At 52.0% G+C, this 141,477-nt stretch overlaps 1 protein-coding gene and 4 long non-coding RNA genes across 7 annotated transcripts; 2 read left to right on the forward strand and 3 right to left on the reverse strand.

Annotated features, from left to right (window-relative positions):
• The first annotated feature begins 52,849 nt into the window (after positions 1–52,849).
• On the forward strand, positions 52,850–118,370 carry RUNX3 (RUNX family transcription factor 3). 3 transcript variants are annotated; one of them, XM_033227767.1, is made up of 8 exons: positions 52,850–52,962; positions 53,314–53,459; positions 88,161–88,423; positions 90,308–90,464; positions 98,895–98,999; positions 110,417–110,575; positions 115,137–116,360; positions 116,490–118,370. In XM_033227767.1, the coding sequence occupies exons 2-7, from the start codon at positions 53,402–53,404 to the stop codon at positions 115,679–115,681; spliced, it is 1,287 nt and encodes a 428-aa protein (XP_033083658.1). In that variant the 5' UTR covers positions 52,850–52,962; positions 53,314–53,401; the 3' UTR covers positions 115,682–116,360; positions 116,490–118,370. The 3 variants fall into 3 exon arrangements, with proteins under 3 accessions (XP_033083658.1, XP_033083660.1, XP_033083657.1); XM_033227766.1 differs by lacking the exon at positions 52,850–52,962 and adding an exon at positions 53,007–53,145 and having other exon boundaries at positions 53,308–53,459; XM_033227769.1 differs by lacking the exons at positions 52,850–52,962; positions 98,895–98,999 and adding an exon at positions 53,001–53,145 and having other exon boundaries at positions 53,308–53,459.
• LOC117093106 lies at positions 53,280–59,352 on the reverse strand. Its single transcript, XR_004441035.1, has 2 exons — positions 56,302–59,352; positions 53,280–55,009 (listed from the first exon to the last, which is right to left on the reverse strand). It is a non-coding gene; the product is annotated as an uncharacterized LOC117093106 (long non-coding RNA).
• LOC117093104 lies at positions 61,712–89,068 on the reverse strand. Its single transcript, XR_004441033.1, has 3 exons — positions 88,820–89,068; positions 79,106–87,020; positions 61,712–62,651 (listed from the first exon to the last, which is right to left on the reverse strand). It is a non-coding gene; the product is annotated as an uncharacterized LOC117093104 (long non-coding RNA).
• On the forward strand, positions 87,315–88,138 carry LOC117093103. The gene has a single exon (XR_004441032.1). It is a non-coding gene; the product is annotated as an uncharacterized LOC117093103 (long non-coding RNA).
• On the reverse strand, positions 91,535–92,625 carry LOC117093105. The gene is made up of 3 exons (XR_004441034.1): positions 92,514–92,625; positions 92,165–92,301; positions 91,535–91,984 (listed from the first exon to the last, which is right to left on the reverse strand). It is a non-coding gene; the product is annotated as an uncharacterized LOC117093105 (long non-coding RNA).
• Positions 118,371–141,477: the final 23,107 nt, after the last annotated feature.

The following is a 141,477-nucleotide window of genomic DNA, read 5'->3' on the forward strand; positions in this document are numbered from 1 at the left end:
CTGCGCTGTCCAGAGCCAGGACTTAACCTGGACAGGTTGGTTCTTGAGTTCGTGCTTTTAACCAACCACCACAGATTCCCAGAAACACTGATAAAAAGTAGTCTTAGTATTATTTTAGCCAAGTCTGGCAGTGTGTGGCAAAATGCACAGACTCAGGGGCCACCCTGAGAGAGTCCTGAGCAAGTCGCAGCACACCCTGGATCCTGGCACACAGTAGGGGGTTAACAAATGGGAGCCAGAGATGATCCGACAGAAGTGGCTTTCAGGCCCCAGGGCCCCCAGGTCAGGAGACACCACAGTGGGGGAACGAGAAGCCAGTTGGAGACCACTTCTGTGCCTGTCTGGCATGGGAACACAGCTGGCGTTGCTTGATTGACTCTGCCTGAGCACCAGGGTCAGATAACTGGGTACTGCTCTTCTTTTTTTTTTTTTTTTTTGAGATGGAGTCTTACTCTGTTGCCCAGGCTGGAGTACAGTGGCATGATTTTGGTTTACTGCAACCTCCACCTCCTGGGTTCAAGCAATTCTCCTGTCTCAGCCTCCCCAGTAGCTAGGATTACAGGTGTGAGCCCCCATGCCTGGCTAATTTTTGTATTTTTAGTAGAGACAGAGTTTCACCATGTTGGCCAGGGTGGTCTTGAACTCCTGACCTCAAGTGATCCACTCACCTTGGCCTCCCAAAGTGTTGGGATTACAGGCGTGAGCCACTGCGCCCAGCCGGTGCTGCCTTTCTTGACCCTGTCTGCCCCAACCTTGCGACATCGCACTCTCTAAAAACAGACAGAAAATAACCCCAAACAACTGGGTGAGAAGGGACCCTAGAAATCACCACCCCTCATTTTACTGAGAAGAAAATTGAGGCTTAGGGAGAGGAAAGGGCTTGGCCACAGTCATACAGTGCTGTGGGAACAGTCCAGAACAGGGGCCTTGCAAGCACACGGCCGCCCAAGGGACAGTGCCTGGTGATGATAGCCAGCATTTACACGGGCCTGTGGGAAGCTCCCTCAGGCCTCTTCTCATCTAATCCTCCCAGAGCCAGGTGACCATCAGGGTGGGCGCTTAGGGCTGCACTCACCTAACAGGCAAATGGAAGTGGTGAGGTCTGAGCCCGGCCACTGAGCGCCAAGCCAAGTGCACCCGTGCTGTGCCACTGGCCTCACTCACACAGCCCAGGCTAGGGGGCCCTAGCAGGCCTCAGCCTCTGCGCCAGCACCCTCACCCCAGAGTCTTTGCAGAAGTGCAGCCTCTCCTCCTTCAACCAGGAATGCTGTTCTCTTCACCCCCTAGGCCATCTCATGAGAGGTAAGAGGAAGAAAAACCCACACAGACAGAGGCAAAGCCATCCCACACCTGCCACCATTTCCCCTGGTGGATTTTCCCTCTGTCTCTGAACGCATAGGCACCAGTTAACTTGGAGGAGAAGTCAGACTGGGGGCTGGGGAGCTGTGGCCTGGGGCGACCACAGGCCAGGTCTAAAGGTGGGCAGCATGTTGACCAACTAGATGCATTTAATTCATTCAGCACCGACCTTGAAAAGTGTCAGAGGGACTGCAAGAGCCAGGTCTAGTATCACCGGCTTGAACACGTCACTTGCCTTCTCTGGGCCTTTGTCATCCCACCTGTAAATGAGAGGCTTGGCTCCATCAGTGATTCTCAGTCCCAGCTACGCTGGGGATCTTTTATTTTTATTTTTGTTTTTATTATTTTTGAGATGGAGTCTCTCTCTGTCACCCAGGCTGGAGTGCAGTGGAGCGATCTCAGCTCACTGCAACCTCCGCCTCCTGGGTTCAAGCAATTCTCCTCTCTCAGCCTCCCGAGTAGCTGGGACTACAGGTGCAGGCCACCACGCCCGGCTAATTTTTGTATTTTTAATAGAGACAGAGTTTCACCATGTTGGCCAGGCTGGTCTTGAATTCCTGGCCTCAAGTGATCTGCCCACCTTGGCCTCCCAAACTGCTGGGATTACAGGCATGAGCCACGATGCCCAGCTTGGGGATCTTTTGAAACACATATTTCATTGATTCTGGGATGGACACCATTTAAACTCTTCCAGTGATTCAACTGAGCAGCCGGGGTGAGGGGCCCTGGGCCAGACTCTATGTCAGGGCGACTCTGGTGCTGAAGTTTCACCACAGTATGGGGTTACACGTGTGGCTGCAGGTGTCAGACAGGCTGAGGTTGGTGTCTGTGTGCTCCTTGCTGCTGCGTGTGCCTGGGCAGGCCATGTCACCGCTCTGTACCTCAGTTTCTCCATCCGTGGCTAATCATAGCCTTCCCTGCACGGCATTTTTGGGAGGATTAATTGTCCTGATTGTGTAAAGTTCTGGCACATGCAGAGGTAGGACTTGATAAGCCTGTGTGGAAATAGTAGGGATGACAGTTCTGGGAATGGGGCCTCTGCTGGTCACCTGCTCCCAGGAAAATGGGGAGGCTGCAGTGGGCTTTGTCCCTGGACTTTCCTGGACCAGATTCTTTCCCACCAGCCAGCCTGAGCCCCTGCTGCCCTGTCCCTGTGGGATCCTGTGAGCAGTGCTAACCTGTAGTGCAGCAGGGGCTGCAGGTCAGAGGCTGAGGCACCGCTTAGCGGAAACTGGGTGGGCTGGCTTGGGTACCTGTGGAGAGGGTTGGATGGACGGGAGCTCTGGAGCCATGATCTTTGAGAATGTCTGCTGCTGCCACTCCAAGATCTGGGGAGCCTAGAGTCCCTTTGGTCAGTTCTAGGTCTCTCCCTCTTGGCATCTGTGGCCTCTCCCTCCCCAGGCCCTCCCAATTGGCCCAGTGTCTCTGTGGAGGGGGGTGCTAAGCTGTGGCGGGAGGGGAGGAAGCTGGGAGGTGTAAGGGGAGGAAAGTGTCTGGGGGTGGCTACCTCAGAGCCAGCAGCCAGCCTGAGTTCATCAAATGTCAGAAATATGGCTTTGAACCATTCGCTGCCTTCGGTAAGCCTCAGTTTCCTCATCTGTAAACCATGGCTGATAAGTCCCAACTTGGGAAACCGTGGTGAGGAGAAAATAAGATCGTGCTCACAGCCAACATCTCGTAGACACGTGCTGCAGATGGGCCTCATGCCAACGTCATCTCAGTTTGTCCTCTCCATCCTATGAGGCTTATCAGCACCAACACCAAGCATCCCCATTTCACCGGTCAGAAACTGAGGTCTGTTTTGTTTACTGAGCACCTGCTCTGCACTCAACCCTGAGAATGGGAAGGCAACTGTGCAAGGCACTGCAGCAGCAAGAGCCACAGCCCGGGTTTGAGCTCAGGAACATCAGACACCAAAGCTCTAAACCCTCAGAGCCCTGGGTGGACTGTGATGGGCAGACAGGCCCTGGCAGGGTTCCTGGAGTGAGGCAGCTGCTGTGAAGGTGGTAGTGGGAGGTGACACCTGTCAGAATCCAGAAAGCCTGGGCACAAGCCCTGGGCTGTCAGTAAAGAGGAGGTGAGGTGTCACCGCTTGTGCCGGACACAGGCTGGTGACAGGACAGTAGGAAGTGTGGGTTTTCAGGTCCAGAGAACGCCTCAGGCCTGGTGTGGGTAGCAATGGTGACTGTGACGTGTCACCTGACACACGACTCCAGGTGACTGAGCATTTACTGCCTCTCCACCTCTGTTCCAGGCACGTCCTGTCCACTAACTCACAACTATCCAGAAAGCAGGACTACCACATCTCCATTTTACAGATGAAGACACCAAGGAACAGAGAGGCCTAGTCAATTGCCCAATGTCACAAAGCTAGGAAGGAGCAGAGTCACCGTCAAAGTCCAGACCCCACCCTTGAACAGCTGTGACATCGACCTCAAGTGTAGACACCAGCATGAAACCAAAAGGATCTGACATCTAGACTCTTGAACCTGCTGCCTGAGTTCAAATCCCAGCTCTGCCACTTATTGGCTGTAGGACCTTGGGCAACCGACTCAACCTCTCTGTGTATTCCAGTTTCCCCATCCATGAAATGGGGATAAAAATCAAGTACCTCCCTTAGGGGCTATTTTGATGCTTAATATATCAAGTAGCCCGGCCCACAGCAGGCCCCAGGGAAGAGTGGGCTGTGGAAATTCATGCGGGGATTTTTCATGTGAAGATAGTATACACGGGATGGTCAGCAGTGGTTACTGTGGGAGTGGAATGGCAGGAGGCTTCCGCTTTGTAATCACCACACTTCAGCGCATTTTCTGTTTTTACCTATGTTGTGATATATATTTTTTAAATAAAGAAAACTGTCTGAGCTGGGTGTGAGTGGGTGTCAAGAGGTCTCTTGTGGCTAGTAAGCTGCTCTCTTTAGAGAAAAAAAAGAGTGGCCATTTCGATTGTACTTCACATAATCTGAGACACAGCTCATGGGGGTGCACAGAGGCCATGGCATTTCCATTCAGAGCGACAGGAAACAGTCTGGCCCTCGCGGGGCGCTCCATGCACAGGGCTGCGGGAGGAACGCCGGCCCTGGAGCCCGGGACGTAGGTATGAGCCTCCTGTTTTGCCCCAACTTGTGATGAAATCTTTATTTGTTTGCTCAGCAAACTCCACCTGGTGCTTCCTTGGTGCCAGGCCCTGGACCCCAGGGGTTCTGAGTGTCCACTTCTCACTGCGCCTACTGTGAATCATGGAGACAAAAGGTGGGCCAAGGCAGAAGCAGTCCCTGTCCTTCTGTGACCTGCAGTCCAGCAGGGGAAACCAGCACTATGAAATCATCCCACAAGCAAGAGTCAAATTACCACCTAATGAGTGTGGGGGTGGGGGGCAAGAGGGGTGGAGAACAGGCGCTTGGAGAACCTCCCTGGGGACAGAGAATGATCAAGGCGAGAAGGAAGTGCTCCTAGAGAGGAAGGGTGCTTTGCACCGGGAGCTGGAACGGCATAAGCAAAGGTCAGGCAGTGCAAGGGATCGTCGTGAACCTGAGGGAGTGATAGTGCCCTTGGAATGAAGAGGCTGAGGGGAAGCTCGGCGTGAGACAAGAAGGAGGGGGACAGGGCCAGGCCACAGAGGAGGTTGTAGTAGGGATCTGATCTTTATCCCAAGAGCCAGAGGCCATGAAGGAGACTAGGGATGGGGGCTAAAGATTTCACCCGAGATCCCTCTAGAGCATGGGGAGAAGGGCATGGGTGGAGGGTCAGAGTAGACCTCTGCCAATCTCCAGTTCTTCGAACTGCACAGGCCTGGACACAGCAGCATCAATAAATGACTCTTTCCTCGAATCCATTCTTTTTCAATTCATGGAAGTAAAAGTTAGATCTCAATTTTTATTATTTATTTAATAACTTCTTTTTCTGAACACAAAATATGAAGTCTAGAATGCAAAGCGATAGGGAATTATCAAATTTGATGAGCTGCTATGGGAATTAGGGGTTTGGCTCACTTCCCGAGGTTTTCTCAGAGAGAGAACCAGGGACAGAGGGTGCAGTTATGAGAATAAGGAAGAAGCCCTAAGCCTGTTTTAGGAGCTGTTTTAAGATTCCCAAGTTCCTTGATAGGTAGTGAGTTCCAGATTCCTGAGGGACATGTAAGCTGTCAAAGTATAATTTCAAAAAAAAAAAAAAAAAATAGAGGAAAAGCATAACTCATTCAAATACAGGTTGAACACATGTCAAAATTTGTTTAACTCCTGAATGAGGGAACCAGTAAGAAGATAAAGCTGATTCAAAGGAGACATAGAGGAAATAGCACTACAGAATACTGAGGAAAGAATACTGGAACACTACAGCTCAGTGAGATACAAAACTGGTTAATGTCCTGATGGGCCAGAAGTCCGTAACTCTTGGGGATTTTTTAACGTATAACTTCTAAAGTCTGGTCTTTTAATGGCTCATACTAAGTCAAAGGTACCTTCATCTAGATAATTAAATACTGTCTTAGTCTGTTTGGGGAGCTATAACAAAACACCATAAACTGGGTAATGCATAAACCACAGACATTTATTTCTCATAGTTCTGGAGGCTGCAAAGTCCAAGATCAAGGCACCTGGTGAGGGCCCATGTTCTCACAGATGGTGCTTTCCTGCTGCGTCTTCACTTGGTGGAAGGGGCAAGGCAGCTTTCTGGGGTCTCTCTTATAAAGACACTAATTCTATTCATGAGGACTCCACACTCATGACTCAATGACCTCTTAAAGGCCCTTCCTCCTAACCCCATCCCACTGGTGATTAAGTTTCAACATATGAATTTTGCAAAGACACAAACATTCAGACCACAGCAGATACCCTCAGTGGGCCTGTTAAACAACGCTCCAATATGACATTGAAAAGACCTGCTACCCTCTCTTTGGCTATTTCCAAGTTTCGGATAATTTTTCTTAACAAAGCGGGAGCAAATGGCCGCAGTAAGATGCTGCAGGAGAGTTCTGGTGGTAGAAGGGCTGGCTGGCATGTTATCTTTTGCTGTGTAAAAGATTACCCCAAAACCTACTGGCTTAAAACAATAAGCATTTATTATGTTGCAATTTCTGCAGGCCAGGAATTCAAGAGCAGCTCAGCTGGGCATTTCTTGCTCAGGGTCTCTCAGGAGGCTGCAATCATGTGTCAGCTTGGACTACACTCATCTGAAGTCTTGACTGGGACTGGCAGACCTGCTCCCAAGGTGGTACACTCACACAGCTGGCAAGGTGGTACAAGCTGTTGGCTGGCCTTGCCATGTGGGCCTCTCCGTGGGTTGCTTGAATGTCCTCATAGCATGGCAGCCGGCTTCTCTCAGAGCAAGTGATCGATCCCAGAGAGAAGTAAAGCAGAAAAGTAGCAATGCCTTCAATGACCCAGCCTCAGAAGTCACACTCATTCATTTCTGCAATAGCCTATTGCCTACAGAAGTCGGCCCTGCCCAGTGTGGGTGGGGACTTTGTAAGGGAGGTGATTAGGAACCTTGTCAGTTTTGGAGACTGGCTCATGCACTGGGCACCTTCAGGATCCCTCAAGCCAGAGGCTGGGGTTGGTGCCAGTAGCAAGCAAGAATTGCCTTCAGCTGTGTCACTGCCCAGGCTCCTTCCTATTCACCTGCTTGCAGCTCCTACACAGTATAAGGCCTGGGACAGATGGCTCTGCTTTGGAGTCTCTCATTGTAGCACCTAGTTGTGTCTTCCGAGTAGCTTTCCCACCCCAGAACAAAGTCTGTCTCTGGGAGAGCGCAGATGGTCAGTCATTCACACCTTAGTATAAATGAGTTCATCAACCTTCACCTCTGGCAGTAGAAAAAGTGTGGGAATTGGGATGGGAGCTGGGGCAGAGGGGTGTCAAGGTTGTAGGGAGGGTGGGCTGAGCAGTAGCCTTTCTGGGGAGTGGCAGAGGGGACTGTCTTACAGGGAGCATTAAAAGGGGGACACCTCAGGCAGTGCATGAGGGACTCCCTGAAAGTCAGTGGTGAGAGGAGGACCCAGGAGGCTGCCCATTGCCGAGGGTCATGGGAACCACCAAGTACCCAGGTGAGGGCATCAGGAGAGGGCAGAGCATGGCAAAGAGAAGCTTCTGTTCCTGGTGGTTTGACCCTGGCTGCCTGTCAGGACATGCCTGGCTGCCTGCCTGTGTGTCTGATTGAGGGGTAGTCTGTAGGCCCACCAGTGACCAGCAGAGCCAGACACAGCAGCTGGGCCACCCGGGCTCCCAGGGAAGTGAGGAAGGAAGGAGGATCCCACTTTGCCCATGTGGACTGGCAACAGCTGGGGTTGGGAATGTGACCAACCAAGAGACGCATTTCCCAGAGGCCTCCCGAGGCTTCAGGCCCAAGGCTGACCCGAAACTTCCAGGCGAGGCAGCTGGAAAGAAGAACCGGCGGTCCAGAGTGCAGACCTGGCCCTGTCCTCCACTGCACTGTACTGAGCCATCAGACGGCCTCCTTCCCCGCCCTGGTTCCCAGCTCCCATCTGTGGAGCAGCTCAGGGCACTGCGATGGCCAGCTCAGAGAACATTCCCTCCTCCCTCCTCTCCTCTTGGCCAATCCTCATTGGAGGAGGAGGTGGGCAACTGGGAGAGAGGGTAATGGCCCCAGGGGACCCCATGCCCAGCGGATGCCCAGGGTCTGATCTGAGGTAGGTAGCCTCAGGGAGAGCCCAGGGGCACATCCGGCTGGGATTTAAAGCCTATGGAAATGTCCCAGAGACGTTCATTTGAGGAGAAAGGGGGAGGAAGTCTGCCAGTTTGGAGGGTAATTATTTTGCAAAACTTTATGAACTTTCGGAAAATCTTGTTTCCCCCTTCATTGAAACCATTGTTTTTCAAGGGAAATTGAATTAGAAGGTGGTGGCGGCTGGAGGGGGCAGGAGAGGGAAGAGTAAGCCACATGTTTTTCTAACTAACCGGGCATCTGTCCTGTGCCAACAATTCCAGCAGCTCCTCGTGCTCTGCATCTGGGACCACCAGGGCCGTGGCTGGGGCCAGGAGAGAGCCCAGCAGCTCTGGGGACAGTGGCAAGGCTGAAATGCACGCCCCAGCATCAGCCGCCTTCATCAGGGCTGGGCAGACATTTGGAGTTTAGCTGATAAGTGGGGTCAGGCCCTTGGTGCTGGGCTTTAAGGGCCTAGGAGAAACTTTTGCAGAAAGCTGAGTGACCTTGGGTAAGCCTAGCAACCTCTCTGTGCCTCAGTTTTCCTCCCTGGAAGACAGTAGCCAGTAATGGGTGCCCTGAGTGGTGAGTCAGACAGAAGGCAACATGAAAAGTGAAGAGTGCTACAGGCTTCATTACAATTAGCACCACTGCCATCATCTAGTTGAGAGATAGCCAGTTACCACCATCCTTAAGGCCAATTCCGTGTAATTGGTAGAGACTGGCTGGAGCACTCTGGAGCTGAATTGGAGCTTGATGCGAGAGAAAGTGCAAGGATCGACTAGTGATGCCTGCTACAGGTGCAGACTGGGAAGTAATGCACCTGTAATCCCAGCACTTTAGAAGGCCAAGGAGGGTGGATCACGAGGTCGAGAGATCGAGACCAGCCTGGCCAACATGGTGAAACCCTGTCTCTACTAAAAATACAAGAATTAGCTGGGTGTGGTGGCATGTGCCTGTAGTCCCAGCTACTTGTGGGGCTGAGGCAGGAGAATAGATGGAACCTGGGAGGTGGAGGTTGCAGTGCAAGATGGCACCACTGCACTCCAGCCTGGCAGCAGAGCACGACTCCGTCTCAAAAGAAAAAAGAAAGAAAGAAATAGAGGGGCTGCCAGGTGCAGAGGCTCTCGCCTGGAATCCTAACACTTTGGGAGGCAGAGGCAAGTGGATCCCTTGAGCCCAGGAGCTCAAGACCGGCCTGGTCAACATGGCGAAAACCCATCTCTAAAAAAATAGCTGGGTGTGGTGGCATGTGCCTGTAGTCCTAGCTACTTGGGAAGCTGAAACCTGAAGCTTGCCTCAGCCCAGGAGGTCAAGGCTGCAGCGAGCTGTGATTGTGTCACTGCACTCCAGCCTGGGAGACAGAGCGAGACCTTGTCTCAAAAAAAAGAAAAAGAAAGAAAGGGGCATTAAACTTTCAAAATGTGCCTCTTCCTGCTTCACACACTTCACATGTCTGCACTCAAAAACCTTCAGTGGCTCCTGCCACCTGCAGAATGAAGTCCAAAATCTTTAGCTGGTCATTCAAGACCCACTCTGATCTGGTACCAAGCACACATTCCAGATGTTTCTTCCTTCCCTAGGACTGGGTTCCAGCTGAGTAGGGCCATACGCCCACCCCCTCTTCCCCACCTTCCCTCCTGCAGTGTCTGTGCCTGGAATGCCTTTCCCACATCTCACCTGATGGGCTTCCTCTCCCACCACCCCCATCCTAAAGCCCTGCAGCCCTCCCTCTCTGTTTTCCCTTGCAGTCCTGATCAAACTTTATATCTCAACAAGATTCCCATGTGTTCTCTCCCCTGCTGAATAGTGAGCTTCTGTAACTGACCAGGTCGGCTTGGTTTTTCCCTCTCCCTTTCCTGGCACAGGGTCAGGCATGTAGTTCGTTAGCCGGTATTCACTGTGTCAATGAAACGAATATTGAAGCACACAGAAGAAGGCAGGGAGCTCCTCACGCTGGACCCTGGGTCTCTGACTCCCTGGCTAGTGCTCCTCCCAGAGCCCCAGCTGTTCCTCTGAAAGTCTGACTTTCATTCACATCAGCTCTTTCATGGCTTCCAGGGCCAGCTAAACCTCCCTTCTCGCCCTCTCTCCTTCTCTCCCATCCCCCTCCTAGAATGCTGTGGTCACTGCCTGGCTGTGGGACCAAGAACAAGGAAAGTAAGCCTGGAAGGAAAGCCGTGACTGAAACCCTGCCACTGTCATCTCCCCAACCCCTTGGCCCCTGGCATTTGCCAACTCACATGTCAATCCTTCCAGGGGGGTAGACGGGGGATACTCAGAGCTCTGACTAATCCTTCATCTCTAGGTGCGAATGAGCCCAGTCCCGGGGAAAGCACCCTGGATTGGGAGCATCTAAGTCACACGCTGTGACTGCATGGCTTCGGACAAGTCCCTTGCCCTCCCTGGGCTCACCTGCACAAGAGATCAAAGGATCCCTCCTGCACTAACACACAAGGCTCATCCATGCCTCCCAGGAGAGTGGCAGGCCTGGGACTGTCTCCTGGGGGTGAAGGGGCCCGCCCTGCCTTGCTCTGAGGGCCTGGCCTCTTGGCCCTAGTGCTTGAGCCCCCTCTTCCTGGGCTGAGTGTCTCAGGCTGCCTTGGAGGCTGTTTCTCCTAAACCTCAGCTGTCACAGGGACCTCCTGGGCCAGACCAATGCCTGAAGGGAAGACCGGAAGACAGCTCTGGTTTCTCCACCTATTTTGCAAGCAGAAATACCTTTGAGAGGGCCAGCTCTCATGGAAGACGTTTACTTTGTTAATATATTTATTTATTTAGAGTAAGTTACATTGTAAAAATAAAAATAAAAAGGTTCTCCAAAGAAAGGAAGGCTCCATTCCAGAGAGACAGAGAGAAACAAATAGAGACAGAGGAACCCGACTCTGATGATCTGAGCATCTCCAAAGGCATCTCAGCCACTTGCAGGTGTCCTGACTGGACGTTCCAGCCCTGTTCCACTTCCTGCTCCTCCTTCTCCCCAGCTCCATGCTCTTTCCATTTCCCACTCCTCCTCCTCCCCAACTCCATGCTCTGGAACGCAAATTCCAGACTCCGAGCCTTTGCTCCTACAGCCTCCCTCACCGGGAGTGTCCTCTCTGTCGGCTCAATCTTGTTCCTTGGGGAAGCAGGAGAGGGTGGTGGCTAAAGGTGAGTCTCTGGGCTTGAAAAGGCCTGGGTCCCAGCTGTGCCTCTGCCTCCTGCCTGCCACTGACTGCACCTCTCTGAGCCTCAATTCCCTGTCTGAAGAGAAAACAGTAAATCATCCATTGGCTTTGAGGAAATTTAAATGCTCTAAAATGCTGAAAATGGTGCCTGGTATATATTAAGTGCATAACTTTAAGATGTTAGCTATTAAATAATTATAAGGTCCATAAATGCTCCACTGACAGCATGCCTCTGCTGACTGCTCAGCCCCCAAGGCTTCCGCCTCCCACCTGCATCCCTCAGCACTCATGCCACACTGGGATGCAAGTGCCGCCGCAGCAGGAACCACCTCTCCAATTCCCAGGCCACACAGTGCCTAACACAGTGCTCCATCAGTGGGAATGAATGAAGGAGTGCTCAGCACGGCTGCTGAGGGGCCCAGTTCATTAGAAGAAACATTGATTGAGCACCTGCAGTGTACCCTGGCTGGGATGCATTAGCTTCATCTATGTCATCTCTAATTAGGCTGGGACCTCTCCCACTCGCCTCCTTGATGCCTCTTTTAAGAATGCCAAAATTGCCCGTGACGCAAAGTATCCAGTAGGAGCTCAGCAAATGTTTGTTGCTGGTAAGGCTACAGGTGGAGAGGGGGGATGGGGAGGCTGTGGCATCTCAGCAAAGCCGCAACCTCGGGGCAGTCCTCACCCACGGCCAATCCCAGATAGTCTTAGACTTTTTTGTTTTTGAACCACTTGAATGTGTCACTCATTATTCCAGTTGCTATTGCAAGACACATGACTCTAAAACATAATGGCTTAAAACAACATTTTATTTTGCTCGTGATATCGCGGTCAGGAATTCGAGAAAGGCAAGGCAGGGTCTCTCTTGCTTGGGGTCACCTACAGTTGTCATCAGAGGCTGGCCAGGGCTGCATTCATCTGAAGGCCTGGCTGAGCTGGATGTTCAAGTTGACTTGTCACACCACTGGCAATTGATGCTGGCTGGAGGCTGGAGCACCCACCCGTGGCCTCTCAGCATGGTGGTCTTGGGCCTACTCAGGTGTCTTACGTGGAAGCTGACTTCTCAAGCAGGAGTGTCCCAAGACACCCAGCCAGAAGCTGCACAGCCTTTTATAACCTGACCATGGAAGTCACGTCATGTCACTTTCATGACACTCTTGGTGGAAGCAGACACAAGCCTGCCCAAATTCATGGGAGGGGGCATAAAGCCCACCTCTTGATGAATGTCAAAAAATATGGCCCGTGTTTGGATATACCACACTGATTTTTAAAATTGGATTAATTCATTTTTTAAATGTTAAAGAAACATTTTATCTCCACACCACACAGAAAATCAGTTATCAGTGGCCAAGTGCAGTGGCTCATGCCTGTAATCCAGCACTTTGGGAGGCCAAGGCAGGTGGATCACTTGAGGCCAGGAGTTTGAGACCAGCCTGGCCAACATGGTCAAACCCTGTCTCTATTAAAAGTACAAAAATTAGCCAGGTATGGTGGCACATGCCTGTAATCCCAGTTACTCAGGAGGTTGAGGCATGAGAATCGCTTGAACCCGGGAAGCGGAGGTTGCAGTGAGCTGAGATTAAAAGCAAAAAGCACTATTATTTTACTACCGCTGTGTATGAGTTTATCAGCTTACATCAACACAAATGTACTCTCTCACAGACCTGGAATCCAGGCATGAGTCAGCTGGGTCCTCTGCTAAGGGTCACACTAGGCTGAAATTAAGGTGTCAATGGAGCTGTACTCTCACCTGCTCTCAGAGTCCTCTTCCAAGCTCACTGGTGGCAGAATTCAGTTCGTCATAGCTGTAGGACTGTGTCTCTATTTCCCTGCTAGCTGTCAGCCAGGGACCACCCGCAGCTCCTAAAAGCCACTCAAAGTTCCCTGCCACATGGCCCCCACATGGGTTGTTCATGACAAGGCTATGGCTGTCTCCCAGGCCGCAGAGCACACCTCTTGACATTTCACCTTTTAAAGTTTTCCTCTGATGAGGTCAGGCCAGCCAGAATAAACTCCCTTGTGACTGACTCAAAGTGAGGTTCATGGGTTCTGCCCACACTCAAGGGATGTGAATTACACGTGGTGTGTACACCAGCAGCAGCAGGGAGGGGGGCAAATTAGAATCCTGCCGGCCACAACCATCATGAGCCCCCAGCTAGACACTGTCATCCGTTGAAGGCCCTGCCTGGGAGGCTCTGTTTAGGTGAGCGGTTAGCAAGTCCAAGAGTACAAGGACCCTCCAGCACGTAGCTGGAACTTCTGCCCTGATGCTAATCACAGACAAGAGCAAGAATGGAAAAGCACACTCCACTCTCACCCAGTGAGTCAGTGCCCATCAGTAGCTGCCCCAGAGCACCCCATAGACCAGCTTCAGAAAGCACAAGGCCAAATAACCACCAGACCCTTCCGGCGATAACATCCTAAGACGTTGTCTATCAATCTCAGCTGCATTCTTTTCGGTCACGTGGTCTTAGGCTGATCATGGCAAGCCTAGGATTTGAGAATGGGCTCTGCAAACTGTAAAGTCCTGTGCCAATATATGGCGTTGTTACCATCGGTCCCGCCTCCTGAGCCAAGCCAAGCTGGACTCAGTGTCTCCTCTGGGTACTCATAAAGGCTGAGCAGAGCAGAGCCCATCAACCTTCACGATACGGAGTAGCTTTCAGTGTTCTTGTAGCTGGGGGTGGCTCAGAAGGGACTGACTGGGCTGTGACATCTCAGAGGCCTGAGAAGAGATGAACTCAGGGATCCTTCGTGTGAATAATCCTTTGAATCACTCTTCAAGGACAGCATTATAGATGGCTCACCAACCAGAATTTGCTATTTTCATGGTTATCTAATATGCTTTAGAAGAAAAACATCTCTAGGGAATTCAAACTATGATTTGACAAATAAGGGTTTTTAGGATGAGGATACATTTGTTTAAGTAGAAAGAATGAATTCATTAATATAGATGTTATATTATAATATATAATATATATTATATAATATAACAGATTATATTATATGTTATAGTAGAATATATATTATACATAACATAATATATTATAACATATAATATTCATGATGTGAATTAACAAGAATATAACATATATTATGATATATGTTATATATGTGACAATATAAAATATATATTATGTTATAATATAACATATATCATATATTTGTTATATTATATATTATGTTACATATATAACATACATTATATGTTATTTTATATATTTTATATATTTTATATATTTTAAAATACATTATGTATTTCACATATTTTAAAATATATATTTTATATTATATATTTATATTAATATATATTATATACTTATACTAATATAATAACATATATTAAATATAATATATGTTGTATATTTTCCTTACTTTATATATATTTTCTTACTTTATGTACATGTTCTATTATAATATAATAGAATATATAAATATACTGTAGTATAACACATTTAATATGTTTATATGCACAGTATGAATTTAGGGTAAGAAAAGTCATGAAGTTGTTACTGGAATGATTAAAATTTGGAAAAAACATCTTTAGGAGGACAGTTCACCACAGAGTGGCCACAACGCCCAAGGTTGTGGGGTGTGGCTGTTTCTTCCTGAGTCATCATGCCAAAAGGCACGAGTTGAAGACGGGTCTTTAAGATGGGTCACTGGCCCCAGCCCCAACTCCCCAGCCCAATCCAGGATCCTGGTCTCTAACAATGGTCAGAAGCGCCCGAGGCATAAAGCATCTCTTTGTAGACCGGGGCTGCAAGGCAGTGACTCCCTGTGTTCCGGAATAGCTGACCAGTGTGTAGTCTGCGGCCTTCCTAGTTGGGCCAAAGGACGACCTGGCCCAGGCCAGTTGCCCTTGGGTGCCAACTTCCTACTGAGGGAGAACCCGAAGGCCCCCGGAGGCTTCTGAGTCTGATTTCTGGTGGCCAGGGAGGGTACGTAGCGGGAGAGCTTGTGGCCAAGGTGGAGGGGCCCCAGGTGGGGTGGCTGGAAGACATGGCAACCCAACACCGGCCAGGGAAAACCCAGGCAGGAAACATGGGCACCCAGCAGGCCTTCATGTCAGCAACAGAGAAACCAGCCTCGGCAAAGAGTAAACACATCCAGCCCTGCCCAGCCCAAGCTTGTCTCCTGGGGCCATGGCCAGCAGCAGCCAGAGCAGGGGGCACAGGAGGGGTGGCTTGGGGGAGCCCAGGCAGATGGTAGTGAGGCAGTGGTGTGGCATCTTCCAGATGCCCAAGGACAAGCCCACAGGCCCTGGCGTGTTCCAGGGACCACAAGTGCTCCAAGCTGGGTCTCTGGAGGCTCTGTATCACTGGGGAGGGCCTGGGATGAGGGAGCTGCGGGGAGGAACAAGAGGCAGGATGAAAAAGGAAAGGGAGAGGAATTCACGCAGCCTGAGCGTCTCCTGGAGTGTTCATGACTGGAGAGTGGCTGACACCCGCTGACCACTGACCATGTAGTCTCCCTGCAGCATCTTTTCACCAGATCCTCCCCAAAAGCCCTGGGAAGGAGGTATGGTTATAATGCCCAGTTTACATGGAAACTGAGGCCCAGAGAAATTAAGAAACTTGCTCAACATTCCACAGCAAGGAAGTGGTAGAGGCCAATGGCAGGCTGTCCCCTCTGCCCTCGAGAGTCAAAGTGCATTTCTAGTCAAGAAAACTTGTCCGGCTGGGCATGGTGGCTCACGCCTGTAATCCCAGCACTTTGGGAGGCCAAGGCAGGTGGATCACTTGAGGTCAAGAGTTCAAGACCAGCCTGGCCAACACGGCAAAACCCCAACTCTACTAAAAATACAAAAATTAGCTGGGCGTGGTAGCATGCACCTGTAGTCCGAGCTACTCGGGAGGCTGAGGCAGGAGAATCGATTGAACCTGGGAGGTGGAGGTTGCAGTGAGCTGAGATCATGTCACCGCACACCAGCCTCGGTGACAAAGTGAGACTCCGTCTCAAAAGAAAAAGAAAAAAAATGTCCTTCATATGAATATAATTTCCCATATGCTCACACCTGCGTACTGTGTTGTAATCAGCTTCGGCCCTCAGTGTACAGCAAACCTCTTGCCACATTATTGATTTTGATCCTGATGTTTCTCAAGGATGCAAGACCAGGCCTCCATTGGGTCTCTGCTGTGCACCAACACCGAGCCAGGTGTCATGCAGCGGGGGTGACAGGCAGGGAAGACAGTGTGTCCAGGACTCTCAGAGGGTGCAGCTTGGCCCCTGGCGAGGGCTCACATGTTCACTTTCTTCAGTGGACATTTGGTCTTCTGTTCTCCACACCAGGCCCTGGGCTGGGCATTGGGGTACAGACATGCACCTGCCACGGCCCCTGCCCTCAGGGAGCTCTTAGTCTAGTTGGCGCATGAGCAGGGAATCAGAGAATTCCTGGAGAATAAATTAAACAACCTGAGAAGAAGACTTTTATCCCTCAAAACACCTGGTAGCTAAGTAGGAACCCATGATGGGCCAGGGCTTGGCTGGGTGGGACAGACAGGGCTGTGGTGGGAAGTCAGAGGAGGGAGAGGTTTCTGTGGGTGGGCTGGTCAGAGGCAGTTCCCTTGAGGTGCTTGGTCTGGGAGCCTTAGGAAGGTTGGCCAGGCTTAGAAGATGGGAAAGGAGTGGCCCCCGGGAGAAAGGCCTGTAGGAGGAGGAAACCTGGTGAGCATCTGTGTCATGGGAATAGTCGCCACTGTGTTTGCTCAGGGCTGACCTGGGCCTGGCATGGGGCTGAGCCATCACGTCAGCACACAGACTCTCACATAGCCTGTGACAGTGCTGTGGGGAAGGTAACCATAGTCTCCTTTTACAGAGGAAGAAGCTAGCGTGACCAACGATCCTTGTTGCCCTGGACTGTCCCAGTTTTAGTACTGAAAGTCCCACGTCCCAGGAAACCCTTCAGTCCCAGGCTAACTGGGACAACTGGTCAGCGTGGAACAGTTTCTGAGCTTCACCACCACTGACATTTAGGACCAGACAATTTTTTTGTTGTAGGGGGTTGCCCTGGGCACTGTTGGATGTGAGCAGCGTTCCCGGCAATTCCCCCCCAGGTGCCATTGCACACCCCGAGTTGTGACAACCAAAAATGTCTCCAGACATTGCCAAATGTTCCCCCAAGGGGCAAAATCACCTAGGGTTGAGAACCGTTGCCCCGAAGGAAGCTGAGGCTGAGAAATGAAGACACTGCCCACGGCCACACAGATGTAAATAACAAGCCTGGGACTGCTGGACTTCCCACCGAGCCAGGTGGCTGCTCTCGGCCTGGGCAGTCAGGGCAGACATCTAGACAGCAACCCTCGCTCTGCCTCCAGTGCACCATGCATCCTAGGCAAGCCATGCTCCGACTCTAGGCCCCAATTTCTTCGTCTCTACAGCATGAGCTTAGATTTGACAACCTCTGAGGCCCCTTGGGTTTCACTGCTCTGCCTTTCCAGGGACTAGGGCAGGGTCATCGCAGCTGGTATGGGTGGGGAGGTAGGGTGTGGCGCAGAGCAGAGGCAGGGAAGTTCGAGGGCTGGGCAGGGGGAAGGGAGGGTGCTGGGCTGCAAGTGGTCTGCCCTGCTGTCTGCGCTTGGCCACCATCATGTCTGCCCACAGGGCACACCCTGTCTGGGCACAGGCAGACTCCGAGCTGCCCACACTAGGTGCCTTCAAAGGAGCAACAGAAAGGGGCTGAGCAGAGGGAGTAAGAATTCAGGGGACGGCGTGGCAACACCACCCTCCAGGAAGCCTCAGCCTCTCTCTGTGGCCATCCCCATCTCTCCTTCCTTTGACCCTTATCTGCAGGTCTTAGAACTTAATGAATGCTCAAGAAATAGTTTTTTGAATAAATGAATGAATGAATGAATGAATGTCCACCCAGATCCCGCCATAGCTGTGCAGAAACCAAGGTCTCAGACACTCTTGACTCTCCCAGACCTGTAGTTGAATCATCACCCCCACCTCTGCTCCTGCCTCCCCACAACCCTTCCTTGTCTCAAGCCCCTGCTGGGCCTGGCACATTGGCGGTGCCAGGGCTGCCGTAGGGGAGGGGATATTCCCCCTACCACAGGGTCAGTATCTCTCCCTTTGGCAGAGAGCAGCTGGCACCTAAGCTGGGGGATGCCTGGCAAGGCCTGCCTGGCTCCTGTGGGGAGACTCAGAGCCCCCAAGCTCCCTCCTCTCCCGCCCCCAACACTGTGGTTTGCTCACAGAGGAAGCAGCAGCTGGGCCCGAACACAAGGCCTAGAGACGTGCCTGCTGGGGCCGTGTGGAAAGTTACAGCCGCCACCACTGAGGTCTTTGAAGACCAAACTGTTTGTGTTCCCCACAGCTATTTGTGGCCACGGCGCCCACCCCCTACCCCCCGCTCTGACTTAGAGCTGGAGACTGAGCAGAGTTCAGAGGGCTGTGGCCATCCCCCCACCAACCCAGAACCCAGCCAGACCATAACCCAGCCCACCAAGCCAGCCTACCCCAACAGACAAGCCAACCAACCCAACCTGTGTAAGCCAGTCCAGTTCTAGAAACCCAAGTGACCGATCTCATCCCACTAGCTCTACCCAACTAACCCTGCCCAAGCCAACCCAAATCAGTCCCCCAAGCAACTAAACCAACCCAAGGAATGGGCTCAACCCGTCTAACCAAACCTAACCACCCACCCCAACCCAAGGAGCCCTGCCCTACTACCTATCCAGCCTAACCAACTGATTAGCCCAACCCAACTGAACCAGCCCAATCAGCCAATCCAACTCAACTCAGTAGCCTAACACAACTAACTTGCTGAATGCAACTAACCAGACAACTCCAATTAAACCAGCCCAAACCAACCCAACTGAACTAACCCAAACAAAGCCAATCCCAAAACCCAGTTCAACTAGGCCAAACCAACTCAGTTTACCCAGCTCAAACCAACCTGGCTCTCTCAGTCCAAATAAGCCAATCCAATTCAACCGCACAGGTCATTTCATCTAACCAGGACAACCCAACTAATCCAGCCCCACTCTACTAACAAGCCCAATCTAACTAACTCAGTTTAACTAATCCAGTTGAGCTCAGATAACCCTGCCTAACCATCCTGGGTGGTTGGGCCTAACTCAACTTAAATCCACCACATTTAGGATAAATCCTCCTAATCCAGCTCACTCCTTTTAACCCAACCCAGTCCCAAACAAACTACCCCTGCTCTCTCTACAAAGGGTACCCCAGCAGGTTCCAACACCATACTACTGTTGCGCTGCTACTTTTCTTTATTCAAGGAGGCCCTCTGGAAAGATGGGGACAACCCTTCCCCTGCCCTTAGGGACCCCACAGTCTCTCAGAGTTTAGGAGAGGACACCAGCCTCCATGGAGCAAACACTCTCTTGTGGGGGTCACCTGGAATCTGACCCAGGCCTGCTGGGGGAGTGGCTGTAGCCAGTGCTATGGGAGCTCTAAAGGGGGCACACCTGGTCCCATGGCTGACATGACACGTGTGTGGGTCTTAAAGCATTGTTTTGACCAAGGCAAAAGGGTGGGAAAGCACTGTAGGCAGAGGGAAGGACAGGTACTGAGCCTGCAGGTGGGGAAGCCCTGGGCCCACCAGACAACAGGAACAGTGTGCCAGGGCTGGAAGCTGGAGGCCCAGGGAGGACGACTAGGAGGAGGCTGGAGGGCCTCGAATGCTACCTGAAGGACTGGATCTCTGTGTCTTGGGCACCAGGGAGTCAGGGAGGTTGCTGAGCAGGGCAGAAGCTGATCAGACATGTGCTTTTGATGGCTCATCTTAAAGGAGAGTGGAACAGGGGAGAGAAGGGCCAGCCTAGGCCAGGAGGCCAAGCAGCAGGTGAGACACAGGAGGAGGGACCAAGAGGGGAGGAGCAGCATGGAGTGGGGAGGACGGAGGGGGAATCAAAGACATGTGCAGAGCAGAGAGAGAGAGAGGAGGGCATGTGAGAATATCAGCCTGGAAGGGCCCTTCAACCCTTCCCAACTCAGGGTGCCCATTTGCAGATGGGGACACTGAGGGCCAAAGATCAGGGTATGCCCAGAGCTTAGGAGCCAGCACAGATCTCCAGCCCAGTGTTCCTTGCCAAAGCAAATATTGGAGCCTAGCTCCAGGGGCCTTTGTAAGGCCCCTGTCTGTGGGCCCAGCAACTGAGGTCCCCTCCTGAGGGACAGCCCTGCCCCCATAGAGAAGGCCAAAGATGCAGGGCCCCTTTCCTGACCCCATGGGGAGCTGCAGCCTCCTTGGGAGACAGGCAGGCCCTGGGGATGTGTGTGGGATGAGGTGGGCATATCATGAGGTCTTTGGAAAAGAACTTTGCCAGGAGAGGATAGATGTGTGTGGGAAGGGGCAGTAATTGACACTGGGATGGCAGGGGCTAGGGTGTGAAATGGGCCCCGAAGAGCCATGCCTGCCCCATGAGCCATCACTGGATGGGGGCACAATGTGCCCAGACAGGAGGAAATATTGTCACCATCACCCTTCAGGGCAGAGCTGGACTGTCCTTACTGACCATTGGTCTGACCTCATCCTTTGATGCCTGGGGACAGAGACCTTCCCTAGTCTACACAGCAGGTCAATGTCTGAGGAGGGGCTAGAGCCAGATTGATGACCCAGCCCAGGGATGTCAGGCCTGTACCACCAGGCCACGCATCAGGTTCAGGGTCCAGGGCTGGAGGGGAGACAACCATGAGCTGAAGCACAGAGCATGTGGGTGGGCTCTGAACCCGGAAGGGGCCCCTGGCCCGGGCCTCTTCCCAGCATGCTCTGCAGGCCCGCCTTGCCAGCTGACCCTCAAAGCAAGCTTAGTCTGATCTGCCCTGGCCTATGTTTCTAAAACTCAAGGGGAACTATTTCCTGGCTCCAAACCCTCTGCCCCCATCTGCTAGGCTGGGTCCCATTGATTTCAGATTGGGAAGAAAACAACTGCTTTCCCTGTGCTGACAGTGAAGATCAATAGAAACGACCCTGCCCCTTGCCAGACAGCCTTGTGGCTGGTGGGCAGCGGATCTATACCAACCCAGGACCTCTGGATCCCACCCACCCAGACTGCCTGCTTCCCCCATTAGAGGAGGGAGGCCAGGAGATAACACAGCTCGCTGGTTCTAAGCGCAAGTCACCAGAGGAGGGGTCACAGTTTGGAGTGGGGAGGAACGGATACCTTGGGGGCAGGGGTGGAGGGTGGAGGGGTGCTAAGAGCCTAGGTGCTCCCAGAAAGTGTAAAGAGCTTGGAGCACCAGAACCCATCTCTCCATAACCAGGAAAACTGAGGCTCAGAGAAGAGCAGTGAGCTGCCCAGGCTCTCACAGTAGGATTCCCACTGTGCCTCCTTAAGACCAGAGCCAATCAGGAAGCTGGAGAGTAGGGCCAAGGCCAGCACCCTTACCATCCTTGCTTGGTAAGGACACCCCATCCCCGCTCAGGAGGGATGGGAAGGTCAGCAGTTTAAGAGCATAGACAGTGAAGCAGATGGCTGGGTTCCATTTGCAGCACTTATTGCCCCTGTGAACTTTTGGTGCCTCCATTTTCCTGCCTGTGAGATGGGAGTAAGCACTGATCTCAGATGTGATCAGAGAGACGCAGTGAGGCTTCCATGTCGGGGCCACGATGACTCCCCAGCATCCGCGCTTAACAACTGTCTGTTGAGTGAATGGAAGGGCTTCCTCAAGTTCACGGTGAGTCAGAGGCAGAACCAGGAGCTGGAATCAGGCTTCTTGACTCCTGTTTCCTCATCTATACCATGGGGAGAGCAATGCTGCGAAGGGTCCAGAGTCATGCACAAGCTTGTCTGCAACAGCACCCAGCACGCGACCCACGCTCAAGGAAGGCCAGGCTCCCCTCTGTCCAGCTTGGGTCACATGTCCTTCCACAAACCAATCACCTTGACCAGGGGGCGGGGAGCCCCAGTGTCCCACCTGGGTCAGGTGCCGCCCGGAGACGGGGCTGCGGCAGGTCCTTGAGCCCCAGGGACTCGACCTCCAGGCCCTGATGCCCACAAAGGGACAAATCCCTGTGCATCCCCCGCCGGTGGAATCCGAGCCTGGGACAAGAAGGTACATAATCCCCACCATGGTTTCTAAGCACTGCCCAGGGATGTTCACGCCAAGATGCTCACTATCAAGTGGGGACTGTTCCAGCTCATGTCACTGGTGAGAACACCAGGGCAGCATAGGAGGTTAAAACCCCTTAATCATGATGTCTTGGAGCAAAATGTGTGGCAAGTGTCCCCGTCAGAGGCCTTCTTGAATTTAACTGAGAATTAGTTCATGTTCTCCTGCTGAATGGCTGTTAGAATCATTTGAATAACTGATAATAATAATAGCTGACATTGAGGAAGCACTTACTACATGCTTGGCATTGTCCTATTAACTCACTGAATCCATGCAGTACTCCTGTGCGGTAGGTCCCGTTATCAACTCTGTTTTAAGGATTAGGAAACTAAGGCATGAATATGTTAACTCGCCTAAGGCCCCACAGCTAATGATTGGAAGTTTCCATCAAGACAAATTCAATTAATCATGGTTTTGCCATATAATGGGGGAAGACTTCAGTTAGCATTTACAGGGAACACCTCCCTTTCTTCTGCCTCTCCACCCGCTCCCCCCTGGACTAAGGTTATCTCAATACTGCCTACTTACCAGGCATTCTGCTAGGTGTGTTATCTACATGTAGTCCCCCTGGCAAGACCCCCAAGTCAGCTTCATCATCCCCATTTCACAGATGAGGAAACTGAGGCTCACAGAGGCACAGAGACTTGTCCCAGGTCATACCCACGGCAGGAGGAGGTGGAGCAGGCCCTTGACTTAGGGGCTGGGAGTGGGGTGGGGGGCCTCTTGCCTTGCGGTGAGGACCTGGATAAATGGGGCATGACTGTGGTGTGCGGTGGAACATTCTGTGCCCGTCCCAGCTCTCTCCCCAGCACACGTCTGGAAAACTCATCCCCAGGGAGGGCAGGAGTGGCCTGGGCATCCCGGGGGGCTGCACTGCCGGAGACTAGATTCCAAGTGACCTTGGCATCGGCTCCTTTAGGACCACAGCCTGACCCTTGTTTTGCTCAGAAAGCCCACACACCATTTCACACAGGAAATTCAACCTGGCCTTCTCACGTCCTGTTCTCAAGAAGAGGGGAAAAAAACCTGTAAATTCAGTCGCTGTGTTGTTTTTTAAACAGACTTTGAAATGTTTCCTGAGAGGGAGGAAGAGTTCAAGAAAAGGAACGACAGAGAAACCTGCAGATAGAAACGGGAGGGAAAACACGCCATGCAGACGAAGAACCAGAAGAAGAAGAGACCCAGCAGAGAGGGCATCTAGGATGGAGACCTGGTGTGGGGAAGCATTGGGAGTGGCCAAGAGATTGCTGCAGAGGCAGAGGGATGGGGAGCCAGCGAGACACAGAGCAGCACAGGAAAGCTTGAGGCTGGTGGAGGTCCTCACCCCACCTCCATCCCCAGCACCTCCCTCTGCTCAGCGGCGGCCAGTCCTCCCGCCCCCAACCTCTTCCAGGACGGTGGGAAGAAGTCTCGCTATGGGGTCAGAGAGACTATCAGTGGTGTGCTGGCCATGGCTGACCTGGGCTGTACCAGCTTGCACGAGGCAATTGTGAAATATTTGGGAACTTTACAGGCCCGTGTTGGTAGCTTGAAAATGGCCTTGGTGGAGAGTATTTACACCACAGGAATTGGCAAACACTACAGATTGGGGCTTTCTGTTTTGTTTTGTTTTTGAGAGCCAGTTTACCACTAGCATACCATTCATTGCCTAGAGCCTAGGGTACAATTCCAGTCATGTCTCTGAACAGCTATGTGACCTTGATCTTGTCATTCCAAATCTCTGAGTCTCAGTTTCTTCACCTGTGCAATTAGAAGACCAATACCCATCTCACATGGCAGTAGAGAAAATAAACTCAGAGTGTGTATGGAGCATCCACACACAGCAGGCACTCAACCAATGTCCCCTTCTTCCCTGGAGAACTCACAAGCCTGTCCTCTTTCACCCTCCTCACTTCCCTTTTATGCCTGAGGTTCTCCTGCTTGAGAATAATGGAGCTGAGCCTTGCCCTCTTTCAGTAAGAACATACTGATCATCCAGAGAGCAGAGGGCACTGGTACGTTTACGAGGCCTTTAGTCTTCTTAGGTCAGCAGCCGTTAAGCCCCTGCTGGCACAGCATGCCAGGGAGGGCATAGGAGGGGAGGAGGAGGCAGGAGGAAAAGAGATGATTAAGACATGTTTCCTGGAATCACAGGACAGGGAGATGAGGCGGCACATCCAGAAATGACTGGTGCTGAGAAGTAAATCACAGCGGACTTTGAAAATGGGATTCAGGGGACTCTCCCAAGGAAGGTAATGTTCGAACTGGATGGTCCTCCTTCCCTTTCTCTCCCCTCCCTCCATCTCTCACCTCTTTCTTTCATCATTCAATTATAACTCATTCATTCATCATTCATTCATTCAGTCAATATTTCCTGCTCACCTGCCCAAACTAAGAGATGAAGGACCAGAACATGTGTTTCCCCTGCCCTCCAGGAGCTCTTGGGTAAGAGGGGACACCGGCCCGCAAGCAGCCAATTCCAGTGCAGGGCTGCCCCCTTTGCAGGCTGGCAGGATTGCAATACATGGAGATGGTAAGGAGCGCATTCCAGGGAGAAGAAATGGCATAAGCAAGGGCCCAGGGGCTGGACTGGGCAGAGCATATTCAGAAGGAGTGAGGAGGCTGAGTATCTGGAGGGGAGGGCGGGATCCAGAGCCCAAGCTGGAAAAGGGAAGTCAGATCCCTGAATGACTGGGACAGGACATTTTTATGTCACCCAGCAGGGTGACTTCCATGGACTGGCAGAAGAGAGCGAGGACGTGGAGGAGGAGGGTCCTGAAGCCCGTGCTCCCTGACACCATAATTGTCTTCTGGCAGCCGCTTGTCTATATGCCCATCCTCTTCTGCAGAGCTGGGCAACTGCCACCCTCCGCAATGGCCATCTGTGGTTTGGGCACCCCCAAGTCCCTTTCTTCCCTCCTTTAAAAACAACATCTGGATTTTCTTGTGAGGAGCCGCCCCTCCCTGTGTTCCCTCCTTGTGGTGTGGGAGGGAGCTGATCCCCATCAAGTTCCAGGGGAGGGCTCATGACCCGGGCTACCCAGTGACAGTCAATCCTGGGGCCATGACTGCATTGTCAGCCAAGAAATGTTCTCTTTCACCGAGGGTGGAAGCTGACAGGATGAAAGCCAAGTTGATGGTGACCCTTTATGACATAGGGTCAGAAAAGCCTACCTGAGAAGCAGCTAAAGTAGAGAAAATCATAATGGAAGGAGGAACAGAGGTAGTTTCTGATGATACCATTTGAGCTCCTGGATCCATCTGTGCCTGAAGCAGGCCCTACTCCTGGACTTTTCAGTCCTATGAACCAATAAAATATTCCTACTGCCTGTTTATTTTGCTTTGTTTTGTGAGAGCCAGCTTGACAGTCACTTCTGTCACTTGCCACTTATCCTGACACGGCGGCTCCCCTAGTCCTTGCTAATGTCTGGCATCTCTTTCAGACTCAGCTCTGGGCTCACTACATGGAGCTGGAAAAGCCGCTTAACCTCTGTGGGGCTCTGTTTCTCAGCTATAAAGTGGGTGTGACCATCCCTGCCAACCCCGTAGGATCACCAAGTAGTGGATGTGACCGTGCCGGTGAAACTCCACAGAACTGGGACTTGAAATAGAGCCTGTGTTTAAGTGGTTTCGGTCAACGACCGCTCCCTCCTCTGTGTCTCTAGCCCACCTCCCCTCCTTCGACCTCCAGGCTCCTCTCCAACTGTGCCCTGTGTCTCCACTTGCACCTCAAACGGATCATGCCCAAAAGAAAATTCTTGACTATTCTCCCACAAGCCTGCCTCCTGCAGTCTTCCCTCCTCAGGTAGCAGGCACTCCATCCTTCCCCTCGCTCAAACTGAAACCTCCCTATAGCCTTGCCACCCGCCAGCCTCCGCCCTGGTCCCCGCAGTCAGGAAGCCCTGCTGCTTCCACCTTCAAGGTACAGCTCCCCGCCTCCATTGCTTCCTCCCTGGCCAGCCCCCATCACCTCCAGCTTGTGTTACTGGTGGAGCCTCCTAGGGTCTCCCTGCTTCATACGTTCCCTACAGTCTAGTCTCAACAGTAGCTAGGTAGTCCACCTGGATCACCTGATCAGGAGTCTGATGAGGTCACTGCTCTGCTAAAAACTCTCCAATGGCTCCCACTACCATGGGAAAAAAAGAAAAAAACAAGGCTGGGCACAGTGGCTCATGCCTGTAATCCCAACACTTTGGGAGGCTGAGGCAGGCAGACTTTTTGAGCCCAAAAGTTCAAGACCAGCCTGGGCAACATGGTGAAACCCCATCTCTACCAAAAAAAAAAAAAAATAGCCAGGCATGGTGGCTTATACCTGTAGTCGCAGTTACTCGGGAGGCTGAGGCAGGAGGATGCCCTGAGCCTCGGAAGGTGAGGCTGCAGCGAGCCAAGATCCTGCCACTGCATTCCAGCCTGGGCAATGGGAGTGAGGCGCTGTTTGAAAAGAAAAGAAAAGAAAAAAAACAAGAAAAACTCCTCACAGTGGGCTTCATCCAGGCCCTGCACACCCTGGCCTCTGCTTCTCCCCGACTCCTCTCCTCCCACCCTCCCCCTCTGCCTCCTTGCTATTCCCAGAACTTGCCAAGCCTGTTCCCACCTCAGGGCCTTTGCACGTGCTCTTCCTCTGCCTGGAATGTCCTTCCTCCAGATGACAGCACAGCCCATTTCATTCAGGCCTCTGCTCAAGGGTTCCTTTATCCAAGAGACCTTTCCTGACACCTGTGTACCTTTCAATCCTCTTATCCTGAATATTGTTTCCTTTTTAATGCTCTCTGCCATCTGACATATTCCATGTTTGTTTGTGTCTTGTGGTTTGTTATCTTTTTCTGACTCCCCCACCAGTGTTGCTCTGTGAAGGCAGGGTCTGTTTGGCACCAAGCCTACAGGTGCCCGAAGTGGCCACATAGCAGGGCTGGCTAAGGTGCCACAGGCTGGTCTCATTCATTCATTCCACAAACATTCACTGGGTGTTGTTCTAGGTTGCAGAGGACACAACAGTGAACAAGGCAGACAAAGACCTTGGCCGCCATAAGGCTTTCATTTGAGTGTAACAAGATAGGATGTCAGCGGGACACACGGACGAATGCTAGACTTGGGTCCAAAGCACAGCAGGAAGAGGCTGGGCTGAACTGCGGTGTGTGGGGCAGGAGTCAGCACTTAGAGGGGCATCAACTGGTGACATGGCTGCGAAAATTGACTTTGGGATTCTTGACTGCATTACTAAAAGAAGGGCACCCAGAGAAAGGAAGTGAGTGAGCTCACATACCCGCACCCAGGCCCCAGCAACAGGGAAAAAGAAATTTTGGCTCAGGAGTAGACTTCTGTGTGTGTGTCTGCCATCCATTTTCACTTCTTCTATGAACAGCACCTTTATTCTCCTTTGGGGAACTCCCCCAGCAAACACACACATACTTTTGATCCATGTGATTTGGGTGGAATGATGTCACTCCCCAGCTCAAAAGATGAGCACATGACCCAGGCCTGGCCAATCAGCACTGGATCCTGTATCTAATCATTGGTTTAAGGGACAGCACGTGACCCAAGCCCAGCCAATGATAATCAGTCTTGAGACTTTGCCTAGAAGAATGGAGAGGGGAAGCTCTTTCCCCTGGAATTGTTAAACTGATAAAATATAAAGCTTCAGTTGCTGAGGGCCACTAAGGGGAGAGGCCTGCCTGAAAGTGAGGCTAAGACAGAGTAGAGCACTGTGGAGAGCTTCAAGGGAGAATAAGAGGATCTGAGTCCTAATCGTGTTGTTTGAGCTTCTGGATCCAGCCATGCCTGAAGCCATTTGCCCCTGGAATTTTCAGTTATATGAGCCAATGACTAAGCCAGTTTGCAATGAATTTCCATAATACAGAACTACAAGAATCCTGACCCTTATAATTCAGTTGTGGGTACCCCACTTTGGGAAGCTTTGATCTACTGGACCATTAGCAAAAGAAGGGTTTTGGGGTAGCAGGATGTTCTCAAAACCATGTCATTTGAGGAACAGTTGAGGGCAGGGTACCTAATGGCAAAGACCATGGACTTTGCAGTCAGAGCTGGCCTCCTGCTTAGCCTTGTATTAGTTGGGTGATCTTAAGCACGTCGCTTCATGTCGCTGATGCTCCATCTCCTCTTCTGTAAAATGGGCACAATAACAGTGCCTGCCTCAGGCAGGAGGACATGAGATAACATGAGCGTCTGGAGAGCAGCTGATGGGAGAGCTGACTTAGAGGACTGTATAGTGTGAATGAGGGATTAGCCTAGTGCCTGGGCTGAGGCAGGCAGGAAGCGGCAAGGGAGAGGGGATGGGTAGAGGGCAGAATTGGGACTGATGAGTAGAGATACAGAGGCTGACTTCAGCGGGACATAAAGGAGAACTTCCTCCCAGTCCAAGCTAGCCCGAAATGGCATGGGCTGCCATGACAGGTAATGAGCTTCCCATCACCAGAAGTGTGTGGCCACTTCAGCGTGCTATAGAGAAAGTTCAAGCATTAAGGGAGGGCAGGAACTAAAGGAGCCCTGAAGTCCGTGGAGCCTGGGGGTTGGTGGGGAGGGGGAATCATGGGTGAGTTCCCTGGATGTTTCAGTTTTAGCAAACTCCCTGGGAGGATATGTGAAGCTTGATTCCCCCCAACCCCATTCCACCAACCCCAGGGCTCCACTATATTCGCATGCTTTTTTCCTTCGGATTTGCAGTTCCCCTTTCAGGCTGGTCCAAGTCCAGGGATCTGCTTCAAGGCAAACATGTAGGAATCATTGTCAGACCACAGAAGGGAGGGCTACCTGGCCCCCTGGCCCACCAGAGCCACGGCAGTTGACTCAGGAATCAATGGTCATGTGAACTGAGCCAGGCCGATGAGCGTCGGCCCCAGAACTTTTGCTGGAATTATTGAAAAAGCGGCCCTCCCTTTCTCTGGTTTGCTTAGCTTGGGCAGTAAGTTAGAGCTGCTGGCTGCCTTATTTGCACTTTGTAAGAAGAGCCTTCTCAAGAATGAAGCCAGCACAGAGGAAAGCAGAACAAAAGGGGTGGAGGGGAGCCAGGGCTGGGGAGGGATTTATTTTAAGGAATTGGCTCATGCAATTGTGGAGGCTGACAAGTCCAAAATCTGCAGGGTAGGCCGGCAGGCTGGAGACCCAGGGAAGAGCTGATGCTGCAGCTTGAGGCAGATTGCAGGCAGAATTCCTCTTCCTTGGGGAAGTCAGTCCTTTTTCTCTGAAGGCCATCACCTGATTGGATGAGACCCACCCACATTATGGAGGGTCACCTGCTTTACTCAAAATTGACTGATTTCAATGTTAATCTTATCTAAAGAGTACCTTCCTAGCAGTGTTTAGACTAGTGTTTGATGATATACTGGAGGCATTCTGGCTTAGCCAAGTTGACACACAAAATTACCATAAGAGTTGGGTTTTTGTCGCTTGCAATAACCACATCGGTCCTAACTGATAGAGTCGGTTGCTTGGAGGCAGGGGGCATGGACCAGGTCACCTTCCCTGCCTTTTCTGACTCAGGGAGTACACCTGAAACAGAGGCAGTGGGGTATCTTGGAAAGAGCACTGGATTCAAGGGTCAGACCCGAACATACATTTCTTTTGTTATAAGAAAAAAAATAATAAAGAGTGGTTGAAATCAAAGTAAGCATGGAAACAGCAGGCTACCCTTCTCTTTCTTCCAAGACCCAGTTACATAGAAGAGTTACAAGGTGTTCCAGCTGGACAGACAAAGCAGGGAGTAGAAACAGCCAGACTCTGAACCCAGAAAGGCCTCGGCATAGGCCCAACTCTGACACTTCTTGACAATGTGACTAGGGGATGTCCCCTGGCCTCTCTGAACCTCAGTTTCCTGACATGAGGATGGAGGCAGTGATAGTGACATCACCACACCATTATGGAAATTTAAGGAAGCCCAACCCAGTATGTAAAGTTTTTAGGGAGGCCTGCCTGGAGTAGGTTCCTAATATATGTGAGTTTAAGCTGAACAGGGTAAAAAATTCAACAAAAGCATTTATGGGTGCCCGTGCCACATACCACACAGTGCTGGGCACTAAGCAGCAAACAGATTCCTAGAAGCTGACATCTTGGCTGCAAAGAATAGACGATGAGCCTGGCAGCTGGGGACTTCCTGGAGGAGGCATAGGCAAGCTGGGTCGTGAAGGATGAGCAGGATTTAGACAATGGCAGAAGAAGGGAGGGAATTCTGAGAGGAGACAGAGGAGACAGCCCTGTGGACAATGACCTGGAAGTTGAAAGGCACAGAGCGTCCTGGCCAGTGTAAGGTGTGTGGGGAGAAGCAGGAAGAGGGTTATCTAGAAGGACCCCAACACCAGGCTGAGGAGTATAGTGGTGATGCTGTGGAGCCATGGGAGATTGTAGACTAGGAGAGGACCAGGTATTTTGCATTCCCTGGGGCTTTAATGGGGCTGAGGATCCCATCCCAGCCCAGGATCCATGGTGAGTGGTCTCTGCCTACGTCCTCCCCAGGCTTCCTGGAGGCCCAGGCAAGCAGTGAAAACACGGAGGGAGGCAGACAGCAGCCAGCCCGTCTGACACTTTGACCACATACAAGAACAGAAGCTTATCTGATGTGCCTTAACGTGCAGAGTCTGCAGAGCTGTGAGGGAAGTGTCTTGATTTCTCTCTTGCTCTGGCTGCTCTGCCTTGGAAATGCCACTGTAGCTTTGGTGAGGATTTGGGGCAAGTACTCTGCTGTCATTATTGGGTCACATGGTGTGGTAGAATCCCAGAATAACACAGGGGAATCAGGCTCCCAATGCAATTGCAGTAGCACGCTCTGCACCACTGGGAGGATCTCTCCCTGTCCTCTGCTTCCTGCTGCCTGGAATCCACCAGCACAGCTGCCTCCCCTGGCCCAGGGCCTGCTTTGGCCCTCACCAGGATCCAAGTGTGCGCCTGGGCAGGGGGCTCCGCCATCCAGCAGGCCTCATAGGGAAGGCATGTCCATTGTTTTCTGGGAATGGATTCTGGCAGGGAATGAATAGAAAAGCATAGGGATTCTGGGGGGTGAGAACAGGAGGCATCAGCAGGAAAAGGGACAGACTGGGGCCCTGGGACTTCTGAAACCAAACTCTGTCCCCTTTGGCCCAGATTTCCCCTGCCCATCACTGGAGCTTCCTGTACCTTGACATCCTCTTTCCTCTTCACACCAAACCTTGCCGCAGAGCACCTTGGGTCCCCAGGCCATGGTAACCAGCGTGCTGAAGATTCAAGGTCTTCTGGGAGTTTCTTTTCACATCCCACCTGTCTGAACCTGACTGTCTTTAAAGACACCACCTCCATGCAGCCCTTCAGGAGAGGTTGCTCTCCATCCACTCCCCACTGTCAAGGGCTTACAGATGCTGCCCCAGACAGTTCTCCCTCTCGTCTCCCACTGAGCCCTCTGTTCCTCAGGGCCATCCCCTTCCTATCCCTACTCCCCAGGCTCCTGACCACACCCCCTTAGCCCTTCCAGCCCTGGGCTCCTGGGGGTCCATGTTCCTCTTTGCCCCCAGGCTGAAAGAAAGAACGAATTCTGTGAAGGCATGAGTGAATAAGCGCATGTCATCTGCCTTCTGCTGGCCTCTCCTGTGAGACCCACTCACCACCTGCAATTGTCCCTGATTACTTGCCAGCTGATCCTGGTCACTGCATCCGCTGATGTGGCATTCACCCTACTGATGACCCCTTCCTTACAGGCCTCCCTGGACTCCCCTCATCCCTGAACCCACCCAGTCACTTTCTGTGCTCACCCCGCCCCGCCCTCAAAGACTGACACATCCCAGCCTCCTGCCCTCTGACCCATCTCCCTAGGCATAACGTTTCCATGGCCATGTCTGGACAACTGATGGATACCCAAACTCCTATCTTCTCTCGTGGGCTCCAGAGCTGTAGGAGAGACCTCCTTAGACATGTCAGGGCCAGTGTGAACCTCTCACACTCTGACCTAACAGGCTCCGCCCCCATGTTCCTAAAGGCTCCACCCTCATCCCACCACACCCCAATAGGCCCTGCTGTGTTCCTCACCACTGTCCAGTCTCCAGGCCACAAACCCGGGCCAGCCTTGACTCATTCGACTCAGCTTCCTAAACCCTTCTTAAATCCATCTCTCCCCTTTCCACGAACCCACTGTGCTGTCTCAGGCCTCAGTCCTAGTCCTGGACATCACAGAAGCCTGGACATCTCCTGCCACCAATCCTCTCTCCCCGCCACTCCCCCTCCAACGCCACCCTACAGTGACCCAGATGACTTTTCTGAAATGCAAATTGGAGCCTGCCTCTCCCCTGCTCAATACCCTCCCGTGGCTCCCTACTGCTTGCCCAGGGCTAAGTACAAATGCTGTGTCAGGAAACAGCAGCTTTCCCTTCTAAATCAACCTCTGTCCATGGTCCAGATCCAGATGAAATCACCAGACAAAATACAGAATGTCCAGTTAAATTAGAATTTCAGAAAGGCAACAACTATTTGGTATGGGCCAGGTACGTCCCACATGTTTTGCACCAAATCAGCCAATCCGAGGTCCAAAGTCATCTTGAGCTGTGCCCCTAAACCACCACCATGGCCTCAGCTGAGGACTGGCGAGATGAGCCCCCAGCATTCTGGAGCTGACCTCTAGGCTTGGGAAAAAGCCACATAGGGGCTTCTTCCTGTCCCTCCACACACCTGTGTTTGCCGTTCCCTCGGCCTGGAAGGCACCCCCTTACCCCATGGATGAGGCTCACCCCTTCCTTCCTCTGGGTCTCTGCTCACATGTCCCTGCTGAGAGAAGTGTCCCTGACTACCCACCTAAAATAGGCCCTCCCTCACTCCATCCCTTTTCCTGTTTTATTTTCCCCAGATCCTGGATGCCACCTGCCATGGCACACACTCCTCCGTTCTTTATCATCCCTGCATAGGACCCAGCTCCAGAGGGACAGAGACCTTATCTGGTTCACTGTGAATCTTAGACCTGAGATTTGTGCCTAGAACATAGCAGGTGCAAAATAAATACCTGTGAGCTGAAGAAAGTCATCTGCCCTCTGTTTCAGCACACTGCCCAGGGGAGCCACTCCGGAAGGGGCCAGTGCACCTCCCTGGCTCTGCAAAGCTCAGAAACCAGAGGGCATGTTTCTGACTTTTCCAAGTGCAGGGAAGTGGAGCAGCTGGAGGGGTATGGCTTGTACTTGAGTGGGCAGAAGCTGGTCTGCCATTCCGGGAAGCTGTATTTTCACAAATACCAAGTGTAGGGGGCCCACGGACCTCCCCCGCAAAAAACACTCCTGTCCTCCGGGTCATACTGCAGAGAACCCCCTGGCACATCCATGACCATGCTTGTGTGGCGATCACCTCCCTAGAGCGAGCGGGCCCAGTTGGCAAGCCCCTTCCACAGTCACAGCCCCTGACTGTGGCCTGGGCCAGCAGGGGCCCATCCCAAAAAACCCAGGCAGTGGAGAGGTTCTTAACCTTCATTTGGGTTCCAGGACCCTTTGGGAACTTTATGAAAGCCAGGGACCCTCTCGCTGGAGACTGCACGTTTGACATGCTTCTGTGGTGGATTTTCAGGGTCCCTGAAGATGGTGTGCTCTGGCGAAGAATGCCAGTTGTGTTAAAGAGAGTCTGTCTCTGTGGGGGAGGAGTCACGAAAATCTAGGTCTGGGGGGACATTTGGAAATATGGGGGGATATTTGGAGAAAGAAAGAAGGAAAGATGAAAAGACAGCCTGAGCTCAAGAGGAAGAAACACCCCAAAACGCTGACAGTGTTTCATTCTGGATAACAGGACAGGAGTGATTTTAAAGATTTTTTTTTAGTCTTTTCAACTGTTCAGCATGAACCATGTGTCTCTTTTGTTACCAGGGAGGAGAGACAGACAGTGCTATCGGGAGGGGAGAAGAGCTGGTGGAGGGTGCAGCGGGGCAGGCCTGGGGGAGGCCACGAGGGTCGAATCCCAGGGACTGGGCTCAGGCCTGTGGAGCAGTCCCAGCCCCCAGGGTCGCTGACGTGCTTGACCTAAGCCTCAGTCTTCCCATTTGGTAAATGGGGACTGATAATGACACCTCAGTCATCAGGTAAGGGTGAGGGTGAGGACGAGGGTGAGGGTGAGACGTAAAAGGGGACATGTAGGCACATAGTTGCCTCTCTGAGGCCTGGGGAGAGGACAGAGCTGGCAGGCTGTTTTCCTTTTTGTGGGAGGCAACTTCAGGTTCTTTCATCTGTTTCCTCGAAGGGGGAAATCAAAGTTCTGTGAGCAGGGGCAGGGCGAGGGGGAGGGGAGTTAGGAACAGGGAGGGGGGGAGCGTGAGCAGGGGCAGGGCAGGGGGGAGGGGAGTTAGGAACAGGGAGGAGGGGGAGCATGAGCAGGAGCAGGGTGGGGGGGAGGGGAGTTAGGAACAGGGAGGAGGGGGAGCGTGAGCAGGGGCAGGGCGGGGGGGAGGGGAGTTAGGAACAGGAGGAGGGGGAGCGTGAGCAGGGGCAGGGCAGGGGGGAGGGGAGTTAGGAACAGGGAGGAGGGGGAGCATGAGCAGGAGCAGGGTGGGGGGGAGGGGAGTTAGGAACAGGAGGAGGGGGAGCGTGAGCAGGGGCAGGGCGGGGGGGAGGGGAGTTAGGAACAGGGAGGAGGGGGAGCGTGAGCAGGGGCAGGGCGGCAGGGAAGGGAGTTAGAAACAGGGAGGAGGCAGAGCAACTTCTCCTCAGCACGCCCCCACAAGAAGCCTGGATGGCAGCTCCCCCTGAGTGACAGGACCACTTTCTGGGGGTCCCTGACTTCGAGGCCCTGTGAGGGGCTGAGGTCAAGGGAGGAGACGCCTAGGTGAGTTGATGGGCATGTCCAAGCCCGTGGGCTGATCCCTGAGGTCCAGGGGACGCTGTTGAAACCACCTGCTGATAGCTGCCCCCAATCCAATTCCCTGATGCCTTCCAGACCCTCAGAGGGCCACACCGCTTCAGAGAGGGTAAGACATTGGTCTCAGGTGCACAGCCAGCATGCGGCAGACCTACATTCAAACCACATGCTGTCTGATACCAAAGGTGATCTAACCCTCGCAGCAGACGTCCCCTCCTCAGGGCCCTTCCCATTCCCCGCCTCGTCTAGGAGACGGGTGCTGGCATCACACTCATTTTACAAGCGGGGTTTGAGTCACTCGCTGTGGGTCACATTGCTTAAGTAACTGGCAGAGCCAGGACTTGAATACAGGTTGCTTGGTTGACAAGCCCAGCCTTGTCCACTTGCAAACTCTCCTCAATTTGATTCAACAAATGCACACTGAGCAATGGAGGTGCAGCAAGCTCTGGGCTGGGCACTCCGGACACTGGCCCAGCCAGGCCTCAAGCCAGCGAGGTCCAGGACATCAGACCCATTTAACAGAAACCCCAACCGGTGAGCGGGATCTCTGCCTGTACCTCTCTGGGGCTGCCGCGGCATCACACCACAAGCTGGGTGGCTTGGGACAGCAGCAGCTTATTCTGTCCTGGCTCTGGAGGCCTCAAGTCTGAAATCAGGGTGTAGGCAGGCCTCGCTCCCTCTGGAGGCTGGAGTGGAGAATCCTTTGACTCGAGGCTGCACCTCTCCGATGTCTGCCTCCACGGCCCCGTCACCTCCTCCTCTTTTCTGTTACTTTCCTTTGCCTCTTTATATAAAGATGCTTGTGATGGTGTTTACAGCCCATCCAGATAATTCCATATCTTCTCACCTCAGAATCCCTAACTTAATCACATCTGCCTCCATATAAGGTAATATTCACTGTGTTGCCATATAAAGTACTATTCACAAGTTCCATAGCTTAGCATGTGAACCCATCATTTTTGGGGTCACCATTCAAGTTGGGAAAGGCCACCCCTTTCTCCAATGATGTGGGGCAATGAGGGAAGCTCATAAAGGGTATGTGGGGTCAGGGGGTTCAGAAGAGACAGGTGTACCTCAAAGGTGGTGGGGACAGAAGCCCAGGGCTACCTTAAAAGTAAGCCCTAGGCCGGGCGCGGTGGCTCAAGCCTGTAATCCCAGCACTTTGGGAGGCCGAGACGGGCGGATCACGAGGTCAGGAGATCGAGACCATCCTGGCTAACACGGTGAAACCCCATCTCTACTAAAAATACAAAAAAAAAACTAGCTGGGCGAAGTGGCGGGCGCCTGTAGTCCCAGCTACTCGGGAGGCTGAGGCAGGAGAATGGTGTAAACCCGGGAGGCGGAGCTTGCAGTGAGCTGAGATCCGGCCACTGCACTCCAGTCCGGGCGACAGAGTGAGACTCCGCCTCAAAAAAAAAAAAAAAAAAAAGTAAGCCCTTACAGGGGGCATGGTGGTTCGTGCCTGTCATCCCAGCATTTAGGGAGGAAGAAGCAGAAGGGTAGCTTGAGCCCAGGAATTCGAGACCTGCCTGAGCCATATAGCGAGATCCCGTTCTCCACCACAAGGAAAAAAAAAAAAGACAACAAAAGTAAGCCCTTAGAAGACACTAGGGAGGCTCAGGGGAGGGGTGGAAGTGGGAGTCACCTGCCTTCTGCCCTTGGTGACAGGGGGCTGCAGGCTGTCCCTGTGGATGTAGGACCCCAACCCTACCTCCCAGGCCCCCTACAACGAGTTCTCCAGAGAGAACTTTAAGAATGTAACTGATCATGCCATGCCCCTACCTCAAGATCAAATTAAACCCTTCAGGAGTTCATCAATGCTCTGCTCATCTGTGGCCACCTTGACCACCCGACCATGCTGGCCCCGCCTGCCTGTCTGTCCTCTCCTCACTGCCCCAACCCCTTTGTTCAGTTTCTAAACCAGGCTGGACCCTTGCCCTCCTCTGAGACTTTGCCCATGCTGTTCCCTCAGCAAAGAGCACTCTTCCCAGACCTCACCTGCCTCCCCATACTTGGGTCCTTTCCACTCCTGACTCTGTGTAAATGTCACATCATCCGTGAAGCCTTCATGATTAAAATTAAGTAATTATTTGTGAAGCTACTTGTTGAATGTCTGTGTATTAGTTCGTTTTCATGCTGCTAATAAAGACATACCTGAGACTGGATAATTTATAAGGAAAGAGGTTTAATGGACTCACAGTTCCACGTGGCTGGGGAGGCCTCACAATCACGGCAGAAGGCAAAGGAGGAGCAAAGGCATGTCTTACATGGCAGCAGGCAAGAGCGCATGTGCAGAGGAACTGCCCTTTATAAAACCATCAGATCTTGTGAGACTTATTCACTACCACCAGAACAGTATGAGAGAAACTGCCCCCATGATTCAATTATCTCCACCTGGCCCCACCCTGGACTTGTGGGGATTATTACAATTCAAGGTAAGATTTGGGTGGGGACACAGCCAAACCATATCAGTCTGTTTCCCCCATTAGACTAAGTCCCACAAGGGGAGACATCCCCTCCACAGTGTTAATGCCCTATCCTTAGCACCAAGCACAGGGCCTGACACCTAGTAAGTGTACAGTACATAGCTATCAAAGAAATGAAATGAATGACAAGCCCAACTATCTGAGCTCTCTCTTCTTCAATGTTTCAGAAAAGCAGGGCATTCATTTGATCCCCCATTGGGTCAATCAATCAAATATTTATTCAACAAACATTTGTGGATGTCTGCTTTGTATGAAACTCTGTACTTGGAGCTGGGGACACACTTCCTGTTCTCAGGACACTCACAGACTGATGGAGGGGGCCAGACATGAGAACAAAAGCTGCTACAAACCACAAGCCTGGAGAGGGTGAGAAGCCTGAATGAAGTTTAGAGACAGTAGCTCCTCCACGGTTGGGAAGCAGGTGCAGGGAGGAGCCTGGTCTCCACAAGATTCAAGTCAGCAGGTGTAAAGTCTAGAGCTCTGGAGGCCCCATGCAAGGTCTGGAGGGCTGGGGCTGGGAGGGGTGGGTGGAGGAAAGACCAGGTTTTCCTGCAGAAAGTGGAAGTTGTGAACGCTTCAGCAGGGTGCTAACCGATTGTCCACCTATCTGGATGAGAGGTGGGGAACGAGTTGCTCATACCACCAGACGAGAGGCAGAACATGAGGAGTGGACAGTGAGGGAGGATGTCGCTTGGTGATGGAGTGAGTGGCATTCAGTAAGGCTTCCCCTTCGCCCTCTGAAGGGTCACTGAAAATGAACCAACAAAAGGCACATTACCAGGGGAGGAAGGCATACAGATTTATTTAACGTGCGTAGCATGAGACAATCGCAGGGGAACGATTACCCAATAGCCCAGTGAGGTCCAGATGTTTATATGCCCTTCTTCATGAGACAAGAGGGAATAGGGGGCATAGGAGTAAACAGTTTTTAGGGGGAGTGAAATGAATGGACCCAGGAGGCAGACATTTTCTTGTGAATGAATCTCTAGAAACTGAATGGAACAGGAAAACAAGCAATGGTTTGCGACAAGATTCGAAGTTCAGTTTGGGCTCTATATGTGGTGTTTAATTTTCAGTGGCTTTCTCTATGGTTGGAGTTTTAATCTTCTCTGGTTAATAAAATGTCAGAGAAGGGATGGAAGGCAATTGTGTTTCTCTCAGGGGGTCCAGTTTCTGGAGAGATAAGGGAACTTCAGAGAACGGCTTTATCCTGGGCTTTGACAGCCAGGAAGGGTGGGGAAGGTAGAGAGAGTTTGAGGTTGCGTCTTCCGTTCAGCATGTCAAGGTGCTATGTTTATTATTACTATTATTATTATTATTTTGAGACAGGGTCTCACTCTGTTGCCTGTGCTGGAGTGCAGTGGCACAATTTTGGCTCGCTGCAATCTCAACCTCCGGGGCTCAGGTGATCCTCCCACCTCAACCTCCCAAGTAGCTGGGACTGCAGGTGTGCACCACCATGCCTGGCTCATTTTTGTATCTTTTGTAGAGATGGGGTTTCACCATGTTGCCCACGCTGGTCTCAAACTCCTAAACTCAAGCAATCTTCCCACCTCAGCCTCCGGGATTACAGGCATGAGCCACTGTGCCCAGCCTCCTTGCTCCTCTTTTACAGAACTGTCTTGGCTTTTCTTGGCCATTTATTCTCCTATATGAACTTTATTTTGTTGTATTTTTCGAGATGGAGTCTCACTTTGTCACCCAGGCTGGAGGGCAGTGGCCTGATCTCAGCTCATTGCAGGCTCTGCCTCTAGGGTTCAAGTTATTCTCGCCTCAACCTCCCAAGTAGCTGGAATTACAGGTGTTTGCCACCATGCCCAGCTAATTTTTGTATTTTTAGTAGAGACAGGGTTTCACCATGTTGTCTAGGCTGGTTTCGAACACCTGGACTTAAGTGATCTGTCCTCCTCTGCCTCCCAAAGTGCTGGTATTACAGGTGTGAGCCACCACACCTGGCCTCCTATATGAACTTTAAAAACAATTTGTCAACTCCTATAAAAGATCTTGTTGGGGCTTTCATTGGACTTGCTAATATAATTTGTAAATTAATTGGAGAAGAAAGAGCATCTTTTGAAAATTAAGTCTTCCCAAACATAAGATACAGTGGGAATTCTTATCTCAAACAAAATCTTCCCCACGGTGTAGAAAACAGAAAGATGTGGTTTGAACGCATGCATTCACCTCTGCTTCCTCTCTATAAAGTACTGTTTTTGGTGGTGGTGTTTTGTATTGTTTTAGGCATAAACCTACAAAGTCAAAGAGAACAGGGAAAAGATAACAACAACAAAGCGTAGGAACCTGGAAAGCAACGGCATGAGAAGCCACGGACTTGGCAGATCTGAGAGACCTAAATCCCTACAGACAGCAGTGGGGAAAGCCAGAAAGCCGCTCAGCCTCTTACCCTGCAAAACCTCTGAAGACTCAGGGATTGGCAGCACAAGAGATATATCCGGAAATGGAAGTAAAGGTGGGTCTGACAACAGTAAAAGTCTGCTTAGAAATCAGTTAGACCCCCAGGTCTTCTCCTCACCCCAGTGGAATACTTGAGGTTTATTTTCTGAAAAAAGAAAAACAGAGGGACTCTGGATAGGAGGGGATAAGCCATGTAAAAGACAAAGGCTACTCTGCTGAAATGAAGGATCCAGTGAATGTGGCATACATATCTTTACAATCTTTTCACTCCAGAACATTGATAGCCAGTCCAGTACCTTCCAAACAGATCAGAAGAGTCTACCCTAGGGAATCCAAGCAGAATAAGATGAAAGCTATAAAGATACTCACCAAGGAAATGACCTAACCAGACTCTCTCTATAAAGTCCAGAGTCTGGCAGTCCCACACAATTACACAGAGCTTCTGATCAGAGTTTAGTACCTTGTTATTAAATAAGGTGAAACAGCAAAGAATTGTCAGCCATATGAAGAAAACCTCTACCAAGAACGACAAGACAAAATAGACAATTTTATTTTTAAAAAGTAACTTGAAGAAAACAGACTATGCAGGAAGATGAAATATTTTTAAAAATTATATCAACACTATCCTTAGAAAGTAAGAGAAGGGACTCCATCTATGCAGTAAGAAAAAGTAGTATGAAATGTAATCATTAGAAAACAAAATACAAATTCAAATTGTTATAATAGAAATTAAAAACTCGATAGAGGCATTCAAAGAAAAAAAATTAAGATATCATCCCTCTCCCCACCTAAAGACTATAAAAATACAAAGAGAGAAAATAAGAAAGAATAAGAATTTTAGAATTCTTCAGAATCTAAAAAAAGAGAGAACAATGAAAAGGCACGGGAGAAAATGATCAATGAAATAATTATGAAAATGACCCAGGATTGAGCACTATAAATATCCAGATCAAAAAGATTAACTGAATGTCTAGAACAATGGAGAAGACAGGACTACATGGAAGCATCTCACTATGGGATTTCAGAACACTTGAGACAAAGAGATTATCTTCAAAACTTCAAGAAAGAAAAAGTAGGCTATTTTCAGATATTAAGAATTTGTGTCTTTAGACTTATCAACAGCAGCACAAGAAGCAAGAAAGCAATACAGAAATGCCTTCAAAATCTGAAGAAACATCATTTCAATCATAATTTCTATACCCAACCAAACTATCTATGATGTATGACCAAAGGCATCAAATGCAACAAACTCCCAAATATATCTGCCTCTCATGTGTGCTTTCTCAGAAAGCTAATGGAAGATATGCTCCATTAACAAAGGTAGTAAACCAAGAAAGAGAAAGGATCCAGAAAACAGAGGGCTCAGTGTAAGAGAAGGCAAAGAGAACCCCAGGATGACAGTGAAGGGAGTTCCAAGTTGACAGATAACAGCATTCCTTCAGAGCAATCGGTACAGACTGGATCAAGTTAGGGGATTCCAGGAAAGAGGACTTGAAAAAGATGAAACTGATAGAATACCTGAAGTTATTGAATTTCTTCCCTCCCTTTCCCTTCCCCTTTCCCTTTCCCTTTCCCTTCCCCTTTCCCTTCCCCTTTCCCTTCCCCTTTCCCTTTCCCTTTCCCTTTCCCTTTCCCTTTCCCTTCTCTTCCCCTTTCCCTTCCCCTTTCCCTTCCCCTTTCCCTTCCCCTTTCCCTTTCCCTTTCCCTTTCCCTCTCCCTTTCCCTTTCCCTTTTGCTTCCTTCCTTCCTTCCTTCCTTCCTTCCATCTGTCTGCTTCTGTCACCCAGGCTGGAGGACAGTGGTGCTATTACTCACTGCAGCCTCAATCTCCTGGGCTCAAGCAATTTTCCCACCTCAGCCTCCTGGGTAGTTGGAACTACAGGTGTGTGCCACCACCCCCAGCTAATTTTTATTAATTTTTTTTTTGGAGAGACAGGGTCTCATCATGTTGCCCAGCTGGTCTTGAACTCCTGGACTCAAGTGATCCTCCCACCTCAGCCTCCCAAAGTGCTAGGATTATAGGCATGAGGCACTGTACTCAGGCATGAATTTCTTAATAGGAGATTTCAACAGCTAGCAGAGAGTGTAGGGATGTATCAGTGGCAAGTACACAGAAAATCATGCTAATGAAAAACTAAACAAATAACAACTCTAGGGAAAACAAAGCTGTGCAAGGAAGGAAATGCAATCAGAGCATACTACATGGCTCAGCTGTGGGAAGCATTTACCCAGCTGTAAAAAGAGAAATACTAACAGTTAATCTAAACAAAATTATAAATATCCAGTGAGGATGGAAAGGTGCTTGGTAAGGAGGGAGCCAGGTGAAACGCAGCCCAGTCCCCCTCCTTGGTGGAAAGTCATTAGATAACACCAAAAATGGAAAAATCACAATGAGCTTGGGAAACATGCTATTTAGAGAAATCAAGTAAATACTAAAAGAAACAGTTCAAAGAATTGAAAGTGATTTTTCTCTGGGGCTGGGAAGGACAGCCTTCTAGAAATATTTAAACCATGAGCATGTGTAACTTTGAGGTAGAAAATGAAAGCTAGAATAAAAATGAAAAGATAGGCCAGGCGCGGTGGCTCACGCCTGTAATCCCAGCACTTTGGGAGGCCAAGGCGGGCGGATCACAAGGTCAGGAGATCGAGATCATCCTGGCTAACATGGTGAAACCCCGTCTCTACTAAAAATAGAAAAATTAGCCCGGCATGGTGGCGGGCGCCTGTAGTCCCAGCTACTTGGGATGCTGAGGCAGGAGAATGGTGTGAACCCGGGAGGCGGAGCTTGCAATAAGCCGAGATCGCACCACTGTACTCCAGCCTGAGTGACAGAGCCAGACTCCATTTCAAAAAAAAAAAATGAAAAGATAGACAAAGCAGGTTTCTCTGGTTAAAGTGGTGAAGCGGATAGAGTCCGCTTCCCCCATCCAGACTAATACTTGGGGGCACCCTGACGTATTGCCTCCCAGGGTTCCAGGGGACACTATTTAAAAACTAAGGCCTCACATGCTGAAGCTTGGGTAGGAGAATTTCAGGCCCTGGGCCAGGGGTGAGGGAGTGATTTTGTCCCCTATCTACTGTGCCAACACATCACTTTCTTGGTGGCAGGGCAGCTCAGAAGGGTTGAGTTAGAATGTTAATGAAGATGCACGTGAAATGATGAGTCCTCACCTGTCAGAGCTGGGAAATGTCTTAGAAATCATATGCCCTGGCCGGGCATGGTGGCTCATGCCTGTAATCCTAGCACTTTGGGAGGCTGAGGTGGGTAGATTGCTTGAGTCCAGGAGTTCAAGACCAGCCTGGACAACATGTCGAAACCCTATCTCTACTAAAAATACCAAAAAAAAAAAAAAAAAAAATAGCCAGGTCTGGTGGCTCATGCCTGTAGTCCCAGCTATTCTGAAAGATGAGGTGGGAGAATTGCCTGAGCCCAGGGGGCCAAAGCAGCAGTGAGGCGAGATTGCACCACTGCACTCCAGCCTGGGCGACCAGAGTTTTCCTTTTTTAATTTAAAAAAAATTTTTAAATAATGTGTTTTAAAAATTGATTTAATTTTTAAATTTTTATTTCAAAAAAATAAAATATAAATCATACGCCCTAAATCGACAGCTCCCCATAAGGACAGGTTGGCCTGAGGATGTTTTCTGGCTTTGAGTGAGCTTTGCTCAGTGGTGCAGCAAGAATTGCCGAGAGTCATTATTGCCAGAGCAACCCTCGACCAATGAGATATGGGAACTGGTGGATACATACCCCAGCTCCCACTCCCCAGGGGAGCAGCTCTGTATTGCACTCCACACAGTCCCTCTGAGCATCCCTGGTGGGGTTGAGCTCCAGATATCCAGGAGGGTGAACCACCCCATCCTGCACCCTGTATGGGCTGCCTTCCCTTCCCTATGTCACTCATCACTTGCCCCCTCCCTGACCCCTGCTTCCTGGGATCACCCCCCAGATAAACTGTTTAGACTCAGGGTCTGCCTGTGGGGGAACTCAAACTAAGACATCGATCTCAGTTCTCCTTTCCCAGATGAGGAAAATGATGCAGAGAGAGAAAAGAACTTTTCTGAAAAGAACTGCTCTGTGCACACAGCAGGTTACTCCCAGAACCTGACATTGTAGAAAGAGAACTGGACTGAGTCGGGTGATGCAGATCTTGGCCTTAGCTGTGTGGACCAGGACAAGTTCCTGCCCCTCTCTGAGCCTGAGTCCTCCAAGTGTCAGCCTCAGCCTATAACTTCATTGGCCAGGGCTCTCTCCTCACACCAGGCAGCTCCTCTTCCCACACGCTCTTATGTGCAGATGCTCAAAGCATCCTAGTTTAATGTCAGGAAAATGCACACAGAGAGAGATGGGAAGCCACAATCCTGGATGGGAACTCATTCTGTCATTTCCTTGAGGGCTGCTGGAATTCCTGGGATGCTAAGTCGGTGGCATACAAAATGCCCCACCATTTCCCAACCACATAATGACATCCCCCCTCCTTTTGCCTGGGTCAGCGAATTTGCTGGCCGGCACACCCCTGCAAACAGGGTCATTATTGTTGAAAGAGAAAGAAAAAGAGTGAGATAGAAGGGGGGAAAAATCCTGAAGATCAAATTATTTTTTAAAATTACAACCCAATCCTGACATTTCCTGGGACCCAATCCCTCAAGGAAATCAGTAGGGCCTGGGAGCGGTGTGGGAGCTGCGGGTTGATATGTCAGCTTCTAGCAAAGGCTTTGGGAATTCCAGCAGAATTCAGACATCGAATCCACCACTTCCTACCTATGCAAGCCCAGGCAAGGCCCTTTTCCTCTCTGGGCCTCGGTTTCCTTCTTAGTAATATGAAGGAGGGCAAGATAGAAGGACTTCGCTCCACATATACACATGCATCATTTGTTAGGAGAATCAGCGGAGGTTATAGGCATCACGCCATGGAAGCCAGGAGATCGGAGAGCGTTCAGAGGGCTCTGGGAGATGGGAGTGCACTCAGGGGGTTCTGGGAGATCGGAGAGCGCTCAGAGGGTTCTGGGAGATGGGAGTGCGCTCAGAGGGTTCTGGGAGATGGGAGTGAGCTCAGAGGGCTCTGGGAGATGGGAGAGAGCTCAGAGGGCTCTGGGAGATGAGAGAGAGCTGAGAGGGCTCTGGGAGATGGGAGTGAGCTGAGAGGGCTCTGGGAGATGGGAGTGAGCTGAGAGGGCTCTGGGAGATGAGAGAGAGCTGAGAGGGCTCTGGGAGATGGGAGTGAGCTGAGAGGGCTCTGGGAGATGGGAGTGAGCTGAGAGGGCTCTGGGAGATGGGAGAGAGCTCAGAGGGCTCTGGGAGATGGGAGTGAGCTGAGAGGGCCCTGGGAGATGGGAGTGAGCTGAGAGGGCTCTGGGAGATGGGAGTGAGCTGAGAGGGCTCTGGGAGATGGGAGTGAGCTCAGAGGGCTCTGGGAGATGGGAGTGAGCTGAGAGGGCCTGGGAGATGGGAGTGAGCTGAGAGGGCTCTGGGAGATGGGAGTGAGCTGAGAGGGCTCTGGGAGATGGGAGAGAGCTCAGAGGGCTCTGGGAGATGGGAGAGAGCTGAGAGGGCTCTGGGAGATGGGAGTGAGCTGAGAGGGCCCTGGGAGATGGGAGTGAGGTGAGAGGGCTCTGGGAGATTGTAGAGACCTCAAAGGGCTCTGGGAGACAGGAGAGAGCTCAGAGGGCTCTGGGTCTGACAGCCCTGTCACGGATCCTGATTAGACATTTGTTTTAGGTTATTTTGAGCAAATCCTTCAGTTTCTCCAAGCCTTTGCTTCCTCTGCTGTCAATGGGACTAATAATAATAATAGAGACTGTCTGGGTTCAAATCTCGGTTCCGTCCCTTCTGAGCTGGACTTGGGCAAGTGATTTGACCTCTCTGAACCTCAGTCTTCTTATCTGTTAAATGAATTAAGTTGATTTATGCAAGGTTCTTAGAAGAGTCCCTAGTATGTGGTAGGTGCTAAAGAAGTGAAGTGCTAGCTTGTGATTATTGTTAGTTATTACTACTAGGTTTGTAGCGAGAATGCACTAAGAGGAAATGGTGAGGGCACAAGGCCTGGCCCCAAACAGATGCTCACTGAATGGGATGGGAAGGAGCCCTGGGTCAGGCATTCAGAGAATGGGGCTCTCGGTGGCTCTCTCCCCACTCTGCCTGCCCTGAGGGTGGGGCTCCCTTCCTTGCGCCCTCCTGCCCCATCCCGGCTGAGGAGTGCCTGCCTCTGAGCCACGCTGTGATCACACAAAGCCCTTCCCTTACCAGGTCTAAGCCCATGGCAGAACCTTTTGATGCTAAAAATAGATTATTCCACCCAAAGACCCAGAGAAAGATCATTTTATGAGCCAAAAGGGCTGTAGTTTGGGATTTTTCTTATTCTTCTGAGGGGCCTGGAACTCTGAGGGAGGGAAGCATCTTACGGGCAAGACTCCAGGTCTTAAAGAACACAAGAGAAGCCCCTGAGCTGAACAGCATCTAAGGGAGGTCGCACCGAGTGACTTCTCCAGCACCCCATCCTGCAGTCTGGTACCCAGGTTCAGGCAGCCCTTGGCTGGGGTCGGCCTCCAGAAACCACGGGAGCTCAGTGCTCCTCACAGCAGACTTTGGAGGCAGTGAGTGGGAGGGCAGGAATCTGCTGGGGGGCACTAAGGCCCTGGCAAAGTGGTGAGTCAGACGCACGCCTCCTTCCACCACCTACCTCTGCCCTGTCCTCCCCTACATGCATGTGTACATGTGCACACACACACACACGCGCACACAGACACCAGCTCACACTCTCACACATACACACCCACACACATGCACACATACACAAGTTCACTCATACACATGCACACGCACACACACGCACTCACACTCATGCATGCTCACACATACGTGCATGCACACAAACGAACTTACACAACACACACACACATTCACACACACAAACTCACACACACCCCTACACATACTCAAACATACACACACATTCACACACAAGCTCACACACACCCCTACACACACTCAGACACATGCATTCACACACACGCTCACACACAGCCCTACACACACTCAGACACACACCTTCACACACACAAGCTCACACACACCCCTACACACTCAGACACACACAGACACGACCTCACCCTGGCCGAGTGCCCACCGCATGCTCTTCCCAGGAGGTCCCTGGGAGATGACAGGGGCTTATTTTTCCCATTTTGCAGGTGAGAACAGTGAGGTTCCGATAGCCCCGAACACTAGCACACCCTTAGGCAGTGCCAGAGCTGGGATCTGAACCTGGCTCATCCATTCGACTCTACAGCCCCAGCACCTCCACCTCCCTGGAAGGGACTTAGGGAGAAACAGGGAGTGGAGGGGTATCTTGGGGACACGACGGGATGTGGCTGCAGCAGATCTGCGGGCGAATCCTTCTGACTCACTGTGTGACCGTGTGTGAGGCCTGTTCCCGGTGAGCCTCAGTTCCTGGGCTGGACGCTGGGGAGAGTCATCTCCACCCTGTCTACCTCCCAAATAGCTTGCTCTGGAAACTCCCATAGGAGGCATTTGTGCGTAGGTGGCTGTGGGGTGAGAGGAGCATCACTGATCATTATTTAAGCAAAGACGACACTGGGCAGAAGGAGGCTGTGAGCCCTTTCCTGGGGGAGCGGGATGCATCCCAGCCTGCACTCTCCCTACTCAGTCAGCTAATCTCCCTGGGGCGACGCTGCTCCTTCTCCTGATTCCATCTGCCTCTTAAACACAGGACTTCTCACTGAAAGGTATTCAAACCCAAACATGCACTGAGGGAACTTCAGGCAGGAGGAGAGGCAGCAGGTGGAGCTCTTGGGGTCCCTGGTGAGGAAGACGCTGTGGGTGGAGACAGTCCTTAGGCTGTCCTCGCTGCCACCACCCTTGTGGCACAAGAGACACTGAAGCAGCTGTATGAGGTGGCAGCTCGAGGCTCGGCCAAGAGCAGGGCCCGAGGCAGGAGGTGAGGACAGGTGGTTCTCGTTCTGAAGGGGGCGCCGAGAGCAGTTTTTCAAAACAACAGGAAAGAGAAGCGGAGGGCGGGCTGGGTTTGAATCCTGCTTCCTCCACTGGCAAGCTGGGGGACCTTGGGCAGGTCTCTTCACCTCTCTGGCTCTCCCCCAGAGACTGACTGTCAGACCGCTTAGGCACGTGATGCCCTATCCTCAGAGCCCACCCCTGGAGGGACCATGCCTAAAGCTTTCAGCATGTATGCCCCACACGGTAGGTCCTCAGCTGATAATCCCTTGGCTTGGTCTGGGTGTCCTGGTCCTGGGTGGGTTACATGGCCCTGCAGGCCCCATTCTCCACCCCCGAGGAGGGGCTGATTTGGCTGAGTGGCAGCATCTTAGTGTCCCCGTGCTAGCCCTTGAAAGTGTAGTGCCCCACCCCCACCCCCAGCCCGCAGCAGATATCGCTCCAGCAGCTTCCCTGGGCTCACACCAGGATCTGCTGATGAAACGCCAGAATTTGAACTCCAAGGCCAGTGTCCACCTGAAATCTGCTACCTGCCCAGTCCAGGCTGACCGGGCTGACTCCTGGAGGCTAAATCTTGGGGTTAATCCCTGGATTAGTCTTTTCCTCCTCTGAAAAGTGAGGAGGGCCACACCTGTCCTGCAGGTTGTTGGGAGGATCTGGTGGTTCAGGGTGTGCTGTCATCGTAACCATAACATTCAGAGGCAGGGTCTGCATCCAGTGCTCTTCGTGGTGACATAACCTCAGCCCTGCACGCAGGTTAGGGAAATGAATATCATCACCATTCACAGAAGATGCCTTCTTAATTGACCCTCGGGGTATCTCCCAGGATTCACCTGTACTTCTCGTATAAAATGCCAATGGATGCCCTCAGCTGGCAGGCCCTTCTCTGGAATGCCACATCTCCTCCCACCAGCCACTGAACTGTCAGCTTACCAGATGTGAGTTGGAATGCGTCCCAACCGGTTGGTGCCAGCTGGGTTTTCATGGCTACAGAATGTCATTGGAGATTATGCCAGTCCTGGGCCAGTTTGCCCACAGATCAGCTCTGCCCATTCCCCTGTTTGGCTCTGTCACACAAGGGTTTGATGGCACGGGCTGCATTCCCCAAGCTCCTTGGCCAGCTGGTCCCCGCTACATTCAGCCAATGGGAGACCCTAAGGGGAGATGAAAAATGAAAGCAAGGGAGAAGCCGGGGTGTTTCTCCCCTCTATTCTTTGTCTCAGGTGATGTCTCCATGTGGCTAAGTCTCTTCTGTGACTCTAGCAAATGCCGGACTGGCCCACTAAGTTCCTGCTTCTGCTGGGGGCCCTGGTAACCCCGCCTCTCTCCGTGTCCCTCTTACCCAAAGGGCGGCAGTGGGACTCACGCTGGGACTCCTCACTGTCTCTGTTTGGCTTCTCAGTTTGTCCCTCACCTGTGTTGCTAACACTCCCTGAATTAACTTTCAGGACTCAGTGTGGCTCCTGTTTTCCTGGTTGGACTCTGATGAATGATAATACCACGAGGTCAATCGTGTGATGCCAAACAGGAGCCTCTGTTTCTATGAAAACTGGGAAGACTTAATGAAGGCAAGTTGCTAAAAAATAAATTGAATTTGGTATGGGTGGGACATTGTAAAGGATGGGAAGAAATAGTAAAATCTAGATGATGCCACATGCTCATTCCTTCCTTAGCGTCTTTACATTCATGTTCCACTTTAAATAAATCAAAACTACGCCAGGCATGGGGGCTCACACTTGTAATCCCAGCACTTTGAGAGGCTGAGGTGAGGATCACCTGAAGCCAGGAGTTCGAGACCAGCTTGAACAACATAGTGAGACCCTGTCTCTACAGAAAAAAAATTTAAATTAGCTGGGCGTGGTGGTGCACACCTGCAATCCTAGCTACTTGGGAAGCTAAAGCAGGAAGATTGCTTGAGCCCAGGAGCTCAAGGTTACAGTGAGCTATGATTGCACTGCTGCACTCCAGCCCGGGCAACACAGCAAGACCCTGTCTCTAAAAAAAAAAAGAAGAAAAGAAAAAAGAAACCCAAACTAGAAATTGTTAAGCTAGAAGAACAAGAGGAAGGCCATTTAATGCACACTTACAAGTTTAAAGCTAAAAGAAGGGTTTAAGACACTATTTTTATGATTCCCTTTTATTTTTATATAATATTTCTTATGATTCCCTTCTTCAACCACATTTTTTATTAATCTGATTTAAGTTTTTTTCAGTGGAAAGCAAGAGGAAGCCTGGCTACCCACTGCATGGCAGGGGAATGCGCAATCAGAATTTCAAGGGAAGGGAGTCCCTGGAAATTGAGCACCTACTATGTGCCAAGCACACTCACAATTATTTTCTCATTGAATCCTCTTTATGATTTTGGGAGGTGGGCACTACCGTTGGCCCCATTTCACAGGCTAGGAAACCAAGGCTCAGAAGAGTAAAGCCTCTTGTCCAGGATCTCACAGTTCATAAGGAACAAAGCAGGCTTCAGGTATGGCTGGTTTCAGCCTCCTTGTCTTTTCTGCTTCCCCGGGGCTGTTTAAAGCTTAGCACATGCTTATGAGGGGGCATGTAGAGATGATAAACCCCTTATGATCCTGGCAAGGATGATCCTTGGCAAGGACCAAGCTTGGCTCTCATTTGCCACATTGCCCCGAGAATGCATTGAACTACCTGGTGCACAGACGCGTCACTAGGCCCTGCACAGCCTCTTGAATTCCCTCCCATTCCTGGGCCTGGACTCAGGTTCCCAGGAGTGGGGAAGCCCCTCAGGGTGATCAAGTTAAAGGGGCTTAAGGGGGCCCACTCTTAGGTGTGGAAAAAACAGCAAAGCACGTAGGGTGGTATGTTCAAAACTGGAGGCGGTGTTGGTGGAATGGAAACAGCTCCTGGGCTGGGAAGCAGGGCCTTGGGTTCCACTGACTCATTGGGTGAACTTGGATGAGTCTCTGCTCCTCTGGGGGCTGCAGTTTCGGCTTCTGTATAAGGGGAGTCTTCCCAGCTGTCATTCTCCAATCTAGTTCACACATGGCTGACTCCAAAAGGCATCAAATTCAACCAGGAGGCCAAGGCCCCTTGGCAAGTTCCCCCCGTGCCACTGACCCGCGACGGTCCCACGCAGGCTGGCCAGCTGATGAGTTTACGCCACAGGGTGGGGGCGGGGCAGCCTCTCCCCCCGCATGACTGTCATAGCTCCTTGAGGTGACTCATAACGGAGCCCAAATCGCGTCATGGAGGCTGAGCCAAGGAAACCAATGTTTATGATGCCCTCACTCCGTGCCTGTCCCTTCGAAGAAAGTGTTATCCCCATTTTACAGGGAAAAAAACTGAGGCCCAGAGAAAGGAATTGACTTGCCCCAACTTCTGGCTGCTCAGATTCAGCAGAACTGAGGCTGGAAACCAAATCTGACTCCAGAGCTCTGTGGCTGTCACCATAAACCTGCTTCCTCTCTGGCCAAACTAGAACTCTTGTCCCCACCACCCCCACCCTCAACACCAATCAACTCACTATTCAGGGACAGAAGACTGAATCTTCATGAGGCTCAAGATGAGGCTCAGAGTGAGCATTTCCGAGGCCATCTTGTGCACCTGTGCCCTGGGCAGAAACAAGTCTCTTTGGGACCTTGGACCAGCCCATCCTCCTCCAGGGATTTCCCCACCTCCACCCCTGTTGGCCTACAGAGTCCACTGTGAGTCTGAGACTGGTGCTAGGGCCTAGCCCCAAGCCTGGGCTCCCTGGGACAGGCCAGGGGTGGTGGCCAGGCTGCAGAGGGGCTTTCCGAAGTCTTCATTTAAAGGGCATGGAAGGGCACTCTGGTGTCATGCCCAAGGTCAGGGCTGGTGAGTCAGAGGCTGAAGTTCCAATCGCATTCCAGAATACCACGTGACCTTAGACAAGCTGGCGTCACCACCCTGGGCCTCACAGCCTGGCCTGTGAAATGGGAGAGTAGAGCTTACAAGGGAAATGGTAAAAGCCGTCACCTTTCCCCCACTCTCCACCCTCTCTCCCATCCTGACATGACTTCGGGGAACATGCAAGTGTAGGATTCAATCATCTTCATGACTTTTCTACTTTTGAGCCTCTCTAGGCCTTGACTCCTCCAGGACATGAGGATACAAAATGGGCGCTTCAGGTGAGGGGAACAGCATGACCGAAGGCCCGGAGGCAGGAAAGCTCCTGAGCCTGAGGCTGGGGCAGAGACCCCCAAGGGGATGTGCAGGTGGGGGCAATAAGAGCCAAGGGCCCTGAATGACATGCTGGGGCCTCAGCCCGCAGCCCTACAGAGGGCATCCCAGTGCGGCCAGGCCACCAGGTTTCACCAGGAAGGCCCTTCTCGGTGGGCAGGCCGAGGCCAGGCGTGAGTGCTGGCAATGCCACTTCATGTGTTTCCCATTGTACTTAGTCCCAACGCCCATAAAAGCCCCAGAGGTGCCACCCAGCCACACATGTGGACACCTCTCCCTGGCAACAATAGTGGTGGACAATGGCAGGGAGTCAGCCACAGCCCAGGGGCGAGGCGGCATGGCAGGGAGCTCTCCGGCCGCTGGTGGATCCCGGCTCCGGGCACTCGGTGAGGAGCCCGCGGGGATCCCAGCCTGCCCAGGCCAATGCTGGCCTTAATTAAGAAGGAGTCTCCCACCCAGGAGCCAAACCACCCTCCCAGCCACGCCCACTCCAACTGCTTTCAGTTCTGTTTCTTGGGCCGTGTGCTGAGGCCAGCTCCACAAATAAAAGCCATCACTTTTCTTTCTCTCTTTCTTTCTTTTTTTCTTTCTTTCTTTCTTTTTTTTTCTTTTCCAAAAAGAGAGGCAGCCACAAGATCTTCTAAAAGGCCGTGACATCACGGCCCAGGTGACCGCGGCCCAGCCAATGAGCCCAGGCGGTGAGCAGGCTCCTCGCATCCTGTGAGCTGAGGTTGGGTTGACACTGGGAAGGCCTGGTCCCTCAACCACAGAACCACAAGGCCAGGCCCTCGCCGCCTCCAGGGCCCTGCGCGGGAGCTGGTTGGCTCCTGGTGCTCCCCACCCCCGGCCGCCCTCGTACCCACCGGAGCCTGGGCTCTGTCGAGGGTAAGCCTCATTCATTCATTCCCTGTGGCACTGGAGGGGCCTGCTCTGCTCTGTCAGCCTCAGAGCTCCTCCACCCTGGCTGCTGAAAACCCCTTCCCGCCATCTAATGATACACTCTGCATACGCTTCTGTTGAGAATTTGTGGCTAGACATTCCTGTGGGACCGGGAATCCAAATTCTTGGGTACAAACAGAAACTTACTTTCCTTGGGGATTTTTTTTCTCTCTCACTCACACACACTCTCGCGTTCTTTCCTTTTTTCTTTTTCGTAGCAGCAGGGGGGGAAAAGAGACAAAACAAAACAAAAAAACAACAAAAAGCAACAGCCCCCCTTTTTATTTTCAAAAGTAGCTAGGGGGAAAAAATAAAACAGCCAACCAAGTGAATCCCAACTCAACCCCCGAAGGGCTGAAAATTCTCGCCTTCTTCAGAGTGGGGCATGGCATCGAACAGCATCTTCGACTCCTTCCCGACCTACTCGCCGACCTTCATCCGCGGTGAGTAACGATTGCCCAGGGCCGTGGGTGGGGAGCTGTGGCCAGGCCCCGGACCACGTCCCTCCACCAACTGCCCCGGCTGCCCTCAAGCGCACTGCCTAAATCCGCTGGCCTCTGAAAGCCTGAGGTGGGAAGAGGGGTTGGTGGCCTCTGTGGTCTCTTGGCGTGGAACATCGCTGTGGCACTTTTATCCTCCGCTGGTGGAGACAGTAAGCGTGGGAGGCAATGGATACTCCAAGACCTCAAGACCTCAAAGTGCAGCCCTCAGAGGGGCCAAGGAGAACTCTCAGGGACCCTTGGCTTCCTGCTTCACTAACGGGGCCCCTAGGCCTGCAGCCCCAGCCCCTGTCCTGCCTGGGACTCCCCACCTGGGCTCAGGAGGTCACTGCTGACAGCTTCCGGAGAGAGCTGTGGGATCTAGGGGTCTTCCTGAAGACCACCGCCCACATTTTGTGTGTAACTCCTGGGGTATCAGAAACAAAGGGAAGAGAAGGAAGCCACAGGCTTTTGCAGAAAACTGCACAGAGCTGGGCTGCACTGAAGCTGGACCCGCACGGGGCTGGGGGACAGACCTTGAGAAAGTTCATGGATTTGGCCACGGAAGAGGAGAAAGTGTTTCTGGGCAGGTTTTGCCTTTTTTGGTGGCTGCGGGGATGCAGAGTTCTGGGTTGTGTCTCCCTGCAAGGACAGGGAGTCTGGGATCCCCGACCTGGAGCCTCTAATGGGGCTGGGACTAATGGGGAGACTTCTCCTGCCTCTGTCTGGCATTTAGGGCTGATGCACCCTGGCCTCAGACACCCCCTGCTGCCTTCCTTCTCCCCAGCAGGAGCCCAGATGAGGCTGTGACACCTGAGACTGGGGATCAAGAGTCCCTGAGCTCAAGTCCCACGGCTCAGTGGCTTCCTTGCTGAGAGACCTTAGGACGGGAGTTACTTAACCCCTCTGTGCCCCAAAGAGAGTCCCCTCTGCTTGTAGAATTCTCATTGTCTGAGCCAAGGGGTGGACCGTGTATAAGGGCCGTGCCTCCGGATGGTTCTTGCGGACTGGTTCGCCTCCAGAATAGAGGGGCTGCATGAGATTTAGAACTTCAGGGTTGGGGGCTGGTGCTGCCTTTCCTCAGCTGAGGCAGTCAGCAGAAATGCAGAAGTGGGTCTGCCTGCCTGCCTGCCCTCCTGCCCATCGGCCTGCGCTGACACTGGCTGACCAAGTGATTCAGGGCTGGCGCCTGGGTGGCAGGCTCAGGGCAGTGTCCCAGGCACGTTTGCGTGTTTGAGTCTGCAGGCTTCTGGGAAGGCTCGTCTGAGAGCGGGGCCTGTTCCTCTTCCCTGGTGGGGCTGAGAAAGGCTGTGCTGCTGCCGATGGGGACTGAGTCAGGGAGAGAAGAGGGCCTGCTGTCCCCCGAAGTGGCGGCACTCCCATCAAACCTAGCTTCGGCTGATGACGAGAGGCAGCCCCAGGTCTGAGATCCGAGAGCCGCGGCTGCTTCCTCAGAGTTGCTGCTATTATAACGTTGCTCCCTTTGTAGTCCTTGGAGCTAATTAAAGGCAGTTCTGTGGCAAGAAAATAAGAGTTTATAAAATCCATTTGCCAGGTCTTTGTAATCTGTATTTCTCCTTCCGTGTGCAAGATGGAGAAATGTAGGGTTTAAAATAAAGAAACCTTGGGAGACAGGGCTAGAGCCCCGGTCGATCTGGGCTGGGTCCTGATCCTCGGAGCCTGGGAGGTGGCTGGCAGTGGCATGAAGGGCACAAAGGAAGAGGTGGCTTTGGCCCAACATGTCATGTATGTGCCCAGAGACAGGAGGCCACCAGGCAGAACGGGCTGATCCTGGCCAGCAGCAGCATAGAGGGCACCTCATAGGCTGGGGTTTGTGGGGAGGCTTGGAGTCTGGGGTCTGGGGTTCAAGGGCCTTCCCTGTGCTTTCATGGAGACCTGTCTCCCCTCTTCAACCTTCTCTCTCCTGTCCAGTTCTGCTCATGATGTGCGCACCGTGGGGGCCTGTCTCCCAAACCCCATCCCTGGAGGCTCACAGGGCTCCAGCTGCCAATTCCTTCCTCAAACAGACCCAACCCCAGGGTCCTATCTGCAGGGCGCCAACCCCATGCTGCCCCTTCAGGGCCCCTAACTTGCTCTGGGCCACCGACCCTTGGCAGTCTCAGGGAACCTTCAGCTTCCTCCTCGGAGTTGCGTTTTTAAAGGCATAAGACAAAATCCAAAGGATTACAAAGGAAAAGAAAGCGACAGAAATACCGTTGTCAAACTCAGAAAGCAAGCTGGTGACATAGTGAGTGACTCGCTCTGTGCCTCTTCAAGAACTCACTGAGTGACAAGACCCCACGGTGGGCCATGCAGTTGTGATGAGCATGAACAATATTTCAGGTCATCCCTGACACCCCTGTGAGACCAGAGAGCACCTGTGATTTCCACTGGTGGAAAATCGCCGTGGAATATGATGCTAAATTTCAGCTAAAGGCCAGGAAAAGTTAAGACACCGTTATCTCCAGCCCAATGTCACAGACCCCCTAAATTATATGCAAGACAAAAACTCCGGGTCCATCCGGGTCTCATGTTCTCGGAATCTTACTCAGGCTGTTCTCTCGTCCATAGGCTTTTAACAGAAGGGGAAGGCTCTCCCTTCGCCCCCCACTGCCTCCTCTTCCTCCTACCTGCGCCCTCCAAATGCCATCCCACCTCAGTCCCTGAGCAAAGTGTGATGGAGCCAGCAGGTTTTCTGAGATCACCACCCCTAGAGAGTTTTAAACACCGAATTCCCAGTTGCTACCTCAGGCTGCAGAGGAGTCCCCATTCCCACCTCAGGCTGCGGAGGGGTCCCCGCTCCTACCTTAGACTGTGGAATCAGAATCTTTAGGGTTTGGGCCTGGGCAGGTGTGGTTTTGAAAATCCCCCAAAGCTGATGTGCCTCTCAGGCAGGCCTGGGGACTGCTGCCAGGGGAGCCCAGTGCCCCACCTGGCTCTGCTGCCAGTGTGCTGTGTGACTGCATCTGAGCCACTTGGCATCTCTGAGTCCCTGTTCTCTCATCAGTCAAAGGGCACAAGTGAGTTGCATTTGGTGCCTCCTGTGTGTCTCTGTCTCCCCCACCTGACAACCCAGGGTGGTCCCTAGCATTATCACCAAGCTCCTACTACCCCAGTTTCCCCATAGGCCAATGGAAGATGACTTCCCTTTTGTCTTCACTGGCAAAAACAGGCTGAGAATGAAGCATCCCATCCATGCTCCTGCCTTCAGGCACCTGTACTCAGCCCATGCCACGGTCTGCACAGGAGCCTTTGAGGCAGCAAGGGAGAGTTCCAGACCCCTGAAGAGTCCGACTGCTTGTGCACGACGTTCCCACGACTCCCGCCGAGCCCTCTCCTCTTCGTTTCTCTGACTTAAAACAGTAGGGGTATTCATTTTGTGCTAAGGGATCCGAAACTTCCCTCAGTTCACCGTGGAGAGAAGAGGTGTGGGAAAAGGGTAGAGAGGCATTTGGTTCCCATCCTGCAGTAGAGATGTGAGCAGGAGGTGAGAAGAAGGCAATGTTTACTCTCAAGGCTGGTGCATGGATGGTGGAATTCTAGAAGCTAGAATGGAAGGTGTGAGAGTGCACAGGGGCCCCCTGGGGTCTACTCCCAGGCAGGACAAGGTGGATTTATTCCCCCTGTGTGACAAATGGGGAAGCTGAGACCTAAGAGCTGTGATCCAGACACTCTGTGTGACTAGGGACAAGTCCCTTCCTCTGTCTGGGCCTCAGTTTCCCCATCTGACAATGATGGGCCAATGGCCCTGAGGACTCCTGAGTGCCCATGCACAGCTCTGTTGGGGGCCACACCTTCGTTCTGAATCTGCCTCACGAGGCCCTCCTCTGCACCCCCTGGGGCACCCCCTCACACCAGGTCCACTTTGCTGAACCCTCACTCACAGCCCCACAGGCAAATGCTCACCCTGAACACTGGAGGTGGGTGCCCCTCCAGGGAGGGAAGCCGAGGAAATGGGCCCAAACTGCCACATGTAGGCTTTAAGGGGGCTCTGGGGGGCAAAGGCGTTCATCCATTCAGTCAGTCATTTCCCGAAAACTTATTGAGGTGTAGACTATCAAGATTCCAGCTCGGGCTTCAGAGCCAGGCTATCCAGATTCAAGTCCTGACTCTGCCCTCTGCCCTCTGTCATCACCTGCGTGAGTGACTTCGCTTCTCTTTCTCTGGTTTCCTCATCTGTAGGGGTTACACCAACCTTGCAGAGCTAAGGAGAGAATTAAAGGAGCGTGATGCCCGGCACAGAGTAGTTACTCAATAAGCGTTTTCCATTTGTTGAACACCATGAGCATGGCGTTGTACTGGGAGCTTGGGGGAGACTGGGTCAGGATCTCCATCCTAAGAGCTCACCATCTGGTGGAGAAAAAGATGGGTCAACAGAAAATTGCCTTGGGCCTGGGGCATGATAAAGGTTTTATGGGAGAAGAACCAGGGATGTGAGTTCAAAGAGGGGTACTAGCCCAGCCTTGTGGAAGAGAGAACAAGTCCTCTGGAGGAGTGACTTGGAAACTGGGTCCCCAAGGGTGAAGAGGTAACAAAGACAGTGAAAGGATGTTCCAGGCAGAAGGAAGGTCCTGGGCAAAGGTGTGGACACAGGAAAGAATGAGCTGGCTTGGGAGCCACGGGGAGGGCCGGGAGCATGGTGTGGTTCTGGCCAAGGTCCCCCTAGCAGTGGGCAGTGGTTGGAGTTGGCCGGCAGCTCCTCCCCTGAAGACGCCTGGGAGAAATGGAAAGTGGACTCTCGGGTATGAGGTGGGTCTGTGTGGAGGCAGGGGGTGGACAAAATGGCCGTGGGCAGGTCTGGCTGAGATGGTCTGACTCAGAGGTCACTGGACAGGGAGGAGGCTGCCCAGACCAGAGAGGTCAGTCACTGTATCCTTTCCGAAGGTCCAGGAAGTTCCAATAACAGGGGACTCTCTGTTTTAGCACTGAAAGCCCCACGTCCCAGGAAACCCCTTCATCCCAGGCAACCCTGGATGGCTGGTCACCCTGAGCACATGTGTCCATGGGGCCTCCCCCTCCCCGCCATCCCTGGGAGAGGAACGGACTGACCGCTAGCCCTTCCGTGCCCACTATGGCGCTTGCCTGGCGCCACGTCTGCTAGGTCCCTTTGACGGCGGCTTCTGAGGCTGCCCTGCACACACCCGTCTCCTCAGACCACCCTGCCTGTCCAAAGTGCCCCCCAGGCTGGAAAAGCATTCCTGGGAGCCCCCCACTGCCCACAGGGTCTAGGTAGGCATGAGCCGGCCCCACACAGCGGGACTGTGTGTCCAGGCCTTACCGCACCCCCTCTGGCCGGCCGGAGGCCCCCAGCAGCCCCACTGGCCATATAGAGGGCCCATTGACGCCTGGGCCTGGAGGTGGCCGCATCAAAGAGGAGGCTCCCTCGGTTACCTGGGGGGAGGAGGCCGGGCGATGGAGAAGCAGAGCCTGAAAACCTGACCTTCCAGTGGGCTGTGAGAGGCAGGAGGAGAGTGGCGGCCTCTGACCCCAGCCTTGCCACTGAGCCAGTCTGGACTCCTCCATAGGTGGGAAAACTGAGGCCTGGGCTCTGGGTTCAGTGGAGCAGCCCCAACACCAGCTCTTACTGCCATCTCCTGGGGATGCCTCATCTGCAGACCCTTCCTCAAATCTGCCACCCAGAGTGTGTCCCCACCCACTGTAGTTTGGGAATCTCACCCAGTCTTCCAGACTGAACCCAAATACTCCCTCTGCTAGGAGTCATTGCTGGGACACCTGCAGCCACTGGGGAGCCCTGTCCTCCTCCGAGCTTCAGTCTCTGGGCCAGCCCTGAGACTCCGCGAGTAGTTCCCTACCTTGCCAGGTTGAAGAAAAGAGAAGGAAGGAAGGAAAGAAGGAAGGAAGGGAGGGAGGGAGGGAGGGAGGAGGGAGGGAGGGAGGATTGCTTTTAGCCCTCTGTGGATCTACAGCCCAGGTCTTTGTCATCTGCCTTGAAATAGCACGTCCTGGAGCCCCCGGACACAGTGGGGATGGGAATCTTGGGCCTGGGGCTGGGAGTAGGACTCTGGTCTTGCCTTGAGAAGTCACAAGAACAAGGAATAGTGAATCAGTCCAAGAACATGTCAGAGCCGGGAGTCAGAGAGTTCCCCTCCTCATTTCATAGATGAGAAAACTGAAGACTAAAGAGGCATGTGGTCTTGTAAAACGTCAAATTCAGCAGCAGAAAAACTGACTTTCCTTGCCTCTCTGGGGTCCAATCATCTGCCTTGCGTACAGTTTAGGAGTCAGAACAATCTAGGTTTAAACTGCACAGTAGCTGGTTGACCCGACGTGTTAATTCGCCTCTTAAGGTCGCAGTTTCCTCCTCTGTAAAATGGGCTAGTAACACCGACTTCAAAGGGTGGTTGGGAGGAGTGACTGTGGCCCTGCCCTGAGCCCCGCATGTGGCACCTGGTACACAGTGAGCACTGGCCTGGCACAGGCTGGCCTCCTGATCGGCTCAGGCCTCTCCGCACCAGCGTGATCCCCTGCCACTCAACAGATGTTTCCACATCTCACCCTCCTGCTCTTTCTCCAGCACCAAGCCCTGGTTTTTTCAGGGCTAGAGAGGGCTGAGCAGGCACAAGACTAGACGGACTGTCAGACCCCTTGTCAATGGCTCCCGGGATAAAGGAAGGCACTCTTTGGAGAGGAAGCAATGTAAAATGCAGCTATAAGCCTCAGCTGCAGCCAGGCTCTGCCACTTCCTTGCTGTGTGGCCTTGGGAGAGGTGCCTCACCTCTCTGCGTTTCGTTTTCTCACCTGTAAAATGGAGAAAACGAATAGCACCCACTTCAAGGCTTGTTGGGTAGGTTTAATGAGATAGCATATATCATGTGCACAGCACAGGGCCTGGCACAGACAAGCCCTCACAGCATGCCAGAAATTACTAATATTTAATGTTCCTCCTCCTCTGCAAAAACCTTCTGTCTGACTCTAAGCAGGATGTGGAAGGTGAGAAACCCTGGCCTGTCTTCTCAAGGCCCAGCTTCATGGCCGCCCCTTTGGGGAGCCTTCCCAGCCCTTCCCTTTCTCCCCTCCAGGCGCTGGGGGTGCTCTGCCACCGCTGCCCCTCACTCCTCACCCCACAGGGATCCAAAGGGTGCTCTTGGGAGCAGGGGCAGGCTCACAGGTGACATTCAGCCCTTCTCACTAAATGGATAGAGGAAAGAAAGAATGAATGGATGGATGGATGGATGGACGGACGGATGGATGGATGGACGAATGAATGGGCTAACAATTGGTCAGCCTGAGAGGTTTCCAGCTTCTCCCTCACTTCCCCCTTCGCTGTCTGGCTTCTTCTTTGAAACACGTGTTGACGCGAGCCTGAGCACTCCGGTCCAATCGGTGCAGGCAGCGTGAAGGTTTAAGTTCCTCTTTGGGGTTTTCTTTCGAGTCTGGGAAAAGTGTGTTTGGCAAAAGGTTCAGACTTACGTGTGGGCGGAAAGGGCAGACGCTTATAACTTATGATTTGAAGGGTGACCAAAGTCAGCCCCCCTCCAAACATCCTTCAACGTGGGACATGGTGACTGAGATTCCACCAGCACACGCAGTCCCTGTGGGGGTGGGGCTTTTGCAAATGTAGGTCCTTCCTGTCACGCACACCTGAGTGTCCACAGTCTGCATGATTCCTTGGCCTTTGTTGAGAGGAGTTAAACGGCTGGAGCAGAGAAAGCAGAGGACATCTGGGGGATGGAACACTTGGAGAGTGCAAAGGGAAAGGCAGACGGAGTGGAAAGGGGTGGGGAGGAAAGGAGGGGTCCATTTTGGTCATGCCCCTGTTCCCAAACCCAACTTGCCTGGGTACCAGGGCTGAGGACCAGCACCTGTGGCTTGGCCTCCAGTGCTCCCTCCTCAAGCCTGAGCTCTGTCCCACTCCACCTCCGTGGGGAAAGCAGGGGCAGGAGGTGAGGCCTGCTGACATGCTTTCCCCAGCATTTCGCACCCCTGTGTCTTGGGAAGAGGTGCTGGATCCAGGAGGGATGGAGAAAGGACCTCAAAGTCAGAAGTGATAAACAGCCCACGGAGAGAGCCTGGTGCCCCCACATCTCCCACAGAGCAGCTATATCCCTTCCCAGGGGGAGAGGAAGCCACCTCTGAGAGCAAGGCCACCTCAGAAAAAAAAACTAGAGGGAAACACTGAAATGTCAATAGTAGTTAATGCTGTATGGTGTGCCATTATGGCAGGTAACCTTTATTTTACATTCTTTTGATGATTGTGCATTTTCCAAACTTTTAATACTTATAAATTTAAGGAAAAACAATTTTTGTTTTCAAAGAAAGAAAGAGGAACAGGCAGCCCCACCCTCCCAGGAACAGGCAAGCTGGGGCTCCCGTCAGCCTGAGCTCCAGCCTGGGAACGGCCTGCTCCCACCCAGGCAAGGCCCTGCTGGCCGCCCTGCTCTCTGTTCTTCTTCCCACATCACTGTGTCTGTCACCTGCCTCCTTGGCTCTGCCTGTCGGGCTATGGAGCAGGGTCTACCCTGGGCTGCATAGAGCCATGCATATAGTAGGTGTTCGTTCAGGAAATGCTTGTGACCTGAGGTGTGGTCCCAATCTGCAGACAGTTTCCCTGGAGAGGTGGGCCTAGGTCCCCAGCAGACTTAGGATGTGAGGTGGGTGAATTGGTTGCTGCTGATTCATTCAATGAACAATTATTGAGCATCTGCTGCATGCAAGCACTGTTCTGGGCACTGGGGATGCAGAAGTGAACACAATGGACAAAGATGCCTTCTCCCTGGGGGCCAACATTCCAGTGATGTGTGGAGAGAGACTGCCTCAGGAACCATCCTCCCCACAGTGTTTTTCAGTGTCGCAGCTTTCCATTTATAGATGGGGAAACTGACACTCAGAGAGGAAGCAGTCCTTGCCTGAACTTCCACAGCCAGGGAGTTGCAGACGCTGTTCTAAGCTCCAGGGCCTCGAGATTCAGCCCAGACCTTAGCCCACCCAGCCCTACTAAGGTAGGCTCTCTCTTCTGGCCACCCACACCCCTCTGGCTTAGGTCCTTCCTACCTGTGTAGAATCTTGGCCTCCTGGGACTTCTATAAATGCTCCGGATTCCCCATTAAATCCTCATCACAGCTCCGTGTGCTGGGCATCACCACCTCCATTGTGGAAATGAAAACAGACTCAGGCAGATGGTGGGACTTGCTGCAACTAATGTTTAAGAAGAGGAAAGAGGACCTTGAGTCATCCTGTGGTCTGTCTGACATCAAACCAGCCCATCAAACTCTCCCTTCTGCCTGGAAGGTGTCTTCTCTTCCTTGGCCTGAGGGCACTACCTCTGTGGAGCCCTCCCTGATACGTCTAGGTGAAGTGATTCATATCCTCCTCTACGCAACCACAGCATCTTCAGGCCCTTCTCAGATACTTCCTGAAGGCTTCCTAGAAAGGGTGGAATCTGAGATGGGTCTAGAAAAGGCAGATCTGGGAAGGAAGGAACCTTGCTGGTACAAGCAGAGTGAGCAGCATGGGCAAAGGTATGGAAGAAGGACCACACAAAAGGATTACATGGAGATGGAAGGATTATGGGTCCTGTGGAGGGCTTGAGGGAGAGGAGACTGGTGAGGAAGGTGGGCCAGGCCTGGGGTTGGTCATGGCTTCAGGACAAGGGGTCTGGGACTGAACTGAGCTGGGCCGTGATGTGGGGCAAAGCATCCCATGATGCACACGGCGGTTCTCTGAAATAGGCCAGTGTAGACAAGGCCTTGAGGGTAGGTACGTGTGTGAACAGAGACCACAGGGGCCTCCCGCACCCGCTCACAAGCCCTATTTTTGTCAGTCTCTAGACACACATCTGAGCAGCCGAAATGCACTTGCTCTCAGCCACGTAGAGGGCTCCATGGATGGCCACGTCCGTGGTCGGACAAGGACAAGGGCGAAGGCTCAGAGCAGTCGAAGGGAAACCTGTCCTGGGGAGAATCCCAGGGCTAGTGACGGCGGCATGATTTTCAGGGCACGGTGCAAAATGAAAATACAGGATCCCTTGTTCAAACATCAGTGAGAATTTCAGGACAGCAACCACAGAACATGAAACTGAGCATGAGGCCCTTCTAAGCAAGGGGCCGTGTGCAACTGCACAGGCCTGAAAATAAACCTCTGTCTGCCTTTCCTTCCTTCCTTGGCCTTGTGTGGGCTTCCATTCTTCATGAGTCCACAGTTTTAAAATACTAATAATAAGTGAAGCCTTGGGTGAGAGCATAACTTGAAGATTTTAGAACCAGTAAGAACATTAGGGAAAACATGAATCCAACCAACGTCCCCACCCTGTCTGCATTTTATGTTGTAGAACACCTGAAGGATCTAAGAAATTTAAAAATAAACTCGGTAATCTCAACACCCAGAAAAAACCGCTATCATTCGGTGTATTTCCTTCCAGTCTATTTTTATCCCATGTCTTGTTTTTGCCTCTGTGGGTCTCTTTCCTCCATGTGTGAGGCCATGCAGATATGTTTGAGAACTTCAACAAGAATAGCAGTAGGTGGGGCATGGTGGCTCCCGCCTGTAATCCCAACACTTTGGGAGGCTGAGGCAGGAGGATTGCTTGAGCTCAAGAGGTGAAGGCTGCAGTGAACTATGATCGTACCACAGCACTCTAGCCTGGGTGACAGAGCGAGACCTAGTCTCAAAAAAAAAAAAAAAACAACCCACAGTAACAACATTAACAGTCATTACAGGTTGAACATCCCTTACCCAAGATAGTTGGGACCAGAAGCATTCAAATTTAGGATTTCTGATTTTGTTGGATTTGGGAATAGTTGCATTATACTTCAATCCAAAATCCAAAATTCTCCAATGAGTATTTCTTTTGAGTGCCATGTTGGCCCTAAAAAAGTTTTGGATTGGGGAGCATTTCAGATTTCAGATTTTTGAATTAGGGGTAATCAACCTGTATAGGTGTTAGGATATGTCTACGAAGAATCTAGAACAGCACCGTCCCATAGGATTTTCTGTGATGATGGTAATGTCCCATGTCTGTGCTGCCCAACACGGTAGACTCCCGCTGCAGGTGAATACTGACTACTTGAAATGTGGCTACTGTAACTGAGGAACTGAACTTTTTATCTGATTTCATTTTCATTATTTTCATTCAAATAGCATTTAAATATTTTCATTTAAAAGCTAATGGCTACTTTGTAGGGCTCTACAGATCTGTGGTTTTTTTTTTTTTTTTTTCCTTTTTCACCCAAAATGTTTGAAAAGTTTTCTGCATAACAAGTATGTATTGCTTTAGTAATCAAAAGAAAGGTACTAAAAATTTTAAGTTTTTAAAGCATTCGATGCTACCGGAAAAAAAAAATACTTTAGATTTTTAAAAGCCTATGATGGGGGAAGATTGATCCTGTTAGAATAAGATCTATTTTTACTTTTCCAATCAACGTACAGAAGAACGAATGTGGGGTTTAGAATCAGAAGCTGTGGGTTTGTCTACCGGATCTGCCACTTACTGGCTGTGTGGCCACTTAACCTTTGTGAACCTCAATTTCCTCATCTGTATGATGGGGATATTGATGCTAGTGACCTCTCCAGGCCGCTGGGGGGACTGAATCAGACAAGGAAGGTGAGAACAGGAGGAACGGCCTAGCGATGGTGCACATGACTGGGGTTGATTTCAGTAGGTGTGGAACGACTCATCCCTGTGAGGGGGTGTTCCTCATAGCTCTGACTCCCCTCGCCATTTCCTAGAAACCAGGAAATGAGGGTGGCTTCTCCCAACGTGTGTTCAGATGTTATCAGGTGGTGAGCAGAAATAATGGAGCTCTGTGGTCAAACAAGGTTGGGATTGGTTGTTTCAAACAATGTTCGAAGGTGTTTTGCTGCAGGACTTGTCAGAGCCTTTGATATGCTAATGGATACCTTGTTGGGCCATGGAGATCTAAAAAAGTGTATGCTCAGCTGTTTATTGAGTTATCTCTTGGGGTGAGATGATGCATCTGGAAGGGGCTGGTGTGTGCAAAGTCCACTTTGGGAAAAGCTGCTCCAGAGAGCGCTATTGAATCCACCATGGGCTACAGGCACTGTGGGGGCGGGGAAATTACCTGTTCAAGGACCTAGGAAATTGTATTGAAACTTCAAAGGAAAATTTGCTGGATCCTAAATGCAAAAGAGAAAAGTACAACGTTGAAATGAATAAATTCATAATTGACTGTCTAGAAAATATAAATTATGACTCAACTCTTAAATAGTTCCATTAGCGGTAAACATTTACATAGCTCTTAACTCTATGCCAGCCACTGTCTAAGTGCTTTACATATCTCTGTTCATTTTGTTTATATATGTATTTGAGACAGGGTCTAACTCTGTCATCCAGGCTGGAGTGCGGTGGCATAATCTTGGCTCACTAAAGTCTCTGCCTCCCAGGCTCAAGTGATACACCTTAGCTCATTTAATCCTCACAACCCTGTAAGACAAAAGTTATTATGAGGCCCATTTTATAGATGAGAAAACTGAAGCCCAGAGAGATTAAGACATCTGCTCAGATCCCCCACCCAGGCAACCTGCATCCGGAGCCTGTGTGGCTCGCCAAAGCACAGTAGCCATGAATTAATGGACGTTTCCTCAGGTCAGGGAGCATCCTTGGTCTTCTCTCAGCCCCTTTCTGGTAAGAGCCGGTGGTGCCCCCATGAGCTTGGTTCCCACGTCCTCCACCCACACCTAGAGAGGCTGGAGCAACTCAAGGGGTGAAGGGAAGCCAGGCAGAACCAGTTCCACCACTTTCTTACTGGGTGAGTCATTGCCTCCTCTGGGCTTCAGTTTCCTCATCTGAGAAATGGGCCAGTAATCATTTGTGGAACAAGAGAGGGGAGATTCATAAAACTCAGTGCATGGCCCATGCAGAAGGGATCTGAGGTGTGGTGGTCCTCTCCTTGCTCAGTGCATAGTTAGAGAAACTGAGGCACAGAGAGAGAGGGACAGGGCCAAAGCTGAGCTCAGAGAGCACCCTAGGGAGCCAGGCCAGAATCCCATGCAGGGAAAGGGTTTCTTTCTCTCTCTGTCTCAGCAGGCGCCCATGCTGCCTTTTTTTTTTTTTTTTTTTTTTGACAGAGTCTCGCTCTGTTGCCAGACTGGAGTGGCAGGATCTTGGCTTATAGCAACCTCTGACTCCCTGGTTCAAGCGATTCTCCTGCCTCAGCCTCCCGAGTAGCTGGGACTACAGGCATGCGCCACCATGCCCAGCAATTTTTGTATTTTTAGTAGATACGGGGTTTCGGCATGTTATCCAGGAGGGTCTTGATCTCCCGATCTCGTGATCTGCCCGCCTCCACCTCCCAAAGTGGTGGGATTACAAGCGTGAGCCACCGCGCCTGGCCTATGCTGCCCTTCTTATGGCAGCACATCAAGCACTTTGGCGGGGACCTCTGGGTTCCTCTCCCCTAGGCTCCTCAGCTCTCCTGGGGCCCTTCCACCTATTGCAGGTCTGCCTGATCCAGGCTCATGCCCAGGCCTACTGCCCAGGCATGGTGCAGATGTGCCCTGGCATTCCTTTGTCAGGTCCCCTCTTCTGAGCGAGGGGCAGGCACACAGGCATGGCCCTGTTCATGGCCCCCTGTGCTTGTCCAGGTACCCCAGATACTCCAAGCAGAGGAAGGTACTCCACATCTCTCTACTCCAAGAACAGAGATCCACCCCACACTCAGCCACCTACGAGACTGCTGTGTTCCAGGGCTACCTGCCCACCCCCCACCCCCTGCATTTGAATTTAACGCTCAGCAGTTGCCATATTGAAATGCTGGATCGTTTTCGCTCTGAATTACTGTGTTGTAAGTGAAGTCTGATGGGCTAATGCAGCATGCCTGGGGACTTGGAGCCCGGGTCCAGTCTGCCTCTTGCTGCCTCCAGGGATGGGTCTTCAGCAGCCCGATACCCTGCACTGCCGCCCTCCACTGAGGCAGGCGTGGGGAGGAGAGGGGCATGGAATCTGCACACCAAGTTTTGGGGTGGCCCCCGAGCATCTGTGAGGGTCTACACTATCCGCACAAGTCTCCCCAGGTCCAAGGATGTGTGACATTGGATAGCAAATAAAAAACACCATCGTGGGTTAAGAGTCCACAGAAGAAAGGAAAAACTTTTTTTCCTGCATTTTGAAAAGGAGTCCTGTATTTTCTTTTTGCACTGGGTCCTATAAAGTAGGTAACTGGCCCTGCCTGAGGATTGGGGAGACATGCAGGGCCCCCAGAAATACAGTGAAGGCACGGGGCGAGCTCAGATGAGGCCTGCCCTGTTGAGTTTCTGCAAGTGAGAAGAGGGAGCAATAGCTCCTAGGGTCTCCTGGGGTTCCAGGGCCCAGGCAAAAAGAGGAGGCTGCAGCGTGAGGACCCCGGGACATGGAAGCCCCGCCCACAGGTACCCTGAGCTCAGCTATGTGGACCCCTCCTGGGGTGACCCCATGCTCTGAGCTGAGGCCCACCCTTCTGCCAAGCAGGGTGCCAAGGGCCAAGGCCAAAACCCCACTCCAGAGAGTCCTGGCCCAGAGCGGCAGGCCGGAGGTGGCGAGCGGGCTCCCGACGGCCTCTCTGGCCCTGGCCGCGTGGATGATAGGCCGGATGAGGTGGGCTCCTGGCTTTCACACATGTCATGGGGAATGGAAAGCTCACAGAGGCCACTGCAGAGCGCAGGAGGCCGGGTCACAGTTCAGTCAGTGATGAGGGCCGGTGGGGGTCGGTGACGACTCGGACTAGAAATCAAGCTGTGGTCAAGGTTGGGACTCAGCTTGTGGCCGTTTGGAGAGTCAGATTGGGGCCTCTCTCTTGTCTCGTTCACATCCGCCAAGTCCTCAGTGCGGGTGCTGGGTCGGGTCTGAGTCACAGGAGGTGCTCAGTAAACGCTCCTGGAGGAATGAATAACTGAGCGGTCCGCTCAGAGAGGGCATGGCTGGAGTGCAGCCCTGGACGCTGGGGACGATTTGCATTTTCCATTTAGCCAGACTTGGATTCAAATTTTGCCTCTGCTGCTTACATCCTGAGGGGGATATTTAACCTCCTTTTTGCTGTTTCTTCATCCATACAATGGGGAGAATGATAGTACTTCCCTCTCAGGTTTTTAGAGAATTCACTAAGACAAACCTGAAGTGCTCAGCTCCACAGCTGCCCATGGGAAATGCTCGAGTATGTGGGAATGAATGTGATCATATCGAGAAGACCTGCAGACCCCCATCCCCTCAAAGACACTCACAGTGTTCACTGTCGTTATAAGACTTCAGGCTTTAACATTTTTTAAATGTGTTTTCTGTATTTTCCAAGATTTTTCATTGTGCTCATATTATTTGTATCACAGAGGCAAGCGGCAGGGGGCAGGGTGGGGGCTCAATTCATGTGATTAATTGACAATATTGTTTCAATAGACAAAAATAAGCGGAGGTCAGGCAGAGTTGGTTCCCCCCAAGCATTCACTGGGGTCCCAGCTTCCCAGAGGCCCTGACACCATTTGGGCCCTGTGGCCTCCCCACATGTAACCTTGTCCTGGATATGCCCCTCCCCCACATGCATGCCTGCCCTGCATTAACCCCAGCAATGCACCCCTGCCATGCACTAACCCTTCTCTCCATGCACCTCTGTCTTGCAGGCACCCCCACATGCACCCCTGTTCTGCACATGGCCCTCCCCCACGTGCACCCCTGTACTGCTCATGGTCCTCCCCCACATGGACCCCTGTACTGCTCATGGCCCTCCCCCACATGGACCCCTGTATTGCTCATGTCTCTCCTACATGCACCCCTGTCCTGCATGTACCCCTCCCCCTGCATGTGCCCACCTTCAGGTCAGACCAGCACCAGCTGAGGGTTTCCGGTAAGACCTGCGGGTGTGCTGGGGCCTCTGTCACAGGCTGTCCCAGCTCAGCAACCAAAGTCTGGCCCTGCCACCATGTCAGGCCTCCTGCCCTGTGTGCCCACCCCCACCCTGTGCATGTGAACACACAGCACCCTCACACAAGCATACACACACTTCACAGGCCGCACCTGCTGCAACAGACACAGACTTTTCAGGAACTCCTTCTGAGGGGACCAAGGGCCACCTGGTGGCGTGGTCGAAGGGAGGCTGCAGGGGGAGGCTGCTTAACCCCTACCCACGCTGCTCTTCCCATCTCTGGCCAGGAAATCCTTCTTCTTCCTGGGGGTCCCCAGACACCTGTCCTGAGCTCCTGTCCACTGGGTAGATGCTTCCGGAGTGCTGAGGCCTCCAGGAATCCAGTACTGATGTGACAGAGTCAGGGCCCCAGCTCAGAAGGAGGTTTCCCAGCTGGGAGAAGCCCCAGTGATGTCTGGAGGGTCCCATTATCTGACAGATGGGGAAACTGAGCCTGGGAGAGGGTGGGGCCTCCCCAGGTCACCCCAGGAAGAAAGGTAGAAGCGGAAGAGGCAGCCTCACCCGGTGGAAGCACACAGCAGAAAGGGCAGAGGAAGCCAGTCGTGGTCAAACTTCTCTGGGCTCTGGGTCCCTCGCCTGTCAGACAGGGGCCACTCAGGCCATGCCAGCGCTGGCTGTGATCTGCGGGGAGCTCCAGAAGTATTCAGGGAGCTCCAGGTGAAGCCCACACAGCTCTGTGGGTTGTGGGGAAAGGAGGATGCAAACAGGGAGCATCCCCAGGGGCCTAGGTTAACCCCCTGCAATCATTTCTGTCCTCTTCTTCCTGTGGGGTTAGTTAAAAAATAGCCACCCATCTGCTGGGGCGGGGTGGGCCAGCCTCCATCTGGGGCTGTCAGGTCCCTCCCAGCTCAGCCTTGGGCAAAGACCTGCCCAGTCCAACCCCTCAAAGACCAGGCTTGGCTGCCTGTGGTGAGCTGGTCCATCTGGCAGGGTTCTCTCTCCCTTTGACTCAGCACTGAGTATCTGCACCCACTGTGCTCAGAGCCGCCACAGGCCTAGAAGGCCGTCTCTGAATCCCTGCTCTCCCATTTCACAGACAGAGAGGGTGAGCTGCAGAGGCCTCCCAGGGCACATATGGAGTCAAAACAGGGACAGGACCTGGCCACCCAGCTTTTAGGCCAAAGCTTGTCCTTGCTTCTGGGTAGTGTTGGGACTGTGCCCCATTGGGTAGCAGGTAGCGGGTGTACTGGGTCAGCGCCTTTGCACCCCCAGGTGACAAGACCTAGGGCCCACAGCTCTCTGGAGCACCCTCAGTGTTCTCACCTGTAAGATGGGAGACAGCCATCCCTAGCTTCAGGGTTACCGTGGAGACACACAGAGACGCAGAGGGTCTGGCACGTGGTGAGCTCCGTGGGTTAATCATTGACAAGTCTGATGTCTACACAGGCCTGAGGTCCAGAGCACCCTCAGACCGCAGTGACCTCTGTGGCTGTTTTGGCTGGAACTAAGCATCTGGGCCTTAGACCTTAGACCATAACGTGGAGAAAGAGCTGAGTAAATGGGTGTTTTCAGCATTGGATGGAATCAGTGAGGCCTTGGGTGTAGACAGGGCTTTTCTCTGGAGGAGGTAGAATATTGCCCCCTGGCTTTCTGCCAAGCTGAGAAGTCCAGGTGGCTGGTGGGAGTGGGGCTGGAAAGCAGCTATGGGGAGGATATGGGGCGGTGTCCAGAGCCTCTCAGTGTCTATACTGGACTCAGCAACCCCAGTCCCAGAATCTGTGCTAAGGAAGGAACCAGGGATGCAGCCAAGACATTCACGCAGGGTGTTCCCTGACAGAAATCCGGAAACCCCCTAAACAGCCCATCACAAGGGAATTATGGTGGTCCATGAGTGGGGGGATGGCCTTTCCACACCCTGGCCCCTACCAGGCCTGTCCGGCAGCCACTTGTCCCCTGCCATCAGGGAGGCTTTAAGAAAACAGGAGAACACACATACACACATGTTGGCGGATTTCAAAAGCAGGTTTAAAGGACCCCATACTGTACGTTCCCAACACTCTAAAAGAAAGGAAGGAGCGAAGGGAGGGAGGGCAGAGAAGAGAAGCAGCAGCTAAATCTATACATAAAGTAAGAGCAGAAGGCAGAACACCCAGTGGGAACCATTGTTCTGGGTGGCAGGATTATGGATGGTTTTAATTTTCTTCTTCATAATTTTATTATTTTCCAATTTTTCTTTAATGAATGTGTATTATTTTTATAATCAGAAAAAAATGTGTTTTGTTTTAAGGAATGGGGGGGGTTCGAGATTGTTCTTCCCCTTTTATAGACTCTGAAACTGAGGCCCAGAGTGGAAACAAACAGCATTGGTTCATTCACTCAGCCATTCATTCACTCACTCATTCGTTCATTCATTCATTCATTCTCAAATGCTTCTGGGAACCCCACTAAAGCCAGACTCAGTTTGAAGCCCCATGCCAAAGAGCTGAAAGGGGCCCATCTCCGTTCTCAGGGAGGTCACCGTCAGACAATGTAAAGGACACAACAGCAAGTCCTTACAATGCATTCAGACAAGGGGTCATGGTGGGGTGGGGAAAGAGAGGGGGAGTTTTAGAGATGGCCTCACAAAGAGGGAAAAGTAGGACAGGGCTTTGATGTATGAGGAGCAGTTCGGCAGTCAGAGAAAGCGGAAGCACATACCCTGAAAAGGAACTGGGGGCTGTTAGACAGAGAGGATCCACGGTGTTCAGGGGAATGGGTGGGGAGATAACATTAGAACATTCAATGAGCCACGTTTGCCAAAGGCCTGGAATTGCCTGGCTCTGCTGCTCGATGGTCATGTGACTTTGAACAAGTTACTAAGCCTCCTGGGCCTCGGTTTCCTCATCTGGAAAATAGGCTAACCACCTCATTGGGTTATTGCAAGAACCGAGTGAGTTAATAAATGTAAAGCACTCAGCTGGGTCTGGCATATTGAAGCAGCTATGAAACTGCTTTTACTATTTGCTATGATTCACACTTTACCCTGTAGGCATTCTGGGAGCCAAAGAGGGTTTTTAAGCTAGAGGTTAGTGTGAATTCATTTGCTTATCTATTTCACTCATTCAATAGACATTTATTGAGATCCTAATACGTACCTAGGAATGGTTTTATGTGTTGGGGATGAATTTGCCAGATAAAATACAAGACTCCTAAATTATTTTAATTTCAGATAAACAATAAATAATTGCAACATTTGGGGCAACTTTATACTAAAAAGGTCTTCATTATTTATCTGAAATTCAATTTAACTGGGTGTTTTATATTTCCATTTGTTAAATCTGACAACTCTATCTGCAAATGTAACACCAAGCAAGCAAAAAATCCCTGCCCTCCTGCAGCTGACCTTCCGTGAGAGGAAAGAGACAATTCAGAAGTCAAGCTATCGTGTATCAGGCACTAATAAATGTGCTAAGGAACTGTCAATCAAGGAAGGGAGAGACATTCGTTTCCTGTGCCTGCCATCATAAATTAACCCACTATTAGTGTCTTAAAAAAAAAAAAAAAAACACGCATTTATAATCTTACAGTTCTGGGGATCAGAAATTCTCTATGAGTCTCCCTTGGCCAAGATCAAGGTCAGGCAGGCTGTGTTCCTTGCTAGAGGCTCTGGTGGAAAATTCGTTTCCTTGTCTTGTCTAGCTCCTAAAGGCTGCCTGCTTTCCATGGCTCATAGCCCCTCCCTCCGCCTTCAAAGCCCACAGCTTTGGGCCACGTTTTTCCCATGCCGCCATCTCTCGGGTTCCCTAATCAGTTTCCACGCCCCATCTCCCTCTGACTGTCTTTTCTGCCTCCCTATTCCATGTGTGAGGACCCTTGAGATCACATGGGGCCCACCTGGGGAATCCAGGATAATCTCCCATCTTAAAGTCTTTATCCTTCATCATATCTGCAAAGTCCCTTTTGCCATATAAGGTAACATAGCCGCAGGTTTGGGGATTAGAATGTGGATATCTCTGGGGCCATTATTCTGTCTACCACAGGAGACCAGAGAAGGCCTCTTGGTGGAGGCAGCAGGGACCTGAATGAAGTGGGGAGCTGAGCCAGGCAGACAGAATGGGAAGGGCTTTCCTGGTAAAGGGCGGCATAGGCAAAGGCCGTGCAGTGGAGTATCATGGGCATATTTGAGGGCAGGGTGGCTGGAGCAGGGTGAGGGAGGGGCAGAGTAGAAGAAGATGAGGTCAGAGAGGTGGAGGGTGGCAAGTCATGTAGAATCCCATCAAGGCTGGCTGGAAGGGGAGAATCAGCTCCCTCCTGCTCCTCAACTGCCCCCAAGCTCTGCCCCGCAAGTACCACCCTGTCCTGCTAGGCTGACACGCATTCCAAGAGTACTCACGTTTTAATAAGAAACTATGTAAGGCCCCAAGGGCTAAGTCGCTAATGTTTAGGGCCAGCGATGGACAGTCAAGAAGATATTTTATGGCAGGGAGAGGCACAGTCTCACCTCCCACAACACCAGGGAATGGGTGATCTTCCCTAACATCAAAGGCCAACCTCTTCTTAGAAGAGTTTGCAAGATGAGAAGGAAGAGGCTTTCCCTGCAACATGAGGGATTCAGGTTAGATGTTTAAAAGAACTTCCTGTGTGCTAGCAGAAAACTGTCAGGGTTGGCAGCATCTGGGAGCCTAGCTCCTGGCTGAAGACCCTGCCCTCAGGGGCCTGACATTCAGGGACCAGCAGAGGTCCCACGATGACCTGAGGGAAGAATGAGTCCTGATCTTGGATTCCCCTGGGCCCCAGCGCATCACATCCCCTCTCCAGACCTGTTTTTCCGACACAAGGGGACTGGCCTCAAAGATCTTCGAGGGCCCTCCCAGCACTGGCCAGCTGTTTCAGGGCTCTTATTTCCTAAGACAAAAACCTGGTAGCTGTGTGTTTGACAGGCTACTTAACCTTGCTGAGCCTCAGTTTCCCCATCTGTAAGTGGGGATGATCATAGAATCCCCCTCTTAGGATGGAGCGAGGATGAAAAGAGTTAAGCTGTGTGAGTTCTCAGAACCGTGCCTAGCACAGTGAGCCCTCCATCAGTGGGAGCGACTGCGATGAAGATTCTAACATCCTCAGGGTCTCAGAGCCTCAAGTCCATGACCCTGTCTGTCTCCAGGAGCCTCACATTTGCTGGCTGTGGGATTCTGAGTCTCCAGACACCCCCCTCCACCCCACTGCCAGCATGCTCCCAAAGCCCTGGTCTCCCCCACGTGCTGGGTGGCATGCCTGCCCCACAACCACATGAAAAGCCATTCCCCCAGGGTGTCCCCACACCTGGGAAAACCGGCAGTCTGCCCGGCGCTGGCCCCGCCTGGTGGCTGGAACACCGGGCAAGATCAATGACGCCCGGCTCGGCTCCCAGTGCTGCCACCTTGTTCCAATCAGGGCTGGGCGCCTTCCGCTCCGGACCCCCGCCCAGTCCTGAGCCACTGCCCCCTCCTAGACCCTACCCAGCTGCCCACGTTTCCAGCCCTGTGACCTCTCAGGAGTGGTGCCCACAGACTGGCTCCACAGTGGCTGCAGCCTGCCTGGACTTGGGTGGTTAAATAACATGCCGGGCAATGGGCAGGCTCCAAGAAGCACCAGGCTGGGAGGCGGGAACCTGGGTCAGGTCCTGGCATTAGGATACCACTTGATGCTGCCCCTCCCCACTCTAGCCTCAGTTTCCTCAACTGCATGTCAGGCTACTTAGACTCACCCCATCTGGCTCTCAGGGCTGCTGTGGGAGAAGCAATAGAGAGAAAGGGCAGTAAGAGTTTTAGGAACTGGGGATACCGGAAGTGCAGAGGAGTAAAGCAGGTGGGTAAAGCCAGTTCCACTGTACAGTGGGCCCTCTTACCAGCCCCCTTCTCCCTTCCTGGGTCCCTCTCAACCCCCTGGTCTCAGCTTGGATGTCACCTGCTCCGACAGACCTTCCCTGACCACCCTGTCTAAAGTACTGGCACTGAGCCCCTCTCCCCCCATCCACCCAGTCACTCTCTATGACTTTACCCCCATCTGTTTCCTTGAGTGTCCCAAGACACTATCAAATATTGGCGTGCTTACTTATTTGCCTCCTTGTCTGTCTTCTGTCTGACCTGCTGAAATCAAAGCCCCAAGAAGCTCCATGGCTTTCTTGTCCATTGCTTGTATCCCCAGCACCTAAAATAGCCCCTGGAACATAGTAGGTGCCTGATAAGTGTGTGTTGACTGCTTGAATCTAGTGCCAACTCTTTTTCCTCTGTCTGTTTCTTACTTCTCTTTTTCCTTCCCATCTCATCTCTTCCTTCATCTAAGCTCAGAGCTGCTAAGGACAGGACTGGGAACCTTTTCCCCTGGGGACACGGATGGGGGCAGGGGCAAGCTCAGGCCTCCGCGAGCTAAAAGGGCCTTCAGATCATCCCGCCACCCTGGATTTCACTAAAGCTCAGAGGTGAGGCAGTGAGAGGGACCCCGATGAATGTCACATTCCTGCCAGTAGAAACTTACACCAACAGCAAATGACAGAGTGCCTGGTGTCTGAGCCTGTCACCTGGACTTGCCAGGCAGGGAGTCCAAAGCCTGCTCTAGCTCTGTTTGGCTGTACCCACAGCCTCAGCACCTCCCCAGCAGCCACGACCCTGTAAGGAGGCAGGGACTTAGCTCATCACAGGGGGCTGGCATCACTCTGGGAGCAGGTATCCTAGGCAGCATCCTCCAACCCCAGCCAACCACCCTGCTGGCCTTTGGTCCCTTGGGATCAGCTGTGGACCCTGGAGCCACCATTCTGTGTTTTGTTTCCATGAAGTCTGAGCTCCCCACATAGCCAGGCCAGGAAACGCAATCTGGGATCAGGCTGCTGAGATTCAAGGCTCAGCTCTGATACTCACCTGGAGTATGAACTTGAACACGTTCCTGACCTTGCTATGCCTCAGTTTTCCTACTGTTACAATGAGGGTGATGATAAATGTACCTAATACAAAAGTGGCTCCGGGGATTCAACAGCGTGTGTCAGTGTACATAACATTAGTTACTATAATCGAGGGGCCTGGCTCCTGGGGTGAGGTTGCTGCACAACTTCGGCATTGACAGAGCTGGTTCGAATCCCAGCTCTGCCCCTTCCTATGTAGGTGCAAGGGACTTCCTTGCCTGTAAAGTGGGCCCACTGACACATACCTGGAGGGCTACTGGCGGCCATGAGGAGTGCTCGGGGAGCGTGCTCAGCATGGGCTGTTACCTAGAAGTGCTTACCTAGGTGGGGGCTGCCGTGATGAGGATAGCTGCACGGGCCTGTAGAGATTCAGCTGAGAGTGTGATGGTACACAGGACCCTCCGGATGAAAAAGCGATTTGGCTGAGAATAAACACATCCCAGCTTTGCTGCTTCATGAATAATTGTACAACATGATGCACATTTGAGCATATTGTCCATTTTTTTCAGGGGTTTGGGCAGGGGGACTTTTTCTATTTATTATCTTTTGCTGTCCTTTAAAAATATTTTTAAATGTGTAAAATACACGTACAGAAGAATGTATAAAATATAAGCATTGTTGGCTGGGCGCGGTGGCTCAAGCCTGTAATCCCAGCACTTTGGGAGGCCGAGACGGGTGGATCACAAGGTCAGGAGATTGAGACCATCCTGGCTAACACGGTGAAACCCCGTCTCTACTAAAAAATACCAAAAACTAGCCGGGTGAGGTGGCGGCGCCTGTAGTCCCAGCTACTCGGGAGGCTGAGGCAGGAGAATGGCGGGAACCCGGGAGGCGGAGCTTGCAGTGAGCTGAGATCCGGCCACTGCACTCCAGCCTAGGTGACAGAGCGAGACTCCGTCTCAAAACAAACAAACAAACAACAACAACAAAAACAAAGCACTAATGGGACCTTAGGGCTCCCACCAGTGTCCCCTCCCTGACTGCATCCCTCTCCCTACTCATCATGGATGGCAAGGGGTTGGGACCACTCTGCTGATTTTTTTTTTTTTTTTTTTTTTTTTGGTAGATGCAGAGTCTCACTTTGTTGTCCAGGCTGCTCTCGAACTCCAGGCCTTAAGTGATCCTCCCACCTCACCCTTCCAAGTAGCTGGGATTACAGACACAAGTTACCACGCCTAGCTGTGATTTTTGTATTAACCATTCTCTTGCTTGTCTGTCTGCTTTTTGCCTTCGATGTCATTTTCTATTTATAAGAGCAGAAATTCTGGGACGACCTGAAAGGCAGCAATAGGGGATGTGACTTGCTGGAGCTCTTGGAAATAATTTGTTCTCCCCATTTCACAGATGAGGAAACTGAGGTTTGGAGAGGGCCAAAGTCACGCAGATGGCAAGATGGGAACCCAGAGCTGGTATGCTCTGAATCACGGATGACTGGCTTAGAAACGGAGCTCTGCAGTCGCTCTCTCATTTGCTTAATACGTGTTTGCTATGAGCTGAGCATTTGAGACACTAGTATCTCGTCTGGCCCGTGTCCCATCCAACACTTGAACTCCCTCTATAATATCCTGGTCTCACCTTGAATACCTCCCAAAATGGAGAGCTCTCTACCTCTGAGGGGATGTGTTTCTATTCCGAGCCAGCTCTCAATACTTCTGTTTCTGGTATGGAGCCCCCAGCATCCATGTGGTCCCTGCCACCTGGGAGCTCTTCATAGATCTGCCAGAGAAGCTCTTACCCCCGAAGCCTGCTGTCCTCCAGGACATAGTCTCCAGTTGCTTTAATAGTTCATCATGTGACATGGTTTCAGTGCTCTTCCCCATGCTGAGGTCCCTGAGGGTGTCACATGGCCCTAACAGAGGGGGCTCAGAATGAAGCTCAGAGAGGCCATGTGTTGGCCTAGGGCATCTCAACCTAAACCCAAACTGAGGTCTCTGGGCCCCTAGGCTAGTGCCCTGCCCTTCCACCCATGCCCCCGTGGGGCACCCTAGCTGCAACCCTCCACTACTCGCCTCCCACTGCCTTTCTCTGGGCCGGCAGGACAAGCTCTCCTCGTCCCCATCGAACAATGAGGCAGCGGGTTAAACTCAGATGCTGAGGAATGGTTCGGAAGCCCCAGGGGGGCAAACCACCCAGAAAATCTATACCTCTGAATTGAGGAGAAGCAGAAACTTCCACAGCCAGGCTTCAACTCCTCCAAGAGCTGGTCTGCAGAACAAATCCAAAGCTCTAAGCCCAGATTCCACGCCTGCCTCTGTGTGTAAAGATTTGTCCACACAATGGTCTGTTGTTTACACAGCTGTGATGTGAGTTTCTGCCCGTGTGTCCACACCACTCTATACGGGGCCTATCTGTGCATCTACACCAATAGGTCCGTGCATGTTGATGCAGACAGATGCATCTCCTAGGAGTATCTTTGCACACACATGCACGTAACTATTTTCACCGTGGCTGCACTGTAACGATGCTGTCCTCCATGAGGGCTTGCGCAGGTGGGTGTGAGTTGCCAGTGAGTGTGTGGGAGACTGTGCCCATGAGTATGGGTGCTGTGTGTGAGCGCACCCATGTAAGGTATAGATGTGTGTGTGTGCACCCTGCGTGCCCAGAGTCCAGTGGAGACTTTCCCATCGTAGCCTCCTACTTCACATGCCTCTCCAGTCCTGGAATCTGGCCTTTCCTCCTCATTTTCCAGCCAAATTATAACCCCTGGAAAAGGGGTCTTTATTATGGAAATGCTAACACAGCCTAAATGCAACTGGGGAGAAAAGGGTTGCTGCCATCCCCTGGCCCACTTTTGTCTAAAGAAGGTGTCTTATCTTAGTTCATTCTGTGTTGCTATAACAAAATACCTGAGACTGGGTAATTTATAAATAGAGAAATAGAAACTTATTACTCACAGTTCTGGAGACTGGGAAGTCCAAGATCATGGCTCTGGCAGGTTCTGCATCTGATGAGGTCCTGGATTCCCTGTTTCCAAGGCAGTGTCTTCTGGCTGTGTCCTCCAGAGGACACAGAACAATGTGTCCTGAAGTCAGAAGGGCAAAGAGGACCTAATCCATTCATGAGGGCAGAGCCTTCACCACCTAATCACTTCCCAAAAGGCCCCTCGCTGCCTCTTAATACCACCACGATGGCGATGAAGTGTTAATGTATAACTTTTGGGAGACATTCAAACCATAGAAGAGGAACTTTATTGCGTGCCAGGGACCCTTAGCTGCGATTTCTAGGCCTGAACACTCAGGGTGCCTGACAGGCCAAAGTGGGCTAGAGGGGGCGGGACAAGGGCAAGCTGAGCTGATGCTGAGGCCAGGTCATCCAAAGGTTTGTGCAGAGGCAGCCAGGCCGGCTGATAGGAGCCTCAGAGTCAAGTCCAGTTGTCAATAAGCACCTTCTGTGATGTTGGGCAAGTCTCTGATCCTTCCTGGGCCTTGGTTTCCCCAGCTGGGGAAATGAGCAGACCTGTTGTAGATTAATATGGAATTCTAGAATGTTGAAGACAGAGAGGCCTCCTGGGGTTCAGGCATTGTCCAATGCATTTATCTCCCGGAAGGGGAGTCTCAGGGCCAGAGAGGGAAGGGACTTGCTCAAGGTTACCCAGCAGGGAACAATGAAATGGCTCCCCTGGATCTAGCAGCTGGCTCTATGAACCTCAGGCCCAGGCCCAGTTACAGGACATGGCAATCTTTGGGCTCTGTTCAGTCCCAACTTTCATCAAGAATTTGGACTCTTTTGAGTTTATCAAGGTGCCAGATCCAACTGCTTCCCAACCAGTGAGGGTGGCGGAGGAAAACTACAGCATGAAAGAGTGGAAGAAGAAACAAGGAAGGACTTCCAGATGTTTAGAATGGAGAGCTGTTGGGGAGGGGGAAGAGGTAGGGCTCCAGCCACATTCCAGACCAGACTCAAGGCAGTGACCTGCATGGAAAGAGCTAATAAATTTACAAGTGGCACAAACAAGTATAAAACTGGGACTCCATCCCCAGCCCTATGGATCCAGGCCCAGGTCCACTGTTGCCCCGGCCCTCAGTTTGACTCTGACTTGAGAACCTTCACTTCTCCGGCCTCAGTTGTGCCTTCTGTTATCTGGGAATACAGCAGCCTAACTGTGTGTATCCCCATCCCCCTGGGCATGATGAAGATGAAATCATGCAGAATGTAGAGCTGCTAAGAGTACTCACTTTGGAGTCAGGGAGACCTGAGTTCAAGTCTAGGCTTCCTTGCCATATGGAAGCCTCTCTGAGCCTCAATTTTCCACATCTGTCCAATTCACAGAGTCCTTTTGAAGTTCATCTCAGGTGATACAAGCAAAGTGGCCAGCAGGCGCTCAAGAAACCCTGCTCCCCGGGATTGCGTACATGGCAGGGGCCAGGAGAGACGTAACAACTGATGATGGGCGGGGACACTTGTGGTCAGGATTGGCTATATAATTTGGGGGGCCGGTACAAAATGAAAACGCAGGGCCTTTGTTGAGCAAGTATTCAGAAGTTGAAGGCAGCGGTGGCAGGGCATTAAAACAAGCTCAGGACCCTTCTGAGACCAGGGCCCTGTGCGACTGCATGGGCCACAGGCCAGGAAGCTGGCCCTGCCTCTGGGATATCTGCAGTGGCTCAAATCCAGTTCAGGTGGAGGAGCTGAGGCTTCCCCCACCACACCGGGGGTCACCCCCTCTCCCCAGGACTGTAGCTGGAACCGTGACTGCTGGCCCTGCCTCTGTCAGTGGACATCAGAGGCGGCCTAAAAGACCGACAGTTCCCCACCTCCGTATGCCCATTTGTATCTCATGCCATGCGTACAGCACATAGTTGATTTCTTTCCGCAAAGGGCTGCACTTTTTTTCTTTTCCAAGGGCCATGTGGCTTTTATTGCTGGCAGGAATGTCTGAGGCGTTCCTTCACCACCACATGAAATAGAGCCGCAATCTTCATCTGCGTAAGGCCAAAGCCCCCAGTCTCCTCTGAGCCATCGGCCTCTGAGATTAATTAAGGCTTCACAAGGACTGACAGTCATTAGGACCTTTTCAGGGAGGTGGAAAATCCCTAATGGGCCTGGCTGGGCCCAGAAGCTGCTGGGTGGGCAGTGGGGAGAGGAGGGCCTGCAGGAGAGGAAGGTGCAGAGTCAGCGGGAGGTAGCTGGAGAGGGAGGGGGTGCAGACTCTGTCCCTGGCATGGGCTGTGACTTTGAGTGAGACTCTTCCTCCCTAGGCCTCAGTTCTGCCATTTGAGAAATGGGGATTTGGATTTGATATCTCAGAGCCCTTTCAAGTCTGACATTGTAAAATTCTGAATCCTGCCCACAGTTCTTCTGCCAGGATTCAATTCTATTCCATGACTGTAACTTTGAGCATCTGGTTTTAGTCCACAAGAATAGAGTGTAATGGGCAGCAACGTGGGCTCTGGGGCCAGGCTGCCTGGTTGGAATCCTACCTCTGTGGTTTCCCAGTGGTGCCAACTTGGGCAAGTTACTTGAGCTCTCTGAGCCTCAGTTTTCTTTCCTGTAAAATGGGAGTGATTTTACACCTTAGAAGGTGTCCCTACCTTCTAAGAATACTGTGAAGCAAAAATGTGTGTAAAGCGACAGCCACTCAGAAGAGCCCTTTCTCTCCCTGCTTGCCAGGGCTGAACCCCACCCGGGGGCTGGGGGAAGGGCACATGTTTCCCAGAAGCCCCCTTGGCTCCAAGCTGCCCAGGTCCCTCTCATCACTCCGTGCCTCCCAATAGAAGAGTGCTGTGTTTGATGGCTCTGCTGGCAGGTAGCTCTACATCCACCTGCTGCTTTGGATGGAGAGCTCTGCCCTGAGAGCAGCTGTCAGACTGCAGATGGCCCTCCCCGATCGAGGAGTGGGGGTGCTGGAAGGGCTCCTGAGAACTTGATTGAACTTCTCAGATTCTGAGGCCCACAGAGGAAAAGCTCTTTACTTTCGGAGACTGGGTTTCCCCATCTGTAAAATGGAGAGAATAAAATCCCTGCCCTGCAGAGGCACCTGAGGGTGAGTGACAATTGGCGGAAAACTCCCAGCATGCAGCAGGTGTCCAAAAAATTAGGGCAATTATTAGTCATAGACCAATGATCAAAGTCACAGACCAAATACTGTCTTCTAGAAATATTTCCCTGATTTACAGATGACAAGAGTGAGTAGCAGGGAGGGTGGTAGGACGGTCCCACCAAGTGATGGGATCTGAAACCAGAAACCCCTTCCCTGGCAACCGATGGAGCCAGTTTTTCTGCTCCACGCCCCCGAAAGAGAAGTCTCTTTTCTCCGCCCTTGCCTCCCTTTCTCTCTCCCATCCCCAAAGCAGATCACCCTCTGTCCACCCACCTGCAGAACAGGTTGGGGGTGGGTGTGGAAGGATCCGAGGTCACATGGACGCAAGGGAGCTGGCGCCCCGCAGGAGGTGGAGAGGAGGTGGGTGGGGAGGAGGGGTCTTGGGTCACAGTGAAACCCTGGGGTCCTGTGGGAACCTGCCTGGCATGTAGAGGGGGCTTGTAAGTGCATCCCCAGCGTTCGCATGTGAACACTGAGGCCCAGAGGGAAACGCGACTGACTAGCACTTCCCCTGGGAGAGAGGCACTGAGAGTGGCATGGGGCCCTAGTGTATGAGGCCCGGGACTGGGCTGCAGCCTTCTGCAAGGCAGAGGTCCTGCCTGACTGCATTTTGCCTTGAGGTGCTCGCTTCTGGCCTTGCTGGAGCTCAGTCCAGATCCTGATCACGCCTCTCCGCTTTCTGGGTCGCAGTGTTCCCATCTGTAAACTGGAGACTACTGCCAATCCTGCCTCCTCACAGACTGGTTCTGAGGCCAAAGGACAGCAGGTGGTGGGTGCACCTCAGCTATCACAGGACCCTCCCGAATGACCCTGGCAAGTCCTTCCTGACTCCCTGCAGATTTGAAGAGTCTGCTGATTTCCAAGTCCAGGGCTGCTTAGCAGGATTTGCCACCCCAACTTTCTCTCCCCATCACAATTGCACTTTCCTCTGTATCTAGCTGCTAGCTCTTCCCCTTACTCAGCCACTAGGAGGAGAGTGCTGACATGCTTGGCCAGGTGATGCCTTCATGCCCCACATTTTGAGCCAGAGCAGGCTTTTAACCTGGGTCCGGCCCTCTCTAACCTGGCCGACCTCGAACAACATTCCTCTTTGCTTACATGGGCATAACATCTACCATATACGACGCCGTGGGAATTGAATACCATGAGTAATGCCCACGTGCGGCGCCTGGCACAAGGTAAAGCCTCAGCATCCCCAGCTGTTACTGTTCTTCCCATTTTACCGTCAGGACCAAGGCTCAGGGGAGCGTGGACACCAGGCAAAAGTCTCAGACTGCACAGGCAGCACTGGGTCCTAACACCCTCACCACTCTGCTCTCCCCTGCTCCTTCTCCCTCCCCTCCAAGTCTGGCACTTTCCAAAAAGGAAGAAAGATCTCTGTAATTTGAGAAGCACATTTGTCCTCCCACACATTCTGAATCCTTCCAGAAAGGCTGGCCAGGAGAGACGACCCCAGAGTTGGACTCTCTGGGGCTAGACCCCTGGCCTGCAGGAGACAACCCCTCAACTCAGATGTATTGCTATTTTTCATTAACATTCCTCGCTTATATATTCAGAGATCATTATCTGAAATCAGGAAGCAGATGAGTCCTAGTTTACTCAGCAGCATTTTCTTTCTGTTTCTTCAAACCATCGATCACAATTTAGATACAGCGAAACACGATGCCCCTCCCCTCCTAGAGGGAATCCTTAATCCCCTCCTGTGAAATGGAGAGGTCAGAATGACCTCCATTGACAGAAGAGGCAACTGAGGCTCAGTGAGGGGCATGAATGTCCCCTTTGAGTTCTAGGGCACTGGGCAGGAGATAGGTTTCACCACGGTCCCTCTGGACAGGGGATTTAGGGCCAGGCTGGTAGAAATTTTCAGTTCTAGAAGAGAGTCCTCTGTCCTCTTCGCTGGACTAGGCTCCTGTGCGATTCGGGATATGGGAAACAGAGGCCTCCTGGGAAGGAAATGGGGTCCCTGGCAGCGTGCGCTGAGGCCCAGTTGCCTACGGGAGGGCAGCTGGGTGGGGGCCAAAGTGAGGTTCTGAGAGGAATGGTCAGACGGGCAATCATCAAGACCCAGCTCCGGCCGCCCTGTGACAGTTGCTAGAAGCCCTGCTGTGAGCTGACTCCACATGGAGGTAGGTCACAGCCAGTCCTTAGCTGCCCCAGGCAGCCCCTGGGCAAATCGAGGGGTCAGGACAGCATGGACTGGCTTGGAGTCCTGGCAAGCTTTGAACATGAGAACTGGACGTTTCACAGATGGAAGTGTGAGGCCCAGAGAGGGGAGGGGTGGTTCAAAGGCCCCCAGCAAGGATTGACAGGTCTTATTTTTTCGTAATGACAGTGATGGCTCCCCATGGCTGGAGCACCCTCTATGTGCCAGGCCCGTGCTAAGCACTTTACACACAATTCTATGGGGGCCACTATGAGTGCCCCCACTTTACGGATGAAAGAAATGAGGCTCAGAGAGGTTTAGGCAACTCTGCCTAGAGAGCTGTGGGCGAGGGAAGAAGACACGCCCAGGCCGAGGGACTGCGGACCCCAGCTCCTTCCACAGCCCGTGGACCTCTCAGGCAGTTTCCCAGCACACACCTGCCCCTTGTCTGGTATACCTGGGGATGCCTGCCCAGGCGCCACAGAGTCCCCATGAATCATGCCTGCCCTGGGAAGCCGGCACCCTCACTGCCAAGAAGGCACTTAGAGTGCACTCCTAAATGCTGGAGGGAGACGAATCCCCTTCCTGGGGCAAAGGAGCTGGCTCTATGTGCCCGGGGATGGGTTCTGGGTTTACCCAGCTCTAAGTCAAGGTAGGGGAGGGGAGTGTCCTGACCTTCCGCTTCCTAGCCCTGCTGTGGACAACTTAGGGTGCTCTTAGGTGGGGGCCACTGGAGAGAAACTGGGCTGTTTGTCCATCGATCTGATGGAAGAAGGAGAAAAGACCTCCATGCCAGCTGGGGATGCCAGCTGGGGAAGGGCGAGGGTGTCTGCATGCCCCAGGTGGGGGAGTGGGAGCTCTCCCTCCCATCAAACAGAGGACAAAGTTTGTCGGTCCGGGTTGGGGAGGAAGCAGGTTGGCGATCGGTGGAACTTGGGAACAAGTTAGCCTGTTCTGTGGGTCTTCTCCCCGGTGCCTGAAAACGCGAAGGCGGAAGGCGTCCATCTCATCAGAGGTGAGGAAGGCGGCCTTGGTTTGACACACAGCCATCGGTTTGTCAGAGACCTGGCCGCACTGGTGGCAAGGAAAGGGTAGCTTCTTGGGGGGCGGGCGGACGCCGCGCCTGCACCCGGGGCCACAGCTGGCGCACATCTGTAGCCTGGCCGGGCCCGCACCTCCGCGGCTGGCAGGGCGCGGGCGCCAACTAGCGGCAGCTCCCGCCACCGTGCCTGCCAGGCGGCCGGGCGACCTTGGTCTGCGGACGCAAGGGCCGGCACCCCGCCCCCCAGTACCTTGGATCTGGTGCCCATGGAGAGCCAGCGCTCTATGGAGGGCCGGAGGCGTGCTGGGCCCTGCGCCAGGTGCCAGGGCTCACAAGAGCCCCCCATTCTCTGGAAACCCGTCTGTGAACCCGCCGTAAGGGGAGAGGGAGAAATCAGGCCAAGGGACAAGCAAAGGGCACGGTGCAAACCCAAACCACTCGACAAATGGAATTTACCACCACCTGAAACAGCGGGTCATGGTCCCGCAACCGCTCCAGGGCAGCACGTGTTACCCGCCCCCGGCCCGGGCCCTACCTGGCCACGACGCGCTGGGCCTTCCCGGAGACGTTCCTGGAGATGGGAGCGCCCAGGCTGGATCGCTCGCTTTCCTCTAGTTCTGCTGCTCGTGCCAGCGCGTCCGAGGGCGCGCGGGCCTGGGTCCGCAGTCGACAACTGCCAGGCGCAGGCTCTCTTAAAAGGTTCAGTAAGGGACCTTTGCCGTTCTTGCTTTCGAAATGGCCTGAGGGCGTGATATGAGGTCTTGAGCGAGGCAGGGGCCAGCTCTTCCGACGGTCGGGGTGAGGCCAGAGTCATTCACCCCTTGAGCGCACGAGGGGCTTGATTTCGTTTGGCGACGACGAAATGGCGCACGCTGGGCAGGGGTCAGATCCGTGATGAGATCTTGCGGCCACCGTCGAATCCTAAGCTTCTTTGCTTCCGAGGGTTGGAATTCATTGTTTTGCACCTGTCGAGAGCCGGAGGCAACGAAAATATAGCCCAGTCTCCAAAGCGGCGGGGAGGCTCAGCACGCGTTCGTTCCCCAGAGTCTAGGGAGGGGTCTGGGGCAATAATTCGGAATGATTGGGGCTTGATCTTTCCCGTTGCCCTCCCAGCTGTAGCCGTCCCCTAGGCCTGCTCGACTGACTTAAGAGGCGGGAGAGGAACAGGTTGTTTGCTGTGAAGCCCGGGAGAGGTTGGGCCACGCGGCTGGGGGTGGGAGCGGGGACACGGAGCCAGGAGGGCAGGCAGTGCCTTGGCGAAACTGTCCGCGGTCCCTGCAGCGCAGCCAGAGCGCACCGGCCCAAAAAGAAGTGGGATTGGATCCGCAGAAGCCACTTTCCACCTGCATGGACAAATAAAATTCTCTCCTCTGAAAGCCGGGGCCCTTAGCTTTGCAGCCACTGCTCAGTTTTTCTTTTGTCGCCGACGCGCGTAGTGTTTCACGATGCAGGACCGTAGTTACATGCATAAAGGAAAAAAATCGGGAAAACGCATTTTGCAGGCCTCGTCGTGTTTTTCAAAGAGCCACAGGCCGCCACAACGAAGAACGACGCCGCGAGGCCTGCGAGATCCTGAAACTTGTTCTGAGGGGAGAGCAGAGAGGAAAAGGGTTGTTGGCCCCAGGCTACTTAGGGTCCCTGGGAGACTCCCTTCCGCCTGTCCTCGGTTTGGCACAGGGGCCACCGAGGCTGGGACCAAAGCCGCGCAGGGCTGGGAGCAGCAGAGGCCGCCGGCCGGGCGTGGACGGCGCACAAAAATCCCGTGTGGGTTGGAGGCTCTTGGGTCAGAATAATTTGCGGGAGGAGGGAGGTGAGTAACCTCTTTGGGGCGGCTCCCAGTGCGGTGTCACCGGCCCTAGGCTCCCGCGGGCCCCAGCCCGGGGTTGCAGAAGTCACAGGCCCGAGGCAGCAAGAGCTGGGGAAGCCCGGCCGCGGCCAGCGGGGAGGAGGAGCGAAGGGGTTGCGCCCCAGCGTCAGGGAGATGCGACCCGGGAGAGGGCGACAAGGGCGCCTTCTGTGGGACCCGGACGTTCTCAGCAAATTTCTAGCATCTGCCCCGGGCTCCCAGAGCTCTCGGGGCCCTGGGTTGTGGCACGGGGGCCTCCTCCGCGGGGTGGCGCCTTCCGCCCCTCCCCGTTGGGCGGCCTCCGGCAGGCCCCGTTCCTCCCCGCGAACGCCACCGAGGTGCCCACGATGGGGGCTCCGCCGATTGGCTGTGCGACGCGTCGCTCGGGCCGGCCCCGCCCCGCGGGCCCCGGGGGTACTAACCCCGTGCGGGCGGCCGCGGCCCCGCCACTTGATTCTGGAGGATTTGTTCTGGGGCTGCGGCCGCGGAGTCGGGGCGGCCGCGGGCGAGCTTCGGGGCGGGAGGCGGCGGCGGCGGGGGCGGTGGCACAGCCCCGCGCGGGCCCCGCCGCGGCCCAGGCAGCCGGGACAGCCGCGAGGGGCGGCCGCACGCGGTGCCGCGCGCCGGGGATGCGGGACTAGCCGGGCAGGCTGCTGGCGGCCGTCGGGCTAGCGAGGCCTCGCAGCGGGCGGGCCCTGGCGAGTAGTGGCCGGGCGCCGCCCCCTGCGCCCTGAGGCCCGGGCCCCGCCGCTTCTGCTTTCCCGCTTCTCGCGGCAGCGGCTGCCGAGGAGGCGTCCGCGCCGGCCGCCCCCGGGGGAAGCCGCGCCGTCGCCGCCCGCCCGGCGCCCTGACGGCCGCTGTTATGCGTATTCCTGTAGACCCAAGCACCAGCCGCCGCTTCACACCTCCCTCCACGGCCTTCCCCTGCGGCGGCGGCGGCAAGATGGGCGAGAACAGCGGCGCGCTCAGCGCGCAGGCAGCCGTGGGGCCCGGAGGGCGCGCCCGGCCCGAGGTGCGCTCGATGGTGGACGTGCTGGCGGACCACGCGGGCGAGCTCGTGCGCACCGACAGCCCCAACTTCCTCTGCTCCGTGCTGCCCTCGCACTGGCGCTGCAACAAGACACTGCCCGTCGCCTTCAAGGTGAGTGCGGGACCCGGGGCGGGAGGGCGCCGGCCCTGGGGCTCCGGGCGTCCAAGCTGCGGGAGCCAGAGCCTCCGGAGCAGTGGGGAGGGGAGGTGCCTGAGACGCCGCGGCGACACCTGAGCACCCGGTTCAGTCTTGCTGCGCACTTGGCTCGGGGACATCGGCGTTCCGTTTTGGATGCGCCCTGCACGGATGACTTTTAAGGGGGTTGCCCCGCTCCACCTGGGTTTTAGGGCGCCCTGCGTAGAGACGTTGGTGCGGAAATGGGCGGATGGGGTTTTGCACCCCCCCAACCCAGATCGCTCAGATACAGCCCTGCAGGTAACGGAGAAGAGAATCCCGGGACCGGGGCAAGGACACCGCGGGTGGGGTGCGAACGGTGAAAGGGCCTACCCTCAGCCGCCAGCACCCCTCCTCCCGCGCCGCTTCTCAGACGCTTCCTGCTCACACCCTCGGGCTTCCGAAATTTTACCGGACGGCGCTAGGCCGGGATCGGGGCACTGCTCTCCAGACGTTTGCTCGGGGATATTCTGCGTCCTGAATGGCGGGTTGAGATTGGGGGACCCCTAACTCTGGCAGCCCCCAGCCATTTAGAGGACCTTTTTCTTTATGCCAGGGAGTAGGCGACTGTTTCATTTTCATTTTTTTAAGGGGGCAGCGAGATGAAACGAAAACGCCTTGGTTTTCCCCTAAACCTCTCACAGCTGCCGTGAGAAAAGGGCAGGGCAGGAAGGGCCGGCGGCTGGGGGTGGTGCTGCCCGAGGTGGCTGGAAGCGGCGACCGCTGGCAGCTGAGGCCGTCCCTGCTCCCATTAAGACGACTCCAAATTGGAAAAAAAGGATGAGTGGCTCTTTGAGGTCTCTCGGGTGACATCTTAAAATACCAGTGGGGGAAATCTCCCCGGGAGGGGGGGAGGCCCGTGTGACTTTAATCGTCAGATCGTCAGATCGGAGGTTTTACTGTCACTTGGAGCTTAAAAGGAGTCTTTGAAATTAAAAGAAGACAGGATGTTGACAGGAAATCTGGCCTTTTTAATCAGATCCCAAACATTTTCTCCTTGAAATTTTTACCATATGGATCCCCAGTCCCTGCACGCGGCGGCCACGTTTAAATGGTTGTGACTGTGTTTAAAGTCTGATTGTTTTTCAAAAGGCATCTGCCTCTCCGTGCTCCTGGGGGTGGGGGACTTGGGGGAGATGGTGTTTAGGGGGACATCGCCACCCCCATCCTGCAGTTCCCAGCAGGTGCATCCTTCCATTATTAAAAGACCCCCTCTCACTTTAAAGGGCTTTTCTGGGTGACCTTTTTCAAAACACCAGTGAGTTTTGCATTCTGCATTTTATCTGCATAACGAATTTAGGCTCTGCAGAGGCCAATAAACCGGTCCTCGTCCACATTTCAGGGCCAAATTTCATGCCCTAAACAGCTCTTGCATAAATTGAGTGGGGGTAGCAGCCCTGTTGTTATTATTGTTGATAGTCTTTTTCGCTTGGAGACTTCGTTGCTAGGAGCATGTTGATTCCTCTTTCGCTGCAGCTGAAGACAACAGAGGAACTGCACCCCACATCATAGTGACTGGGCTGATTTCACAGCTCTCTGGCCGAGATTTCACTGAAAGGATGATTTCTTGGGACACAGTTTATGTCAGCAGTTGATCTAGGATTTTGGTGTAGAAGTCCGAGATTCCATCTTCTTGTTTTCGTGATATTTGAGGGAAGGTCTTTATTGTTTTTAAGCCTCTTCTCCACCCTGCATTGGAGAAATACGCAGTGCGCCTGGGACCTAGGGGAGCTGCCCAGCCCAGCCCCTCCCCTCCTTTCCCTGGCCTCCCTCTTCCTTTCTAAGCTGTCCCCCTGCATCCCCCCTGCCCCATGTCTTCAGGTGGTGGCACTGGGGGACGTGCCAGATGGCACGGTGGTGACCGTGATGGCAGGCAATGATGAGAACTACTCTGCTGAGCTGCGCAATGCCTCGGCCGTCATGAAGAACCAGGTGGCCAGGTTCAACGACCTTCGCTTTGTGGGCCGCAGTGGGCGAGGTAAGTGGAAGGGAGGCCTCGCCAGTTCAGCATTGGCAATGGCAGGGGCAGCAGGGAAGGAGGTTGAAAGAGGGGCCTTAGAATCCCGAAAAACAGGTCTCTAGACGCAGCTCTGTCTAAAAACAGCAATTTGTAATCCTGTAGGACGTTACAGATCGCTTTGAGGGGGTGAGGAAAGTTATGGTCTCTCGCCAGAAAAAGACACAGTTTTCTCCCAGTTTCTAGGGTTTACCAACTCCTGAAACCGTTCATGCCACCCCCCTTAACCTCTGGTTAAGCACACCTGGTCTCACAAAAATTGCTGGCACGAAATGGTGGATTAGCAGGCTCAAAAAGGGAGCTTATAGGTCTTTCAGCAAGGCGGTTGCAGGGCAAGTGCCTGGTCTGTGGGGCCCAAGCACCCCAGCCACCCTCTCCATATGGGGCAGAATCTCCCCCACACCTCAGGCTCTGTCTCTCCAGCTGTGGTCTCCCAGACCCAGCTTCCCAGCCCCTTTGAGCCCTAGGTGGTCTGGAATGGAAGCTAATGCAGCTAAATGTTGGAAAGCACAGCTCGAAGGCTGCCATCTCCTGCCCCAGAGTCAAGGCTGGTGTGCCACCCTGCCTGTCTGACCGACCTTGGGCAGTAGAAGGAAGGCGGGACAGGGGTGGGGGGCTGTTGAATGGGAGGCTTCTGGGACCTGAAACCCATCATCACTTAACTCCTGGGTGGGAAAGTTCTAGAAACCCTGCCTCTGTGGAATGGAGGCCTGAGGGTCCACTGGCCCTTTAAGACCAGGAGAAGTGGGAGTCGCCCTTCCCAAGCACCAGGCCCTCCTCCAGCTTTGTTACGAAGTAAGCTGGGTTCCCTCTGCTCCCCAACTCCACGCAGGCTGAAGCAGAACCGTGCTTTTCATCACCAATAAACAGGACCTTCTCAAGGTTCTAGTTCCTTCTGAGCTGCTAGTCCTGCTCTGAAATAGGCAGCTGGGCACCATTTTTTCCTTTCCAGCCATTGAATGTATACATACAAATGTCAACCATATTTTGACTTTTCAGCATTAATTAAAACCAGGACATTATTTGCATGTAATAACTGTTTACTTGTTACTTTTTATGAAACTGAAATAGTTTACATTCTTTCAAACATTTCCTGTTCCTGTTGGCTCCCTTCCCCACGCACAGATTTCTTTCAAACGGTGCCCTTAACTGGTTGCAGGTTGATGGATGGAAAATGTTTCCTTTTATGAATTAAGCTTTCATTGCTGCTCCTAATTAGTCTCCAAGTCCCTTTTGTCATCCACAATCTCTCAAACCCTTTGCAATTTAATCCCAGCCCTGAGAGGAGAGTCACTGGTCCCTGGTCGGTGGCAGACAAGGCTGACGGCTCTGTTGACTGCGGGGCAGTGGCCAGGTCTGCTAGCCCAGGTGTGTGTCAGGGGCACTATAGCTGCTGCCTGTTGCGAGGCAGGCAGAAGTGCTGTCGATCGGGCAGCCCAGCAAGGCGTCAGGAACTTGATTCTCCCTTCCCACTCCCTCTCCTGGGAGGTGAGATAAAGAGAAGAGACAACGATTTTCTGAGTTACCGAGATCTTGTCTGGCTGTTCTGCACACTGAGAATGATTTTTTTTTAGTGGTTTTCATACCCACAGACTTTGAGCCCCCCTCCCCAGGCCTGCAGGGAGGGAAACGGGTTTCTAAAGCGTTGGTTGGGAGCTTACCCTTGTAGCAGGAATGGCTGAGGCTGGGATTGTGGCTCTGGGAGATGCCAGAGGCTGAGTGTATAAACCATTCTCTCATCCATCTCCTCTCAGTGGTCCATAACCAATCTCAGTGGTCCTGGGAGGCAGGAAGTGATCTGAGGAGGAGTTCCGATATCTGAGGAACTGCGGCTAAGGCGTTCAGCCTTCAGAGGCTCGAGGTCTTTGAGAGCCTGCATTCTAGTATCAGGCACCCTGTATTTGAGTCCCAGCTCTGCTAATGACTTGCTGGATGACGTTGGGCAAATGACTTAACCACTCTGTGCCTCAGTTTCCTCAGCTGTGAGATGGGGATGATAATCGTACCTACCTCATGAGATTTTGGGAAGGTTAGAGAAATTGATACAGGTGTATCAGCTGGCGCATACTGAGAGCTGGATACATGTTAGAGATTTTGTTACTTCAAATGCTTGGGACTGGAGGAGGACTTTGAGGTCCCTTTGAGCGGTGACAGCCACTGATTCTCTGATTACTGTGTGGTTTGGGCGGGGGTGGGGGAAACCCAGAAGGTGTGAACTGCTGAGTGGGAGAGGTGGAGGCGGTTGGCAGGGAGGAAGGAGGGTGCCGGGTCCGCTGGCATGCAGACACACATCTGCAGTGCCCATCCTGCCAACTGGGAAATTCCCACCTGAGAGAACAGTCAGTGGTTGACAGTGACAATCTGGGCGACTTTAGGAGATGGGACACTTTGGGACTTAAGGTCTGGGATTGGGACCCAGAACCCTTGCCTGGCTCTCTGAATTCTGCCAGAACTGAGAAGTCTGATGGAAACCTCTGCTTGTTTCCTCAGAAACAAGTTCTACATTCTGTCTGAATTCCAGGAAGATGGCTTTCCGTGAAAGACATGCACCCAGTAACACCACAGAGCTCTTACGATAGGGCTGAAGGTGTGAACCAAGAAAAGGAAGGGAAGAAAACCAGGTCATTGCTGTCTCCTGCAGTGATTAGGGCCGAGGTCCCTGTCCTGCCAGACGCAAGGAGCCTATCTTACAATATATATTTTGTATCAAACCTTACTATTCTACATTGAAATGTGTAAATAATGTAACCTCCCTATTTACATGCAGTTGCAAACTACGTTATTCCATAGCTATGATGGAGAAGAAAAGGAAAAGTAATTTATAATAAAACTCTGACTTGAATAAGTAAATGTTAAGGCCAGAGGACTCCATGAGGTGTACGAATGCCCTCTACGCAGAAGCCCACAGCAGAGGGAACAGGCAGGGTGGCAGAACTCAATCTGAACCTGGCCTTGCTGCCAATACCATGACTTTCTGAAGTTGTCAACAACTCTTGGCAAAGCGCTGAACAAAATTTAAAAAGAAAAAGAAAAAAGAACTGTCTTTCCTTCTGGAAAATTCAGTAGATATTAAAAGTACAAAAAAAAATCCCTTATTTTATGTCATGAGTTAGGTTCATGACTCAGAGAATTTTTTTCTTTTACTTTTTTTTGGGACAAGGTCTCGCTCTGTCACCCAGGCTGGGGTGCAGTGGTGCGATCACTGCAGCCTCAACCTCCTGGTCTCAAGCAGTCCCCCCTACTGAATAGCTGGGACTATAGGCATGTGCCACCACGCTCACCTGATTTTTTAAAATTATTTTTTGTAGAGATGGGGGTGTTCTTCACTGTGTTGCTCAGGCTGGTCTTGAACTCCTGGACTCAAGCGATCCTCCCGCCTCAGCCTCTCAAAGTGTTGGGATTACAGGCATGAGCCACCGCTCCCAGCCAGAGGACTTTTATAAGCAAGTTTTTCCCTCCCAGGAAGAATGAATCTTCACCACCCTGGGCAGTGCTGGGTGCTGGCGTACCCCACCACATACACACACCCCACCCCTAACGCTGCCAGTGCCACCCCAGCACTGTGGTGACCACACGCCACTGCGAATCCCAAAAATGCCCCTCTAGCAGGCGGCCACGGGCCTAGGTGAAAATGAAAAGCACATGGTCTCCTGAGCTGTGATCAACAAGTTAAAAAGCAACCGTATGTCCACAGAGATTGGGGGTGCAGTGTGCTGGTGCAGGCTGAGGGAAACCACTGGTTGGGGGAGAGATGGATGGCTTCTTGGCTGAAGTTGAGAAAACCCCGAGGTCCCCTGAGACAGACCTGTCCCCTCCCCCACCCATGCAGCTCCTGTGGGTAGGGCGGGGACCTTCTACACATAGGAACCAGGCAGAGAGGCTCAAGGACTTGCCTGAGGCCACGCTGCCACCCTGGCTGGTTCATGATGGGTCCTGGAGGAGTTTTTGGAGCCCTAAAGGAAACCCGTTTCCGAGACTGAGGCATCTCCCCTGCAACCAGGGCCAGCCCTCGGAGAGCCTGGGTTTACACTTCCTGGGCTCCTGACAGATTGCAGGTTTGCCCAGGGCTCCTGCATGGAGTTGTATCTAGACGCTGAGAGAGAGGGATGGATGGGTTTGCCGCTGCCGGGCAGAGAGAGAGCTGGGCAGGGCCAGGGGAGCTGAGGGGCACTCAGGGCGACAGCTTTCTCCCACCCCTGCTCCCCGGGCTCCCTGTCTCCTGAGGTCCCGACGCCTGCCCCTCCCTCTCACTCCTCCTCTTGGGCCCCACACTCCTCTCCTTTGTACTTGGGCGGAGATGGTGACAGGTTCAGAAGCTGGTGGAAGTGGCCGAGGAGTGCTGGTGACCTCAGGGGTGGCATGTGGTTTGCTACCTGGTGGGAGTGGGGGCTTCTCACTTCTCAGGAGCAGGACCTTAGTACCTGTGTGGAGGGGCACGCTCCGGCACATTCTGACTTTTCTGAGTCCTGCCTGGATACTGTGTGACCTGCTCAACTCACTGCTCCTCTCTGAGCCTCAGTTTCCTCATCTGCAAAATGGGAGCCATTATCTCTGCCCTTAATTTATTTAACAAATGTTGTTGAGCACCTACTATGTGCTAGATGCCGTCCTAGGGGCTGGAGACACCGCATGAAAAAGACAGAAACTTGGGCCCCTGGGGAGCTTATAATCTAGTAGAAGGAGACAAAATGAGTAGATGGATTATTAAAAGCATACACATCATGAGAAAATTCCAGCAGGTGCAGGGAATAGAGAAAGGGAGTAGGAGGGCCTGTGGTACTTCAGGTTGAGCTGCTTAGCCCTTTTTTGTTTTTGTTTTTGTTTTTGTTTTTGTTTTTCTATGGGCCCCTCTGATATCTGGTGAAGCCCACACACCTTTCTCAGAATAATTTTTTTAAGGTATAAAATTAAATGCACAGTATTACAATGGAAACCAATTCTATTAAAACATAGCAAAATACTTTAAAAATTGTGGTAAATGTACTGTTTTGTTCAGTGTATTAAATAAGATCTAGCATTGGGTGTAATGATGACCATGGTTTTGAAGTTGTGACGAGCATAAAAGATATTTAGAGAAATCTGCAGCAACTGTAATGTGATATGTAAGTATCTGTGACGTCTGTTGGTGACAAGGTCACAGGTACAGCTGATAATACCTCTGTGGTTTGTTGCCTACGCTCATGCTTGAGAGTGATGCTAAATTTCAGTTAGAGGTTAGGGACAATACAGTTGTAATTTTTTCCTATCCCAGTTCTCAGGCTCGTTCAATTCTACGGAGCCAAGTTAAAAACGCCTTCTAGGCGTAGTGACTTACACCTGTAATCCCAACGCTTTAGGAGGCCAAGGCGGGAGGATCACTTGAGCCCAGGAGTTCAAGACCAGCCTGGGCACATAGTAAAAGCTTGAAAAAAAAAGAAAAAAGAAAAAGAAAGAAAGGAGGGGGGAGGGAGGGAGGGAGGGTTCAAGACCAGCCTGGGCACATAGTAAAAGCTTGAAAAAAAAAGAAAAAGAAAGAAAGGAGGAAGGAGGGAGGGAGGGAGGGAGGGAGGAAGGAAGGAAGGAAGGAAGGAAGGAAGGAAGGAAGGAGGAAGGAAAAAAAAAAAAAATTAGCCAGGCGTGGCGGTGCTCACCTGTTGTCCCGGCTACTCAGGAGGCTGAGATAGGAGGATCACGAGCCGGGGAGGTCCAGGCTGCAGTGAGCTATGATCATGCCACTGTACTCCAACCTGGGTGACATAGCAAGACCTTGTCTCAAAAAAAATAAATTAAAATTAAAAATGCCTACTTTAGATAAAGTAGATAAAGTGACCAGGGAAGGCCTGACTGAGAAGGTGGGTGACCTGAAGGAGCATTTTAGTAAACTTTCAAATGCTGCTGTGGGCCCAAGGCCCTGTGACAGGGAACTGGAGCCCATTAGTCCTCTGAGTCTGGAGTCTGGCCCCTAGGGCTCTGGGCTGTCTGCCTAAACTCCCCATCATAACCAAGAAGGTGCTGGACAATGCTGGCAGGGTCAGAGGCTCAGGGACCCCAGGAGAGTGCTGGGCTGGTTAGAGGAGGAAGGGGTCCAGGAAAGAAAAGACCCCAGAGTGAGGAAAGGCAGTAGGGGGTGGTCGGGCAGGGAGCCCGAGGCGTCTGCCTGGCACTTCCCTAGACCATCTGCACTTTCTGCTTCCAGAAATCATGCAAAGTGGCCCTGTGACCTGGGAGTGGGAGACCAGGTCTGTTCTGACCTGGGGCTCCGGGGGCAAGTGCAGTCAGAATTTCTATCCCTGCCTCAGCCGGCTGGCTTAGGAAAAGGCTTCCAGAGAAGCGCCTCGTTTCCCAGTTAGAGTCACACCTCAGTGGGTCTTGAGCTTTAAATTCCCCCTGGTGTCTCAGAGGGCCTTGAGTCCTGTGGCATGGCTCCTGGCAACCTGGCTGGTTTAATTTTGTTCTGGATTCTCCTGCCTCTGGGTCTAGACTTTTCACTTGATCAGTTGACCAACAAGTACCCGGCCGTGCAAAGAGAACTGTGAGATTCTGGTCTCCACCCTGAGCTTCATCTCCCACCTGCAACATGGGGATGTTGAAACCTACCTGCTTACCTTGGAGGCTTGTCAGGGGGACACCAGAGGGATGCGCTTGGGCAGCCTCCCTCGGTGACCATCCAGTGCCAGCCCTGGGGTACAGGTGAGAGTGTGAGACCATTGGCCCCTACCCACAGGGAGTTCCCAGACCTGTACATGGGATCCAGAGGCAGGGATAGGGGGATAAATCTGGCTTGGGGGATCTGCAAATCTCCCCCACTCCCTGCCACCAATCTCACAGAGCATAAGGCTGTGGATCATAATAGAGAATAGGGTGAGAGGAGGACTTTTACCCAGACCCCTAAGCTCCCAGACACATCAGAGAATTCACTGTAGAAAGTAGAGAGAAGACTGTTGAAAGTAAATCTTCATAAACTGCTTTCTACACAGAGAAGCCTGTCTAAACATAAGACGACAGAAGAACAAGAAATAGAAGTGAAAATGAAAAACCGCCCGGCGTGCAAAGGCAAACTGTGCAGGCCGGTGCCCCCGGGAAACTGATGGCCACAAATATAGCATGGAAAGTATTAATAAGCTTAATATATAGCAATTTTTAAAAGGCACTAAAACCTTCACAGGAAACTAAAAGAACATGAAGCAATAATACGTGTTGGATTATGATGGATAATAATCATATAAAAAGTTTCAGTCTCACTAGGAGTAGAAAAAAAGCCAAACAAAATCAAGAGCACGTAAAAGATCTTCCATCTTGATAGACACGTCCCTGGGGTGTGACGCAGCCTCACACGCGAGGGTGACGACTAAATCTCTCCGGAGAGTCATCTCACTCCAAGAGGGATCAGGGCCCGTAATATGTCCCAACCCTCTGCTGCCGTGAAATCACTCACCACTTCTTGGAATCTATTCTAAGGAAATAAGCAGAGATGCAGACAAAGATTTTTATAAACAGAAAGTCACTTTCATTTTATTTTAAATGGTAAAAAAAAAAAAAAAAAAAAAAACACAGTATTTTAAAAGTTTTTTCCCCTCTCAGGAATTTTGAATGGAGACTTTGGAGCCAAATGTCTATCTAAAAATAGAACAACATTCTGGAAATAACAGTTGTGTCTACAGAAGAAATGTCTGCAGCTCCCAAATCAGTCCTTTTTCAGCTCCAGCTGCACACATCAATAAGAAATTAGCAACGATGTAAACACCCGAGAGTAAGGAGGTAGATAAATAAAAGATGAGGCTTCCTTGAGTTGAAATATTTTGCAGCCATTAAAAATGAAGTTTATGGAGGTTTAATGACGTGGGAAAGTACTTCTGATGTGATGTTAAATGAAAAAAAAAGCAGTATGAAAATCTGTATTTTAGTAGCACTGCAACTGTGTAAATATACAAACCCATACAAAAAGAGCTGGAAGGGAAAACGCCGAATGGTAACGGTGTCTGTCTCCAGCTAGTGGAACCATGGGAGGATCTTTTCTTCTTTGTTTGTATTTTCTATGTTCTTGAATTTTTCTACAAAGATCACCAATTACTTTCAGAAAATAGACTATACCCATCCTGCTCCCTGCCGTAAAATCATGTGGGTTTCTGAATAGAAGAGACAGCAGAAAGGCCAAGAAGCGGGGAACGTCAGCCAGGGTGGCCACGGCATGGGGTAGGGAGGTGACAAAGTTGGCGTCAGACCCCCGGGCCTTGAATGCCAAGCCCAGCAGCTTGAGCTTCACCCAGAGCCCTATCTTTTGCCCAGGTTGAAAGAGGACAGAGTGCCCCTTCTTGAAAGTTAGGGCCTTCCAGGGTAGGTACAGGTGGGAGAGCAGGGTATTGTGGAAGCTCCAGGTGCCAACTGCCTGCCTCTGTCCCCCACTCTCCCCAGGGAAGAGTTTCACCCTGACCATCACTGTGTTCACCAACCCCACCCAAGTGGCCACCTACCACCGAGCCATCAAGGTGACCGTGGACGGACCCCGGGAGCCCAGACGTAAGTGCCACCGAGCCCCCTGAGCCCCTGCATGGGGGAGGAGGGTCCAGTGCGGGAAGGACAGCAGCTAGGTCGGACAGATGGACCCCTCCTGGGGTCTGCAGTTCTTGGCTCTGTGCGCCCACACACTGCGTGCCTGCCAGCAAACCCCTAAACCCTCTGGGCTTAGCATGAGACTGTGGGAGGCCAGCGAGGAGGCTGGGAGTGGAGATGACTGTCCATGGAGACTGCTCAGGGAGTCAAGGAAAGGAAAAGGATGGAGAAAGCTTTCAGATGTGGCATCTGTGGGGTGCTTGTGTGTTTCTGGATGGAGGTTGGGCCAGGCTTGCCTTACTGTGCCCCCAGCTTCTCTGCCGGTGGCTGAGGGATGGGTGGAGGGCAGGAGTGATCAAAAATCAAGGGCTGGCCTGGATGTGAGGCCAGGTGTCTTCCTTGGAAACTGGGTCTTTGAATCTTAGTGTGTGACTCGCTCAGGTCACCCAGAGCCCTGGCACCTGGACCCTACGAGCAGGGAGTTCTGGTCCATCAAAGCAAGTTTGTGTTTAATTCTCTCTGCTTGCTGAAGGTCAGATTAAGGCTGGGGAAGTGGGAGGGTAGGCCGAGGCTCTGTGTCCGCAGAATGAATGAGTGAATGAATGAAACAGAGGCAGCCAGCTTCCTGAGCTCCATCCCACCTCCCCGAGGCATTTTTCAGCTTGGTGCACTGAGGGTTGGCCTGCCCCTCTCTTTCTCAGAAATGTGACCCTTTGCAGTTTAGAAGTCACTATTGAATGGGATCTTCGGGACAGCAGAGCCAGAGGGGTCACCCAAGTTCTAGTGAGGAGAGAATCCAGGCCTGAGGGAGTTGGGTACCTGAATAGGACCTAATGCTGTGCAAGGGGCAGGAAAGCACCCCAGGCTTCAGTCTTCCCAGATGCAAGATTCTAGGCTGAGCAGGCCTGGGGCAGGAGGCCTAGCCCTGGGCTGACCCCTCCCTTCTTGGGAGTCAGCTGGGCCTGGCACCCCATCTTCCAATTCCTGGGCCCATCCCAGCATCTGGCCACTTGGGAAAGGCTTGGAGCTGAGCCCAGCAGACCTGGAAGAGTCTCTCTCCAGGGCTCTCAGGGTCACCTCTGCCAGCCCTGAGCCTCTGCACACATCTTCAGGCCTGCACGGTCAGCTCCCAGCCAGCACTTGCTCTGACCACACTCCTGCCGGTTCCTTCCTGCAGAGATCAGACATGGAACAGCCCGTGCTCTTGGCTTTGGGCTTCATGACCCTAGGCAAGTCATGTCTTCTTTGTGGCCTCAGTTTTGTCATCTGAGAACTGGATCAGTGACTCCCAGAGTCTCAAGGTAGTGATGGCTGGGAAGCCCTCATGAGCCGTAGACCACCATAGTGCAGAGGGCAGGTTGCAAGCCAGCCTTCCTGGCTGTGGGACCTTGGGCTAGTCATCTCCATGCCTCAGTTTCCTGAACTGAAAAATGAGATTCACACAAGCAACTACCTCATGATGCTATTGCGAGGAAACAATGGCTAAATCTATAGAAATCTCTTAGCGGTGGGGGTTGGCAGGTAATCCGTCACTTTAGCCAGGGCTGTTATCTGCAGTGTGACCTAGGGCAAGTCGCTGACCTCTCTGGGCCTCAGCTCCCTCCTCCATGAAGTGTAATGATGCCACCCACCCTGCGGGCCTGGAGATCAGGGGCGACGAGTAGACAGCACATGGCCATAGCACAGAGGGGTCCCATGAGTCACTGGGTCGGCAGCGTTCTGTTGTCTTCGGTACCCAGCCCCCTTCCTGCACTCCTACCACCACCATTAGTCAACGGTGAGCTCGCTCATGGGCAGCAGCTGGGTGGCTGCCTTGGTAATAGAGCTGGAGGCATCAAGTCTCCGTTGAAGGAGGTGGCAGCCCTGCCCTACGTCTCCAGGGGCAGGGTCAGCTTGGACAGGAGCCACAGCTGGGCTCAGGGTGGGGATGCAGCACTCAGGAGCCACTCCAGAAAGAGGGGAGCACCCAGTTGGTAGACGCTCGGGACGGGGTCTTGACGCTTGGTGGGAAGATCCCAAGGGACCGAGCAAGGTTGGCACCTCTGAGAGCCCTCCATGCTCAGCTCAGCCCACCCCAGAGCCGCCCACTCTGCCCTGCTGGGGCTCCTGGATGAGCCTGGAGACTTAGCCCTGCCTGTGGGAGATTCCAGCGGAATCCCCTGCCTCCTTTTCCTTGCCTGGGTCTCCCAGACCTGAGATGGCCTTTTCTGGGGTGAGCTGGGAGGTAGAGGGGTGACTCAGGACCAGGCAACAAGAGGGAGGGACAGAGGCTGGGTCTGGAGACCCGCGGCATCAGAGGCCAGGCTTGCTGCACCACCTGAGACAGGTGGCCTCCCTCTCTGGGCCCCGGCAGGGGCTGGATCAGTGGTTTTATTTACAGAACAGAGCAGAGATGGGGTGCGGGGGGCAGTCTACTAGGTCTCCCATCCTTAGGACCTGCCTACTCCAGTCCCTGGCATATCCTGGCCTTGATATCAGGTCCCCCCGATACCCTGGGTTGCAGCCCCACTGCTTTGTCTTTGACCTTGGACAAATCCTTGGCCTTTCTGGTCCTCAGTGTCCCCATCTATAAGAGTGAAGGGACCAGCTCGGTGGCTCCTGGTCACTGAGCAACCTCCTCCCTTGTGCCAGGCCCTGTGCAAAGTCCCCATTAACTGCTCTCCTGGGCAGCTCCAGGAGAGGATAGAGGCCAGGGCGTAAAACCTCTTGCCCACAGTGACCGTCAGCATACCCTGGGGGCTCCGACCGGGGTCTCCGGGAAGTGAGGGCCACTTGGAAGGGCCTTTTCGCCTCAGTGTGCCCGGCTGTCAAATGGATGGTATTGGTGTCTGCTTAGGGGAGTCGCTGTGAAGGTTGACTGGGTTGACCATGGCCTGGCCCCAGGAAGTGCCCCACAACCTTCGTGGGTTGTTACAGGCCTTTTGTGCTCCTGGACTTCCTTTCTCAGCTTTTTTCCTGTTTTGCCACCTCCGACCCTCTGAAATCTGAGCCTGCTGTGGGGTGAAGTGGGAGTAGGGGCTGGTTCTGGGAGCCAAGGACTGGGAATCTGTAGATCCCTGAGGCCGGCTGTGGGTTCTGTGGCCAGGTCGTTCCCCTCTGGTGCCCTGCAGAGCGTGCCCGGCCTGCAGCCAGGTGGCCAGCTGGGTTTGAAGGCTGGCTTGGTGGCTTCCTGCCTGTGTGGCCTTGGTTTCTGAGGTTCTCAATGCTGGTGTCCCTCAGAGTCACTGGGGGCTGGTTAAGAATCAGGTTGCTGAGCCGTGTCCAGGATCCCAGCAGGAGGGGCTGCGACACCTGGCAAGTCTGGCATGGACCACGGTGGGGGAACGGACCTCACTCCCACCTAGCCTGTGCCCGTTACCCCCTGCCCTCTCTCCCACACCCTGCTCTGGCCACCCTGGCCTCCTGGCTGGTCTTTGAACTTGCCAGGGACACTCCTGCCCCGGGGGCCTTTGCACTGCTCTTTTTTCTACCTAGAACACTCCTCCCCAGACACCCCCAGATGCATGGCCCACTCCTTCACACCCTAAAGCCTCTGCACGTCTCAGCAGCGCCCCTGTTTCAAGTGGCACACACACACAGCCTTCCTCACCTCTCCCCTTTTCCTTCCTGGCTTTAAGGTCACCCCGAGCACTTACCACTACCCCTTCTAAGGTGCTACCTAGTTCGATAATTTGTTTCATTTGTTATTCATTGCTCCCGTTTTGTTTTGTTTTGTTTTTTGAGATGGAGTCTTGCTCTGTTGCCCAGGCTGGAGTGCAGTGGCAAGATCTCGGCTCACAGCAACCTCCACCTCCCAGGTTCAGGAGATTCTCTTGCCTCAGCCTCCCGAGTAGCTGGGATTACAGGCACACGCCACCACCCCCAGCTAATTTTTGTATTTTTAATAGAGACAGGGTTTCACCATGTTAGCCAGGCTAGTCTCGAACCCCTGACCTCAAGTGATCCGCCCACCTCAGCTTTCCAAAGTGCTGGGATTACAGGCATGAGCCACTGTGCCCAGCCCCCTATTGTTTATGCTCTACAAGGGCAGAGTTCTTTTCTCTGGTTTGCCAGGCCTTGGTATAGCCAGACCCCGGGAATGCAGGCAGGAGCTCCTGCATTCATAGCTGCTCCATAAATCGTTGATGAATAAGCAAATGATTCATTAATGTCATTTCGGGTAGTGCGAAGTCCTATGAAGAAAAACAAAGCTGGGAGAAGGAGTGGAGGGTGCAAGGGATGGGACAAGGGGTGGGGCAGGGAGGCCGCCTGAAGAGGTGACCTTTGAGCAGGGGTCTGAGGTGAGCAGCCAGCAGAGTGTGGCTGCCGAGGGTTTGGCGTGGGCAGGAGGAGTGACCCTAAGCCCACAGTTGGGCCTTTGAGGGCCTTAGAGTTTCCGCAGTTTCTTCCTGGGCTGAGGAGAGGCAACTGCTCCAGGTCCCTGGCTCCCAAGACCCCCACAACCTCCAGGAGTGTCCGCTGGGCTAGGGGCAGGGTAGGGGAGTCTACCCAGCAGGAGGGAAGGGGTTAACCACAGACCTCCCGGATTCTCCTAATCAACCCCAGGCCGCTGGAAGCCCCACTTGCAGCCCTGGGAGGGAACCGCTGGCCTCCCTGCCCGCTGGCCCCCGGCCAGCCCGTTTCCCTGCCCAGCCACCGACCCGGCTTTCATCTGCTCACAGGGGGCCGATTCACAGCAGACCACCCCAGGCCCGGCACCCGCCTGCGATTCCGCGAGGCTGTTAAGAGTCGGGTGTAAATCTCCTGACAGGCCGCAGAGCCGGCCTCGGGCCCGGCGCCCCACCCTGCTGCTGGGCAGACAGTGGCTGCTGTGTCTGGGTCACAGCCGCACCAGGCGGCCAAGAAGGTTGCCGAGTGGCTTCAGATGGGTGAAGGGCCTGGTCATTGGAGCCCACACTGTCCCCAGCAGACGATGCTGTTCCTGTGGCCCTGCCCGACTCTGCTTCTCCCAAGAGGCTGAACACTGAGCTGGCCTCTTGCCTGTCGGACCTTATGGCCAGGTGACCCAGCTCTTCTCTCATGGAGGTCTCGGGAAGCGATAACATTAGCAGCCGAGCTCCATAGAGTGTGTGACCTTTCCAGGTTTGAATCTCAGGGGTGCCACACACCATGTGACCTTGGCTGTGAGCCTCCACTTTTCCATCTGTAAAACGGGGGTGATAGTCACAGCCTGTCAGAAGGATGAGACCCTTGGAGACGAAATGCATGGCCCACCTTGCACAGTGCCTGGCACGTCATGGATGCTTGCTGAAATGGCTGCCACTCCTATCATGGGGGCTTGTGTTGGGGCTGCATGGAGGCAGGGGGTAACCCTGATGGTCTCTTGGTTTCCCCAGAGGCACCTGGTGGGGGTGGGACCCCAGGCTAGCCAGGCTGGTGGTGGTGAAGGATTCCCTGGGGACAGTGGTCAAGGAGCCCCAACCCCAGAATCCAGCCCTGGTCCTCTAGCTCCCACACTGTGTGACCCTGGTGAGTCCCCAGCCTGGCTGGGGCCAGCATTCCTGCCCCCTCTTTAGCCTTTATCATATGCCTGTGAGGTTGGTCACCCCCACGGCACAGATGCGTCAAAGAGGAGCTGTTTGCCTAGGAGCAGATGGCCAAGTCAGAATGGGAGTCCAGAACACCTTACCTTCCTCGAAGGCCAAGGCCTGGTGGGCTGTGTAATTGTTGAAACCTTCCCTGACCCACAGGATCCGCATTTTGCAGATGAGACAGCTGAGGCCCAGAGGGCAAGAGTGGCTTGCCCAAGACTGTGACCACTGGTGGGTGAGAGCTGCCTGGTATGAGCTTGGGGCCACTGGGTCCTTGGGAGGGGCAGGCTGGGATCTGCCCTCCGTAAGTGAGGGCCGTAGGCACTAATCCAGGCCATGCTGGAGTTGCTGTCTGATCTGAGCCCAGCAGCTGGAGGCTGACAGCAGCCAGGACAGGCCCTGAGGGCCAACACGGGGCTTTCCCCAGCTGTCTCCATCCTCTGCTTTGAAAAACGTGTGGCCTGTCCTCCAGCTCATCGGCACCCTCAGGGGTTAGACAGTATGATAACCACTTTACAGATGTGGAAACTGCAGTCCAGAGGCAGAGAGGGACTTGGTGGGCTAGAGCAGGCTTTGATTGGAAATGGCACTCTCAACCCTGAGCTTCAGAGCAGGGAAGGGCCCCAGTAGAGTCCACTGAGACCTTCTCATCTTCCTCTCCCAAGTCTTATTCTCCTGGGCCTGAAGACGGCAGCTCTGGGCCCTGGGGCTGGACGGGGCCCTAACACCTATTGTGGAGTCCTGATGGTCAAAACACAGTCTCTAGGGAGAGCAGGTGGCCTTGTGTCTTCTGCATGACCTTGAGCTCACTGGCTGTCCAGAGCCTCAGTTTTTTCACCCACATGATAGGATGGTGGCAGACGTTACTTAAGAGGATGTTGCAAGGCGAAACGAGGGTGCGTGCCAGCAGCTTAGACGCTGGCGTGGAGGAAGCGCCCAGGGAGCATCTGCTGCCGTTTTGATGACTTCCACTCCTGCTGGCCACTGCTTTAAAGGGCAGTCCTAGCCTGCAGAGGTGCGATGGGAGCTCTCTTGTGGGAGAAAGGGGACTTCCTGGAGGAGGGGCTCCTGGACTGGGCTTAAAAGGACAGTAAAGCATTGCTGGCAGAGGCTGTCCTGAGCTGAGGCTCTGAAGACTGGGGGGCAGAGAATATTCGAGAAATACCAGGAACAGTAGCAGCAGGAAGAAGTGGTAGTGGGTGGGCCCTGGGGCCAGCAGCCCTGCCTTCTTTTCTTTCTGGAGCCCCTCTGACCACCGGCTGATCTTTGCTACCTTAAATCAGCAACTTTCAAAAGGAAGGGGCCTCAGTGGGCAGACTGTACAGATGGGAAACTGAGGCGTACCAGGACTGGGCCGCAAGTGACGGAGTGGGTTAGGGCCAGAGCTCCCCACGCAGCTCTCACTCTGGGTAACCGAATGAAAGAGGCTTTTTCTGAAGGCCATCTTCTTTCCTCAGGCACAGGAACTTCTGTCCTCTTCCCAGTGTGAGGGCCCCAGCCCCGTGGCTCTGAGACTCTCTGGCGCCCTGGCCATGTGGGGCTGCCTTGGCTCCCCTCTGCCCCTCCCTGGCAGTGGCTCCAGCGTTCCATAGTAACAAGGAAGCAATTTCCGAAGTGCTGCTGGACTCCCCTCCTCCGGGAAGTCTGCCCTGTGGAGGGCAAGGGAGCATATGGCGGGAGCATGGGTTCTGGGGTCAGATTACCTGACCCACAGCCTGGGTCCTGGAACAGCCGCTCAGCGTCGGTCTCATGGTGAAGCCTCAGTGGCCCCTTCTGAACAATGGGAACAAAAGGGAAAATGTCAGGAAAAGAGCCCTGGGCTTGGAGTCAGGGGACCCGGGTATGAATCCTGCTTTGCTGCTCATGCTCTGTGTTCCTCACATGACTTTGGCATCCTGGCCTCCGCACCCCAGTCTCCAGCATGGGGATGATAGTTCTGCTTCCTTCGGGCATGAGCAGAGATAAAAGCGATGGTCATGATGGTGGTGACCCACGTGGCTAGAAAGTGTCCACACCTTAGGCCAGCGCCTCAACCCACAAAGATAGTGTGATGGGGACACCGCAGCCCGGGGTGGGAGAAGGGAGTGTGACTTGAGTGAGACCACCAGACTACAAGTGGCAGGACCCGTCCTCGAACCCAGGCTGGCTGTGAACCCCGCCCTCTTCCGCCAGGCCGCAGGAGTAACTGTAAACACTCTTTGTACACTGTGTGACTCAGAAACAGGGGACTTTATTCTCCTGTGACGAAAGTAACAAGGCCTGAGGTTTTGCACCAGCCCTATTGGCTCCCTTCAAGCTTGTGGCTAAGACACCCAGATCCTTTGCACTCAGGCTGTCGTCGCATCAGTCTGTGGTCCCCACGTCCACATGGCAGGCTTCGTGCCTGTTAAGATTCTTCTGCTCACTTGTCCCTCATCTCATCCACATCTCCCTGCCATTTCCAGTGGCCTCAGGAGCAAGGACAACATTTCCTCCAAGGCCCGTTAGGGCTGAGGACTGGGTCTGGAATTGGAAGCTCTGGCTGTACTGGGCCTGCCCTCCTCAGGGTAGCAGTCAGGTGCCTTCCACAAGGCACCCCTTCCACATCCGCCCCAGGCCCCACCCATCCCACTTGCCCCATTCCCAAGGGCATCTGAGTTTGCAGCCCCAGCGCCCCCTGCTGAACTCGCCCCCAGGCCATGTTTTCCCCTTTGTTGCCAAGGGTCCCGGGAGGCAGCAGTGGGGGGCCTGGCCAGAGACCAAATGGTCTTATTCCTGCCACCAGGTGGCCCATGGATTCCTGGTCTGGGGCCTCATTGGAGGAGAAGGTGGGGCTCCCTGGTTCTTGGTGGGACTGGCTGAGCCCCTGTGGCTCCCAGGCCCCCTGCTTTCTTTCTGAGGCTCCCAGATGCCAGTTCAAGCTTCCAACAGGGATGCGTAGGGAGCTTGGGGGCCTACAAGTACCAGAATCCATTGCATTCCCATTCTGAAAATCAGAAATCAGGCCTACGCGAGGCCTCAGGCTCTGTCCCCTCATGCCCTACAGTGGTTGACAGTCTTTTCCCACTTTTCGAGTCCCCAGGAATCACATGTGCAGGCCCCAGAAAGCGCAGTGAGTTCTGTTTTACCTCCCACCTACATCTTGCCTCTTCTCCCTCTGCCAATCTAGAAAATGCACACATCACTCTAGACCCAAGGCCTTAGGCAAACCTTCTGTTCCCCCTTAGCCCCTTCCACATCTTTTTTTTTTTTTTTGAGATGGAATCTTGCTCTGTCACCCAGGCTGGAGTGCAGTGGTGCAATCTTGGCTCACTGCAACCTCTGCCTCCCGAGTTCAAGCAATTCTCCTGCCTCAGCCTCCCAAGTAGCCGGGATCACAGGTGCCCGCCACCATGCCCAGCTAATTTTTGTACTTTTTTTTAGTAGAGATGGGGTTTCACCATGTTGGCCAGGCTGGTTTCAAACTCCTGACCTCACTCAGGTGATCTGCCCACCTCGGCTTCCCAAAGTGCTGGGATTACAGGCGTAGCCACCATGCCCAGCCCACACCTTCTTTTCTAAAGGGTCCCAGGTCCAGGAAACCCCATCCTCTGCTCCATGTGTGACCTCCGACAAGCTTCCTCGCTTCTCTGCAGTTGCAGTTCTCTTACTTGTAAAAGAGGGCCTGGCCACCCTGCCTGCCTGGCAGCCTCCCTCCAAGTCATGTGAGGCAGAATGGTTGTGACCATGTTAGGGTTGATCAGCCGAAACCTGGAGTGCACAGTCCTCCAAGGGAGCAGTCCTTTCCTCAGGTCAGCCCTGGAGAAGCCGCAGCCACTTGGGGGGGTGTGAACAGGGACGTTCCGGGGAGCATTGTGTGTAAGGGAACTAAAGGGGAAGCTTGGGAAGAACTGAAGTGTGAGTGGAGGGGACAGCGGAGTGAACTGTGCCTCCAGTGGCCAGCAGGAAGGAGGGATAGCAGTGTCATCCTCACCATTTTGCAGATACTGAGTTTGAGCTCCAAGGTGTGCTACTAAAAAAGCAAGTTACAGAATGACACACCCAGGCTGAGACCGTTCAAGGGAGTTCCATGAGAAACTTACTCTGTGTTTTCCGTTCCTGGAAGACGAAAAATGTCTGGAAAGAAACTGGTCACAGTGGGGACTCTGGAGAGGAGCTTAGAGGGGTGGAAACAGCCTTATCTGTAATGCTTTTATGTTTGTAAATATTCATATGTTGCTTGTGAAATGTAAAATTAGTAATTAAAAAAGTGTGTGTGGTGGGGGAGGTCCCTGCAAGCTTGACGTCATTCCAGAAGTGTCCCTCGGCCTCAGCAGGCTGCAGGAGGGTGGGGGCCTGGCCACCCTGACCCTCCCAGCACCTCTGAGCCCTCGGATGTGAGACTGGGATTCTTCCTGCGTGGGCTCTGCCAGATAGGGAGTGGGAAATGCTGGCAGTTTTCTCCAGGTGTGACATCTCGTCCCCTGACCCCAGCTTCCAGGCACAGATGGCCGTCTAGTCCCTCACGCAAGCCCCCTACACCTCTGGCCAGCATCCTGGTGGAGTTTTTTTCTGCCAGAGGCCCAGACAGAAGGCATGTTCTGGGAATCCCTGAGTGACTTAGGGCTGGAAAAGCCTGCAGTCCCATCCTGGGGCCACCTCCCATTGTTCTTGTAGACACGGGAGACAGTGTGCAAGGCAGGCTGGGATGCTGGGAGGCAGAGGTGGGCAGTGCTCCTGGGTTCTCTCCCTGCTTCCCTTGGGGGCATGAGCCACTTTCTCATGTCTGTTGCCTCAGTTTCCTTTTTTAGATCTAGGGTCCTCGTTCTGTTGCCCAGACTGGAATGCAGTGGTACAATCAGCTCACTGCAGCCTCCACCTCCTGGGCTCAAGTGATCCTCCTGCCTCAGTCTTCCCAGTAGCTGGGACTACAGGCTTGTGCCACCCCACCTGGCTAAATTTTTTTTTTTTTTTAATTTTTATACAGACAGGGGTCTCAATAGTTGCCCAGGCTGATCTCGAACTCCTGGGTTCAACTGATCCTCCCACCTCAGTCTCCCGAAGTGCTGGAATTATAGGCGTGAGCCACTGTACCTGGCCCTCAGTTTCCTCCTCTGCTAAACAGTGTGTTGTAGAGGTTTAGATCACCAGGTGTTGTAGAGGTTTAGATCACCGCGTGTTGTAGAGGTTTAGATCACAGTGTGTTGTTGAGGTTTAGATCACCGGGTGTTGTTAAGGTTTAGATCACCGGGTGTTGTAGAGGTTTAGATCACTGCGTGTTGTAGAGGTTTAGATCACAGTGTGTTGTAGAGGTTTAGATCACAGTGTGTTGTAGAGGTTTAGATCACCGTGTGTTGTTGAGGTTTAGATCACCGGGTGTTGTAGAGGTTTAGATCACCGGGTGTTGTTGAGGTTTAGATCACTGGGTGTTGTTGAGGTTTAGATCACAGTGTGTTGTAGAGGTTTAGATCACAGTGTGTTGTTGAGGTTTAGATCACAGTGTGTTGTTGAGGTTTAGATCACCGGGTGTTGTAGAGGTTTAGATCACCGGGTGTTGTTGAGGTTTAGATCACAGTGTGTTGTAGAGGTTTAGATCACCGGGTGTTGTAGAGGTTTAGATCACAGTGTGTTGTAGAGGTTTAGATCACAGTGTGTTGTTGAGGTTTAGATCACCACGTGTTGTAGAGGTTTAGATAGGTGGGGCAGGACATAACAACCATTTTCTGTTCAGAAAGGCTTTTGAAAACCTCTGGAAAGAGGCCGGTGGTGACCTCAGGGTTCTCCCAGCAGAGGGCTAAGGTCAGACCTCAGGAAGAACTTCCCAGCAGAGTGAGGCATTTCTGTCTCCACTGAGACTTGGGAAGCAACGGCTGATGGGCTCCTTGTGCTCTGCAGGGCACCGGCAGAAGCTGGAGGACCAGACCAAGCCGTTCCCTGACCGCTTTGGGGACCTGGAACGGCTGCGCATGCGGGTGACACCGAGCACGCCCAGCCCCCGAGGCTCACTCAGCACCACAAGCCACTTCAGCAGCCAGCCGCAGACCCCAATCCAAGGTACGGCACAGAGGGAGGGCTGCAGCGGGGCGAGGTGGGGGTGGAGGCCCTGGGTGTGGTCCAATCTACCCCAGACCAAAAACCTGTCTGAAGATCAGTCACTGCACCCCCTTGTTTTGTGGAGGAGCTGCTGGTGCTTATTGGCACCTGCAGACAGTTCCTCTGGGCTCGCTGTGTGCTAACCATCATTCATTCACTCAGCAAACACTTACTGACATTATTGACACATGCCCGGTGCCTGGCCCCAGGAATCTGCATACCAGGAGTTCACTGTGCCTGGGGAAATGGGGTTAACATAGTGCCCCTATTAAAATTGGGGCATGACTTGTCCAAGGAGCCCTGACAAACTCGACACTGCCATGTACAGTTTCCCCACCCCTGCCCCACAGCCTCCGATTTTTCATCTGAAAGTGGATTGGTGGCGGATGCCTCTGCCCAGGGCTGGGATGGCATTCAAATGACATTACTGCACTCACATAAACTTTGCAGACTGTTAAGTGACATTCCAACCTAGAGAGGCACATAGCATTCCTGGGAAAGGTCTCCCACCCTGCCCAGCGCCTCCTCCCAAACAGGAGGAGCTGAGGTGGAAGGGAAGACACCTCAGATGGGGGTCTCCATCTCCACTGCCTAGACGGATACAGCAAGCACAGTTGCAGCCACTCCTCAGGCAGGTCTTCTGGAGTTATCGAGGTGCCTGGCACATATAGTAGGCACTCATTAAACGGCTGCTGGCTGCATCTCTCCTCTGTTCTCTCAGTCAGTGAGCTGGGGACACGGGAGGCTACGTGCACAACTGGCCCTCAGGCTAGGTGGGGTGCCAAGGGTGCTTGGTGGCCTGGTGGACAGAGGCGGGCGGCTGGCTGCCATCACTGGCTGTGCCCATTCTTTCTCACTTGCCCCGGGCCTGGTTAGAACCCCGTGGCACATGAATGAATGGAGAAGCCTAAGAGGTTCAGAGCCACCCTCGGGTCACACAGCCCATCTGTGGCCAGGTCCAGAGTCTCCACAGTACCTGTTCCCAAGAACTTTCTGTACCTCTGAGGGGACAGACAAGGGGGCCTGGAAAAGGGCTGCCAGCCGGTCTGCCTGCCCCACCCCCTTCTCCAGTGCCACTGGGTCCCTCTACTGATAGGCTTCCAGGCATAGTGCAGCAGCCAGGGGCTTGATGCAGGCCCTCAGTGTGAAGAGAGGACCCCTCCCCTTCTGGCCTGGGCTCAGGACTTCCAGCCTTGGTCTGGCTGAGACACCAAGGTCGGCAGAAGCCCCAGGCCCAGCCTCTCTGAGCCCAGGAACTAGTGCATTTGAGACTCTCAGCTCTTGAGCCCATGAGTTGGAGGTCTGTTCTCAAGAGGCAGCGGAAGGAGCCCTGCACGCTGTGCTCACGCCCACCCCTGCCCCGTAGCTGCCCCTGCTCCTGCTGCCCACAGGCCAGCATCTGTCGAGGTGCGGTAGCCTGAGAGCCAGCCTTTCCCTGCCATGGACAGAGCCAGACCAGGGGATCAGGGCCCAGCAGGGGAGCCAGAATCCAGGAGTTGGGGTGAACAGTGGCTTCCTGTCCACCAGCCCCCATGGAAGGAGAGCCCACATCTGCCCATCCACCGCTGGGTGGGCACAGCTTGGGAATCAGTGCCTGGCCCCACAGCAGGCACAGCTGCTGCTTCCACCCTGGGATGGGAGGAAAGGAGCCCCAGCCTGTGTGGGGCAGTGGCTGACTTCTGCTTCTCTGCCGGCTTCTTCCTGAGGCCTGGCCCAGTCCCTTGCTAGGCCCCCACAGCACTGGGCCACAGGCAGCCAGACCTTTCCATCCTCAGGCCTATCCCCTTTGGGTGAGAGAAAGGGCCTTGGATGACTAGGACAGGCAGGAGCATGAACTCTGCAGTCAGCTGGACCAGGCTAGGAATTCAGATTCTGCCAGGCATTGGCTGTGTGATCTCAGATAAGTCACTTAAACTCAGCCTCAGTTTTCTCATCTGTGAAGTGGGGAGAAGGAGGTCCCTAACAAAGAGGGGTTGCTGGCAGACCCAGGCTTAGGAAGACTCTCACAGACCCCCCTCCTCTGCCCTCAGACTCCCTCCTGGGGATCCCCCTCGGGACACCCCACCATCACTTCCCTCGGTGCCTCTGACCCCCCAACCTTGGTCACTGGCAAGCAGTGCAGAGACCCCGGCCCCTCCCATACCCCAGCCCCAGCCCCCAGCCACAGCCGCCCACAATGGGGGCTTCTCACAGCTGAAAGGGCTCATTCAGCCACCACGCAGCAGCCGGGGCAATCTGGAGAAGAAAATAAACATTTCCTTCCACTGTTGGGATTGGCCGCTCGACAGTGCCCCGGGCAGCTCGGGTTTCCTGGGGCTGCAAGGCTGCGGGGTGGGGGTACAGGAGCTCCGAGGAAGCTGCTGGGGGTTTCTGAGGGAGTGCTGAGGGCAGGTACTTCCCCCACCACCCCGCAGGAGGAGTGGTGCCCCTGAGGAAAGAGGCTGGAGGGGACGGTGGCGGGTCCAGGGAGGCCCAGCCCAGCGCCCTGCAGCCCGCATGAGCTCTGAGGGGCACAGTCCTGCTGTTGCATCTTGGGGTCTCCGTTTGTTTCCTTCATCTTGAGAATGGGGTTCCCATCAGGCGGCCAGCACCCACTTCCACCCCGCCCGTCTCAGCTGTGCTGATATGCCCGGCACCTGCAACGGGACCTCTCCCACCGAGAGGCTCCCCAGGTGAAAACTGGCAGCCAGGCGCCTTGGAAGCTCTCGGCCTCAAGGGGCAGGGACCTACTAGGGAGCATCCCAGATATCCCAGAGGGCCCCCGCCACCCAGACTGCTGTCCCCACATCTTCTTACCTTAAGCCAGGAGCCTCGCTCCGTTCCGATCCACGCCCAGGGCCGGAGTCCGCTGCTGAGGGAAACATAACGCCAGCTGACTTGGGAAAACCCCAAAGCCCCGAGAAGTTCCAAGTCCCAGCCTAAGTCACACAGCACCTCAGGCTTATAACTCTCCGTCCTCAGCCAAGCCTCGGCATGGCAGGCAGAGCCCACCCCGGCTAGCACCGGCCCTTATCCTCTGGTGGGTGACACAGAGGGGTTGCTGGCTGGACAGACTGCACTTCTGGACCACTGCTAGGGGCTCATCCCCCTCCCCCCGCTGCCAGAGTACAAGGGAGGCCCCACACCAGGGGCTTAACTTGGCAGGGCCCTGAATAAACCAGTTCTCCTGGGTGCCCAGCGTAAGAAGCACCGCAGCCACAGAGGCCTTGCAAAGCCTCATGGACCACTACTCTGTGCCTAGTGCCATTCTAAGTACTTGATGTGTATTAACTGAATCCCAATGAACTGTTATCGTCTCGTGTTTTATATGGGGTAACTGATGCACAGAGAGGTTAAGTGACTTGCCCAAGGACACAAAGCTAGTAAGTGTCCAAACCAGGATAACGGTCCGGCTCCAGAAGCCACACAGTAAGCCTTGATCCTGTGCTGCCTCAAAGACGGACAGCTCCCACTCATGCATGTGCTGGGAATCAGGACCAGAGACCCTAGGATTGTGTGCCAGGTCCATGTGCTGTGTGACCCTTAGGCAAGTGCCTCACTCTGTCTGGGCCTCAGTTTTCCCACCAAGGGTGTTAGACTCAATCCCCGAGCCCTTTTGAATGCTGAGGTCTTGGGGGTCTGTGATGACAAAAGTGGGGGACAGAGGATGGAACACCCTTGCCTTGGAGCCCATTGAGAAGCCACATTCCTGGGGGAGCAGGGGCAGGGTCTGGGCTGGACACTGTGACCAGGTCGGGGTCTGGGTCCCCAAGTTTGTCTGACTGCTGTCTCACTTTGCTGCCGAGGCAGGTGAGGGTGGCGTCCAGTCACTGTGTGGCCACGAGTCAGCTCCAGAGACACAGGCCCAGGGTGAGGTGGAGGCCAGAGCTGCTATGACCTTAGTGCCCACAACCCAGGTGTGAGCGCATAGAACCTCTGTGTGCTGCACCTGGGCAGGAGAAGCATGAGTGTCCCCAGCAGAGGCCTTGTGATGAGAACCAGTCCTTTCTATGCCACAGAGACTCAGTCTTGCTCTCTCTCTGCCTCATTTGCTTGTCTTCAAAAGCGGGTTCCAACTCCCAGTCTCACACGGTCATCGGAGCCCTTTACACATCCACGGCCTTGCCAGCTATTAACACGGGCCGGTGGGGCAAGGAACTTGCCTGGGCAGGGCTGCTGGGAGGCCTGAGCCGACCCTGCCCTCAGCCCCGCCGCCTCGTCCTAGGCCTGTCCTCTGCGAGGCTGGACAGGAGGATTTAAAGAGAAGAAAAGACCCCACCTCTCTTCTGCTGCTGCTGCTGGTGGGGGTGCTCCTATGGCCCCTCTTGGCTCAGGGCACGCTTCCACCAGCTCCCCAGCAGGTCTGTGTTCGGAGTCCTGGCAAGGGAGTCCCTGGGCAGCCTAGGGCAGGAAGAGGAGAGTCAGGTCTAGAACTAGGGGTCCCCCAGATGGGCCTTGGGAACCAGAGCCCAAGGGCATTCTTCAGGAAGGACTCCCGGGGTTGTCTTGAGCTGCAACTGACCTCTTCCTTGCTGTCCTCCAGGCACCTCGGAACTGAACCCATTCTCTGATCCCCGCCAGTTTGACCGCTCCTTCCCGGCGCTGCCAGCCCTCACGGAGAGCCGCTTCCCAGACCCCAGGATGCATTACCCCGGGGCCATGTCAGCTGCCTTCCCCTACAGCGCCACGCCCTCGGGCACGAGCATCAGCAGCCTCAGCGTGGCGGGCATGCCAGCCACCAGCCGCTTCCACCATACCTACCTCCCACCACCCTACCCGGGGGCCCCGCAGAACCAGAGCGGGCCCTTCCAGGCCAACCCGTCTCCCTACCACCTCTACTACGGGACGTCCTCTGGCTCCTATCAGTTCTCCATGGTGGCCGGCAGCAGCAGTGGGGGCGAACGCTCACCCACCCGCATGCTGGCCTCTTGCACCAGCAGCGCTGCCTCTGTCGCCGCCGGCAACCTCATGAACCCCAGCCTGGGCGGCCAGAGTGATGGCGTGGAGGCCGACGGCAGCCACAGCAACTCACCCACGGCCCTGAGCACGCCGGGCCGCATGGATGAGGCCGTGTGGCGGCCCTACTGACCTCCCCGGTGGACTCCTCCCGCTGGAGGCGGGGACCCTCACAACCTTCAAGATCAGTGATGGGCCGGCTCCGGCTCCGAGGCTCTGGGCAGGAATGGGACCTGCGCTCCAGGGTGGTCTCGGTCCCAGGGTGGTCCCAGCTGGTGGGTGGCTCTGGCTACATCTGTCTAGCCACATCCGTGCACAGAGGTGTAAGGAACCACCCCCACCCCCGCCCAGGACACCACCTCGCCCAGATCCTGGCTGTCTCATCCCACACTTCTGTGGGGAATCAGCCTCCTGCCACCTCCCCAGAAGGACCTCACTGTCTCCAGCTATGCCCAGTGCTGCATGGGGCCCGTGTCTCCTGGGACAGAAGCCATCTCTTCCAGAGAGAGGCAGCATTGGCCCACAGGATAAGCCTCAGGCCCTGGGAAACCTCCCCACCCCTGCACCTTCGTCGGAGCCCCTGCACCCCCTGGGTCCAGCCCTCTCTGCATTTACACAGATTTGAGTCAGAACTGGAAAGTGTCCCCTGCCCCCGCTGCCCTTGAGCGGGGTTCCCCTCGTTGTACAGACGGGGCAGGACCCAGCACGCTGCTGGCAGAGATGGTTTGAGAACACATCCAAGCCAGTCCCTCCAGCCCAGCTTCCCCTCCATTCCTAACTGTTGGCTTTCCCGCAGCCGCATGGCTCCCAGGCCCTCCAGCCCAGCTTCCCCTCCATTCCTAACTGTTGGCTTTCCCGCAGCCGCATGGCTCCCAGGCCCTCCAGCCCAGCTTCCCCTCCATTCCTAACTGTTGGCTTTCCCCAGCCGCATGGCTCCCAGGCCCCAGAGAACATGAGTCTATGGCATCAGGTCCCTAAACCCAGGAAAGCACCTACAGACCGACTCCTCCATGCACTTTACCAGCCCAATGCATCCACCCTTTGTTCTCTTGCCGGGGCTGGGTGGGTAGGAGGTCCCCTTTCCCCTAGGTGGTCTCATAATCTCCATTTGTGGAGAAAACAGGGAGGCCAGATAGGTCCTAGCAGAAGGCATTGAGGTGAGGGGTCACTTTGGGTCAGACATCAATGTCCCTGTCCCACCTAGGTCCAGCCAAGCTGCGCCTCATCCCCCAAGCCTCCTGGGAGGATCCAGCCAAATCTTGCACCTCCTGACACACACCTGTCTGTCTTTAACCTGTTTTGTGCTCTGAAAGCAAACAGTCCTGAGCAAAAAAACAGTTTTTAAAACTGATTTTAGAAAAAGAAGCTTAATCTAACATTTTCAAACACAAGGTCTCTTACAGGTATAGCTCCATGATTATGAGCAACACCCTTGCCCCCTCTCCGCCCCCCGCGGAACCCCAGCTGCCTCCTGAGGGTGTGGGGTTATTAGGGTCTCACTACTTTCTCAAGGGGCTACACTCCCCACCAGGCAGCATCCCACCAGCCTGCACCACAGGCACCCCTGGGAGGACGACGGACATGCTGATGAGACGCTGGGCTCTCTCCCCTGTGGCTCTAGGACATCTGTCCGGGAGGCTGCGCGGGGGTGGGCAGGATGTGAGAGGTGGGGAGCACTGGCTGTGCGTGGCAGAACAGAAGCACCATAAAGGGCTCTCCAGCCACAGCTCAGCTGCACTGCGTTCCGAGGTGAAGTCTTGCCCCTGAATTTTGCAAAACGGGAAAGTGGGCGCTTGCCCAAGGGCCAGGCCACGTGGATTCTCACATCAGAGTTCTCTGGCCCTAGAAAGGTTTAGAAAAGGTGTAAGGGAGCTCAAAGACTAGCAGCATGTGGTATTTTAACTTTCTGCCTCGGCCTCTGTGGATGCAGAAATCTGCCCCGCAGAATGCTGTTCAGGGGTTGTCTCTGTGAGAGCACTGTCCCCACCCAACTTGTCACAACAACCAGAACCATACACCAGAGACACCGACAGGTTAGGCAGTCCTTCTGGTGATCCTATTCCATTCCCTCCTGCTGCGGTTTCCTCTTGGCCTGTCCTCACTGGAAAAACAGTCTCCATCTCTTCAATATAGCTGCTGACTCCCTGCACCCAAGGGGCCTCTCCATACCTTCTCAGGAAGCAGCGATGAATCCATTGTCCTTGTAGTTTCTTCCCTCCTATTCTCTGGTTGTAGTTGGTCCCAGGTCATCGTGGGAGGCACCTTTGGGTTCCCAGTGCCCAGCACTTTTGTAGTCTCATCCCAGATTACTACCCCTTCCTGATCCCCAAGCCTTGGAGAGGCAGGGATAGGAAATAAATTGCTCTTCCTACCCCATCCCACATCCCCTGACAAAAAGTGATGGCAGCCGTACTGAGTCTATAAGGCCCAAAGTGGGTACAGACAGCCTGGGCTGGTAAAAGTAGGTCCTTATTTACAAGGCTGCTTTAAAGTTGTACTAGGCAAACACACTGATATAGGAAGCAGGAGGAAAGGAAGATGTTTTAATACAGTGTTACTGTGAGTCTGTCAGTAGTGAGTACCAATCTTTTGTGACACATTGTCATGCTGAGGTATGACACCTGCTGCACTCATATCCGATGTAAAACCATCCCAGAGCTGGCGAGAGGATGGAGCAGGGTGGAAACTGCTTTGCACTATCATTTGCTTGGTGTTTGTTTTTAATGCACAACTTGCTTGTACAGTAAACTGTCTTCTGTACTATTTAACTGTAAAATGGAATTTTGACTGATTTGTTACAATAATATAACTCTGAGATGTGTGCAAGGAGTCCAGTGCCAGGCTTCTAGGGCTATGCATGGAGGTAGGGTGGGGCCGGGGAGAGGATAGAGACCTCCTGCTATCGCCCAGGAAGAACAGGGACAGAGACACGCAGCGCCTTCATCTCCTTGCTTCCAGCTTCTTCAAGAATGGCCACAGAGACCACCCTGGCTGCAGGACAGCCGGTGAGGCCTGCTCCTGTATGACTGGAACCCCAGGAGAGCATCAAATAGGTCTTCCAAGTGCCACCAATCATGAGCGGGTTGTGATTCTCTTCCCAGCCATGTTGGGAGGAATTCGTGCCTATTCCCCAGATTCAGATTTGGGGAGGGGGCAGAGGCAGAGGGAGAGTCCAGCTGCCTTGGTGAGAGCCCCCTACTGAGGCTCGTGTTTCAAGATCTGTGGCAAGCTAGCAACAGTGGGGATTGGGAGCAAGCAGCCATTTTAGTGCCCCCATTTTGCAGATGAGACAACTGAGGTGCAAAGAGGGAGTGTCATCAGGGTCTATGTCTCCCTGGGGTGGTCCATGGCTGAACTGGGACCACAGCCCAACAATGGTAGCGTGGGTGTGATGGTGTGGTGGCCTGACTTGACAGTCCGCCTCCCACCTTGCCAGCAAGGAGGCCTGGTCCACTTGAGATTTGTACCAGCACAGAGCCCAGAGCGTGGCCGGTTGGGATTTGTGAAGCGAAATGTTCATGAAACAGACCTTATTTTTGAGTGATGCCCACTGACTTCAAAAATCACTCCCAAATCTTTGCGCTGTTCAGTTTGGTTGGTCTGCTTGAAACTCAACACCCAGCAAGAAGCTTCCATTTCCCTAGTCCAGCATCCTCTTTTACCCAAGAGACAGCAGGTCCATCTCTGGACAGGACCTCGGCAGTAGCTGTAGAACTTCTCTGTGGGTCTGCTCTGGGCAGCCGCTGCCAGGGTTGGTCCTGAAACGGCATCTACACGGCCAAGACCGTTTCTATTTATGTTTATTTGGGGTCACTTTGTAGGGGATGGTAGCCATCCCTCACCGGGCACACTTTGGTGCCACAGCAGATGGGAGAGGAGCTGTGACCTCCAGAGTCCCTGACTCAAATCTCCATCACCTGCACCCTAGCAGGCACGAACCAGCACACCCAGCTTGCCAAGGGGAAACTCAAGGTCCAGAGAAGTCTCAGGCCTGCCTGAGGTCCCAAGGGCTGTGGGAGGAAGCACTGCAGTAGCCACAGCGGCCTGCAGATGGCGGCAGGGGGCGGCATCGCTGGGCAGCAGGCGTGGACAGTGGCCATCATCCCTTTTGGACAGGGGTGAGGAGAGGCTGCCTCGGCTACAGCAAGAATTGAGGTTAGGTATTAAGAAGAACTTCCCAACCTCAGGTGACGCATTCCCGAAGGGCCTGCAAAAGGTCTTGATGTGGGGAAGGTTTTCTCTTCCTGAGCTGCGTGGCGGTGGGAGGTGCCTGTCCCTCTCTGAGTCTCCCTTTTTGGCCATACGCTAAATGAGCACCAGCTGTATGCCAGGTGTGGAGTAGGATCCCACGCCCCATGATCATTTGCTTTGGGACAGGGGTGTACCTGGCTTGAAGGAAGGGTTGACTTTCATAATCCTACAACCCTGGCCTCCTGGACCCTGGGCCCAGTCCCACGTGTCCCGTGAGCCACCAGCAGGAGCTTAGGTCATGCAGCAGCCAGTCCAGGCTGAGGAAGCCATTTGGTTCCACAGTCTGAGAGCCCCTGGACTCCAGAATTCCGCTTTGGAGGCCCTAGGAGTCCTGTCGATTTGGGCTGGACTTTGAGTCCCTCCAGTTTCTCCAGCCCCCACAGCTTGAGATTGGCCCAGAAGGACCCAGTGATGGACCCAGCTGTGTCCTGGGGGGCTCCCAGAAGTGGCTTCCTGTGGGGTGAAGTGGCCCAGATGGACCCTCCTTGCCGGCCCCTAGGAGCAGCCCTGCCACTGTTGGGCTGTGGCCATAGGGATGCGTTTGGCTTTTATGCTGAGAAGTGGGTGTCCCAGCCGTGAGACTATAGGCCAGAGATGACACGTTCCCATGTGAGGGCCTGGTGAGGGCTTGAGGAGATGGTGCGGGGTGGGGCCAGTGCTGTTTGTCGGGGAGGGCAGGGCTGGCTGCAGACCCAGCCCTGCCTCCCTCCTCAGCCCCGGCCCCTCCCTTGCCCCAGACTGCACCCCCCATAAACGCGGCCCCCCAGCATGGCCCAGAGGGCAGCTCTTAGCTGCACCAAACACCCCAGCCTGACCACGTGAGTAGAGAATACACCTCAGTGTGTCAGTTCATTTTGGGGTCGTAAATGAAATGAGCTGTCAAATGGGATGGGGGCAGGAGGGAGGCCAGAGTGAAAGAATGAACTGTTCCTGGCAGAAATCCAGAATGCCCCGATTCCTCCCCATGAGGGCTCCGGAGCTGGGAAGGGTGAGGGGCCACATCGCCCCGACATCCGCAGCCACACCTGTGTGGTCCAGCGGCTGGGGAAGCCTGGGAAGCCGGATCCCGCGCTTCCTATTTTTAGTTTTGCAGCTAAGAGTGCGCTGTTTGTTTTATATATTTATATTCACCCACAGAAAGGGCCTGCCCTGGGCCCAGCCCGGAGGACCTATCATGGGAAGGGAGTGCAGCAGCCCTGGAGCCGGCCTGGACTACCCTCCTTTGTGCCCACCCTGACGGCTGGTAGCAATGTGGGCTCTCTGGTGTCCAAACACACCATCTGGGCCACACCACCCCACGCAGGTCTTTGGGCTGGGTGTCTTCGAGGCCTTGGCCAGAATTCATTCACTCATTCACCAAACACAGAGCCCCACCCCACCCCCAGGTGCCAGACACCAAGAACAAGGTGAACAAGTCGCAGCCATGGCCCCGGGGATCTCACAGGGCAGACAGACAGGAAAACAGGTTGTGCCAGCCCAGTGTGGATCAGGGCAAACAAGGCAGGCTCCTCAGAGAAAACATCTCTCCCCCGAGATCAGATGGAAAGATGAGTAGGAATGGATCAAGCAGAGAAGTGGTAGGAGGGAATGCCATGTGCAAAGGCCTGGAGAACCAGGTGTCACTGAGCTGGGAGGATGGTGGGACAGGTGTAGCAATGGTGATGGGAGGCGGGAGAGGATCCATGCCAGGGGTCAGTGGCTCGGGGGAGCCAAGCGGAGATGTATGTTTAGGAGGGGAGCACCACGACGGTGCGGACTAGGGATGAGGGTGCAGAGACCTGTTCACAGGCTACTAAAATAGTCCGGGCAAAGGAGGGTGAAGCCTGTGCAGAAAGACAGAAGGAGGAGCTAAGAGGTGTCTCAGACATCATTAGCTCCAAAGTCACAGGAAGGGCGCCATGCCCCAAACCTCAGGTTTGAATGTCTCTCAGTCCCTCAGAGTTAGTGGCATTTCATGTGCCACTGGGGGCAAGGTCTTAACAATAGCCTTTGTTATCACCCAGTTGGCCCTTGCCCCCTCCCTCCCCACCACTTCACAAGTGTTTAGTGAAGCCTTATGTCCTGCCTCGGTTTCCTTATAGAACAGTGTGACCACACTGGAGGTCACATGCAGCCTCTCAGACTTGTGGGCCCAAGATGCTCAGAGTCTGGCCGAGCTATCCCACTCTCCTTCATGGTCTGAAAATATAAAGGTTATGAGACTCTGCATCTGCGGTTCCTGAGTTCTATATATTACATTTTAAATAACATTTTTAGTTTTTATTTTTAGACAGGGTCTCACTCTGTCACCTAGAGTGGAGTGCAGTGCAGCCTCCAACTCCTGGGCTCAAGTGATCCTCCTGCCTCAGCCTCTCAAGGAGCTAGAACTACAGGTGTGGACCACCAGGCCTGGCTAATTTTTTGTTTAGAGGCAGGGCCTCGTTATGTTGCCCAGGCTGGCCTCAAACTCTTGGCCTCAAGCAAATCTTACGCCTTGGCCTCCCAAAGTGTTGGGATTACAGGGATGAGCCACCATGCCCAGACTAAATGACATTTTTAAATGACACAAACTAATATATAATCTTGAGAGGGAAAGTAGACAGTTCTGATGACCAAAAAACACACAAGAAAAATGACTGATAATCCCCCCTCCAAAGGTACCCACTATTAATATTTTTAGGCTTTTCTCCCCCATTCAGATATTTATTTCCTATAAATATACAAATACTTTTTAGAAATAACATTTTTCTAGCCAGACACATACTGTGTATACAGATTATCAATTAATATAGTTAAAAATAGAGATAAAAGTAATCTAGAATGAAATCAATGCAAAGATGAGGTTATGCCTGTTTTCTGTTTTCTTCTTTATAGTTTTCTAAAATTAGCCCACTTGTTCAGGGTATAGCATATTAAACTTCTAGACTGGTAAACGTCCAAGCAGAGGAGTTCAAGATCATGCAAGGACTACCTCATCCGTCATTAGCTGAAACACCACCTCTTCCAGGTAGCCTTCCCTGATACCCTCATACTAGGTTTGATGCCTTCTCTTTATCTCTGGAATAATAATAATAATAATAATAATAGTTAACACTTACTCTATGCCAGGCACTATTCTAAATATTTTGCGATTTTTTAACCCAGTCCATTGAGGTATGTATTATCATTCTCCCCATCTTACAGATGAAAAAACTAAGAAACAGGTCAGGTGCAGTAGCTCATACCTGTAATCCCAGCACTTTGGGAGGTGGAGGCAGGAGGATCACCTGAGGTCAGGAGTTTGAGACCAGCCTGGCCAACACAGTGAAGCCCCATCTCTACTAAAAATACAAAAATTAGCCAGGCATGGTGGCATATGCCTGTAATCCCAGCTACTCAAGAGGCTGGGGCAGGAGAATCACTTGAATCCAGGAGGCAGAGTTTGCAGTGAGCTGAGGTTGTGCCACCGCACTCCAGCCTGGACCACAGAGTGAGATTCCATCTGAAAACAAAACCAAGCAAAACAAAACAAAACTGAGAAACAAGGACAGAATTCCACCTGATCCTGACAAAGGCAGAGCAGTCGCTAAAAGTGTTGAGTTTAAATCTCCTACCAACTAAAAGTATTGGAGGCTCAAAGTAAGAATCAAGTTGACTTTAAGGGGAAAAAAATGTGACATTTCTACACATACTTGCTTACAAAGATTGATCAAGGGGGAGGAAAAAAGAAAAAGAAATGAGAAAATGTCTTTTTTAAAAAAACAGAGGCCCTTTCTCTGCATCTGAGAGGTATGCCTCTACCTTTCTGAGTTGTGATTCTAAGATTTCACAAAGCATGAAATCAAAAAACAGAAGTCACTGTGACTGTCTCTTAATCTGTCTGGGAACCCCCAGTCCATCTTTCCCCACCCAAGGGGGGGTCCCTTCATGAACGAGGCCTCCCCGGAGCTAGGTCCGAGCCTCTTCATGGCAGGTTCATCCCCCTATCCAAATATGCACACAGTGGGAGTATCTGCCCAGGCGGCAGTCTTGCCCTGCCACAAACAGGTTCTATTTCTTTTTCCATGAAAACAACTCCGTCCTAAATCACTGATGCCTGAAATGAGAAAAGTACAAGGCCTATATTATCATAAAACTATTTTAACACAGTGGGGCCTCTTCGGTGGTGGGAGGGATGGCCAAAGACTCTGCAGCCCCTACCAGTTATAGCCCCTGGAAATGCTCAGATGGATGAGAAATTTGGTTTTCATTAGCGGCAAATGTGAGGAGTTCTGTCGCTCTGAATGGACCTTTGATTCTGGCTGATGGTGGACTCTTTCCAGGGCCTGGTGAGTTTTGTTTTGTTTTGTTTTCATATAAAATGGGACAGGCCCTTCCAGCTTATATCTCCCTGTACTACACAAGAATTGGGCAACGCCTCAACCTCTTGACTTCTAAAGTCAACAGCTGGGGCCGGCAGGAGAGGCACCCGGGACCATTCGCCTTTATTGACTCTGAGGTTTTATTAAAAATGTTATGTTTCCTTGAGGCCTGTGCCAGACCCAACAAGCAGACTGGCCAGTGAGAGGCTGGCAGAGGCCAGGGGGTTCGCACCACCTGGAAGACAGCCCACCTTGACCTGCCTTCTCCCACCCCAGTGATCCCCCAGAAATGGCCTCTGCCTTGGAATCTCCACAGAAAACCCTATTTCTTCCCCTCTATCTACTTCAAGTGAAAGAACATTGTTCTGCCCTTTTATTCATTCAACACACATTGGTTAGACATCCACTACAGTGGCGGGTGCTTGGGATGCAGATGCGAACAAGTCACACAATGTATTTATTCCCCTGGAGCCTACACCCTAATTGGGGAGAAAGGCTACAAGCGAATAAATAGATCACATGGCTGCAGACAGTAACAGTGACATTAAAAAAACAAAAAAAAAAAAAAAAAAAAACAGGATAATGTGATGGAGGAAGACTGGGAGTTGGAAGTCATTGTTAGATAAGGTGGTCAGGGAGGGTCTCTCAGAGGAGCTGACTGCAGACTACCATAAACATAGCCAGGCGTAGTCCAGTTTCACCCACTGTGCCAGATATGGCATCTTGACTACAGCAGATCAACACTGTCTCTGGAATTTGGAATGCAGCTACCAATTTGGTAAATCCTTTCTTCCTGATATCCAACAGCAGAGAGGCACTAGAGCAGTTTACATGGCGAGGACAGCAGAGCACCTTCACGGTCCAGCCTCAGGACTCCCTCACTCCATCCTCCATCATGGTATCATTTAATTGATTCTCTGTTCCACATGGTTGGGGAGGCCTCACAGTCATGGCAGAATACAAAGGAAGAGTGAAGGTGACTGTTGCTATGTTTTACCAAAGAGACCACCCCTGCCATAGAGATTTTTGCCCCTGCCCTAGGGATCTGTGGAACTTTGAACTTAAAATAGATGATTTAGGGCACCTGGTGGGAGAAATTTCTAAGCAGCAAAGTGTTCAAGAGGTGACTTGGGTACTTTTAAAAGCATTCAGTTTTATTCATTCACAAATATATGGTTTGGAATTGGAACTTATGTTTAATGGGGAAGCAGAGCATACAAGTTTGGAAAATTTGTAGCCTGATGATGCAATAGAAAAGAAAAACCCATATTCTGAGGAGAAATTCAAGCATACTGCAGAAATTTGCATAAATAATGAGGAGCCAAATGTTAATTGCCAAGACAATGGGGACAATCTCTCCAGGGCATGACAGAGACCTTTGTGGCAGCCCCTCCCATCACAGACCCAGAGGCCTAGGAGGACAAAATGGCTTCATGGGCTGGGGCCCAGAGCCCCTCTGCTGTGTGCAGCCTAGGGACTTGGTGCCCTGTGTCCCAGCTGCTCTAGTCATGTCTAAAAGGGGCCAAGGTACAGCCGGGGCTGTGGCTTCAGAGGGTGGAAGCCCCAAGTCTTGGCAGCTTCCATGTGGTATTGTGCCTGCAGGTGCACGGAAGTCAAGAATTGAGGTTTGGGAACCTCTGCTCAGATTTCACAGGATGTATAGAAACACCTGGATGTCCAGGCAGAAGTTTGCTGCAGGAGTGAGGCCCTCATGGAGAACCTCTGCTATGGCAGAGCAGAAAGGAAATGTGGGGCTGAAGCCCCCACACAGAGTCCCCACTGGGGTGCTACCTAGTGGAGTTGTGAGAAAGGGCCACTATCCTCCAGACCTCAGAATGGTAGACCCACCAACAGCTTGCACGGTGCACCTGGAAAAACCATAGATACTCAACGCCAGCCTGCGAAAGCAGCTGGGAGGGAGGCTGTACCCCATGAAGCCACAGGGGCAGAGCTGCCCAAGACCATGGGAACCCACCTCCTGCATCAGTGTGACCTGGATGTTAGACATGGAGTCAAAGAAGATCATTTTGGAGCTTTAAGATTGGACTGCCCCACTGGATTCTGGACTTGCATGGGGCCTGTAGTCCCTTTGTTTTGGCCAATTTCTCCCATATGGAACAGCTGTATTTACCCAATCCCTGTACTCCCATTTTATCTAGGAAGTAACTAACTTGCTTTTAATTTTACAGGCTCATAGGCAGAAGGGATTTACCTTGTTTCAGATGAGACTTTGGACTGTGAACTTTTGAGTTAATGCTGAAATGAGTTAGGGCTTTGAGGGACTGTTGGAATGGTTTGATTGATTTTGAAATGTGAGGACATGAGATTTGGGAGTGGCTAGGGATGGAATGATATGCTTTGGCTGTATCCTCACCCAAATCTCTTCTTGAATTTTATCTCCCATAATTCCCATATGTTGTGGGAGGGACCCAGTGGGAGATAACTGAATCATGGGGGGTGGTTTTCCCCATACTGTTCTCGTGGTATTGAATAAATCTCACAAGATTTTATAAGGACTTTCCCCTTTCACTTAGCTCTCATTCTCTCTTGCCTGCTCCCATGTAAAACACTCCTTGCTCTTCCACCATGATTCTGAGGCCTCCCCTACCATGTGGAACTGTGAGTCAATTAAACCTCTTTCCTTTATAAATTACGCAGTCTCAAGTATGTCTTTATTGGCAGCATGAGAATAGACTAATACACCCAAGGACTCTCTTAGGTCAGGTTTCCCTAGAAGCAGATCCAAAGGTGGGGATTTTTGTGGGGAAGGCTGTCAGGGGAAGTGGAAAGAGGGAAGTAGGACAGAGCAAGGGAAGGAAGTTAATCTATGACATCCCTGGGCTGGAGGCCAGCCTCATTCTGGTCTCACGAGGGCCTCTGGAGCATGAATTACAGCACCGAGTAGTCCCCTCCAGAGAGCGGACTTTTTGTGTCCTCATGTAAGTCAGTTGGCAAGACTTGCCAAGCCCCCGAAGGGGCATAACCTCCATGGTGAGATGCCTACTGTTTGGCAGAGAGCAATTCTCCAGAGACGGGGGCAGATGTGAGCAGTTTGCAGCCAACGCTCACATGATGTTAACATGATGGACCTGGGTGGTAGCGTGGGGTGTCAAGAGGATCAAGGACACTGCAGTGGATGCTGTGGGTAAGCCTCTCAGTAGACCCCCTTCACTGGACAGTTGCCACCGTGCTCCTGCTGCTCTAAACCTAAGGAGGAGAAATGGCAAGAACCCAAGATGCTTTAATAAAATGTATGGCTGGGCACAGAGGCTTACCCTTGTAATCCCAGCACTTTGGGAGGCTGAGGTGGGTGGATCCCCTGAGGTGAGGTGTTTGAGGCCAGCCTGGCCAACATGGTGAAACCCTGTCTCTACTAAAAATACAAAAATTAGCCAGGCACGGTAGTGGGCGGCTGTCATCCCAGCTACTTGGGAGGCTGAGGCAGGAGAATGGTTTGAACTCAGGAGTTGGAGGTTGCAGTGAGCCAAGATCGTGCCACTGCACTCTAGCCTGGGTGACAGAGTAAGACTCCATCTCAAAACAAAACAAAACAAAAATGTATGCACACCAGAGAGTGGAAGACAAATCCTCTGAAAATTCAGGACCCCCGTATTGATGAAGATCTTAAGGAACCTGTGATCTGAGGCATGCCAAGCCATTCCCTCTCAGAAAAAAAGACAAATTGCTGCATTTAGTACCTCTACCATACAGTAGGATGAAAAAGCTCCCCCCACCACCACCACCACAAAGATATGTCCATGTTCTACTTTCCACAACTAATGGGGATATTACCTTATTTGGAAAATGGATCTTTGCAGATGTAATTCAGTTAAAGATCTCAAGATGAGGAGGTAATCTTGGATGATGCAGGCAGGTCCTAAATGTAATGGCAAATGTCCTTATAAGAGACATATAGAAGAGAGGCACGTAGGGAAGAGGAGGAAGCCATGTGACCACAGACGCAGATTGGAGTGATGCAGCCACAAGCCAAGGAATGTCTGGAGCCAAGAGAAGAAAGAAGAGGCAACACACGGGCCTCGGGAGAGAGTGCAGCCCTGCCGACATCTTGGTTTCAGACTTCTGATCTCCCAAAATGCGAGAAACTGTCTTTCTGTTGTTTTATGCCCACCTTCTTTGTCCTCCTTGAATTTCAAAGCAGCATATACCACACTTGGGAACACTACTCTGACCTATTTATTCAGCGATTCAGAAAGCTTTCCGTTCTGAGACAAAGCAAAACAGAACGCTGCATAGGTCCAAGCTGCAGTGTGAGCTGCTCTGCTAGCCACAAGACTGAGAAGATTTATGGTGCTAGATAAAGAACTTGGGTGGAGCCTTTAACAAACCCCAGTAGAAGAATTCCAGTACAGACCTCTAAAATTTTCTGCAGTGGAGAACTACTCTCCTTTTGAAAAACAGTTGCTGGCATATGCTGCTGAACCCTACAGAGACTCGGAGCCTGGCCATGAGACATCAAGCAACTGCTGGCTGAGTTTCCCTCTATGAGCTGCCTATGACCAGATCCACCAAATCCTAATGTGCGGCAGGCACAGCAGCAACCCATGGTAAAATGGAAATGCTGCAACGCACTATTCACAATAGCAAAGACATGGAATCAACCCAAATACCCATCCGTGATAGACTGGATAAAGAAAATGTGGTACATATACACCATGGAATACTATACAACCATAAAAAGGAACGAGGTTATGTCCTTTGCAGAGACATGAATGGAACTGGGAGCCATTATTCTCAGCAAACTAACGCAGAAACAGAAAACCAAACACTGCATGTTTTCACTCATAAGTGGGAGCTGAACAATGAGAACATATGGACACAGGGAGGGGAACATCACACACTGGGGCCTTTCAGGAGGTGTGTGGGGAGGGAGAGCATCAGGATAAATAGCTATTTACAGAGCACCATCACTCATGAATCATGGAACCCTCGGATCCGGGAGGTGGATCCCTTTGTGGCTCCCTGGGTTGGGTTCCTGCGTATCGGTCCCAGCCGCAGCAGGTTCCAGGTAGGGGGATCTGTTTCAGCTTGGGCTGCCCAGAAGCAGACTTTGAGAAGAGAATTCACATGGAAGTGATTTCTTAAGAAAATGCTCCCAGGACAAGCCAGTGTCAGAGTAGGGGGAGCTGGACATGGAGGGTGAAGTCACTTGAAACTGACCTGTGGGGAGCTCTGGAGTGTAAGTTAAACCTCAGAGTTTGTGCCCAACTCCTGGCCAGGGATCTGGGCTTCCATACTTCCGCATGTGCACCTGTCAGTCATTCCTTTTTTTTTTTGAGACGGAGTTTCACTCTTGTTGCCCAAGCTGGAGTGCAATGGCATGATCTTGGTTCATTGCAACCTCTGCCTCCCGAGTTGAAGTGATTCTCCTGCCTCAGCCTCCCAAGTAGCTAGGGTTATAGGCATGCACCACCATGCCCAGCTAATTTTTTTCTATTTTTAGTAGAGACAGGGTTTCACCATGTTGGTCACACTGGCCTCGAACTCCTGACCTCAGGTGGTCCACCTGCCTTGGCTTCCCAAAGTGCTGGGATTACAGGCGTGAGCCACCGCGCCCAGCCCACCTGTCAGTCATCACCATGGTAAGACAGCTCCAGGGGTCATGAATGCCCAGGCACTCTGGCTCTGTGTGTTTGTGTATATGTGTGTGTGCATGTGTGTGCGTGTGCATGTGTATGTGTGTGTATGCATGTATGTGTCTGAATTTTGTGTACACAAAGCCCCCCTAATAGCTCAAGGGGAGCCCTCGAGAGAGAGTGGCAGGCACAGGCTATTAGAAGCAAAGACACAGAGGTGCCAAGGAGGAGCTCACAGAAATGGAGTCATCTCCAGCCTCCTACCTAGTGATGCCCTTGGTATTGCCTGGTGCACTGGGCTGGACATTATCCCGCTCAAGAATTCATGTCCTTCTTAGAACCTGAAAATGTGACCTTATTTGGAAATAGGGTCACTGCAGATGAAATTAGCTAAGATGAGGCCATACTGATGCAGGGTAGGCCCTTAATCCAATATGACAATAAGATGAGGAGAAGAAGACACAGCGACAGAGACACGGGAAGAATGCCATGTAAAGATGAAGGCAGAGACTGGGGTGATACATCTACAAACCAAGGGACTCCAAGGATTGCCAGCAACTACCAGGAGCTAGGAGAGAGCCTGGAACTGATTCTCCCTCAGAGCCTCCCATAGGAACCAGCCCTGCCAACACCTTGATTTTGGACTTCCAGCCTTCAGAACTGTGCAAGGAACAATGCCTGTTGTTCTGAGCCTCCCAGTTTGTGGCTCTGTGTCATGGCAGCTCTAGGAAATAAACATACCTGGGAGCATATGGGTTACGGGTAAGAGGCAGCATCTGAGGCCCCTCAGCATTGATGGGAGACCAACAGACTCACAGCATCAACATCTGGCCAGAAGGACTTGGAAAGATGCTCATGTCCCAAAAGAGAAAGGAGAAAAAGAAAACCACACTTCCATAGCCTTCCAGGAGGTAAGGAGCTGTAGCCCTACCCAGAGGAAAAAAAGCTGGGTCCCAGCTATGGACAGGAACACCACTAGTCCAGGCTGGAAAATGTATCCAAATATTCCTGCAGTTGTTTTTGGAACTACATCTGGCCAAATGGGAGAGGTGCCAGGCCTGGCAGCTGGACCAATGCCCAGTTACAGAAAGAGGAGGGAGTGGCTGGCTAGCAGGTAAGTGGTGGCAGGGTTGTGGGAGAGGGAAGGAGTCACTTTCCTTTGCACCAGAGACCCCTTGTCCATGAATGCATGTTTAGGAACAGCAGAGGAGGGGGAGCCTGACTGGGGTCTTGCCAAGTTTACGCTCTGGGTGGGAGACCAGAGGCCATATCTCCTCACTCAGCCCTGGCATCTTTTGCTGAATAAAGTATATCCACAGGCCAGAGGAAACCACCAAGGAGAAAGAATTTGCTAGAAATAACACTGCCCAAACTTCACTCACTCAAGTACCATCTTCACACATTTTGCCATGTCTCAGGGTCAGCTCAGTATGTACACAGATGGGTAACTTGGATTTCATCAAAATAAAAGTATATAGTTCATCAAAAAACACTATCAAGGCCGGACACAGTGGCTCATGCCTGTAATCCTAGCACTTTAGGGGGCCAAGGTAGGCGGATCACCTGACCAGCCTGGCCAACATGGTGAAACCCTGTTTCTACTAAAAATACAAAATCAATCAGGCGTGGTGGTGCATGCCTATAATCCCAGCCACTTGGGAGGTTGAGGCAGAAGAATCTCTTGAACCTGAGAGCCAGAGGTTGCAGTGAGCCTTGATTGCTCAATTGCACATTGCACTCCAGCCTGGGCAACAAAAGCGAAACTCCATCTAAAACAAAAACAACAACAACAACAACAACAAAAACAAAAACAAAAAACAAACAAACACAAAAACACTATCAAGATCCCGCCTGGGCAACACAGCAAGACTCCATCTCTACAAAAAAATGTAAAAGTTAGCCAAACGTGGTGGCACACACCTGTCGTACTAGCTGTTCCAGAGGTTGAGTCAGGAGGATTGCTTGAGCCCAAGAGTTCAAGGTTACAGTGAGCTATAATCATGTCACTGTACTCCAGCCTGGGTAACAGAGTGAGACCTTGTCTCAAAAAAAAAAAAAAAAAAAAAGACACTATCAAGAAAATAAAATGAGGCTGGGCACAGTGGCTTATACCTGTAATCACAACACTTTAGAGGCTGAGGCAGGAGGATCACTTGAGCTCAGGAGTTCGAGACCAGCCTGGGCAGCATGGTGAAACTTCATCTCTACAAGAAATACAAAAATTAGCAGGGCATGGTGGTGTGCACTTGTAGTCCCAGGTACTGGGGAGGCTGAGATGGGAGGATTGCTTGAGCCAGGGAGGTGGAAGTGGCAGTGAGCCAAGATTGCACCACTGCACTCCAGCCTGGGTGACAGAGTGAGACCCTGTCTAAAAAAAAAAAGGAAAAGGAAATGACAATGAATAATGGGATAAAGGGAGAAAATATTTGTATTATAAATCATATATCTGATATGAGTCTAGAATTCAGGATATATAAAGAACTCTTGCAATTCAGCAACAGAAAGACAAAATAACCCAATTTAAAAATGGTCAAAATGCTTGAACAGACATTTTTTCAAAGAAGATATACAATGGCCAAGACGCACCTGAAGAAATGCTCAACATCATTAGTCATCTGAAAAATCCAAATCAAAACCACAATGAGATACTCTTTCATATCCACGAGAATGGCTATAATTTAAAAGACAGAGAGAGAGAGAGAGAGAAAGGGAAAGAAAGAGAAAAAGAGAGAGAGAAAGAAAGAAAGGCGGGAGGGAGAGAGGAGGGGAAGGGGAAGGGGAAGGGAAGGAAAGCAAGCACTGGTGAGAATGTGGAGAAATTGGAACTCTCATATTTTGTTGGTGGGGATGTAAAATGGTTCAGCCACTTTGGGAAACAGCTTGGCAGTTCCTCACAATGATACCATATAACCCAGCAATTCTGCTCTTAGAATTAAAAACAATTCTCCAAAAGAATTGAAAACAGGTATTTGAAGAAATGTTTGTACACAATGTGTACAATGAGTACAAATACATAGCAGCACTATTCACACAGCAAAAGTGGAAACAACTCAAACGTCCATCAGTAGATGAATAGATAAACACAACATAGTATATCCATACAACACAATAGTATTTAGCCCTAAAAAGGAATGCTATCAACATGGATGAACATTGAAAATATTATGAAAAGTAAAGGAAACCAGATACAAAAGATCACATATTGTATGATTCCATTTAAATGAAATATCCAAAATGGCTAAATTCATGGAGACAGAAAGCAGATTAGTGGTTGCCAGGAGTTGAGAGCGGAGACATGAGGAGTGGCTGCTTAATGGATTCAAGATCTCTTTTGAGTTGATGAAAATGTTTTGGAGTTAGATATAGGTGATGGCTGCACAACATTGTGAGCATACAAAATACCACTGAATTGTATATTCAGTGTACAGTGGAATTAACAAAAAATGAAAACAACCCAAATGTCCACCAACTCATGAGTAGTTAAACAAAATGTGGTATATCTACACAATGGAATATTATTGGGCCATAAAACAAAATGAATTTGACCATATTTTGGGCCATAAAACCCACCTTAACAAATTAAAAGGAGTAGAAATTATACAACATCTGCTCTCAGACCACAATGGAATTAAATTAGAAATCAATAACAGAAAGATAACTAGAAAATTCCAAAACACGTGGAGATTAACACACATCTAAATAATACATGGGTCAAAGAAGAAATCTCAAAAAATTTTTAAATATTTTTATCTATGAAAATTAAAACACAACTTATTAAAATGTGTAAGACACAGCCAAAGCAGTGGTTAGAGGGAAGATTATAGCATCAAATGCATATATTAGGAAAGAAGAAAAATCTAAAATCAATAATCTAAGTTTCCACCTTCACAGACTAGGAAAAGAAGACCAAAGTAAGTAGAAGAAAAAAAAGAATAGTAAAAATTAGGGCAGAAATCAATGAAATTGAAAAAAGAAAATTAACAAATAATCAATGAAATCAAAAGCTGAATCTTTGAAAAGATCGATTAAATCAATAAGTCTCTAGCTAGATTAAGAAAAAAAGAGAGGGAACACAAATTACTAATATCAGAAATTAAAGAAGGGACATCACTACAAATCCTATGGACTTTGAAAGGATAAGAAAGGAATACTATGAACTCTATGCCCAGAAATTTGATAACCTGGGTGAAATGGGCCAACTCTTTGAAAGACACAATTTGCCAAAACTCATAAAAGAAGAAATAGACAATCTGAAAGGCCTATATCTATTAAAAAATTGAATAAATAGTTGATAACCTTCCAAAACAGAAGGCGCCAGGCAGATAAGAGTTCACTGGTGAGTTCAACCAAACATTTAAGGAAGAAATTATACCAATTCTCTACAATCACTTTCAGAAGATAGAAGCAGAGAAAATACTTTCTAATTCATCCTATGAGTCCAGCACTACCAAAACCAGACAAAAACATTACCAAAAAAGAAAACTACAGACCAATATATCTCATAAACACAGATGCAAAAATCTTCGACAAAGTACTAGCAAATCAAATCCAACCATGTATAAAAAGAATTATACCTCATTACCGAGTGAGATTTATCCTAGGTATATAAGGCTGGTTCAAGGTTTCAAAATAAATTAATATAACCATCACATGAACAACCTAAAAAAGAAAAACCCCATGATTATATCAATGGATGAAGAAAAATAATTTCACAAAATTCAATACTCATTAATATAACAACTCTCAGTAAACTAGGAATTGAGGAGAACTTCCTCTATTTGATGAAAAATATCTACAAAACACTTACAGCAAACATCATACTTAATGGTGAGAAACTAGAAGTTTTCCCACTAAAATCAGGAACAAGTCAAGGATGTTTCCTCTTACCACTCCTTTTCAACGTCATACTGGAAGTCCAAGCTAACTCAATAAGGTAAGAAAAGGAAATAAAAGTTATACTGATTGGGAAGGAAGGAATAAAACTGCCTTTGTAGATGACATGTTATACCTGACAAGTCATCACCATACCCAAGGTCATCTAGACTTTTTCCTATGTTGTCTTCTTGGAGTTTTAGTTTTGCATTTTAAATTTAGATTTATGAGGTACTTTGAGTTAACTTTTGTGGAATATATAATGTCTGTGTCTAATTCAGGGGTTTTTTTTGTATATGGATGTCCAGTTATTCATATTTTTTAAAAGATTGATTTTTGCACAATATTTTGAAAAGACTGTCTTTGCTCTATTGCATTATCTTTGCTTCTTTGTCAAAGATCAGTTGACTATATTTATGTGGGCCTATTTTGGGCTCTTTATTCTGTTTATTAATCTACTCCTTTATTCTTTTGCCAGTACCACTCTGTCTTGATTAGTATAGCTTTAAGTCTTGAAGATTACTATAGCTTTAAGTCTTGAAGACTACTATAGCTAGTAAGTCTTGAAGTCAGGTAGTGCCAACTTTGTTCTTCTTCGGTATTGTGTTGATTATTTTGATCTTTCCCTGTCCATATAAACTTTAGAATCATTTTTCAATATCCACAAAATAACATGCTGGGATTTTCATTGGGATTACACTGAATCTACAGATCAGGTTGGGAAAACATGTATCATGACAATATTGAGTCTTCCTATCTGTGAATATGGAATATCTATTTATTTAGTTAGTTCTTCTTTGATTTTGTTCATCAGAGTTTTGTAGCTTTCCTCATATAAATCGTGTATGTATTTACTTAGATTTATACCCAAGTACTTTCTTTTATTGGGTGCTAATGTAAATGGTATTGTGTTTTAAATTTCAAATTTCACTTGCCCATTGCTGGTATATAGGAAAGTGATAGACTTGTACAACAACCTTATATCCTACAATCTTACTATTATCACCTATTAGTTCCAGAAATTTTTGTGTTGATTTATTTGGATTTTTCTACATAGATTGTTGAAATAAATAATGGATGAGCTGGAATTCATTAAAAAAATTTTTAAACTTCTGTTTTGTGAAAGCCAATGTCAAGAGAATGAGAAGACGTGCCACGAACTGGGAGAAAATATTTGCAAAAGACACGCTGATAAGAGACAGTTGTCCAAAATACACAAAGAACTCTTAAAGCTCTCAATAAGAAAAAAACAACCCAATTAAAAAAAGGGCCATGTACCTTAATAGACACCTCACTAAAAAAGAAATACAGATGTCAAATAAGCATAAGAAAAGATACTCTGCATCACATGTTATCAGGGAAATGTAGACTAAAACAACAATGAAAGAATGGTGAAAATACAGAACAAACAGCACCAAACAATGAGGTGGATATGGAGCAACAGGAACTTTCCTTCATTGTTGTAAACGTAATGTTACATTTCATTGTTGTATATGTAAATGTAAAATAGTACAGCCACTTAGTACATAGTACAGCCACTCTGAAAGATGAATTGTCATTCTATAAAGCTAAACATACTTTTGCCATATGATCGAGCAATCACACTCCATGGTATTTACACAAAAGAGTTGAAAACTTATGTTCACACAAAAATCTGCACACAGATGTTTATAGCAGCTTTATTCATGTTGCCAAAAGAAGAAACTAGGATGTCCTTCAGGGGGTAAATGGATTAACTGTGGTACATCCAGACAATGAACTATTATTCAGCACTAAAAAGAAATGAGCTATCAAGCCATGAAAAGAATGGAGGAAATTTAAATCCATATTACTAAGTGAAAGAAGCCGATCTGAAAAGGCTACATACTGTGTGATTCCAACTACATGACTGCTATTGTTTGAATGGTCCCTCAAAAAACTGATAATGAAGTTTAGTTGCCATAGTAACTGTTGAGAGGTGAGACCTTTAAGAGGTGATTAGGTTGTGAGAGCTCTGCCCTCATGAATGGATTAATCCTGTTATTGTGAGAGTGGGTTAGTTATCTAGGAAGTGGGCTCCTGATAAAAAGAATGAGTTCAGCCTGATTTCTGTTCTCTTTCTCTTGGCCCTTCTGCCATGTTATAACACAGCAAGAAGGCCCTCACCAGATGCAGTGCCTCAACGTTGGACTTCCCAGCCTGTAGAACCATGAGTCAACACTCATGTATTATTATATAAAATACATATTTTTTTCTATATATTATATATATATATTCTATACATATGTAAAATTACCCAGCCTGTGGTATTATGTTATAACAACAGAAAATGGGCTAAGACAGAAAATTGGTGCAGAGAAGAGGGGCTGTTGCCCTTCTACATGTTGAACATGTAGAAGCTGCTTTGGAACTGGGTAATGGATAGAAGCTGGCAGAGTTTGTAGGAGCAGGCTAGAAAAAGCCTAGATTTCTGTGAATGGAGCATTAAGGGCAAATTTGTTGAGGGTTCAAAAGAAGGCCCCAGAACTAAGGACAGCCTAAATCTTCTTAGAGATTATTTAAGTGGTCATGACCAGAATGTTGGTAGAAATATGAACAGTAAAGGCCATTCTAATGAGGTCTCAGACAGAAATGAGGAACAAGGTATTGGAAACTAAGGGGAGAGGCCATCTTTGTTACAAAGTAGCAAAGACTTTGGCTGAACTGTGTTTATGTCCAAGGGCTTTATAGAGTGCAGGACTCAAGAGCAATGAACGGGGATATCTGATGGAAAACAGCTAAGCAGCAAAGCATTTAGGTTGCTGCATGGCTCCTTTTAACCACATACAGTGAGATGCAAAAGGAAAGGAATGACTTAAAGCAGAATTTATAGTTAAAAGAGAAGCAAAGGAAAACTCACAGCCTGGCCACCTAAAGAGTGAAAAGCAAGCACATTTGGAAGAGAATACTAAGCATGTGGCCAAGCAACCATTTGCTTAAAAGATCAGGCTAGATAGAAGAAAGCCAGTTGTTATTCATCAAGACAATGGAGGAAAGACTCCAAAGACATTTCAGAGATCTTCCAAGCTGTTTCTCCTATCACGGGCCCAGAGCTCTAGGAGAGCAGAATGGTTTCAGGGGACATGCCTGGGATATCCTCCACAGGCTCACTGCCCAGAGCCATCGCAGGACTGTGCCCCCCTCATTCCAGTGCAGCACCTCTTGACTTCCCTGGCTGTGGCTTAAGTGGTCCCAGCTGCAGCTCAACCTGCTGCTCCAGGAGGTACAAGCTTTAAACTTTAGCAGCATCCACATGGCGTTAAGTCTGCAAGCTCACAGAATGCAAGAGCTTTGGGGGCATGGCTACCTTCAACTAGATTTAAAAGGGGGCGCAGGCAGAAACCTGCCACAGGAGCAGAGCCACCACAGAAAGCCCTACTAGGTAAATGCCGAGTGGAAATGTGGGATCAGAGGCACTGCACAGAGCCCTCACTAGGGCAATGCCTACTGCAGCCATGGAAGAGGGGCCACTCCCCAGACCACAGAACTGTCGAGCTGCCAGTGTGTGATGGCAACCTGGGAAAGCTGCAGGCATGAGATCCCAACCTGTTAAAATTGCGTGGGGTGAGCCTAGCAAAGCCATAGAGGCAGGGCTGCCCAGTGTGCCCAGGTTGCGGGTCATGGAGTCAAAGGAGGTTGTTCTCCAGCTTTAAGACTTAATCTTGTTTTCCCTTTTGGGTTTTGGACTTCTTTGGGGCCTGTTACTCCTTTATCCTTTCCTGTTGCTCCCTTTCGGAATGGGAACATCTATCCTATGCCTGTCCCACCATTGTATTTTGGAAGTAGATAACTTGTTTTGATTTTGCAGACTCACAACTGGAAGGAATTTGCCACAGCATGAGTCATGCTTTGAGTCTCATCCATATCTGATTTAGATGAGACTCTGAACTTCAGTCTTTTGAGTCGGTGCTGGAATGAGTTAAAACTTTGGGGCTACTGGAATGGGATGAATGTTATCTTGTATGCAAGGAGGACAAGAATTTTGGTGTGCCAGAGGTGGAATGCTATGGCTTGAATGTCTTTTCCAAAACTTACGTTGAAATTTAGTTGCCATTGTAACAGTGTTGAGAGACAAGACCTTTAGGATGTGATTAGGGCCAGGTGCAATGCCTCACACCTGTAATCCCAGCACTTTGGGAGGCTGAGGAAGAAGGATCACTTGAGTCCAGGAGTTCAAGACCAGCCTGGGAAACATAGCAAGCCCTCATCTCTAAAAAAGTTTAAAAATTAACAAGCATGGAGGTGCATGCCTATAGTTTCAGCTACTTGGAAGCCTAAGGTAGGAGGATCACTTGAGGTCAAAGCTGCAATGAGCTATGGTTGTGCCACTGCACTCCAGCCCAGGCAATAGAGTGAGACCCTGTTTCAAAACAAAAACAAACAAACAAGAGGTGATTAGACCATGAGAGCTCTGCCCTCTTGAATGGATTAATACCATCATTAGGGGAATGGGTCAGTTATCGCAAGAGTGGGCTGCTGATAAACAGGTGAGTTCAGTCTGAGTTCCTCTCCCTGTTCCGTGTGCTTGCTTGACCTCTGCCATGTTATGACACAGCAAGAAGGCCCTCACCAGATGCAGCCCCTCAATCTTGGATTTCCCCAACCACGAGCCTAGTAAGTCTGTTTTCTTTATAAATTACCCAGTCTGTAGTATTCTGTTATTGCAGCAGAAAATGGACTAAGAGAATGACATTCTGGAAAAGGCAAAACTGTGGAGATGGTAGAAAGATCAGTGGTTGCCAGGGGCTAGGGGAATGGGAGGAAGAAATAGGTGGCACCCAGAGGATTTTTATGGCAGTGAAAATACTTTGTATGATACCATCATGACAGATACACGTCATTATACACTTGTCCAAACCCATAGAATGTACAACATTAAGAGTGAACCCCAAAGTGGACTATGGATTTGCAGTGATAATGATGTGTCAACGTCAGTTCATCCGTTGTTAAAATGTTTCCATTCTGGTGGGGGCCGTTGATGATGGGAGGCTGCGTATGTTGTGGGGGCAGGGAACATAGGGAACTCTCCATACCTTCCTCACAATTTTGCTGTGAAACTAAAACTACTCTAAGAAAATTTTTGAATGTGTTTTTAAAATGTTTTTAATTTAAAAAAAAGATTTTTTTAAAAGGTGAAACATGCTACAACATATATGTTCCATCAGTACAACATGTACTAACACGTATTACAATATGGATGAACATTGAAGACATTACGCTAAGTGAAAGAAAAGACCACATACTCTATGATTCCATTTATATGAAGTGTCCAGAATAGGCAAATCCACAGAGCTGAAAAGTAGGTTTGAGTGCAGGGCTGAAGGACAGGGGAGTGGAGAGTCACTGCTAAATGGTACAAGATTTCTTTTGAGAGCGATGAAAATATTCTGGAATTAGTGGTAATAGGTTCTATTACCCGGTGAATAATACTAAAAGTCACCTCATTGCACACTTTAAAGGGTTAATTTTAGGGGATATGAATTATATCATTTAAAAATTGTCCTTGGGGCCGGGCGCTGTGGCTCACGCCTATAATCCCAGCACTTTTGGAGGCCAAGACGGGTGGATCACCTGAGGTTAGGAGCACGAGACCACCTGGCCAACATGGTGGAAACCCCACCTCTTCTAAAAATACAAAAAAAATACAAGCATCATGGTGCACACCTGTAATCCCAGCTACTCGGGAGGCTGAGGCAGGAGAATCCCTTGAACCCAGGAGGCGGAGGTTGCAGTGAGCTGAGATTGTGCCACTGCAGTCCAGCCTGGGTGACAGAGCAAGACTCCATCTCAAAAAGTAAATAAAAATCAAAATGAAAATTGTTTTTGGATTTAGAGTAGTTGGGGTGGAACCCAAGAATTCACATTTCTGGCCAAGTTCCCAAGTGATGCTGACACTGCTGGTCCCTGGACCAGACTTCGAAAATCATTGCATGTAAATTGCTGTGTCTGGCCAAGAGCAAGGGCTCAATACCACATGAGGAGACTTCAGTGATATCCACAACCAACCATCTGATGCAGGAACAGGGTAATTTTTTTAAATTTCCAGTTGGGGAAACTGAGGCCCAGAGAAGGCAGTAACTACTGGGAGTCATGAGGGAGGACAGGACATGGCAGAGGTGGGATTTAAGCCCAGGTCTTCCAGCTCCACGTTGAAGGCACCGCCACTGGCCTGGAGAACGTGGGCTTCTCTCTGAATTCCCCATAGACAGGGAAATGCTCTCAGGAACATACCCAACCCTCCAACCCTCTCACTCCATCCTCAGCAAAATCCTTCCATTCTCCCAGCCCCTTCTGAGATTATATCCAAGGGCTGGTCTGCCTGGCTCCAGATCTACTTCATTGGTGGAATCTGCCTCCTGCCGCCCTCCTTCCCGGGCCCCCCAGGGCAAGTCTCAGCCGGATCCTTCCTGCTGCCACGCCTGCCCCACCCCACCCGGGGACCCAGGCCTTGATCCCAGCAGGCATCACGGCAGGGCAGCCTGAACTAAGTCACAGAGGGGTGGTCTTGAGGTCTCCAAGAAGGTCACCTAAAGACATTCACAGTTAACCCCTCACAGCTCATGCAAAGCCATTTTGCATTTTTGTCTCATTTGCTCCTGTGACTTTTGCAGACGGTGGCTTTCCCAAGGGCAGCTGGGCAGGCAGGCTTCAGAATAAAGGCTCTTCCCTTCCTGGCCTTTCATTCGCTCCTTCATTCAAATACTTACTGGCTGCTTGTTCCATGTCAGGGTCTTGGGAACACAAAGGTGATTAAAACACAGTTGCATGGCCAGGCATGGTGGCTCACACCTGTAGTCCCAACACTTTGGGAGGCCAAGGTGGGTGGATCACTTGAGGTCAGGAGTTTGAGACCAGTCTGGGCAAAATGGCGAAA

This window comes from Trachypithecus francoisi, unplaced genomic scaffold (assembly GCF_009764315.1).
Source record: "Trachypithecus francoisi isolate TF-2019V2 unplaced genomic scaffold, Tfra_2.0 Lachesis_group12, whole genome shotgun sequence".
Lineage (NCBI taxonomy): Eukaryota > Metazoa > Chordata > Mammalia > Primates > Cercopithecidae > Trachypithecus > Trachypithecus francoisi.

Coding starts and splice junctions, on each gene's coding strand:
- RUNX3 (XM_033227767.1), top strand. CDS start 53,402: ATGGCATCGAACAGCATCTTCGACTCCTTCCCGACCTACTCGCCGACC. Junction 99,000..110,416: donor CGGACCCCGGGAGCCCAGAC/GTAAGTGCCACC, acceptor TGTGCTCTGCAG/GGCACCGGCAGAAGCTGGAG. Junction 110,576..115,136: donor GCCGCAGACCCCAATCCAAG/GTACGGCACAGA, acceptor GCTGTCCTCCAG/GCACCTCGGAACTGAACCCA.